The following is a 138,334-nucleotide window of genomic DNA, read 5'->3' on the forward strand; positions in this document are numbered from 1 at the left end:
ACTTCAAATATTGACTACTATATATGCTCCAAGACTTGATTAGTTAAATAGTTTATTCAAATTGTATTGCAATTAGAGGTCATTTACCAATTTAGCAGGCATTATGTCAATGTCAATATCACATATTTATGATGAAAACATGTAAACATAAGCGTAAACAAATGTTTAAGAACATAATAAACGGTTTTGAGTGTGACGGCTTACACAATGAAAAATAATTGAGAAGTTGTGAAGAGTTTGACAGTTTCAAAGAGAACTGACTCATCAATTTTGATCAACACGCCATTAGCTTTTGTCCAAACGACAGACAGTTGTACTTACTGTTTGCACACATGCGCTAAAGCATTGTCAAATTGAATAAATCAACAAGAAATGCCAGTCTGAATTTAACAATGATCTAATTGCTCAGAGATCTGAACATATTGTTTAAAAAAAAATTCAATCGAGAATTGAGTCAAAGCAATTGAGAAAAACAGTAAGCACTCTGTAATCATTTAAATACAGCTACTTGACATGTATTTGAAAGCTACTAATAGCTAAATTTTATTTCAATTTACTTACAATATCAAAAGTGTTACCAAAAATATCTCCAATAACAGTGTTTTATTAGACAGACAACAAACGATGCATCATCTAAATCACACAATACACTTTAAAGAAATTTTCCATTCTGGAACGCATGCTGTTTACAATTGGTAATGGTTAATAATTGCCTGTATTGTATGTGTGTGTGTGGACAGAACGGTGCTGTATTTTATGGCTTTGTCTTTCTGTGATGTCGGTGAGTGCAGACCAAACCTTGATAAGAGCACTCAGTGGTTTCTCCACTTCCTCTACAGTCTCACACTCAGGAAACACCACATCTGTCTGACTGAGGGTTCCTGCTACAAACGCAGATTCATTCATTAGTCACTCCAGCCCTTTAAGCAGAAGTTGGAGGCACATGGAGTCTCTCCTGTGATGGACTGATTTAGGAGAAGTGAAGTGGGAAGTCAGGCACACGCCGTCAGCTCTGTATTCTGACAGCACACACTGCACAAACACAATGCCACACACAAAGCCCTGGGCTACAAAACTCAGCGCAGAAGAAGTCCACTGCACAAACACACAGATGGAACTCTCATCAGATTTAAGGCGAGACACTTTTTTGCATTTCATCAGTTTAAGTCTGTGGATTTCAATTACAATGCATATATTTTACATTAGAGATTTTTTTTCTCCTGCAATGAGCCACAAACTTCCATTTCAGAAGCACTTTTACCAAAATATACCAAAATTCACATTGTTATTTACAGTGCCCAGCATATGAGTACACCCCATTTTGAAAATGAATATTTTTATCTATTTTTCAGTGAATATAGAATTTATTTGGGTGCATCTAAACAAAACAAATTTATTAAACAAATGTATTTACTGAAATCATATTTTAGTCACAGAACATGTTTAGAAGTAGAAAATACATTAAAATACATTTAAATTCATGCAAAATATTGTATAAAATACTTCAGATTTTCTTGATTTTTAATTTAATTTAATATGAACATATAAATTGAATCTATTATTTTTAGACTGTTACCATAATACATTGTTACATTACCTGCTTTTCAGATTTGTTTTGGGTACTTACTAATTTAATGCAGGCAGGGATGAAAGTAACATAAAAATCCTTTTTTAAAAGATTATGTTTTAGACAGAGATATATTTTTGCTGTGGTTACTAACTCATAAGTGTGGTCAATCAATATCAGGTGATATTTTGAAAAACTGTAGAACAACTTTAATAATAATAATAATTAATAATTCCTTACATTTTTATAGCGCTTTTCTGGGCACTCAAAGCGCTTTACACAATGTGGGGGATCTCCTCATCCACCACCAGTGTGTAGCATCCACCTGGATGACGCGACGGCAGCCATTTTGCGCCAGACCGCACACCACACACCAACTGATTGGTGGAGAGGAGACAGTGATGAAGCCAATTGAATATAGGGATGGTTAGGAGTCCATGATGGACAGAGGCCAGTGGGCAGATTTGGCCAGGATGCCGGGGTTAAACCCCTACTCTTTTTGAAGGACATACTGGGTTTTTTAACGACCACAGAGAGTCGGGACCTCGGTTTAACGTCTCATCCGAAAGATGGCGCTCACTGAGCAGTATAGATTCCCCATCACTATACTGGGGCATTAGGACCCACACAGACCGCAGGTTGGGCGCCCCCTGCTGGCCTCACTAACACCACTTCCGGCAGCAACCTAGCTTTCCCATGTGGTCTCCCATCCAGGTACTGACCGGGCGCAGCCCTGCTTAGCTTCAGTGGGCGACCATGTGAGAGTTGCAGAGAGCTAGCTGCCGACAAAATAATTAAAATAATTTCACTTTAAACATAAATTGCACTGTTACTTTTGACCCCGTCGGCAGGGACGAAAGTAACACATGGGTGAGTCAAAAGTAACAACACTATTTGCTAGATTTACTGGCTTAATTTTGTTTATTTAAATATATCTGACTATGACCTTGTTAATGTTAACTGCAAACATATTTTGACTTTTATTTTTGCAAAAATAATTAAACTGCATTTTGATTTTAAACTTTATTCATTAATCCATTTTCTTTTTGGCTTATTCCCTTTATTAATCTGGGGTTGCCACAGCGGAATGAACCGCCAACTTATTCTTCATATGTTTTACACAGCAGATGCCCTTCCAGCTGCATCCCATCACTGGAAAACATCCATACACACTCATTCACACACATACACTTCGGACAATTTAGCTTACTCAATTCACCTATGACACATGTCTTTGGACTTGTGGGGGAAACCGGAGCATTTTAAATTTCAGTTCCATCAAATATTTCAAAAGTTACCAAACAATGCGAAATACACAATTTTTCAACATTTTTAAAATAATTTTTATCATTGGCAATATGTATTCATTTTTTAAACATATATATTCAAACACTGCAAGCTCTAATGTGGAAGTGAAAATAATAGGTCTGTCTATTAGCAGTGGGACATAAATAACAGTGTTACATTTGTCCCCACAGGAACTCCTGCCATTTAAACCTGATTTACTTTTAAACTAAAAGAGATTGCAAATTTAAGTATGCGTTATTGCGCTAATTAATCTGTAGATTAATCATTACTTGGACACACGAAAAGAGAAACAAATTGTAATAAGAAAAAAAGACCCGCTATAATAATTTAGTTCTTGCACTGAAATTTGTACGTTTTTAATTAATTTATTAGTGTCACTTTATTTTGATGGTCCCTTTAATGCATTGTGTTTAATTTAAGTTTCTTTACATCTACATGCCAACTAATTCTCATTAGATTATAAGTAGACTGTTAGGTTGGGGTTAGGGTTAGTGTAAGTTGACAGGTACTTGCAAAGTTTCTTATAGTCAGTTAAATGTCTGTTGAAGGAGCAGTATCAACATTAAGCAGACAGTTTAATAATACTCAAATTAGAGGTAATTGGCATGTAGCTGCAATGAAACTTTTAGTCAATAAAATGTGCAATAGGGACCATCAAAATAAAGTGTTACTATTTTGTTAATTAATGATTTTTTTAAACGTCATATCAGCATCATTGGCTATATTCATTGCAACGTAAGAAATATTCAATACATAGTTCACAATCATAGCAGTTGCATAATAATCAAGCATTATACAATCAAATACACATAATACTGTGATCAAAAAACTACAATACTTCAATTTAATCAATTAAAATATTCAAATAATCCTTTTTAAAAATCCTAAATAAAAATGTTTTATGTGGAAAAAGTGAACATTTATTTATTTTAGATGAAAAGTATTGCATGTTTAATGAAATAATGCCTTATTTGCATAAATCCAAGATTTTAGAAAAACTCCTATTAAAAAAAAGGTTTCTGCTTTTAATGCAATCAATCAACTGGGGAAGTGTAGTGATAACAGTTAGTTGTTTTTGTTCCCTATTGACCTGCAGTCTTGCCTTGATCAGTGTCACATGCTCTTAATCTTCATTTAGTAAAAATGTTTGCGCTCACTGATCAAGCGGAGCCATTGTTTTGTCGCTTCCACTAATAACTGTATCTGACTTTGTTACCTAAACCCAAATCAATCAAGCAAACATTTCTAAAGCCACGTTTCGTGCTCATATGTGAAAGTAATTATTAGGCTCCTGTTTCCTCAGCACAAATCAATCAGTCTGGGGCAATCAGGAGCGGCGGCTGCTAATGCCAAACCTCACATTTCTGCAGGCCTCGCAATCTGAGAAACTGCAGCAGAAAGAAAGACATTCACACTTTATGGAACTAATCAAAACACACAGCCTACAATCTACAAAGATTTACAATATTATTATTGATCCACAGAAAAACTGTCCTTTTTCTGTAAAACTGTTTTGATCAAGATCGTAGCATATACTGTAGACCATTTCAATGTGGTGACGTCATTTGCCCATGAACATTTCCTGCTTGTTATCAAACTATTTCATAACTGTAGCAATACGCAATTCAATCATAACTCAATGTTAAAACAGCTATCATAACAATATTTATCAATGTGTGACTCTTTAGGGATTCTCGGAAGCTGTAGAAACTAAAAATGTAAGACAGAAAATACATTGGAACCATTGTTTTTGTTTAAATTGCTCAAAATGGTCTACACTGGCATTAAAATTTTGCAACATTTCATTCCAAAATTCATTAGTACAACTTTAAATTTATAGTAATAGTTAATCCGAAATTGAAAATGTACTCACTATTTACTCTTCCTCAGTTGGAAACAAACTTTTATGATTTTTTTTTCTTCTGCTGAACACAAAAGAAGATGAGCTACAACTATAGAAGTCAATGGTTACAGGTTTGCAGCATTCTTCTAAATATCTTCTTTTCTGTTCAACAGAAGAATGAAACTCATAAAGGTTTAAAACAACTAAACGGTGAGTAAATGATGACATTCATTCATTTTCATCTCTTTAAGGTAAATATCTATCTATCTTGGTGGTTTGATAAAAATTATAAATCAAACAATTTGCTGTGGTCATTTGGATAATAAATATTTTGTAAATGAAAGAGTGTGTGAAGTATAATGTTCTCAAAACAGCCAAACATTTTCTGGCTGGAAGGGATACGCCAGCATGTACTGTATATATTAAAAAACAGAGATATATACTATATATACTATAAATAACAATTAATTGTATGAAGTCACACCATCCAACAATAGCTCAGAGGACAGAAAACCTTGATCCATCTACAGAACGCTTCAATTGAAACTAGACATTTTTATACAAAGATATCTAATCCTAATGAGTACTGTGAACTTGAGTAAACGAAGCAATTTGAGCACAGTAAAACTCAAAAGGACTCAAACCAGCTGAGTAATGTAAAAGCCCAAACGTTCAGGCAACTCAAACCATTTGAGGAAACCGATTGCTACAAACCATTTGAGTTAAACTAATCTATACGAGTAATGTGAACTTACTCTATTTAAGTTGAAGTAATGAGATGTTTAATTAACTCATTACCTTCAACACTGAGTTCAAAACTCTTTTCAAATGTGTAAAATTAACTCAGTCAATTCTGAGTTAACTACACTCATTTCAGTTGATTAAGTTGACTGTTGGGTTGTACAGTGTGTAGAATGAGTTATTTGTTTGTAAATAGCTGTACTTACTCACTCACTCTCTCACTCACTCACTCACTCTCAGGGATGTTTAGATCAAAAGTTGATATTTAGCCGCACCATGTGTTTCGTAACATCTAATTTTTTTGAGGTGGGTTGTAAGCCCAATGCTCAACCCCCAACCTGGAGGACTAGGACATACACTACGGACAATTTAGCTTACTCAATAACGCATGTCTTTGGACAGTGGGGGAAACCAGAGGAAACCCATGCAAACACGGGGAGAACATGCAAACTCCACACAGAAATGCCGAGAGCTGGGGCTCGAACCAGTGACCTTCTTGCTGTGAGTGACAGTGCTACCCACTGCGCTACCATGTCACTAGTAAAAATCTTTAATGTATAAAAATCAGCCCATCCTCCCCTAAAAAATAGACATACTACTCAAGTCACAGACGAGTTCATTGCAATGGCTATATTTTACACACTTTCGGCTCTTTCATTTTCCAAATATTATTCTCTTGTTCACCTAAATCCTATTGAACATCTCTGGAGAGATCAGAAAATACACCATTGCTTCCCATCCAACCTGATAGAGCTTGAGAGGTATGAGAGGAATTGGCAAAAATTCACAAAGACAGGTGTGCCAAGCTTATGGCATCATATTCAAAAAGACTTAAGGCTGTAATTTCTGCCAAAGGTGCATCAACAAAGTATTGAGCAAAGGCTGTGAATACTTGTGCACATGTGATTTTTCAGATTTTTTTATTTTTAATAAATTTGCAACAATTAAAAAAAAAAATCACATTGGGGCATTGTGTGTAGAATTTTGAGAAAATAAATGTATTTAATCCATTTTGGAATAAGGCTATAGCATAAAATAATGTGGAAAAAGTGTAGCGCTATGAACACTTTCCGGATGCACTGTATCTGTGGATATACATTAGAATAGTCAGTACCAAAGTCAAAACTGAAACTAATCTAACAAACGCACGGTTCAATAATTAGTACACCCAAGTTAATATGTTGGGGGAAAATATTCAATACATTTTATTAAGTAGGAGAAATAAAAGAACCAAAAAATTACGAAAATTAATTTTGCTAAGTAGTTTGAAGTAGAGATTTTGTAGTTTGAATTTAGTTTTTTGCATTTCATCATTTGCATTTAAATATATTATCTTCATATTCCTAAAGATGTTAGGCAACCACACTTTAATGAATTTAACTGTTTAATAAAACCGTTTTGTTTAAATGCACCAAAATATATTGTCTATATTCGCTGACACAGGGATGTATGCTGTGTATGCATACATATATGAATATAAGAGGAAGCACGCCCTTTAAGCTGTTAGCAAACCTATTTTCCTCTTTCTTGTCTTCTTAAAGCACTGAGGTCAAAGGTCACCTGATCACTTCAGGTCATCAGAGGTCATCTTATTGAATGTGTCTGAGTGAGCAGGTCATTTTAACAGTGCTTGCTTAGGCCAGACAAACAAGAGCCGGGCTTAACTTTCACTTCCTGCTGCTGAAGTGCTCTGAATCGCCTCTATAAGCTACCTGGAAGTGCGAGAGTCAGTACTTTATAAAACAAAAAACAGTCCGATAATAGCAAACAAACACACAGACATGCGAACAAACACATCTTGTGACGTGCTATTCCCCTAAGCTTATTGGACGGAGAGATGTTTACAGTGTTTTCAGACTGTCTATAGCAAGTACAAACAGGCCGTTCCACAATGCAGTTTCCAGTTTTTTTCTGACAACACTTCATGTGAAGAGAGTAAGAGTATTGTGAGTGAGTCGGTTGCTTTCTTGGATTGATTTTAGAATAATGTTAGTTGACTGATGGAGCACCATATTATTTTACAAAATTATTTTTATTACTGTATTTTTCAAGAATAATAAAGTGATGTTTAATGGAGCAAGGATAAAAGTCTTATTTCTTTTAGTTTGGCTGCATGGAATCCTTTTTTTTAACGTAAAAATATTTTTAGGGCATACTATTATCCCCCTTAACCCTCTGCAAAATATTTATGTTACTAAACGTTTCTTTAAGACCAACATTCTAAATTCTTTGTTGTAAAGAGAAGACTTTAGTTTAGTCAATGATGTGCTTTATAGATGTGGTGGTCAATGTGCACAGTGTAACTTCACAACTAAATGTTTTTTTCCCCATTCAAGTGAGCAATTGAAGGTGTGATTTCTTGCAATACATCTATATGACTAAATGTCTTTGTGGTTTAGCTTTTATCGGTAAAACAAGACGGTGTTTAAGAACACGAATTGCTGAACACAGAGGTAATATACGATTAAATGATCAACGAAATCTTATTTCTGTTCATTTTAATGCATTCAAACATAACCTTTCGACATCACAATATATTGGCAGGGAACAAGTTAAGGTTCCGAGAAGGGATGGGGATATTGATAGACTTTTATTGCAGAGGGAAGCGTTTTACATTTACACGTTGAATATTTTGTTTCTGAGAGGTTTAAATTTGCATTTTAATTTGAAATCTTTTTTTGTAACTGTATTTATGTATCTCACCTTTCATTCTTGAATTTTTGCTGATTGTAAGAATGATTGTAAGAAAATGTCTGGTGCAAATGTGCAAAAATTGGTGCAAGTGTTGGTTAAAGTGTTTGTTAAAGTGTCAGAGAGATGAAAGAGTATGTTTTCTACAGGTGATTTGTCAAGCATACTCATCTGTGTGAGTCACACTCAGTTTGGGGTTGTCGTGCGGTGAGGTGGGGGAGAGAAGAGGGGGTCTTGGTTTTGTTCACAGGGGTTTTCTGCCTTTAAATTGCACTTTAAGTGAAATACTATTAAAATATTATGTACTGTAATCCTGGTAGGCATGGGCCGGCATAAGATTCTGATGGTATGATAACCTTGGATATAAATATTATGTTTTCACGGTATCACGATATTGAGAATACTGCTCTAAAATATATTCTTTTAAAATGTTCCCCTTTATATATATATATATATATATATATATATATATATATATATATATATATATATATATATATATATATATATATATATATATATATATATATATATATATATATATATATATATATATATATATATAATTCTTTTTTTTTTTTTTTGGGAAACATTTAAAATATTTGGAACAGCAAACATGTCAGGCTAAATAATTCAAATGAACATTAAAAATTAATATTAACATTAAAAAATTGTGCTGCAGATACTGTTGTCCTGAAAAACAAAACAAAAAAATTAAATAAAAAATATCTTACTTATACCTTAGGAACAGTATAGCAGAAAATTTTAGCGGTTTCAAAACCTTGATTTTTCCAAACCCAGCATACCTTGAACACGGTTATGGTCCCATGCCTAAATCCTGGCAAAGACAAAAGACATATTTAGTTATTAAAATTATAATGCTTAAATATGTTGAAAAAACCTTCTCTCCAATAAAAAGCCATTTAAAATTAATTGAAAAAACTAAAGAAAATTACAGGATGGCTAATAATATCGACTTCAACTGTATATTTCCCCTTAAAATTGTTTTTTTTTTTGTCATTCAAACTACTTATTTAAAATGAGCTAAAACAACACAACTCTTGAGTTTTTATTAGAACAACTTAATTTTTTATGTTCGATCCACATAAATTTGTTAAAGGTGTAATGTTACCTTAATTTATGTTGGGACAAAATTAATGAATTGTGTGGAATCCTGCATTTTTTACAGTGTAGTTTGTGTAATATTATTGACTGTTCTATTTAATCAAGTTACACACACATAAAAACTAAAGGTCGAAATAAGCATTTATGCTAAAACCTGACACCATGGATCTTGACTGTTCTGGATTAAATGTATTCTTGTGTATTGTCCTACACTAAAGAAAAAAAACAATTCACTGCATTTACTAAACATTTTTTAAGGTAAGTGGTTGCAAACAATTTAAATAGGCTGAATTTAAACAAATTAATTTGTTTGATTAATTTCAGCCCATATAAATTTGCAACCACCCCTAAAAAATGGCAAATCCAATTAATATTTTTTTTTACTAAACTAAACTAAACTAAACTAAACTAAACTAAACTAAACCAAACCAATAACCACACTGACCCTATTCCCAAAACTTAACTGTGCCCTACCGTCCTTCACTATAGGTGAGTTCCTGCTGAAATGAATGTGTTGAAAAGTATTTTTACAATGTTTGGCAGCAGGCTGTCTGTCTTAACCTCCACGATTTCTCTGGCGGGGGTCCAGGCGTCTGTGTGTACGGGTGTCTGGGAGACTGCATGATCCGCAACGCTTTCAGCCCGATCAGGCAGTCATCACAGAGGCTTAACAAACCTTCAGCAGCACTGTCTGAGTCTGGCAGACTCCAGCGAACCGTCTGGCTATGCGGCTCGGTTTTGCACTCAAGAGACAAATTAGGCGAACAGGCTAGTAATAATAATTGCCGTGTATGTGTACTGTCTGTTCTTCTGGCGTGAGTATGCGTCTGTCTAGTGCATGTGTAAATAAATGCAGACACTGATACAGGAAGTAAGAATGACTATGTGTTCAGTCTTGCAATCGAACTGACTTTGATGGCAGGAGATGAAAACATCATAAAAATATCTTTAGGTAAAGATTTAGTGTCAGGTTCAAGTGTGTCTATACGGACCGGTTCTCACTTTCCACAGAATGGCAATAACAAGCAGAAGAAAGGATTAGAGCTGAAGAGACAGTCAAATTACAGAGCTGCTTTCTCTTTGTCTGAGCTACGTAGGCACTTTTTTAAAATGTCACTGGAGAATAAACAAACTATCAAAGTAATTATGCACTTCAATGTTTTTCTGTATTTAGACCTAAGAGCAATTTCTGTAAGGTTTTGATTTGAGGCTATTTTGCATTCATGTTTAATATTTAAATTGAAATGTGTACTTTGCTGATTTTTAATTAGTGTAATGGGAATAGTCTAAATGGACAGTGATTTTACTGAACTAATATGACAAAAATACTTACATAAAAATACTTTTTAAATATTTCTCAAATGATGTTTTTCTACTGGAGAAAGTCTTATTTGTTTTATTTTGGCTAGAATAAAAGAAGTTTTAAAAATTTTTTGAAACCATTTTAATGTCAAAACTATCAGCCCCTTTAAGTTATTTATTTTTTCGACAGTCTACAGAACAAACCATCATTATACAATAACTTGCCTAATTACCCTAACCTGCCTAGTTAACCTAATTAACCCAGTTAAGCCATTAAATGTCGCTTTAAGCTGTATAAAAGTTTCTTGAAAAATATCTAGTCAAATATTAATTACTGTCATCATGGCAAAAATAAAAGATATCAGTTATTAGAAATGAGTTATTAAAACAACTATGTTTAGAAATGTGTTGAAAATATCTCCTCTCCATTAAACAGAAATTGGGGGAAAAAATTAACGGGGGCTAATAATGCAAGGGGGCTAATAATTCTGACTTCAACTGTAAGTAGCAAACACATTTATTGATTTAGCTTTCATCCAATTACATTAATCTGTATATGTGGCAGGAAGCTCTCAGAAGTAAATATTATTCTATTTAGCTTTATATTAAAGGTAAGTAAAGGTGTAAACTTATACAGTGTGTTGTTAAATGCAGAGCTCCTCTATTTAAAATAAATAAATAAAAATACCCTGCAAGTTCAGAAAGAGATTAGGCCTCAGGCAGGTATAAAAAAGTAATTTAAAAGTAATGCAAGCATTACTTTTCATGAAAAGTATAAGTAATGCTAGAAGTTAATTATTTGTGTAGTAACTCAACATTTTAATGTATTACTTTCAAAAGTAACTTTCCACAACACTGTATATAGTCAGATTTTATTTGCTGTGTAGATGAATGAAGTCCCTTTTGTTCATAAACAGTATATTTATTTGATCCGAAAAACAGTAAAAGAGTGGTATTGTGCTATATTATTACAATTTAAAGGATAACTCAACCAGAAATGTTTATTTCTTCTGATGAACACAAAAGAAATTGTCTTGATTCAGTAGAAAAAATTATATCCTACCACAAATTTCAAAAAAAAAAAAAAAAAAAAAGGAAAAAGAAAGAGAAAAATTGGACTCATTTTTTTTAGGTAAAACTTTTTTATAACTTTTTAATATTAACTAATCTATCTAAACTAGGGATGCCCAAACTTTGGTAACACTTTATTTTGAAGGTCTATTTGAGTATTATATTTGAATGGTAGTATATATTGTTTTACTTTTTAAATATTAGTGACTTAATTTTCTGTATATGCACTGTGGTTATCAAAAAATATTCTATTGTTACTGAAAACTGTCATAATGCAACTTCAAAGCAAGTCCAGGGGTTCTCCGGATTTACTCTGCAATACAAGCACTTCTTACAGAAATTGATAAATGTTACGTCATTTGCACAGCTAGCAGGAAGTGGCCTTCGCAAGTTGAGCTGTGCTGAGCGGCTTCCAGATAAAGCTGTGACAATGCAGAGAAAGAGGGAAGTGGCTCTTCTCATTTCTTTTGTGCGAGAGGTTAATCCTGCACTCAATGCAGATGGACTGTAGAGACAAAATCTGGCTTCACTGCAGACTACAAACATACAAGCTTTATTGTAGACTTCAGGCTGCACAAATACAAATTCAGTGAATCTATGGTGGCTTACAAATGCATAAACTAGACCTTAAACAAGATCTAAAACTTTATGTCTTTAAAGATGAAATAAAAACCTGCTACTTGTTCAAATTACTTGTTTAAAAAGAGCTGAAACAACACAGTCATTGTAATGTTTTGAAAATTTCTTTCTTGTTCACTTACATTTGTAATAATTCATTCAGCTTAATATTATTGTGTTGAGACTACATAAATATTTTCTGTTACTGGGTTTTGAGGTTCCTAACAAGCTGTTTGGCATTTCACTAAAGGGATAGTTCACAACAATATTAACATTTCCTCAATATTTTCTCACCCTTTCCTAAACTTTAATGAATTCTTCATAAAAGAATAAGGGAGATCACTGGCTGTTTTCCCCCCAACTTCCTACAGTATATCTCTAGTTCATTCTAATTGAGTCTTAATTTATTTTGGAGATTCCAAAGAGTTCCAATAAAGGTTTTGCATTTTGAAATTATACAGTGTAGAAGAGTGTAGTGCTCATGCTTAGGATGTGGTCAACTTTATTTAATTACAACATTTAATTGTGCTAATACTAGTCCTGAGGTGCTGTTTAAACAGTACATTTATAGTAGTACATTTATGTGTTAAAATGACATTTTAGAATGAAAATGCTTCTCATCCAGACTGCTGTTTTTATTGCTTTTCATGCTTACTGAACTATTAAGCCAATAGAATTACCATATTTTGTCCACAACTAACAAAAAAATAAAAAAATAGTTCATAGTTGCATTTGAATAACAATATGCAAATAAAAAGCAATCAGCCAATTTTTTATCCATTGGATTGCCACAAAGGCTATAGAATACACAAGAGATGTCACTCGTATGGTTTTGAAGTGGAAAAGTGTAAAGGTCAATATGGCAAATAAAGCCTCGCCTTCTGGTCCAGGAGCCAATCATTGATTGCTATAGACTGCCAATTCTGTAGAGATGGGGCTAGACATATGTTTTTACAGATTTTGTGTGATTCGAACGTTTAGAAATGAAAATAAAAGGACAGTCGTTTAATTTTATTGGTGATTATCAATATGAAATGTAATCATAAGCTTGGCATGCAATTTTGGAGAATTTGATGTTTCCCCATTCAAACACAAAGACTGAGCATATTGCCCGAGAGGCGTTTTAAAGATGGCTGCCGAATTAAGTGACTTGTCTTGGGATTTTGATTGCAACCCCTGGCATGAACATCATAAATAAATACAGGTCACATCTAACATTTACATTTACGAGATTTACATGGACACCAATAATCCGAGTTTAATACGATTAAGACAATACTCTGATTAAGAGTCTACCATGTAAAAAGCGATTTTTCATTAATTTAATCCAACTAAGGTCATAATCCAACTAAACAGGAATCTGATTAAGACATGTGGAGTATGCCTATTTTAATCACATTACTGAAGTGCAGTAAAGACATGTAAACACCGCAATCAAACTATTACTACATCATGAAATGTGGAGGTTTTTTCCCCAAACGCGAAATTCCAGTAAAAATCCCAAATACATCATATTCCAGAAAAACAACACTCTTCCAGCAGTTCATTCTCGCATCCAATATTTCAGTTTGTCATATCATGCATGAAATGTTCCTGAATGAAAGTGCCAAACTGCAGATAAAATCGAAACATTAAAAATGATACACCTAAAATTACATAACACTTCAGAGGAAATGTGGATAGCATGGTGACGCAATGACATTAATCGAATTATGTGCTATAACATGTAAAACGAGATCATGAACTGAACATTCAAAAAGCAACTCATGTAAACACCTCAATTATATTATTGTTTTATTCATATTAAGGCAAATAATTCAATTACTGATGTCCATAAACGTAGTCAATGATCTCTAAAGTGGCAGTCTCCAAAATTAGGCCGATAATGAACTTGCTGTGCTCTAAAAACATTGTGTCCATTTCATTAGGTGAGCTTAAAATTGAAGTTCAACAAATGAATAAATTATCATTAAAAAAAATATGATTATTAGATTTTTGCAGTTTTTCTGTTGTCAATATACTTTTGTTTACTGGATATAGGCCTATGGTGTGTGTGCGCAATAGTGTGCAATGTTTGTATATTTACTATAAAATCAAATCAATGGAAAATGGGGGTTGTTATTTTGGGGGTCATGGGCTGTGTTTGGGAACCCCTCCACTTACCAACAAACGTCATGCCTGCTTTCATTTTATATTAGTTAAATCTAGCTTTATAGTTACAAAAGGCAAACCGCATATTTAGAATTGCATTGCATTTCAGGATTTTTTTAAAGAGACATTTTAGAGACACATTTGCAAACAAACGAATCATTTAAAGATGTGTAAATGTGTTTATATTAAATTCACAACATATCAAATTCAAATCAAAGTAATTTGATCTTGTCGGTTCAAACACATTTTATATAATTCAAATGTGTGGAAATAGGTGTCATGATTATGTTAAGATACACCACTGATTTATTTTATTGACTGCACATCAGTGGCATGAAATACTCTGAAGTGGCTGTTAATTTAGGAGAAAGAGGGAAAGCTGAGGTCAGAAATCCACACCACGCTGCCAACGACACACGGCACGCATCGCATTCCACACATTCCACATTCCAAAGGTGACTGCAGGAGGCCGATGCTCACTACTGACTACACCCTCCATAGGCCACTGTACTAGTCATGCTGCCTCCAGAGGTTTGTGCAACGTGTTCAGCATTCCTGCCATGCATCAGGCCACTTTGAACATGCTAATTGCTTAATGTTCCTAGTTTAGATGTCTACGTTCAATTATATCCTAAAAGACTCCCAAAGCCTTGATAATTGTTTTGTTATTTGGCTTTTTTAACCCAGGTGTGTCGCAGCTTGTTGTTCTCTAGCGGTGACGATGTTTGTAGAACTGCAAAAAAAAAAAAAGAGTTGTTTACTTCTAGACTTGATCAGCCACAAATTCTGAGCATTGAAAACAAATCATACATGGTTAAATGCACATATTTGGCTCCAAGAAATATGTGTATAGTTATTATAATATATAGTTAAATATAATAACTCTGACTTCTATTGTATGGACAAAACAAGTTAAAGCATTCATCAAACTAAATTGATTTATAGAAGGAAGATTATCATGCAGGTTTGGAATAACATGAAGGTGAATAAATAATGGGGGGAAAGGTTTCATTTTTGGTGAAACTACGAACATGTCCTTGCTGTCCATATAGTTTATATCATCCTATATCTCTTTCATATAATTAAATGTGCCAAACGTCTGCTTCTGTAAAAAGTGCAAACAAAATAAGATGCAGATATTTATATGCATGAATATCCCGTTGAATCATTATAATGTATTTCAGCTTCTGCATTCTTTTAATTCTTCACACATGCCATCGATGCGGTTGACAAGCTGGGTTTCTAGACACATGCCGTTACATGTTTTAACTGCTCACTGTTGCCCATATATGGGTGTTACTTAACTGAAACTTCCTGGTGTTTCGTTGTCTATGTAAATAATTGACTGTGCTCAGGATGATGGACATACTTTATCTCTGAGCAGTTTTCAGACATGCTGTAAATCTGACACAATATCCATCTAAGGCAGATTGTTTTAGCCCACATATATTGGAACGGATATGTTTCCTTTTTAAAGAGAGCCATAACTATGATTTTACATGTTTAACCTTAGCGAGTAATATTGCTGTTTGAGTAGAAACAATATATGCAAAGTTCCATATAAAGCGGGATGCATTCTTTTGAATAATTTGCTGTTTAAAGCCTACAAAAATATCTAGTTGGTAGTACAACCAGGGTTGACAGGTCATGGTTTTACTCCCTTTCTAGCAGTTTTGTTGGTTGCCAGGTATGCTTTTTCTGAGCAATGTCCATAAGGAAACTATTTTGTTTTGATTTTTGCCATAATAATTTGCACACATTGAAATTCAGCACAATAATTTACATGCAATTTTTACAATACCCTTGCTGCATTTACAAATTATACAAAATATATATGTATATATATATATATATATATGTATATATATGTATATATATATGTATATATATATGTATGTGTATATATATATATATATATATATATATATATATATATATATATATATATATATATATATATATATATATATATATATATATATATATATATATATATACATTGAAGAGTGTATCACAGAACTGTAAGACTGTATTCATCAACTTCTTTCTCCAATAATTTCACACCTTCGATATACTGTAACTGATGAAAAGACTCCATATGTTTTCAGATACATGCTGTTTAGCTTTTAGTATGCAAGTTATTTTCTAAACTTATTTTCCAACGGCAGGCTAAATTCCAAATTACAGTTGGTCATTATGCTATTGTCCATAGCAAAGTTACACATCTTTTGGCATAAAACAAGCTGAGTTGTATAAATACTTGATTGCTTTTGCTATAGTTTGAGTTATCTGGGTATAAGCCCAGCAAAGAAAAAAAAAGTTTTGGGTCGAGGAGGATTTGTTTTGAAATGATCTTTTAACTCATGACTCTTACTTCCAAAAATAATTAAGTCTTTGTACACTGCCAAATACAGTCAAACAAGGTTCCTCTAGATTCCAAATGTTTTGTGCAAATATCCGGCATGTTTTTATCATATGTATTTGATTTTACTAGTGTTACATGTGTCCGCATTATCCATTTATATTGTATAAGTTTAAGATGTGAATTTATAGACATACTGTAGTATGAGCCTTAGTACAAGCTTCTTCCCAATCCACATCAGAAACTTCAGACTGTAAATCTTCCTTCCATGCATTCAATCTACAATATTTCAGATGAGTTCATTGTCAGCCAGCCATAAAACTCTGATATGATACCTTTACCCAGATTATCACTATTATTTATTAGTGAGAAATAAATATTTAGTGGCAGCGACACCTTATGAAAGTAGTCCAAAGCACTTAATCTCATATTTTTTCCTGCAACTGTATTTTTTAAAAGAGCCCAATTATACAGTGAAACCATGACCCTGGCAAAACAAAGCATAATCAGCTTCATAACAAAACTTAAATGAACCCCACATCTGGGCATGATGTCTCTGTACAACGTCCAATATTCAATTCAATCCATGTTTGTTTCTATAGCGCTTTTACAATGTAGATTGTGTCAAAGCAGCTTAACATAGACGTTCTAGTAAATTGAAACAGAATCAGACCAGTTTTTAGAATTGACATTTCACTGCAAAGCAAATGCATTCATACCCGACTCCACGAGTCCCAAACCAAGCAAGCCAGTGGAAAGGAACAAAACTTCACCAATCGGCAAAAGTGAAGGAAAAAAATAACCTTGAGAGAAACCAGGTTCAGATAGGTACCACCATTTCTCCTCTGGCCAAAATTACGGTGCAGAGCTGCAGTCTAGGCACCGAATAGGCAATATGCATTTAGCAAAACAATACATACTGGACCAACTGACAAATCAAACAATTTTGTATTTTTCTCCATGTATAATACATGTGTAATGTTGTGGTTTGAGCACAAACATCTGCAGTTACAATGCTCAAAGTTTAATCCAAGTGGATATATTTTCTTTTACAGAAAATTCTATTTTAAATTTGTGCCAACATCTACCCTAAAATTTAAAAAAATGTACCCCAAGATGTGTTGTTTCCAGACTATGTCCAATAGGCACTCAGCAAAGCAGAACACAATGTTAACTGACCAACCAGAGCTTAATGTGTATTTCTGAGGGAGGGTCCTCAAAGAACCAGGAACTCAACAGACTGCATTTGGGAGAATGATAACAGCAGTGCAGAAAAAGGTAAAATATGTGAATAATAATGTAGTTTGTTTTAAACAAAACATGAACATTAAATTGTACCTCATGAACAGAATTTGAAAATTGGCCACCCCTTTACATCCCATTACATTTTTGCAGAGATTATGAAAGTGCTTGTTTTTAAGGACAAATGAAAATCTGCGTGGAGGACTGTTGATCATTGACTTTGTGTCCGCAGGGGGATGACTAAGGCCTCATTATCTGAAGCCCACCTGATCCACAATGAGCAGATTTATAGATCCTTTATGTAACCTTCCATGTGCAGCCTCTGAAGGTGTTAGTTAACACAGTCTGCTCATGATACTGGGAACATTTACCAGGATCATAATATCCACAGCTGTGAGATGAGCCAGAACAGGCTGTATTTCTCCTTTGTATCTTAGCACATGTGATAATGGGTGTTCTTTACCATTATTGATGACATCAATGTGTCTGAAGTGTATCCTAAAATACTGAGAAGAGGGAAAATGGACACAAACAGTATTGAGAGGAATTTTCAGAAATCAGATGAGAACTTGGAAAATGATTAGAGAAAATGTCTCTATAGAATTTATGGACATTAGAGGTTCAGCACAATACCGTTACAAATATGTTGGCTCTTCTTATTGGGCAACCATGAGTATTTATACAATTTAAAGCTTGTATATAAGCTTTTCTATAACATAGTTGTAGCTTTTGAATTGTATATATAAACATCTGTCAGAAATGCTATTATTGTAATTATATAAAAATTCCGTAACTTAAAGAACTAATATTAACTAATGTATATTAAAGAACAAATTTGTTTACTCTTATTTATTCCAAACCTATATAACTTACTTCCTACTTTTGAAGGATGTATTCACAATGAGGAACGCTGAATCCTGGGTCAAAAATGGATAATATCTGTACTGATAGCCTTATTGTCAGTATGCCAACATATAGCGCAGATGTTACCCAGATTTTAAATCCCTATTGTCCTATCATAATTAATGCTAAAATGAGAACAACAACAAAGTTATGAATAAAAAAGTGGACATTGTAACCACACAGTTGGCCTTTTGGGAATGGGTCATGCTTAAAACACAAAAACTGACAAGTTGCTCAGTGTGGTGTCAGAAACACAGTTTAATGTACCTATTATAATATAATATTCTATAATGCAGTAATGACTATAAATGTTGATTAACATCAATTATTTTGTGTTTAGAGAAACAAAACATCATAATCTGGCAACACAGATAAAACATAATGATTTATGACATCAGTCAAGTTCAGGTTCCACAGAAGGTCCTGTTCTAATCATTAAAGCTGCTAAAAAAACCCAAAATGAATCTCTTACATTATGTCCATTTTGTTGTCCGTGATACAAGAATTCAGAGATTGCAGAAATCAGTCAGTGAGCACAAGCTGAACAAAACTCTTCTGTATTGAGTGAAAGCTCAATGTCTCCGATTAGACATTGCCTTCAAAAACTAAACGAAAATCTGTGTGATTGGTTACAAGGCTTAGTGCTTCAAACTTAGTGGAAAATGTGATGCAATGTGCACAGATCTGATTACAATATCACATACCGACACTTGTCATATTTTATTTTAATTAATTATTTTTTATCACAGCCATAATAGTTTACTTTAGAGATTAGTTTAAAGTTTCATTTCGTTTTGTTGTATTTAAAGTAGTTTAGATGCATTTAGTTGCATTACGTTTAGTTACGATGTGGTTAGTATATTTGCATTTAGTTTACTTGCGTTTAGTTGCGTATAGTTGTATTGCGTTTAGTTGCTTTTAGTTTAGTTGTGTTTAGCTGAGTTGCGTTTAGTTTAGTTGTGTTGCGCTGCGTTGCTTTTAGTACATTTGCTTTTAGTTTGATTGTGTTTAGTTGCGTTCAGTTTAGTTGCATTTATTTAGTTGCGTTTATTTTAGTTGCATTTAGTTTAGTTGCTTTTAGTGTAGTTGCATTTACTTAAGTTTTGTTGCGTTTAGTTTTGTTGTGTTTAGTTTTGTTGCGTTTAGTTTTGTTGCGTTCAGTTTAGTTGCATTGCATTCAATTTTGTTGTGTTGTGTTTAGTTTAGTTTTGTTGCAGTTTTGTTGTCTTGTATGTGCACTACATTCTGGCCCTGACTACAACTGACTTTCATTTTCAGGACATAAAAACATTTATTAAAATAACTTCTTCAATGATGGATAAAAGAAAGATATACGCACTTGGAACTTGCACAAATAACAATGAGAATAACATTTATTGACAACATTTAAACTCCAAGATCTCTGTTTGCATTACAAAACATGTTTTACAGTCAACGTACACAGCCAGAATAAGCTGCTTTGCAAGGTTTTGAGAACTGGATTACAGTTAAAGAAAGAAAATCAGTTTTGCAGGGGAGGACGTGCTTGCATGCCAACTAGAGGAAGGCCTATTGTGATGTGTGATCCAAACTAGTTGAACTTGAGCAGAAACAGCAAGCCGATCTAAATTCCACAGCTTTTTGTTTCCAACATCTACCCATGCCCATCCTTCACTAATGACATTTAGTAATGCATGACTGGTTGAGCTGTGGAGGATAGCAGTCCGTCCTGAGGAGCAGGGCAGGACAGCGGTGGATGCCAGGAGTGCATTTTTGTCACGAGACCAAACGGATTTTACGGGGAGTGTCGAAACTTACAATGTAAAATATTCATAACTTGTCTTCCAGAGGAAACCGGAGGTGGAGGTGGAATGTGGCATGACAGAAAGCAACAGTCCCACAACCCCACGCACCCCCCATCCAGTCTCATCAGGTTGTGTTCAGGGCAGACGACAGGCTCGGGAAATGTCTGCTCTGATCAGCTGATAGTATGATAGTAGTGTGTTTGTGAACGGCTGACAAAGTCCTTCAAAATGCCGCTGTTGATAAAATCATGCACAAATGCTGACTGCACGATTAGGTCATGCTGTACAACCGTCCCCTTATTCATGTATTGCAAAGTGAGCACTGTATGTTCTGCAATGAAAGTATGAGCCATCGTCACTATTTCGATACAAACGGCAACCTTTTTGGGTGATGTTGCCAGGCAACATTACTGAATGTTTGCAGTGAGAGACGTCTGTGTGCTTCTGAGGTGCTATTTTTGCTGTGAAGTGTGAACACTTAAAGTGAATTGAGGTGTACTAATAAAAAAGACCCATGGACTAAAAATATATATTTTTTTATAAAATCACTGTGAAAGATAAAGGGAATACTTATGTGCCTTTTATAGGATTTGAAATAAACCTCTGCTCTCCTCAGAATGTATCCGTCAAGTTTCAGCACAAAATAATGAACTGATAATTTATTATAACTCATCAAATTTGGGTGTTAGCAAAAATACAATATTTGTGCATGTCCCTTTTAATACAAATAAGTGACTTTACACGCTATTCATACACTGCAGAAACAACAAAACAAGCAAATCTTACTGTATGCAGCCAAATGACCAATAACAGAACAAAGCTTTACTCTGGAGAGGAAGATGTTAACACTTTTTGACTGAACATAAACAAGTGTGTATGGTTAGTGGATAAATATGTGTAATTTTATTCTTTTGAGAAAGTTGTTTTGATTTATCAATTTGCATGTTATTCGGTTTTTATGTGCCTACAGAAACATATTTCTCAAAATATGATGGGGCATAATGGTTTTAGATTTGAGGTATAAGTGTTGTTACTGACCCTTCAGAGTTGGAAAGACCCTTGTTATACATAAGACTTTACCATCATTTCCGGCCATATTTTACATTGATCAAAAGTGACAATAAAAACTTCCATTGTTTTAAATTTAACAATAAATTCTGTTGTTTTGCAATTTCTATTCATAATAAAATTAATAAGTGTTCCAGAAGAATTGTACCACAGTTTCGAAAAAAATATTAATACATATGCGACTAAATAGAATACTCCTGTAAAAAGGTGTATACTTTATGTAGCATATAACTCTTAATATCAACATTTTCAAATACAAGGAAATATGATCATATCACCCCAATTTTATCTTCCTGCCAGTTAAGTTCCGTATTGAAAATATTGCTTCCTACCCACAAGTCTCTAAATAGCCTAGCTCCTGTTTATCTAACCAACCTTCTGTTTGGCTACAATTTAACCCACACTTAAAGATCTCAAAACTTCTGGTAGTACCCAAAATAACAGTAAAGTCCACTAAAGGAGGTCGAGTATTCTCATATATGGCTCCTAAACTCTGAATGAGTCTTCCTGATAATGTCAGAGCTCAGGCACACTTTATCAGTTTAAAATTAAATTAAAACAAAGTTTTTGTGTCAGCGTCAATGACGTAGGGGTTAGTGCGTAGACACATGCACTCCCATGTAGTTCGATTCGCGAACGTATGTCGATCCTTCCCGTTTCACTGCCCCCATGCTTTCCTGTCAATACTCTACACTTTCCTATCCATTAAAGGTGAAACCCCCCCAAAAAAATAATTCTAAAAAAAAATTTAACATTTTTGTAAAGCATATACGCAAAGCATCACATAACTTTAGGATGCATTCAAATGCATTTTTTTCACATTACAATTATATATCTTGTGCAAATAAATTATGAACAGCAGTTACACTAACTCTTTCTTCCTCGGGATGCAAATCTACATCATGAAAGAGCACTTGATCAGATCCAAGATCTGTGAAAAAATAATGTCAACCATCTGAGATCTTTGAGGGCAACAAACACTTAATACACAAATACACTTCACTAACCATGCATCATTATTATTACATGCAAATATTGTGTCTTTTGGAAAGACATTATACAATGTATAACTGCAGGTTAACTACGTTTATATACTGCTCACCCTTTACACAACTCCTCAACTACTCTGATTTTGACTGTAATGTAATGATGTGCACCTTTTGTGAAGCTGCTTTGGAACAAAAACTATTCTGAAAAGAGCTATAAAGTAAACTTGAACTGAACTGAATTTAATAATGCAATTAGACAACACATCATGAAACACTTATGGCCACACTTCTAATGATTATCCCTAAAGAAGAATCAAGACAACACCTTCCAAAGCCTGCTCGTGAAATTATAAACTGTCAAAAAAAATAAAAATAAAATAAAAGTTACACAATGCCGTTTGGCCGAACCTTTGTTTTTGCACCAACCTGTAGTAAACAAACACAAGCATCCATACACTTGCACATGCTCACGGATCAGTCTTAAGCCCTTAAGACCATAAATATTGCTTTGCAACAGAGTGTTAATGATATAGACTCGATCCTGGCAAAACCAACACCTTTGCAGCATGCAAAACAACAACAGCTGATAGTGGTCACTATCATTTTCCCACCACAAAAACACTGTCCTTCATAATCCCCCCCTTCAGCCCAGCCCTGATGCATGTTTTCAATGCAAGCTTGGGCATTAGGATCAAGTATATTTCTGCTATATTTTTGTTGCATGGACACAAAGTGCATGCAAAATCAAAACAAAGGACAAATGTCCGCATAGTTGACCTCAAGCACACTTCTTGTCAGTGTCTGCACTTATGTAACATCCCCAGTTTCATGTACCACCCTGAGCTCTGTTGTCCTCCCCTGAAAAGAGCAACTCGGCTGGGAGGGTGTTTTAGCCCTACCCAGCACTTTCCTTTAATTCGTACTTGACACATGCTCGGACTCCGCTCCCTCCATACTCACATGTCAGGGCAGAATACGAGGAGAACGCCAGCACACACGCTCACATGCTGCTCCAGGTTGTTTACCATCCATTGGCTGAGTCACTGGGGCTTGTTTTTAAACACTCGCACTGCTCTAATTTCACTTTTGCGCTCTTTCGTGTCAAAATGAAAGGTGCGCTGCTGAATGTTGTAAACATGACCTTCAAGAGTTAATGCACACAATGAGAGATCTGGAGGTTGTATAGACGCTAAGTCAACAGTGTTATGCAAGATATGTTTATTGTAAAAGATGTATAGGATGAATGGCACAAACGCATTGCAAAACATGTGCGCTTACAGCTTGTAGTGTGTATTGTATTAATTTTTAAAGAGTCAGCTTAAAGGGAAAGTCCATACTAACATTAAAATTTGCTGTTCGTTAATTAATGCTGAGGATGTGGATTAAAGGTAATGATGTTGTGGATAATGTTTCCTGCATAGACAGTTCATTTAGCTTCATCAGAGGGATTCATTTGTTTTGCCTGAATGTTTTATTGAATCTTAATTGGAAATATGTGATGACTTTGGATTTTATGTATTACCAATTACCATAATTTCAGCTAAAAACCATCTTTAATGTTCTGCTGAAGTCACATACATCTTGGATTGCGTGATGAGGATTAAATTAACAGCAAATTTATGGGTGATTTTGACAATGGTTACACTGCATATGCACATGTCAACTAATGTCAGATATCTGAGAGCGTCTGTTTTGGGAAACCTGTTTAAAAACAATAATTATTTGATCAAATTAATTTATTCTTGCAAATATTACATACTTAATAGATAGTTCACCAAAAAAAGAAAATTCCCTCATGATTTATTCTCTCTAATGTGGTTTAAAAACTTTGAGTTTCTTTCTTCTGTTGAACACATTTTGAAGAATACATTTTGAAGATTCCCATTTGCTGTGACTCGTTGATTTCCATAGAAGGAAAAGAAATGACTGTGGACATTAATGCGTCCAATCAACCAGTTTTTTCTAAAAATATTTTCTTTTGTGTTGAACGGAAGAAAGAAACTCAAACAGGTTTTGAACATGTGAAGGGTGAGTAAACGATGACAAAATTTTCATTTTTGGGTGAACTATCCCTTTGAGCAGTCGTGCAAATGAGACTGCCCCGTAGTATCCCTCCACAACCCGCATGTTTCATGTTTTTTAACCACAGTCAGACAAAAACTGTGATTTTTGTTTTTTCATTTTTTTCACGCACATCAACAAATGTCAAATATCAGAGGGCATCTGTTTTGGGAAACCTGTTTGAAAACTATAATTATTTTACCAAATACACTTAGTCTTGCAAATATTACACACTTGAGGGGATAGTTCACCCCAAAAGGAAAACTTCCTCATAGTTTACTCTCCCTCATGTAGTTTTAAAACTTTATGAGTTTCTTTCTTCTGTTAGACACACAAAAAATTACAGTTTGAAGAATCCTGTTTGCTAGTACCTGTTGACTTCCATAGTAGGAAAAAAATGATTATGGACGTCAATGCGCCCCATCAACCAATTTTTTTCTAAAAATATTTCCTTTTGTGTTGAACAGAAGAAAGTAACTCAAACAGGTTTTAAACATGTTAAGGGTGAGTATCCCCTATTTGGGTGAACTATCCCTTTAAGCATTCATGTAAATAAGACTGCCCCAAAGTATACATCAAAGCACGCTTGTCTCCACTCCCGTCTCCCCTAACAGCCCACACTCATATTACATTCGGGCCTGGGCGCGCTTACATCATCGATGATGCGCTGTTCAGCAGAGAAGCGCTCTCGCTCAGCACAGTGGAGATTTCTCTAGTTGTATTGTTTTAGTCGTTTGGGATGCGGTGACACAGTCAAATATATCGCTGAACAGATCTGCCACTTTTGACGCTCATAAACAATCATAAAGTCATCATGCTGCAGGAATTAGGAGATTTGCTGAAGGTGCAGCTGTGGTGCAGTGAGGAGTTTGCGTCTGAAATAATCTACGACAGTTTGCGTTCATTGAACAGTAGGAATGATTCATATATCCATATAAAACGGTCCCTTAAAAGTCACGTCTTTGCTTTCGGGTTTAGGCGCGTTTGCACTCACACACAAGTGTACTGCACCAAAGCCCAAGTGAACCATGCTCAGAGCACTAACACTTATCAAATGATCTGGAAAACTGGCCAGGGCACGGTTCGGATAGCATAGTGTGAGTAGGCCCTTACTCTCCCTTATGTGGTTTTAAACTTTAATGAGTTTCTTCTCCTGTTGAACACAAAATATTCTCTTTATGACTCTCTGATTACCTTTTGTGTTGAACAGAATAAAGAAACTTAAACAGGTTTTGAACATGAAGGGTGAGTAAACTATGACAGAATTTTCATTTTTGGGTGAACTATCCCTTAAAGCATTCGTGCAAATGAGACTGCCTCATAGTATACCTGCACAACCCAAATGCTTTATGTTTTTTTAACTATGGTCAGACAAATATGTGTGTCGCTTCACAAAAAAAAAAAAAATCAATCAATCAAAAACGTTTAATAAACACATTCGCATTAATGCAGAGTAACATTTTTGTCTTTATTTTATTTCATCTACTTTTTTTCCCATATCATCATTTTTAAACAGCAATATCCACAAAATATTAACAGTGTGCAAGAAAACGTGATTTATGGCACATCCGAGAAGAACAATTACAAAAAATAGATATATTTCTTCATAATCAAGGCAGAAAGATACATATGCATACACAGGAAAAAACACAAAGTAATGGGACAGGCTGAGATTGAAATCTACTGGCTAAGGACTCAGCTACAGATATTACCCACACAAAGCCTACATCTCACCTCTCATGGGCATGAAAGAGCTTGATGGTGTGTGAAGTCGGACGACACTTTGGGAAACGAGGAATTGAGGTTAAGGTATCATGGCCTCCTCAGCACCTTGTGTGTTCTGGCATGGTAGCGGACAAGCTCCCTCATCTTAGCGCTAGCAAATAACTGGTCTCACAGCTAAACGACTGCAGGGTTTTATTAAACCTAAGTGTAGGGTAAGTTAGCATACTTCAGGTTAGCGCTATACTTTGCAGCACAGCGCATTATGACACCAAGAGTCAAAGGGGTGGAGAAATCAATTCTAACAAGCTAGCTAACAAGCTAGCTTAGCTTAACTGGCTTTCACAGTGTTTGCTCCAGTTTAATACCAACAAATGTGGTATGCAAATTTGGTTGGTGGCTGGTAAAAATCACACTTATTAAACTGCTAGCGTTAGCCTAGCGCATTTGAGCACTTTGCACTTCTCCAGAAAGGCTTTTCCCTTGCAGTAACATTGTTAGCAATGGAAAGAGATTCTAATGTAAAACTTGAAATGATTCAATTATAATCCTTCATTATATAATGCAGTGCTTCTTCTACAGAAGTATCCCTCTCTAGAGTTATTCTCAATGCAGAAAGCCATTATTCTGCTCATATTTTACAGGAAGTGATGTCACTGTCCACTGTTAGATGACTCATAGCATCTTGTGACTTCCATACGCCTTAGTCATTGTTAATACGGGAGCCGATGACAGCATCCCGTGGGCCACAGCGAGCACAGACCCCCTCTGTCCCACTACGAGACCCTTTATTCCTGCAATGTGTTGCTTTCCAGCATATGAAGCAGGACAATGGGGGAATTCTGTTTTTAGTGCTTATCTGAATACTGGGGATCAACACACGCGAAACCAACACTGTTAGTGGCTCAAACCAGCGCATGCATCATGTGCACACTGCACATTTAGAGTTGTGGCTTGACCTTGCCACTCATCTTTGCATGTGACTGCTCAAACTGAACCAAACTCAACGGCCTGTTGCATAACACTGAACATCCTGCCCTTTAGTTAGACTTATCAACATGGACCACTTCATGAAATGAGCCTCGACACCTTAAGCACCTAGTTTGGGCACTGTGTCAATAATCCAGGTTATCGTTGCTTACTGAAGCAGTCTGGCAATTCCTTGAGCATTTAGCCTCACCTTAAGAAGGACAAACTGAAATGGTTAAATATGAATGGAAAATTACACAAAGATTACAAAAAAAGATAAAACATCCACAAAAAATATATATATGAATGCGTTTTAGTTATCAAACACTGTACAGTATCATACTCAATGACCAGATTTCCATGTTTCCATAGAAAGAAGAAATTGAAACAAACAAATCCAAACAGCTATTCTCAAAGTTAACACCTCTGAACATATCCAAAAGAAAGTTTATACATTTTTTTTTCCTTCTGTATGGATTTTACAATCAAGTTTGGTTTCAGAGAAGAAGAAAGAAAAGCAAAACAAGTTGGCCTTTGAGGGCTTTGACTTTAAAATGACTCAATCCTGTGGGGCATGTCCAAGCCTTTGCTTTTAAGATCGTAAATATTTTTTATCTATTATTGTGTGATATATTTGATTTTAAATGTTGTCCATTAGCTTTCAAAATATCTGTGTCAATGCTTTTTTTAATATTTCATATCTGATATAACAAGGCTCTTTTTCTATACAGAACTGCACTTTAGGAGAGGGTTGGGAAGGATGTTATTAGGCAAATATAAAAAATTATTCCTTTATAAATTAGTGTTCAAGGATTCTGAAATATAGTAAAAACACTATAGAAAAAAACAACGCTTTAAGCCTAATGAGCTTTTAATCAATGAAAAGAAAAACTACAGCTCACAAACAGACTGAGAAGAAAAGAAAACGTAAAAATATTGGCAACTCTGGTTAATGTCTTGAATCCCTTTGTAAAACATGAAATGTGCTGTTTTTTTTATTATTTTTTTTGTTGTTGTTTTTTTTTTTTTTTTTTTGATAAAGGTAAGCATACCTGGATTCAGTTTTGGCCATACAAATCTAAAATGAACCCTTAGCTTGCAGATTCAACGTAACAATGCAGAGTTAATACTGATCAACTGTTTACCACAGTGTGACTGGGCTAGCCAGCTAGTCAGTCAGCAGAAACATGACTGTCTTCCTCTACTCTCCTCCATCACCTATGGTAACAAGGTCAGCCGCTGCACTGAAAAACATGCTGGAGCGTCTCTCAGTCTCTGTGTAAGCTTTTGAAATAGTTTACAAATTCGAAATCTGCCACCTCATGTTAAGTGCATCTATACGCATGAATGCGTGGATTCATTCATATAGATTCACTCAACGCCAGGCTACATGAACGCTAGGTATACAGATATTGCCCCTATTTTGTTTTTAACCAAGAGAGTGTGGCGCTTATTTTCTGGAGAATACTGTGGATCCCAGGTAAAAAGAAGTGTTGGATTAAATCGCCCATTGGGGATGGGCATCGGTTAAAGTGGGACTGAGATAGCTGGGCTAGACAGAGTAGCTATAGAATGATGCAAGGCTTCTTGTCTTTAAACGGGTTCTCTGAGGTGGGAACCCCGACCAGCAGAGGGTCACTGCGGGCGTGCTGCTCACAGTAACTCATGAGGTCTGCAGCAGCCTTCGACACCTGCGAGAGGGACAAAGACAGGGAGGAAGAGGCGATGATGCAGAGTGATGAAGATACTTCTTTCTGTGTTTTTTTTGTCACTTTGACTTTGGGTGTTTTTACACTTGTAGTTTTGGGTCTCTTGGTTCTTTTGGTCTGAACCAATGATACACATAAGGTGTTTTCCAATTGCATGGTAAGGCATGGTTTGGCAAGGCTCACTTTTTCCATTGTATTTCATAGTACTGGTAATTTTTTTAGTACCACCACGAACAGGCTTCTGCTGGTATCAGATGTTTGTGTTGTGAATTATTGCTGAAGTTTTTATCACTGTTTACAGTATTATTGCAATTTTGACCTAAGATGCAATAAAAAGAGTACTTTAGCAAATATAATAATAAGCAAAAATACTTAGTGTATTTGCTTTATTGTATTTACAAATGTTCAAACCAATCAACTTGCAAATGGATGATGAAGTGGTAAACTTTACAATAACATCACATTAGTAAATATTAATTAATGCATTAAAATCAGCAGCGAGAAAAAGCCTTATGAGTTATAGAAGTTCATTTAAAATAATACAACTAAATTTGAATAGTTATCTCTATTTAATAAAAGGTATACAACTTGTGATTGTATGGTTATTTCGCATTAACTAAGAAATTAACATCACTAAAGGTTAATAAATGCTTTTGCAATTGGCATTATATTAGTTAAATTAATTGATGTCAACAAATAGATCCTTGTAGTACATAGTTAATGAACAAAAGGCCTGATTAACATCTGATTAACACTAGAGTCCTAGAGTAAATCTAAACAGAGCCAAGTTAAACCAAACTAAAGCAAGCCGAGCTGTGCTAAACCTTACCATACCATGCAGTGAAAAAGCTGCTTCAAGCCGTGGTCACACTAGAGTTTGAGCAATGTGTTATTCTGCTAGCCTGTACTGTGAATTGTGGCATAAAAGAAGATGGTACCACACTTATAAAACGAGTGATTGCTATTTGAAATTTCACCAATCTTGAATTGGAAAGCAGCGACATGTTAAACTTGTTTCCAGTTTGGCAAATCCGCATGTGTATGAATGAAAGTCAATGGTGCAAAAAGTGCAGTGTAACCACGGCTGAAGTCTTGATTCACTTAATATTCATTTTCAAGACCGAGCATAAATATACCAAACAAAACAAAAACTCTTTTATAAAGCATATTTTGCAACAAAACTCTTAATAAACTCTTTTACTTTTTATACTGATTTCTATTAGCTGAGAAATTATAAAGAGTTTATAAAAAAAGTAAAGGAGACAAAACAGCATTTCGCCATTACACCCAGAATATAGGATTTGCTGCATGCTGTGTCCATGTTTCTGTTCTTTAGACTCATCCAGTTTGATTGCACATCAAACAAACCAAACATGTCAAGTGTGAAGATACAATTAGGAACAAGCAGAACAAGAACTGAAAAGGAAGGGGAGGAAGAAGGATGTACACAGAAAAATGTTGGCCATTTTTACAGAAAACACTGTAAAATGCTACAATAAAATCCAGTTTATTTGTATGTCATTTAATGTCATTTTGCCATGTCAAAACTCTCAAATGTATTCTCAAAAGTCCATGTGTGACATTTCAGATACAAGTGTATTTTATAAAAACATTGTTTTCCTTTTCTTTTTGGTATTAGTAATGTATTAATGTTTACTGTGCTATTTAGTGTTGTTTTTGCCATCTGTTATCTTGATTATATTTTGTTTTGCACTGTCTATTCAGGAGTAATATTTTGCATTTTGATTCATTGTGAACTTCAATTGTGCAATACTGCAAAACAATGCTTTTTGTTTTAGCATAAGAATATTTCACTTACCCTATTGCCAGATAATTTTTTAAGGAAAAAATCTCATTTAATGTTGGCATATTATTTCTTAAATCAAGACAATATATTTTGCCTTTGTCACAGTACGTTTTTAAAGGAATTTCCGGAAAAACAATGCCATTTTTATACATAATGTAAATATATAATACTACAGTGAATGTCATATTTTGCAGTGTAGTATTCAAACTTCATCATATGTGCATCATATGGTAACCATTATGTTACACCAGCATAATAAAAAAAACATTGTGATTGGTTGATTTTGAACATGTTACACTGAAGAGTGAATCTTTGTACCTTAATACGCTCGATGCCTGCCTCGATCCTCAGCTGCTCCACCAACTTCCTGGCCTGGGCTATGTTATTAGTCGTGGACATTCTCTGCCATCGGTTATTGAGCCAAGTAAAAGAAGAAAATTCTACAAAACAAAAACAAAAGTGAAACAACATTAAAACGGAGGTAGAATTTAAAGCATGTACAGTATGACATATAGCAAATGTATGTGACAATGAGATAAAACACTTTCTGATACGTTTTAAAATTCCCAGCATACTTTTAATTTTTAAGCTTTGTTAATGTCTTGTTAAAAGAACAGCCGGGAGTAAAAGTGTTTTAGTTAAAGAGATACATCACGCACACAAGACCTTTGGTTTGCATTCATGGGTTAATGAAGAACCTTTAACACCTATAGGACTTTTCCATTGGACAAAAAGACCTTTATATTGGCAAATTATTCGATAATGGTCCGTTAAAAAAAATGGTTCTATTATGCAATTTTAAAGAAAAGAAAAAACTGTGTAAATTTAAACATTTATTAAAGCATCTTTTGTTCAGCAAATAAGTCATAAATAGGCCTGTCACAATGGTCAATATATCGACTTATTGCACAACACATGGACATCACCGCAAACATTTTTGGTGATGCAATAAATATCGCCCATTAAGGGTGTCAAAATTAATTGTTTCTTCGGTACACTGCGATGCAGAAGCGTGTGTTTGCTGGACAGTCTTTCACTGACACTCACAGCAGAAGCCCCTCTTTCACTGCGATTGAAAGAATGAAAGTAAACTCCATTTCTCTCTCTCTCACTGAGGCCCATTTGACCTGCTGGCGTGACTTTTCCTCTCCTCCCAGCTGTTACAGTGATACTTCTGAATACAGACACAAGCGCGTGTCTGCAGAGCGAGTTTTCTCCACCGTTTCTATCATGGATCAGCTGTGATCGCCTCTGCCGTTAGACAAGCGAGCAGGATATATATATTTGTTTATTTGCTATAAAAGCTTGTTTTGTTAAAAGGTACAGTTTATATATCTAACTGTTTGTATTAAAGAACAAAACTGTATTATAAATAGTATATAAATACAAATATATTTATACATTTTAATACAAGAATTATTGTGCTGTGAAGAAAACATAAAACTGTGTATGGAAAGCATTATCAATGCACCGTAGTGCACCGAGATATCGAATTGACCTGAATCGATGGCATGATAATTGTAACCGAACCGAATCATGAGACCAGTGTAGGTTCACACCTTTATCGCCCATACATAAAAAACAATTCTAGCGACATTTTAGCCAAGGGCATAGATTTGCTTTGGCTATTGGTGGGGAAATTTTTAAAAATGTCAGACAAAAACGTAGTTAAATAAAGACGTCCGTTTACTCAGGGCTTATTTGTGCATAATCACTTACATTGCCATTAATGCACTTTAAGCTCAAAGATGACTTAACATGTCCATGTTCTTTTCATTCTGTAAGCGTGCAAACAGCACAACATATATTGTATTCTGCACTTAAAAAAAAAACTTAAATAACATAAAATAAATAATAAAAACAACATTAAATCAAGCATATGGTGCAATAGTAAATTGACATGATTTTACTTTGACAAGGAATGAATGCAGACTTCTGGAAATGAGGAGGAATATGACACAATAAACATTTCATCTCAATCATCATGGAGGCCAAAATCAAAACTCATTTTTTTATTAATTGCACATGCATGGTAGCTATTATCATGGATTTCTAGCGAACTTGACTCCAAGTGACTGACACTTTTCTTTGAAATGTAGCTGCTTACATGTGTCACCTGAGTCTTGCACAGTAAGACCTGACTGGAAAATTTCAACAAAGCATTATTTTATCTTGGAGGCAATTAAATTATTAGTGGGGACATTTTAATAATCTGTGGATATTGGTGGGGACACGTCTTCTCCATCCATGCTGATTCTACACTCCTGATTTTAGCCTCCATCTCTAATGGAGGTGTTAGTGTCAGTATGGTTAAAATACACTACAGTATTTACCATTGATTGCTTTAGTATATTTCTATGTGGGTGTCTGACAACTGAAAATAGATCTGGTAGCAGAGATTATATAATGGCATTATATAACGAGTGGCATAAAATGGTCTTAAAATGACAATAATATTGTTTATTGCTAAATATTTTGGTGCAAAATACCATACAACAAACAGGCGTCAAGGTTTTATTTATACAGTATGTTTGGAATATGATTCTTTCAACAGCAAAGGTGAGTAAAGATGAGTAAACCCTTTTAGTTTTAGGGGTGGAACTGTTCCTTTACGATTAAATCCCGGCAAATACTTTAAAACATGCAAGCCTCCAAACTAGTTCAGCCATAAATTATTTATACATCAAGATATCTGTCTGACAACTCCGACCACACAGCCACCCTAAAACATCAGTGCAGACCACCCAGTTGAAGAGGACCATCAATCAGACAAACAGTACAACTAAAAACAGGTGCGTCTGTCCTCTGAGGCCAAGAGCTTATTTTCTCCTTCCATATATTAGGACCAAGTGTTCTGAAAACAAAACAAACCCTTAAAATACCCCTAAATTGAAACAACTTAGAACATTTCCATCGCAAGCTTGACTTTTCAGTGGGCTCCAAAACAACACTGACAACTTTAATTCACTGCCTTTATTTCAAAACCTCAACTTCAGTGTTTCACCAAAGCAAAAGTCATACATGAACCACACAGAGCCGAGTAAATGCTTTTAAAGCATAAACCGTTTGGACTGCACCGATTGCATGTGATTTGCTCAACACAGACCTTTCATACAGCTTCATCCACCAAAAGGTCATTTCAAGAACCACTTAGCAACACCAAGTAGATTTTAATATCAGCACACCCACAGAGACTAGACTATCAAAGTGACCGCAGAAACAGAGGAAACACTGGAGCCTCTGAAAGGTTTGCTTCTTTCTGGAGACAAACAAGCTCCTTATACGACCTCCTCCCTTTGCTCCATACACACGAGCGCCCTCCCAAAACCAGCGCTGAACCCCTGGCATTCCAGGACGTTCCTAGAAGGGGCCGTAAGTTCTAAACACATGTTGCTTAGTGCCTGGGCTTTGTCTTTTCACAGAAAACACAGTCTCTTTCACGGCTCCGTGTACTGCATTCCAGGAAACAGGCACAGCGGCCCTGCATACATAATTGCGGCGCTCTAGAATACATTGCCATATTCATTCAAACATGCAGGTCTTATAAAAGACAGTGTCTCTCTGCACAGCTTTTTTTTCCAACCACATCTTCCATTTTTTCAGAAAGAAAACCCTGGATACACAGAGCCACAGTGTGTATTGAGTGGGATGCTGTGATTTAATCTGCTGGAAAACAGTGAAGGTTTATAGGTGCAAAAAGCAAAAAAAAATGAAAGTTTAGCGTATTTGGCTACGGATCTTTTCTTGCATTTAAAATACTGCTGTTACTGTTATTGCTTTTTTTTTTTTTTTGCAGAAATAATGTTTAAGGTAATTGTGCATTTAGTTGTGAATGTAAAAAGTCTGCAAAGTTTCAAAGATCAATACAGAGTTATTTGTCTCCCAAATGCAAAAACTGATCATACTCCAGCATTAATCACTAGGTAAACATTGTGCAATGTGCACTGTGCATTTAATTACTCTGTTTTGGCAACTTTGATAGCTTATTTGCATAACTTTTTTAATTTGCATAATTTTGCATAATATATATTTTGTATTTATTTATTGTTTGGTTTTATTTATTTATTGATTTCATTTTTTTATATGTTGATTTTATTTTTTTTCATTGATTGATTTTATTTAAAAAATGTATTGATTGATCCTAGTTATTTATTTATTATTTCAAGGATTACATTTTTTATTTATTTTATTGATTGAATAATTAATTGATTGATTACATTTTTTATTTTACTGAGATATTTTATTTTATTTATTTATTTCATGGAATTTATTTCTTTATTGTTTTTTATTGATTGATTGATTTAATATTTTTATTTACTGATTGATCTTATTTATTTATGTTATTTATATATTTGTTGTTTTTATTTATTTATTTCATAAATTATTTATTTATTTTTTCATTTATTTACTGATTGATTGATCTTATTAATTAATTAATTTATTTTTTAAATTTATTTATTTTATTGAGTTATTGATTTCATTTAGGAATGGCGCAGTGGGTATCACATTTGCCTCACAGCAAGAAGGTTGCTGGTTCAAGCCTTGGATGGATCAGTTAGTGTTTCTTGAGAGTGCTTCGGTTTCCCCTACAAGTTTAAAGATATGCGGTACAGGTGAATTGGAAAGGCTCAATTTTCCGTATTGTATGTGTGTGAATAAGTGTGTATGGATGTTTCCCAGTAATGGGTTGCAGCTGGAAGGGCATCCGTTGTGTAAAGCAAATGCTGGGTAAGTTGGCGGTTCATTCCGCTGTGGCAACTACAAATTAATAATTGACTGAGGCAAAAAGAAAATGAATGAATGAATGATTTTCTTTCTTTCTTTCTTTCTTTCTTTCTTTCTTTCTTTCTTTCTTTTTCATGGATTTCTTGGATTTTATTCATTTATTGTTTTTTTATTCATTAATTGATCTTATTTATTTATTTATTTTATTTTATATAATGTATTTATTTATTTATTTTATTTATTTATATATTTATTGCATAGATACTTTTTTTTTTTTTTTTACATTTTTAGACTTTTTGATTTCACTTAATTATTTATTTGTTGATTATATTGATTAAATCATCAGGTCGTCTGCTTTAATGAAGATAAACCTCACTGGGACTCCTCCTCCACCTCCCTGCCTCTCAATAAAAAAAAGTTACAGGGGTTCCCCCATTGAGCTCGAACAGTACAGAAATACATATTACTACAGAAAAATCACATCCCCTACTTACTTACAAACAATTATTCTAAAATGCACAAATAAATAACATTTTTAAAAGATTATAAACTGACTGAAATAAGTCGTCAATTATTCCAGTTTTGCATTCTGCTAGAGGTGTAGATTTTAGCCAATACTGATAACCAATAAATCTTTACATTTGGAATCTGATAAGCAATAAAAAGACTGATGTGAGTCTTAACCGCAGAAAACACATTCACATTTTTTTCTTACATAGGAATGCACCAATGTCTGGCCACTGATGTGCATTTTTCAGCATTACACAGCACGCTTTAAATGAAGTGATTTAAATGAAAGAGATCACAAGAGTCACAAGGCAGCGGTGAGTATGCTGAACTCAGAGATCTGTCTTTTCTCCTCCGAGTCAGTCAGGATTATTAACCATTATCCGTGACTTACACACTGCTCATTCTCTGTCTCTGAGCTGGAATCAGGCACACGTGCAATCACACCCTGCTCTTCCACATAACTCTGCAGAGCACGCCGTGTACAGTCTCCAAAACAGGCGCCTCTTTTTCTCCAGTTTAAGGAATTCTGATTAAGCGAGGAGGAGGAGGACAGGGCACTGGAAAACTGCACCCCACCCTTGAGTCCAACTGTTTTATTTTAAGCTACTTTGAGCTATTCTGAGCTCAACATTATTTAAAAGTGACCCAAAATATACATTAAATACATACAGTTTATATGGATAATTAAACCGTATGTATTATGTAAACTATAACTGGGTATCAAAAACTAATACTAAACACTTTTAAAGCACTTATTAAAAAATATTAATGCTATTTTGTTTTAAAAAACACAGACTAATAGACTATTATTATTATTATGATTATGGTGCCTCTTAAATCAACCACTGACATGGCATACAAATTGTTATTTAGTTGTCTATTGAGTCCATGTGTATAGGATTATATAGACAATATTGTCTAAAACTTCACTATTCTAGCATGTTTTGCAGCGGGGAGTTCAGAAATGGATGATAAGCTGTACTTTAAGGCTAATGATACAAATCTAAATGTGCAATGATAATGTATTTGGCTAAGCAACTACAGCTTTTACCTTCTTTTGAAATGTCTTTAAGCTCCGTTGAGTCGTATATCACATTTCAGTTTTTGATTTCATAACATACTATTGTGCAAGTAACCATGCGAGAAAACACTTAATCGATTATAATCCGTTCCTTAATCCTATTTTCCATGAAAATGAATAAAGGTGGTCTGTGTTTTACAGCATCTAGTGTTCCAGCTAAAAACTATGTCCGACTGTATATATCAGTCGACTGTATTGTGTTTCACTAAAACACCTTATTAACTCATGTTAACAAACTGAACATTACTGTAAAATGCTCCCAGTAAATGTAACAAACAGACCAAGTAACAGAATCAGTCATGCTTTGCATACTTTTCTCTTTCTGACCTCTTTGGTATGTTGCTGGAGCATGTAAAGAAGCAGATAAATCTGGGATACAGCATGTAAACAGTGGTCAAGTAAGAATCTGAATAATGTATCACTCTGTTTGGTCTGCTCTCCTATGCAAGGCTTTATTTTCCCCCACAAGTTCAAAGTGAGGCGGCAATTCCCGCCAGCTCTCCAATAGAGTGCCAGCATTAAATGAAAAAACCCCGGACTTTAACGGACACCTGGTGGCAACGTGCCGGCGCGTTCAGTAATCTCAGCAGGCTCCAGATGCTTTCTACATTCCCGCTCTTTTAACTCTCGGCGGGAATTCTGAATATGACTGTTCTAAACAAGGAGCAGGAGGGAGAAAAAGAGGGGGGCGAGAGAGAAAGAGAGGAAAATAGTGAATGTTCTGGCTGACAACCAGACCTGAGTAACGGCCCATCGAGACTGACCGGGAAACAAGCATCATAATGGGAACTACCAATGAAATTTGATGTTGTGGGGCATTGGAATTTGTATTTGCTCACTATGTAAATTTGACAATAACAGCTGCTGATACGAGTTGTATGATACACTTAGCTGTTGTTACTGAATAATAATAATTAAAAGAGATTTAAAAATAGCTTTAGTAAAATAAAATGCAATTAAACTGATTAAATTTTAAACATTATTATCATTCCTGAGCTAAAGCTGATGTTTGTAACATTAAACATAAAAAATGTTTGATGAATTGCACACAATCGTTCAAAACAATTAGGGATGTAAAACATTTTTTTATGAAAAATTCAGTAAATAAAATTGTAAAACAGCATTACAATTTAAAGTAAAAACTATTTCTATTTTGATTTAATGATAGAGTCACATTCTAATGTCACATGACCCTTGAAAGTATGCTGATTTGAAACAACTGTGCTACTTTTTATGGAAAATGGTAGAGCTGCACGATTGATGGAAAATAGACCATGATTTCGATTTTACCCCCCACACAATCTTAATTCATCTTTTCTACTATTTAACCAATTATCTTTTCACAATCAGGAGAGAAGCATAAAGGTGCTCACACAAGTCTTAATATTGTTTTATATATACGTTGCTTAGTAACATTGACACCTCCAAATGGTGTTAAAAGTGTCACATACTGTATTGATAAGGTGTAATTCACCCAAAAATGGCACTACTGTCACACATGAGCTGATGCACTGTTTGTTTTCTACCGAGAGGACACAAGTGTGCCTGCCAATGTCTACATTAGTGAAAAGAACCTGCATAGGTTGTGAATAACAGGTACTAAAGCTGTTTGTAACGTTCAGTTTGTTACACAGAGCGGTTGTTTAAGAGCCGTGTGGAAAGTATGATTTGCATGTTTTTGCTTTTTTCCTCAAAGCGACGGCAGCCATGAGCTGCACTTAGCAGTGAAACTAAAACCAAAATCATGCCCATAATCACGTGCTCATATCGCATTTTAGAGTTATGATTACAGCAAGTATTTATTTCATAATGAACACAAACTGTTGTGCATGAAAATAAATGTTTACTGGGTCCGTATAATTACTTATATAATGTTAAATAATGCAAGAATTGAAAAAAGGTCTAATAATGTTGTCAACAGCTTGCAAAAATGCTAATTAACTTGATGCACAAAACTTTATTATCGCATAAAAGGCCTGCGAATAAAGCAGCGTTTCCGTCCAACGAGTCAAATCGAACAAAATCATCACTTTCTAATTAACTGACGCCAAATATAAACAGTAAAAAAAGAAATTCGCTATGATAAGAGAAGCTGCCTGAATCTTTATCTCATTTAATAAATGACTTGTGCCTTAGAAGACAATCCTAACACGCAGTGATATATATATTTATATATATAAAGGTTTATCTTACTCAGTTATGTTTTTATGAGCATTTTCAAAATTTATACGCATCTTGGTGTTTCCATCAACCGTTTTTTTATGTGCATGTCCAAAATGTGCATAAAAATAGGTGAATGGTAACATAGCTAATGACAAATGACAACCACATATCTCAAACATAATAATTCAACTTTAGAATTAGGAATAGTTGTATTCTGACCTCATCACTTTACTGTGCATTAATGACCAGAACATATTTGAACCCTGTTCAAGTCCATTATTCCAAGTCTATATAAAATCTAGCGTTTTAACCGACAGTAGATCTACACATGGAAATGACTTCAATCATTTTTGGTGATGCAATATACATCACTCATATATAAAACACACTTCTAGCAACTTTTTAACAGAGGATTTGCTATTCCACATTCTGTTTCCAATGCCTAATTATTAAATTGTTAAAATGGCTGTAGTTAAATGAAATAGTTTTAAGAATAAAATATTATGTGTTCTTTGGAAGAGAGTACTTGGATTGTTATGTTACAATGCCATTCTGGCATTATATATTGAGTGGCAAAAAATTACGATAATATAATTTATCGCAATATATTTTGGTGCAATATTTCATGCAACAAAAAATTGATATAGTGACAGGCCTAAGTGTGCAGCTAAGTTCACGTTTTACACATAGGCCTAAAATCATTATTGTTTGACCATATGTTTAAGAAATAATAATAAAATAGGCTACTCATGTTGACCTTTATTTATCCATTTATATATTTACAGAATCGTGAGAAAATTGTGATCATAATTTTAGACAAAAAAGGAAGTAATTTTCTAATTTTAGCCAGAATCGTGCAGCTCTAGGAAATAGTAAAAAACTATTTTGTGGAACAGAAATGTCAAAGGAAAAGTATGTCTTTGAAAAAGAAATTATAACATTACAAACAGGTTTTCTGTCACATCTGAGCTATTTAATGCATTCTTGCTGCTCAAACATATTAGTTTCCATAAGAAAAAATCTGAATGTATCGAAAAATGCATCTTTAAAAAAAAAAAAAATCATTTACTTCATTTACTACCTGCAGATTGGCAGCATGGGGAAAAAGCATCTGATTTGACAAAAAAATCTGTGTAGTACAGGATGAGTCATCAATATTTCTAATCAGCTTTTCTGAATAAGGCCCAATAAAAAAACATATCTGCAAAACATGAACTTAGTAGCACACTTAGGCCTGTAACAATATATATATATTTTTTGCACCAAAATACATTGTGATAATTGATATTATCGTAATTTTAATATTATCATAATTTTAAGGCTATTTTACGGTATTATCGTAATTTTAAGGCCATATAATGCTAGAATGACAATATAATATCATCACAATCCAAGTACACTCTTCCAAAGAACTATACTATTATATTATCACTACACATACTATTTTATAATTAAGAATATTTCATTTAACTACAGCCATTTTAACAATTTAATAATTAGGCATTGGAAATAAAATGTGAAAACGCAAATCCTCAGCTAAAAAGTTTCTAGAATTGTATTTTATGTATGGGTGAGATATATTGCATCACCAAAAATGATTGAGGTTATGTCCATTTGTTGTGCGATAAGTCGATATACTGATTATTACAGGCCTAAGCACACTAGCGCGGTATTAACCAACAAGCAAATATTGCAAGTACAGTTTAGCACATTGCACGGTGAAAGTGAAAACTTGTGGCAGTAAAATGACATAGCACTTTATGCACGCTGTACAAGAGCAGGGAGTTCATAGCGAGTTCACAGAGTAGCGCTGCAGCTTTATTCTGACTTCAAACGAGTGCTAAATTACGCATCCTTCCCCGTTCCTGACAGACTGAAAGTCAGCTGCTGCAAAGCCCCTTCCAAGAAACAGAAACCGAAAACATTCAGCGCTTGATCAGCTGCACACACAAATACCAGAAGTGTTTTCACCAGCTTTACAGGACCTTCCAGCATTGCAGCACCGTTGAAGGGGGAGGGAAATGGGGGGAAAAAGAGAGGAAATGAATGGGATTTCTCATCTCCCAGCTGAGATCATGTGACCGACTGTTTGCTCACGTCAGCATGCATGTGCACACAGGGGTCACAGAACGTTCGTAAGCTTGCGTCTGACTGTCAGGGTGTGACGGGTGGGGGAAACAGACACAGACAGACTCGTGACTATAGATGACAGAAAAAAAGACAGTGGGACACACAACTGAAATGGGTGGAATTTGTTTGGACACGCTTATATGTTGTCCCTGCAGGACCATTACAGATAGAGTTTTGGCAGACAAAGTGGTGTGCAAAAAAAAAAAAAAAACAATCTGGTCCTTAATTGTGGGCCACTTGATAAAATCTTTTACAGACTCAGATTATGATGATGATGCCGCAGAATTCTTGAAGTCGCTGTCGCCAACACCCCTACCGAAAAGTTTGATCAGACAGGTGGAGCTGGCATTGCCGGTGTGTGCATCACAGCGTGGTACCTGCACCACCCAGTAAAAACTTGTTAAACAAAGAGGCGGACAATAGAGGGATTTAAAAAGATCTGAATAGCTCGAGTCAAGCCACTTTATGATAATACCTCTAAATGAAAAACGATTGCTCAGGAATTCATTCAACTTTTGGTAGGAATTGGAGGAATGCCGTCCGATGCAATTTTCGTTGAACGTTGCAAGAAGCTATTGTGACCATAAATCCAGTTTTCACCACACATGTGAGCCATAAATACTCCTAATGGGATACTAATGCAACATGTGATAGTGAACGGACTAATAAATAGGTGTCTGCATACTTTCTTAAGCCTATTGCTGCATAGAGAGATGGAGCAAAACAAAGTGTTGCATTTCTTTCTGCGTATGTTAATGCTTAAGTTGTATGATGCTTACTTTATTTAGCTATTAAAGCAGGACAATGTATGTTTTCGACTTTAAAGAGCAGCTATTTTACCCCTTTTACAGATGCAAGAAAAGCCTTTGGTATCTCTAGAATGTGTCTGTAAAGTTTCAGCTCAAAATACCCATCAGATCATTTATTATAGCCTCCAGAATCTGCCCATTTTGGTGTCTGAATACGTTGTAGGGTTTTTGTAGCCTGTAGCTTTAAATGCAAATAAGCTGCTTCTCCCCAGCCATTCACATGTGCGTGTCTGCTTCTCCTGCTTTATATCAGATAAACAGCAGTCAGAGATAGAGACACACACGGATGGAGCTGAAATGCAGCTTATTAGTTAAAAACACCAGTTAAATTAATTTACTGTATTTGTGGTATAATTTATTCAAGCCTTTCTGAAACGATGAGTCTCACACAAATGTTGTTTGCAGTACACACACACACACACACACACACACACACACACACACACACACACACACACACATATATTAGCGTTTACTGACACCGTGCAGTTATAGTGGTTAAGAACTACATAGCATTTTTCTGTCTTTATTACAAACATGCTCTGTTTAAAAAAAAAAAATTAAACTTATAAAAATCACAGAGAGTTGGATGGAAAAGATTTTTATTTGCAATTTAAAAAAAAAAATGTTGTGAGGACGTATGTACACATATTTTTGTTAAAACATGGTGCCTGTCAATCAATTCGGTGGGCGGGGAAAATGGCACTCCTACGCCAATACTATTAGGGTGGGCCTCAAAATCGCTAGGATTTGGGTCCTATTGAAACGTCAGGAAATTTGAAAAAAGAGAATTGTTGGATTTCTTTCACTCTAATATGATAGTGGACACACTATACATACAGTCAGTTCTGTCCAAACAGCTCAGACCTTTAAGGTGTCTCTAAAATTATATCAGTGGTTGAAAAACTTTTAACTAGATGAATTCTGTTGTTGCAGATACTACATCTGCATCCTGTTGCCTAAAAAAAAGTTTATGCAACTTTCAATACACAGCCTCACCCATCCCTTCCAGCAAAACTATGGGCATATATTGAAATGTGGAAGAGTGTGGCATTGAAGAGCGGAATTGTGTGATCTGCTTTGTTAGTAACAGACAATTGCGCTCATCATCAAGGGGTGCTGCGAAATATAGTTGTATGGTGTTGCTTTAACGTACAAATATGAATCTGTACTAAACTGTCATCTAAATATTATGTCTATATTCAGGTACTGAACTTGTACACTACCTTTTTAACTTAATACACTACAAAAAAGTCATCATACTAAGTATTTTTAACCAAGGCTTATTAATTTAGCAATAAAAAAGTAATACTGTGATATATACTAATATTTAAAAATACATTTTTTTTTATATTTTACAAAACTATATTATTACTTTAATGGATAACATGGTGGCTCAGTGGTTAGCACTGTGACCTCACAGCAAGAAGGTTGCTGGTTTGAGTCTCAGCTGGGTCAGTTGGCACTTCTGTGTGGAGTTTGCATGTTCTTCCAGGTGCTCTGGTTTCCCCTACAGTCCAAAGTCATGCAGGATAGGTGAATTGAATAAACTAAATTGGCCGTAGTGTATGCATGTAAATGTAAGAGTGTATGAGTGTTTCCAAGTACTGGGTTGCAGCTGGAAAAGCATCCACTGCGTAAAACATATATGCTGGATAAGTTGGCAGTTCATTCCACTGTGTATTGACCCCTGATAATTTAAGGGACTAAACCAAAGGAAAATGAGTAAATGAAGGAATATTATTACTTTAATTTAGAACAATAGAACAAACACCCCAAACATCTTAAACAGTGGTCTCATGAAAATAATACATTTTTTTAATATTCAAATATTACTAATAAAATATTTTTTTATAAACTTTACATGGGATGACAATGATACATTTACTTAATTTTGGCTGAATTTAAAATACTGTAATTTTATTTAATGCATATTTACTATATTCACTACATAAAGCCATTTGGAGTACAAAAATATATATAAGCAGAGATTTACAGTGATAATAGTAATGGCCATATACAGTTGAAGTCAGAATAAGTAGCCCCCCTGAATTTATAGCCCCCCTGTTTATTTTTTTTCCTAATATCTGTTTAATGGAGAGAGAAGATTTTTTTAACACATTTCTAAACAGATTAATTTTAATAACTCATTTCTAATAACTGATTTGTTTTATCTTTGTCATGATGACAGTAAATAATATTTGACTAGATATTTTTCAAGACACTTCTATACAGCTTAAAGTGACATTTAAAGGCTTAACTGGGTTAATTAGGTTAACTAGGCAGGTTAGGGTAATTAGGCAAGTTATTGTATAACGATGGTTTGCTCTGTAGACTTTTGAAAAAAATATAGTTTAAAGAGGCTTACAATTTTGACCTTAAAATGTTTTTAAAAAAGACTTTCTCTAAAATATTAAAATATTATCAGACATACTGTGAAAATTTCCTTGCTCTATTAAACATCATTTAGGAAATAGTTCAAAAAGAAAAAAAAATCAGGGGGGGTCGGGGGCTAATAATTCTGACTTATATTTTGCATATATATATATATATATATATATATATATATATATATATATATATATATATATATGCAAAGCCAACATATGCACTGTGTTCCCCCTACTTACAATCTGCAACAGCGTTTGTATGCAAGGACTTGCAAACCTATTGCCAGAGTCACACTTGACCATGATAGACTTCCTCTACCAATGACAAATACTGAAAATAGACCCAAGGTCAAATACTTGCACTGCCCCTGTAAACATACAAGCAGGCAGTTAATGCCAGAAAAGCACAGAAACGTGTTTCTCCAGTGCCTTGGGAGGAGGCCCTAATTTCGCTGACTCTGCAAAGCAGCCGGGGTGAGGTTAAAAAAATGTGGGCAGTAGGAAATAAGAACGTTAACCTTGCCCCTACAAAGCCTAAAACGAAGGTGACAGGAGGATGAGGTCAGGAAGTGCATCTATAGTCAAAACACACAAACATGTGTGGGAGAGCCATGCCCTCTCCGGATCTACTTCATAGGTGACTGGTTTTATTTTCACCCATGGATTGAAACAACCTGAAGCATAAACAGATTTTCTGCAATGACGAATGATTAGATTGATTGGAAACCGGAACTAGAAACTTGTGAGAAACTCTACGTGACTCAGGAAGGTGCATGAGCTGATATACATCTGTTGTGGGACAAAAAAAAAACGACTGCGCTTGCCTTCTTCCTATTCTGAGAACCGAGTATTTACAAGACGCCACAAATCATAACAGACTTTTCATGATTCATTGACCTCCTGGAGAACGCAAAGCAGTCAGATCCTTTGTGTTTGAGAGGGTCTAGATGGGGAATATTTGTTTCAGTCATACAAATGTGCGCTTTCAGCATGATGTGGACACAAACAAGGCCTCTGAGGTGAGAATCGGAGCCAGGTGCAGTGTAATTTACTATTGTGATCAGTGAGTAAACAAGCATACGGGGCAGAGCGGAGAAGTGACTAACCAGCCTCTTTCACAACAGCCCACTACCTCCCCCAGGCTGCGTCCTTATAAGGTCAGAGGAAGCTGAACAAACGGAAATGGGGAAGTCCTGAGGGCTGCGGCACAGATTCCAGTAAGTGTGAGTGGCGTTTATCTGGGGGATTCTGAGTCGATGCGTCCATTACCTAATATAGCAGTTAGTCCGATTTCAGCTCCAGCCGTTTTCATTGGAAAAATCTGCAGCATGTCGAGCAAACATTCCACGTATGTCATTTTGAGATGTGGAGAAAGCAGACGTGTGGTGGAAACATTGGCCTGTTGAAGATTTCGTTTGGGAGGCTAAGGGACTGAGATGGGACAGGGCGGCTGGATTTGTCCCTGTGGCAATGTACATGCGTGGAGGTTGGGAGATACTTGAGATGACGTGTGATGAGGCTGGTCAAGGCAGCCGGTGACGCAAGAGCAGTGTGCATGTCTTCCCTTTTTTGCCTTCAGATAAAACTACAGCACTGCTGGGAACACCGGCCCAATTCTGACTTAAATCACAGTGAAAACTGATTAAACGTTGCAATGTTCATTCTCATTTTCCCATGCACATTCACATCTTTATTTCAAGTGCACTTTTAATACTCATTCAAGTTATTAGCTCTTCCTCTCAACAGCCTCATTTTTTCTCATTCACTTAAGATCAACTAACTGATCCAATGGCTCAATTAATTTCCTATGGAATAAACTATAAATCCTCTGATCAGGATTTTTGCAGCAGAAACTATTGATTTGACAGTAAATACAGTTCCCAAACTGCTCACTTTTTTTTAAAAGACAATAACTTTGTTTATTGTACACTTTGATCTTTGAAACTTTGCAGACATTTTGCTGTCACAAGCACACATTAATAACATAAATCGATCAAATGCACTGTGCATTACATAATTCATTCATTCATTCAATCATTTTCTTTTCGACTTAGTCTCTTTATTAATCTGTGGTCGCCACAGCAGAATGAACCCCCAACTTATCCAGCATATGTTTTATGCAGTGGATGCTCTTCCAGCTGCAACTCATCACTGGGAAACATCCATACACACTCATACACTACGGACAATTTAGCTTACCCAATTCACTTGTCCCACATGTCTTTAGACTTGTTGGGGAAACCAGAGCACCCAGAGGAAACCCACGCGAACATAGGGAGAACATGCAAACTCCACACAGATATGCCAACTGACCCAGCCGAGGTTCGAACCACTGACCGTCTTGCTGTGAGGCGACAGCACTACCTACTGCGCCACCGCATTACATAATGATGTTAATTTTGTTACTTAATTATATTCAGTGTTTAAGATTCAATTTAATAAAGACTTAAATGACACAAAGGTATCTGATTTCAGTAACTGAAGATAAGTTTAAATACAATTTTCTTTTTTAATTTAAATTAAATTTTTAAAAAGTCTTTGGAACTAAACATGTAAGTTTCAGCACTAAAATGACAATAACCTACGGTGGCCGCAAAAGCTTAACGGGCTGCTATTTAAGAAAACACATGCAATTACAAAAAACGCCAGCAAATTAAGAACAGATCTTCATCAGTTTGACAGCACACATGTTGCAAATCCTCACAACGCAAGAACATTTGTTAAAAACGTGCTGCATTTTCCCACAACACAAACATTTTACGAAAACATGCTCCATTTTCTCACAACACAATGCAAATGTTTCAAGGAGACCCTAAAACGTGAAAAGGTTATCGTTATTTAGGCTAATAAATACTAAAGACATAGGAATTGGGATATTAAAATAAACAAACAAGAAACTCACCTTTCAAAGATCACCTACAACGTCAGTGAGCAATAGAGTCATCGCAAAGCAATGTTAGTCACTTTTTTGTTGTGTTTTTCTGTTGTGTTTTATTCTTTTTGTGTTGTGAGAAATGCAGCTTGTTTTATTAATTTTCGTGTTGTGGGAAAACACAGCGGGTTTTTTAATATTTTTACATTGTGAGGATGTAGAGTATAAAAAATGCTGGGTTACATACAAATCCTTCATCTTGTCCCAACACAAATTAATTAAGTTAACATAATTGTTTTTTACTAATTTAAGTGGATTAAACATAAAACAATTAAGTTGCCCCAAAATAAAAAAAAAACTGTGTTGATTCATTCTTTCATTTACCTTCAGCTTAAACCCTTATTTATCAGGTGTCAGCAACAGTAACAGTTTAACACAGCATACACCCATACACTATTGCATTCACACACACACACACACACACACACACACACACACACACACACACACACACACACACACACACACACACACACACACACACACACACACACACAAACACACAAACAAATCTGTTGATTCAGTAGTTTAAAGAAGGAAAAAAAGTATTTCTTGAGTGTATTACAGATCACACATCCCTAAGGTACAACAATAGAACTCCTGCAGTATAATTTACACTAATGACTATGCAAACTCTCCAATGTTACGAGAAAGGCCAGCCCCATCTTCGACCCAAGACTCTTGCATTTTTCCTGTGAAGCTTTTCCTCTTTCCCTTTAATCTGAAGCTGTATCTTCAGGACGTGACTGTGTGCTGTTCTGCAGAACCCCTTTAACTTCTCCAAACAGCACACTAGATGACCTCTGTCACATCTAACAAGTGCCAACGATCTGCTCCTCCGCTAAACACTGCAGCATGACGCAAATCACACACACACACACACACACACACACACACACACACACACACACACACACACACACACACACACACACACACACACACACACACACACACACACACACACACACACACACACACACAAACACACACACAAACACACACAAACACAAACACACAAACACACACACAAATCTCCAAACTCTACATAACATGACTCAAAAAGTGTGTTTCTTTAAATATAAATACAGACCTCTTCAGTGAGTTTTTGAGAGCACAATCTAATAAACTTTTAGTGCTTTATTGCAGTTTAAGCCACTCGCTGCAATGAAGCCACTCCTGGGGCCTGTTTCAGAAAGCAGGTTAAGTGAAAACTCAGAGTAGTTTAACCCTGAAATGAGAGAAACTCTGGGTTTTCCGTTTCAAAATGGCAGGTTTGTTAAACTCGAGAAAGCAGGTTAAGTCAAGCCTGTTTCTGAAAGAGAGTTAACTTTAACTCAGAGTCAGTTACCGTGGTAACTTACTCTGTGAATCTAACCTGGTCCGGAGCAGGTTTTATTCTCTAAACTCTGAGTTTCTGTCGGTCTCCTCCCCTTTTTTAAAAATGAAGCGGCATTTCTCGCATTTGTCTTACATTTCCACACACCTATTTTAGAGCTCATTTTGGAGATGTGCATAAAAAAGATTGATGGAAACGTCATGATTCACATAACTTTTGAAAATACGCATAATATAACAAGTGCATAACTGAGTGGGTTAAACTTTTATTTGATAAGATGCACATAAACTACAAAGTGCACTTAAATTACAGTATGTACATTAAAAAATAGTTTGTTAGAGATGATGATAAAAATGTGTGTAAAAAAACAAACCAGCAGACTGAGCACACTGCAGAACATCTTAAATGGTGTTTTAGTCAATCTAAAATGCCTTTACTGTTTCATTATTAGTGTATATTATTAATTACCTCCGAGCGTCTGGAGCGTGTCAAGATCTCCGCGTCTGGCTTCTTCTGAGGCTCAGGTACATTAATTAAATAAAAAAATCATTGATGCAGCTTCTTCTGCCGCAGTAAATTCTGTTTTTACTGTTGATATTTGGCGCAAGTTAATCAGGAAGTGACGATTGTGTTCTCTTCGACTCTTTGGATAAAAACGCTGCTTTATTTTAGGCATTATTCCAGTTTTGCACAAATTTATGTAATAGCCTATATTTTGATGAAAACACAGCTATTGCCTACATTTTTGTCACACACAGAACAAAGTCACGTACGAGGCTTGTCCTTTTTTTTTCCATAAATAATTAGCTTAACCTTTGACATGCACTGTTACTAGATTAATGGGATTATTATTCTGTCTAAATTATTTTATTACTGCTTACCTTCTTAATGTTATATCAACCTCTATCAATTGATCAATAAAAAGGCAGACACACAACAAGTGCGCTGTTAAATCTATTAAAACTGATAAAAGTGTATAAAAGTTTAGAAAAAAGTATAAACGTCACACATTACATTACTTATTTTATTATACTTAAAATGTTTAAATACTTAAAATTAAAAATTACGCATTAACTTGAGCAGCTGTTTTCCCTCGCTGTTTCTGTTTCACTGATGGTTGCTTCATTTTAAATATATACACTCATATTTGCTATAACTTTGCATGAGAACATCAAGTTCAGCTTGAAAAAGAAATGCTGATCTCTTTTTTTTAAGATGTTGCCGTAGTCACTCGTAATGTCTGCACTCCATTGATAATGCCTTTTTATAGTCACGGTGCGCGCGCTTAACTCTGAGTTGGTCTACTCAAAGTTGATTGAACCAACTCAGATCAGCTGTTCTGAAACCGAAAACTCAGAGTTTTTAATCTCTCGGTAAATCAACTCAGAGTTCAAGTTTAAACTCCGAGTTGTTTGAACCTCCTTACTGAAACAGGCCCCTGTAAAGTGCTCTCCTTTTGTAAACATGCATGCATTGATGCTTTTTAAGAAGTTTGAGTAATGATTTCCTAACTTAAAAGCAGTTTGTGACAATTTGATGACAGTAGAGTCCATAAATCCCAGCTGAATAAAATAAATGGAGGATTTTGATATGCTTATGCTGTATGTATGTGTATATTAGGGCTGCACAATATATGGGGTTTGCAACTGTCACATTGCAGGATATGCAATGTTGAGTCTGCAATATACTTTATCGTTTGCATGTGTTTTTAAGGCCTGTGACAGTATGAGGATTTTAAAAGCACTCAGGCAAGAAAGTGTCAAAAAAAAAAAAAAGAAATTGTACAGTCTGAAACCATGCATATCTTTATGTAATGGTTAGTTTTATTGACATATTTACACAACAAAAACTATCCAGTATTACTGTATATTTGAGTATTCAATTACTGTATACCCAAATACTGATGAGACTCCTCAGAAAACAATGAAACCCTGTTGATTTACTTTGCATCTTTCACTATTGCATTTATCTATGTTTGTAGATTGTTTATTATATTTTATGCAGATACACTTCCCTACAGAGTCATCCCAATTAAACTATAATTATACATTCTTTCCAAATAAAGACATTTAAGACATCTGGTGAAATTCAAATTGCAATATATATTGCAACAAAATAAACTTTCCAAGTACTGGGTTGGAGGTGGAAGGGCATCCGCTGTGTAAAACATATGCTGGATAAGTTGGCGGTTCATTCCACTGTGGCGAACCCTGATGAATATAGGGACTGAATGAATGAATGAATTGCAGAATAGCAAAATAATGCAATGTTAGATTTTTCCAATATCGTGCAGCCCTAGTTTCTTTATGCATGCAAAAAATGCTTAAGGGGCTAATAATATTAGCCTTTGTGTTTTTTGTCCCAGAAGAAAAAAGAATAGGAAATATTGTAAAGTGAAATAAACATCAATGATGCTTTGCCAAAAGCAGCAACAGCAAGAGCCACTATGGATAAATTATTCTTGGAAACCGCTGATGATAGCAAGGACAGAGCACTGATATTATTACGAATCATTTTGCATCTACAGCAGGTACCTCAAAAAAAAAAATCTTCCATGCTATGTTAAACATCATTAGAAAAATATCTAAAAAAAAGAATTCAAGTTCACAGGAGGGCTAATAACTTTGTCTTCAAATGTATACGAAGAGTTCAGATGCGAAAGCTGCTAAACGCCACTTCCGCCAAAAATTAGATAATGACATTGAGTGAATGCTTTTGGCTATGGTACCTGTTCAACAAATAGATTTTCTTCAAATCATCTAAATCGCAGCGTCAGTACATTCAGAAATAACAGTTTTTTTGCAAAAGCCGCTAAACGCCACTTGCCTTTGAAAGCAAAAGGCGCTATATCCCGAGAACCAATCAGAAGCGCATTTGAATTTTGAATGTAGCAGCGCACTGATACGCCAGTTTTCGATTCTTGTTTGATAAACTGGATGAGCCTGTCTGACTGTCAGTGAATGGCAAATGAAAATGTCTCTTACCTCAAAACTCTGTGCATTATAAGAAAAAGTGCAGTTAGAAAAAAAATGCAGTTGGAAGTGTAACATGCATTCATATCGTGTTTTTGCTCAGCGACGCTACTTTGAATGAGTCCGATTTAATATGCATTAAACGGCAACTTCATTTCACGAAAGACAGAGTTAAGATGCTGTTCTTTTATACCACGTGGATGCTATGAGGACAAACACGTGACCAAGACCTTAAGTATGGTGAGATTGAATGAATGACAATCTTCTAAAATGGTCTGAAAGGCATCCCCTTTTTGCCCAGTAGGCCTAGCTTGTGTTTTATTTGCTAATGTAAGTTTTTTTTAAGATAAATGTAAATGTATAAAACTATACATTATTTATATTACTTAATAATACCTATAGATTTGATAAGCTATTTACACTAATGGACAATGCATAGATCTTGATGTTTCATGTTTTTACACTACATTGTTTGAATCTACCAAGCTTCCTTTACAATGTTTGTAATGTTTACAGTGTTCTACTTACATTAAATCTAAATCCCAAATATCAGAAATGACAACAGATTGTTCAGATTTAATTCATGTCAGTTTTAATGTTATTGATTAATGCACTTACTTTACAGATTTCATTCATTCATATACCTTCTGCTTTTCCCTGGTTTACCACAGCGGAATGAACCGCCACTTACTTGACAGATTTATATATTTTACATTTCAGGTGGTTTTTGTAATGTGTTTTATGTTTGTTAAAACAATTTTAATGGCATCTTCGTTTTCAACTAATTACACTGTCTTGATCCAATAGGTGGATTTAGAGGGTTTTGCATAAAAATCTGATGTGGATTTAGCTGGTTTTGACGCAAAAGAAAATTTACCTTGTTAAAAAACAAAGAATTTTCTTTAGAGACATTTTTTGAAAAAAGGTGTTTTATTAACTAACTAATAAACTTTTGATTGCATATAAAATGAAACTTCTGAACCTTATCAGAGGAGCCTGAAAGAAAATGCTCATTTACAAGAAAAGAGATCTAATGGATTTGGAGGTTTTTGCAACTGAACTCTTCATATCTAAATGTGTACATTCTTGTACACGTTGCTTTAAAAAGTAATTAGTTATAGTTAATATTTATTTCTCACATTTTTTTTGTGTGTTGTCACTTGTCACTTTATGTACACTGAAAGTTTCTGTAGTTAGAACAAATTCCCTGTGTGTGAAAGCACACTTGGCAATAAAACTGATTCTGATTAAATAACAACCGAGTTAGTGACTGATTAACATAATTATAAAAGTAATTAATTATCTGGCAAAGTAACCGTTGCGTTACTTCAAAATAAATCTAATTTGTCAAATGTTATCACTCATCATCGTACACTATTTTAATGTGGTTGTGGGACAATGTAAGAGACAACCATCACATTCAACATATCATAATTTTCTTAAAAATGTTCATTGAAATTCAAACAAAACTTTAAAAAGAATAATATTTTTTTCAGTTAACTCCCATGTTGAAATACGAAAAAAACTATTTAAAAATTTGTAAAATATGTAAAAACAAGAAAAAAAATGGACTCAAATTAATAAATCACAAAAAAATTGCCATGTTATTACTATAATCGAGCTCATTTACATTAACCATCCCTGACTTCCACAAAGCTCAGTGTACACTTTCCAAAAAGCCTCCATCTCACTCATACATACAAAGATCAACAAACAGTGCAGTTTCCACACTAAACTAACTGATCTAATCTGATTTGTCTGTGGAGTCACAGAATGATTAAAATACCTTCCCTTAGGTACAACAAGTCATTATTGTACGAGAGGGAGCTTTCCTGACAGAAGCACATGGAATCAATTGCACATGACTTGTAATGGAGACGAATCTTGATAATTACTATGGTGGGAATGGTGGAGGCTTTATTAAAGTGGCCATTCACTAATGTCACACAGTTTTACAAATTCTGGCTAAGAGAGAACCAGTTGGAATATTGAGTCAGCCTGTGTCTGCAGTCACCTAAAACAGCAGGGCGTTTCACACCTCTGTCCTGAAACTGCGCAAGGCAGGCGGTTCTCATGCATGGCTGAAGATTTCTGACCTGGTCTCCCATTAGCCTCCTGCTGAGAAGAGCTGCTGCAGATATCAGCTGCACAGGTGTCAAACCGCACTCCTGCTTTCTCAAACAAGCCACCCTCACAGCAGAAAGTGCAAAGCCTAAAATAAACTTCAGCGGACCACGCATTGCCCTTGCGAAGAAACTTTCATTGGTAAAAGACATCCCTTTCCAGTCTGTGTACAATAGGGCTGCACAGTAACAACAGGGCTGCACAGTATCGACACAGTATCGCAATATGCATATCCACATTAGTCTATTAAATTTGGAGTCAGGATTATAGTTGAGCAGACATCACCGTTTAAAAGGGACCTATTATGTTGTTTTTACTAATGTAAAATGAGTCTCTGATCACTATAATGTGTTTGTATATGAAGATTCATTTTTAAATATGGCATAAACTGTTTTTTTATAACTCTATGAAACATTAAAACTAGACTTTGCTCCATATTGATTCTGTTTTGGTGACTGTCTCTTTAAATTTAAATGAGATTGTGTTTCCAGCCCTTTTTTTTAAAAAAAGGATCTGAGTTACAAACACCTGTGCATCAGCAAATTCAAAACAAGACTAACGTTATCTCTATGTAAAAATTAAAATGTCAAATATGGTGATATTGAGGCAGCAAGTGACGTTAAACCAGTGTCTGTGTGGGACCTAACGCCCCAGTATATTGATGGGGACTCAGAAGAGACATTAAACTGAGGTCCCAACCCAGTGTGCTGTTTGAAAAACAGTAGGGGTTTGATCTCGGCATGCTGGCCAAATTTGCCCACTGGTCTCTGTCTGTCATGGCCTCCTAACCATCCCCATATCATAATTGGCTCCATCACTTTTGTGCAATACAAAACTCGACATTTATAATGCCTCATAGTGAGTGACATTATTTTCAGCAGGTACGGTGCAAAAACTCCAAAGGTGGATGGCTGCTCCTCACTCAGGGCTGTCTATAGCTACATTTCCATCCACCTATTTTTATGCGCATTTTAGAATATAGCGCAAAAAAAAAACCTAGATGGAAACATCAAGATGTGGATACATTTTGATAATGACCATAAATAAATTATGATAAATTATCCCACTACAATGGAAATGCATTAACCTAATAAATTACAGCATCCACATCAAAAAAGTCATGTGATTTGGCTTCAACAGAGCATGTGATAACAAAAATGGGGGAAAGTGACAGGTATATCTTTGCTCTATTGTTGTTATCAATACTCATCATACGTTAAAAATATTTTCAGTATTGCAGATGTAAACTGCAAAACATGCTTTTAATGCTTTGATTTGTTTTATCTTGATTCTTGTCCAAATACCAACATTTTCCAAAATCAATAAGCATTTTCCAGACAGGACAAAATATAGTATATATAATATAGAAATATAAAGTCAAAATTAAGTAAGATTAAGTGCAACACTTTACCAGGTGAGTTAGCAAGTAAGTTTACAATGCTAAAAAAGCAATACAATATATAGAGATATATATGTAAAAAAGACAAACGTAGAAATATACTTATTTACAATTATTCACCATGGTAAAGGTGTTTTGAGTTTTAACAGTGTTGTTTAAGGAACCACTTCCTTACTGTTTTACTGCCATTCTTGTTTTGTTTGTTTTTTTTCAGCTGAAAACTGCAGCAAAAATATTTATCTTACAAGTTTTGTTTACCACAGTAACAGGAAACAAGAAATGTTTACATGTAAAGAACTGGAAGGAACGCTGCTGGGATGAACCAATTAGATGTTATCAGGGCAGGTGAATAGGTACAAAGTAGTTTTGTGTTGATGTTGAAGCACACAAATAAATTTAATCCAGAAAAAAAATGACCTGAAGTAATTCCTTGACCTGAAATAATTAAACAAATGAGAATCTTTGAGCCTCTTCCTTCACATGTAAAATCCTGGTCAAGTGCCAAGAATGCTATTGTTGTTGTTGTTGTTTTTATCACAACTATTATTATAATAATAATTATTATTTTAAATGCATAATGCCGACCTGTCCTTTTTCTCACATGACTACTTTTTGCACTGATCAAATTAAGAGGGTACAAATAATGCTGCAAATATTTTTTTGATGTGCAGAGTATTTAAAAGTATTCTAAAAGTATTATTATTATAATATATATTTTTTTAATTTTAAGAATTATTTTAAAATGTTATTTTACTGTATTGTATAGCCATAATAAAGAAGTGCAATATTCTAATTTGTATTAAGAAAATAATAATAAAATGTTTTTAAAAATGAACTAATAAATGATTCCATTTATTATTTTAAAATTTAGCATTTAAATAATGCATTAATAACATTTTAAAATCAGGGTTTCTGCAGGTTTCATTAGGTTCAATTTAAGACATTTTAAGACCATTAAGAATGAAATTGTAGACTCATACAGGGTTAAGTGCTGAAGAATTTTTCAAATGGCCCAGATATCAACAAACATATATATAAATATATATACATATACATTTAATAATACAACAACAAATTAATAATGAAATATTTATTATATATATATTTATATATATATTTATTATATATATATATTTATAATATTTATTATATATATATATATATACACACACATATACATGTATGTATATTTTAGATATTTCTTAGCAATATATTTTAAATATGGTGTAAAACCAATCCATCTTTACTTGCATCTATACACTTTTTTCCATCATAAATTTTATTTAAAATTAAAAAAAGTTTTTTTTTTTTTTTTTTTCAAAGTTTTAAAAACTATAATAAACTTAATCTATGTACAACAATCTGTCCAGGTTGGTGTCCTCGGCAGTAAATACAGAGCACTTTTAAACAAATATTATTGTAAGGATAATAATTAAACCATTATGATAGGGTTAAAATCATTAATATTAAGTTTTATTGAGCCTAATTGTTGTTGCTTGTATGGGTTTTGGCCAGATTGGGCAGCTATGCATAAACAAAGGAAAATTAAGACCTGTTTAGAAAAGACCTAAAACACAATATTTCAGTGAATTTTAGATTTTTAGATTTAATACATTTTAAGACTTTTTAAGACACATCAGCCAGACACCCTGTAAAATGCAAATTAGTTACATTGCAAATCCTATTCATTTCAAAAGAACAAGAACACAACATCAAAGGGAAAAAATGCTGTATCATCTGTGCTGGCCCAGAAACTGGTTTCACCTGAGCCTTTATGTATGAGTGCTGAACCTTTGGCCCTAGTTTGCAGGACAGGTCTTGGTTTTGGGAAGCCACACCTCTTTCCTCAAACTTTCCCCATGGTGAGGATGTTTATAGAGCGTGGAAAGGCCCTAAAATTAGGTCAGCACTCTAGGAGCTTAACCTACTTGCTTAAGTACGAGAGGGAAAACTATTTATCACCAACAACGGCAGACGGTCAAGTCCACGCCAAGGCAATATTACCTAAATATCTGCCAAGCCTGGAAAAATGCAACAACATGATTCACTTCATATAATAAAGCCAGGCGGGGACAGTTTGTTGTTTCAAGTGTTGAGGTTGCAGGACTAAAAAGCGTTTTGTTGCGCTGGTGGAAAAACAGCCAGGTGTCAGCTGCAGCACCCCAATCCCGAGACTGTGGCCTGGACACACTGCCCCCCACCCACCCCAATTCCTGGGAAGGGTCAACTTGTGCTAGACTCAGGTCAAAGTTGAGTCTCGGGTGCCAATAGTCCCTAGTTAGCAAACACAATATCTGACTGCTTGATTACTCTCTGGAATTTTCAATATCATTTTTTGAATGCTTCATATTTGCACTTGTTTTTTGCACTGATTAGCAAGCATAATTAAAATTAAATTACAGGGTAAATTAGTTAAGCTATGGTGTGCTAGACAATAAAACAGAATAATAGAAACTAAATATATGTAATTGTTTTCTTTTTTTTTTTTTTCAAATGCATGCACAGCATTTTAGTTTTACCCTCATTACAAAATGTAATATTTGTTTAGCATCTGTGCTTTTTCTTTATTTGTAAATGTTTACGAGTAACAAAGATATTTTGCACTTATTTGTTGCACTTTGTCTTCAGTAAATTGTTGATGTTCAGTGTTACAGATAAAATAAAACAAAAAAACTATTAAAAGAACATGTGTGAGCTGCAAGCGCATTGTATGCTTGCATATGCATAAAAAGTGCATACTCTACACTAGGGCTGCACAAGATATCGTTTTAGCATTGATGTGGCAATGTATGCATCTGCAATAGTCACATTGTATAGATATGCAATGTTGGGGATTATATTTGAGCAAAAGTCACAGTTCAGAACATAAGATTTGTGGAGTCACTGCAGAGTTTAACCACAGCAGAGTGAAATTCTATAGTTTGCATGTCTTTAAAGCCTGAGAGAGATTCAAATAATCAGCAACAAGACCATTTGCCAATTGGAAGTTTAATAAAGTTAATAAAGTTTCCACCAAAATATGGAAGCTGTTTCTGGGTTTTTTAGGTAAGCAATTATTTTACAGTACTTTAGAAATACTCAAAAATGCATCTGTCAGTGTTTTCAAACAATTCTATTTGATTTACCAAAGTCACACAAGTAGCAATTTCACATCTGTCACATCCATAACGGAGAGGCATCAATGTGTAAATATAAAATAAAACCAATAATTTTTGTTTTATAGAGCATGTTTCTTTTGGGTTGTGCAGTTAAATTCACAGAATTTCTACAAAGTATTTTGTATACTGTTAACTATACTGCACTTTTTTTGTCACATCCATAACACATGCTCATTTTCCTCATTTAAAGTACAAAACATGTTAAAAGATTGATATTTTCTGCTCCCATAACCCTATGGTCAGTTCTGGAAAATATAAACAAGTTTCAATATAATGTTATACTTTCTATGTGAATATATGTTTTGAGTTTTTACTGCAAATGTCACATCCATGACGCTGGAATTGCTCACACACACGCAAGCACGCACGCATGCACGCACACACACACACAGGATTAACTGCCTCTTTCACTTTCATCTTTGCCTTATTGTATTTATCTCTGCTTGTAATTTGTTAATTACATTTTATGCATCATTAACTTCTCCACAAAATCATCCCAATATATCTAAATTAATACATTTAATAACACTTTAGGGACCAATGCTTACTGGTAAATAAATGCTTATTAGTACTTGTAAACTAAATATTCTGCAGGGTAATATTCTACATTTCTAACCCAATACCTAAACTTCCTTAATATCTAGTAATATGGAGCAGATTAGGATTAGTTTATCGAAGCAAAAGTTATAGTTAATGGTTTGCTAATAGCGAGAAGTGAATGTTAAAACAAAGTGTGACTATAAATAATTTCCAAGTAGTGCTATTCAATCATTTGGTAAAACTTAAGATACAGTATATTGCAATATATATGTCAAATTTTTCCAATATCGTGCAGCCCTACTCTAATCATTGATATAGATTTTCCAATTATTGTAATGATACCATGAATAACTTTGCACCAAAGCACAGAAATGAGATTGAAAACTATTCACAAACCTTTCATGCATAAAATTGTCAGGTTTTATTTTAAATAAAGCACCCTAATTTTATGCTTTCATCTTAAATTATTCTATATACTGTATATTAATATATTATTAATAAAAATATATATTATTAAGAACCATATATAGCAACTTAATTGACTTGGTTTAAAATATAATTGTTTCAATGATAAAAGTTCACCCAGTAACACTTTTACAATGAGTATTTCAATTTGCAATAAGTGCCCTATAAAGGGTTATTATTAAAACTGAAACCCAAGTGATCTTTTGTTCTGAAGGACAGACTAAAACAATAACAAACAGCTATATTTGGAAAAATCTGACTTACTGTATGCAATCTACAGCTGCTTTCTGGGAAAGATAAAAGATAACAACATGAGTACTCTGAACTTTGACTTCGTTTGTGGTTTACAAACATACAGGTTCAGACAGATGGACAAACAGTTGCTTACGGCCAGTTCTTCAACACAAGACACTCAGAATGCTGATTCTGCTGCTATCAGATCAGCCAGAACATGCAGAGAACGGAAGGATGAACACAGTTTGTTATGTCCCTGATGTAATCAAAACTTTGAACAGGGAGGAAAAAGCACTTCCTGAACAAATCATATCATATATGTGTGCAAATTTTGACTGAAAAAAAAAAATTGGCTGAGCTTTAATTTTCCCAAGAAGAATCATTCAAATTCCAGTAAGAGCAACAGCATTCCTGCCGTGCTTCAGTTGTTCATTGGAACTTACAGCCATTCAAAACATGTGTAACTATCAGTGCTGTTCAGACCTGGAAGAAAACCTCCATGCAAATGAGTTAAGCAATGCAAACAGAGCTGAAGCATGCAATGAGTATGTTTGAAAAAATACTTGCTTTAATGCTTCATCAGAATACTATAACACACCGCTTTCAGTGAAACATAACAGAAATAAATGACTAGTAAATTTCAGTAAAGTGTGTCGCGGTTGTGCAGTGAGTAGCATGATTGCTTCACAGAAAGAATTTCAATCAAGTAGTAAAGTAAGTGCACATAACAGTGTACTCTAATAATCTAAAATAACTCTAGGGGCTTTGTTATTATTTATATATATATATATATATATATATATATATATATATATATATATATATATATATATATATATATATATATATATTGAAAGATATAATATGTAGCATATAATAATAATGATATCAGACAATGTGCAATAATATTATAAATTACAAATGTTTAAAACTAAATATTGTTGGTCCTTTTACAAATGTTATAGATAACTACAACATTATTTTTACACATAAAAATCCAGCTATGGGATCTGTGCAAATGTGAAAAAAGCATTTGGTAGCATGGAGGCATTCAATTATTACACATTCAATTATTAAGTAGAACGATTAAAATGGGACTTTCTCATGTTTAATGTTAATCGAATAATGTTAATTTAATGGTTAAATGTCTATTAATAATATGTATTATTATTATTATTATTATTATTATTATTATTATTATTATTATTATTATTATTATTACTATTATTATTATCACTCACAACAATATTTTCATAAAATGATTAATAATATAAAAATTAAACAGAATTAATTAATAATAAAAAGTAATATAAATAGCATATGGTAATACCCACTGTATGGGGAGGCATGGTGGCTCAGTGGTTAGCACTGACACCTCACAGCAAGACTGTCGCTGGTTTGGGCGACCCAAAGACATGCGCTTAGGCATGGGGCGATAACAATTTTCAAGTTATACCGTGGTTTGGAAAAGTCAAGGTTTTAAAACCGTCAAAATTTTCCGTTATACCATTCCTAAAATGTGTAAGATTTTTTATTTACTTTTTTTGTTGTTGTTTTTTAGGACAACAGTATCTCCAGAAAAAAAGATCCAAAAAGATGTTTTAAATTGTAAACAAATTTGTGTTTTTGAAACTAATGAAGACAACAGAAGTCAATCATTTATTTAAATTATTTATTTCAATTATTTACGCAGGGGATGCCCTTTCAAAACACCCATACACACTTGCATTCGCACATACACACTACGGCCAATTCAGCTTATCCAATTCACCTACAGCGCATGTCTTTGGACTGTGGGGGAAACCGGAGCACCCGGAGAAAACCCACATAACCACAGGGAGAACATGCAAACTCCACACAGAAATGCCAACTGACTCAGCCGACCAGCGACCTTTTTGTTGTGAGGTGACTTCGCTACCCACTGCATCACCATGCCACTATTATAGCACACTATATTATATTCATTCATTCATTTTCCTTTTCGGCTTACAGTTCCTTTATTAACTAGGGGTCGCCACCAAATAAGCACAAAATAAGTCCTGTTAAAAAAGTTTTTTTTGATGAATTGTTGATTCACTGTAATATTATAGGATTATTATTATTATTATTATTATTATTATTATTATTATTATTATTTTGGCTGATGATGATTACATATTTAGTTTTTTTATAAAATGCACTAAATGCATCAATGTTTGTTGGTATTTCAATGCCTTGGCATTTCTATGGTGGAAACATGTCAAAACAAAAGATCCTCATCTGTATTTGCAAAGAGTCATCTTCCTAAAAAAATTTGAACAACCATCACAATTGCAAAAAAAAAAAAAAGATAAAAGACCCTGAATGGCTTGCAGAACACAGTGATGGATCAAATGCTCCTTAAAGCAAAGACATACTAGAACATAGAATTATATTACTGTTAATAGAGTAACGCAAGAGTTCAGAGTTCTGCAAACGTGCACTAAAATATACATAACCTACGACTACGGCATTAAATAAAACATACAGGAGGAGGAGGCAGAGGAGGAATGGAGGCTTTCGTGTGCAAGAATCCTATGCGCAATGCACTAAGCCCCCAGCTGCGATGCATGCGCTAGAGTGGGCCACACACACACATACACACGCACACACACCCTCCGCACATGTAGGTGAGAGTGGGAGCTGATCTATATGCTGGGGAGTGTGTGAGCGCAGGAGGAGGAGGCTGCGCATCAGCAACCGTTACTCACATTCTCTCACGTGACATTCCTCTCTCTCACCAAAAAAAAAAAAAAAACGAAAGCCAGTAAAGAGCGGCAGGAATGTGGCCAACAGTCCAACTGAATAGGGATTTTTGAACACCGAGGAGATGGTGAAAATAACCACACGCTCTCAAATCACACTATTAGGCCTTGTTTTAGGTGCTTGAATCTCTAGCACTCTTTTATACAAGTAATAATATTCAGATCATGGGTTGCGCATCTGGTTTAAGAAACATCATTTAAAAGAAATGCAGCAAATCACTTTCAATAATAAGGCTGTGCTATAAATAGTCTACAGTGAAAAACTGAGTGGTAAAGTGCGGTTGGCATCAATCAGAAAACTAATGTTATGCTCTGTATTTTAATGTGAATCTGTATCTCAAGTGCATCTGTGGCTAAAGTGTATTAGACAGGCTGTTTTCAGATTATGGTATTCTCTACAGTGCATTAATATTCAACATATCCACAATATTGCTTCAGAAAAGACTGGGGGTTATTATGCCATTTGCTAATTCTATTAAAGGGCTAGTTCACACAAAAATTTGGATTTACTTACTATTCACTCACTCTTGTTGTTCCAAACCTCTATGCACTGTTAGACATTTTATTGTGTTTTTGCAGTAACTTACTGGCAGCACTGTTACCTGTAAATGTGTTTTACAGTAGCACAGCCCTATACCACAATTTCATTTTACAGTAAAATAGCCTAACTGCAACTATATATATATAAATAAATTAAATTACATTTTACAGCATGACGAGTACTTTTATTGTAATTTTTTACATTTTACACTAGCAGTAGAAAAACCTAACTTTTTAGTATTTACTATTGAATTTAACAGATTCCAAACTTTTTTTTTAAATAAAGGTGCTGTATGTACATTTTTGACTCTTCTAAACCATAAAAATGCCATAATATGTTTGCAGATATTTAAGAAACATGGTAAGTAAACATATTTGTTTATCTGAAAAACAACGCTAAAGTCAGTTACTCTGCTTTGAAAATGTGCATTATTCCACATGAAGTAGTTATTAATTAACAAATAAAATAAATATTATGAATGCAAACATTAGGTGAGCAGGTTACATTGTAACTCTATGTCCTAACAACATGCTATGCGATGAGATTTGCAGTGATAAGCAATTTTAGACCAGACAAAACATGACCATTCAGAGAATAGTGGACTTACTGCACTCCAACAAAATGGTAAGATTTACAATCCAGTTAATACATATTAAACCTCTTTAACATTATTAAATGTACATGCTGAATCACTGATATGTGTTGGCTTGCACCGAGTCACAGTTCTAAAGTTTAATTTCAAACGGTTTATTTTATTTTCAAGCTCAGAGGTCTGCTGCTGCTTTCAGTATGGCAACGTCACGTCATGTTAAATGGTATTCAAACTCACATTATTAGCATATAACACTGATTAATGCACATGAGGTGTACTTGAGGTGAGCATTGTCAGTTTATCCAGTAGTCCAGCTCCAAGAAATAGAAGTTGTTTTTAAAATATAATTTTCAGGTGTTGGTTAGTACAAAAACTAAGGAAAATACTCCTTCTAGCAGGTGCCATTGCTCTTATTTAGAACACGGTTTAAATCAGCCTTTAGGCTGGATACTCAGGCACACTCCTGTTGGTGTTGTCAATCTAGCAACCTGCACTTGCGTCTGTTTTGAACCATGCGTTCAATACCTAGTTCAACCACTGGGTGTCAAACTTATATACTGCACCTTTAATGCTGTGTTCACACCAGACGCGGAAAAAGCGTCAAGTGAGAGTAATTTACATGTTAAATCAATGCAAATGTGCGAATAGACACCCTGGGGCGCGACGCGAATGGCACCACGCGAATGACGCGATATACGCGAATGGCGCACCGCACATCACGAATCGACCGTTTTGTGCATTTGACTGGGCTCAGCTCAGTCAGAAGCACCGCTGAATGGCTCTATTATTCAGGTTAAGTTTCTGGAGGAGTTTATGAGCTCACAGAGCTGGATGCACCTCTAAAAAGATCTAGTGGACTCAGACACGGCCTTACACGAATCAACGCTGTTTTTCAGCCTTAAGCACTTAAACACAGTTATTTTCTTAACAAAATCCATGTTAGCCATTTAGCAATGCAGCTAGAGTCACCAGGCAGACAGAAGCCCTGCCCATCACGCGAATCCGAATCTGTTCTGAAGTCTGTTCTTTAACGCGCGAATGAAGCGGATTTGACACGCGAAGGAAGCGGGGTTTGATGCGCGAATGAAGCGAGCAAACTCAAATGTTCACGCAGCTATTTAAGTATGAATAGCGAAATTTATCAGTGCGTTCCACGTCTGGTGTGAACACAGCATAACGATCTGAGTTTTGTCTTCAACTACAGTCCTAGTTCTTGACTTCTTTGATTACAGTAGAATACCACTAATATGCAGTAAGTTACTTTTAAAACTGTTTATATGACCCACAATGCAATGCATATTACTATAGAAAACTGTACAAATTGTATGTGGAATTTTACAGGGCCTTTTTGCAATAAATAATTATACAATTGCAGCAAAGTCTATAAATGATGACAAAATTTCAATTCTGTGTGAAAATCTTTTTAAGTTATTCCTAATGTAGGATGTATTGACTGTGAGGATAAAAATGCCACTTCATTGCTCCCAGTGATTTAATATACTTCACTGATTGCTTGCAGTTGAACCGAAGTTACTCTCATAATTCAAGCAGAGCATCATGTGGTGTTGGAAAAAAGGTGAATAGCACACCATAAAAGCTGCTACATAATCCCTGCCATGTGGAGCTTCAGGGAAGTGATATAAGCTGTTACAAAAGGAGTGCAATCCCAAGAGATCTGCCATCTCTGCTAGGAAGGACACATTGTTTATGCAACAACTACCGGCACCTGTCATGTACCTGAGGAATATGAAAAGGATGTGTATTGTCGGTTAGTTGAAAAATTTCATCCGCTCTGCTGCGAAGTAACAGCGGGGAAAAAAAAGAAAAAGAGCTGAGCTGCTGACTCATATTTTGAAAGCCCGCTCACGCGAATTTGCACAGTCATCATGACCCGGCAATTTTTTAGAAGAGTCTCTCTCTCCAGAAGCCTTTCATAACATGTTCATCTCTTTCACAACACAGACAGAGCAAAGAACTTAAGTGTGGGTTATTGACCACACATGCATCTGTTGAATAACAACCTTCTTCAGCCTGCCAAAAAACAAACATAAAAAAAATTATAATATCACATGTTCTGGTGCTATTTTCAGCACTGCTTCTTCTTATTATCTGCATTCAAGACACTGCTGATAAATAGAATTAAAAAAATAGCCAGACACTACTTTTCCTGGTGCTTGACTACATTGACAATTGCAAACATTTTCTTTTAGTATTAAAACGGTATTAAAATGTGGTTTGAATGTGCAAATGAGCTATTTGATTAAATTTGCATAAACGTCTAGCACAAAAATCTGTATATATATTTAAAAAAATTTGAGAAAACCACCTTTAAATATATGCATTTTAATTTAAATGTGTAAAGACAATTTAATATGCAATAAAAGGTGCATGTTAGATGTTTCTTCCCATGAGAATAAAAATAACTCTTTGTGAAAACCCCAAAAGACCCACATTTTACATAAGCAGATGCTTTTGTTCAAAATGACTTAAACAAAATCACCAGAAAGATATATATATATATATATATATATATATATATATATATATATATATATATATATATATATATATATATATACGCTCGCCGGCCACTTTATTAGGCACACCTGTCTAACTGCTCATTAACCTAAATTTCTTATCAGCCAATCACATGGCACCAACTAAATGCATTTAGACATGTAGACATTGGCCAAGACGATCTACTGCAGTTCAAACTGAGCATCAAAACAGGTAAGAAAGATGATTTAAGTGACTTTGAACGTGGCATGGTTGTTGGTGCCAGACGGGCTAGTCTGCGAATTTCAAAAACTGCTGAACTACTGGGTTTTCACGCACAACCACTTCTAGGGTTTACAGAGAATGGTCTGAAAAAAAGAGTAAATATCCAGTGAGCGGCAGTTCTGTGGGAGCAAATGCTTTGTTGATTTCAGAGGAAAATGGCCAGATTAGTTAAAGCTGATAAAAAGGCAATAGTAACTCCTGTCATCTAACAACAGGAAACTGAGGCCAAAATTTACACATCCTCACTAAAATTGGACAATTGAATATTGGAAAAACGTTGCCTGGTATGATGAATCTCAATTTCTGCTGCAACATTTGGATGATGGGGTCAGAATTTGGCATCAATAACATGAAAGCATGGAATGCATCCATCCTGCCTTCTATCAACGATTCAGGCTGGTGATGGAGGTGTAATGGTGTGGGGGATATTTTCTTTGCACATTTTGGGCCCATTAGTACCAAAAAAGTATTGTGTCAACGCCACAGCCTATAGTTGCTGACAATGTTCATCCCTTTATGACCAAAAAGTGCCCATCTTCTGATGGCTACTTCCAGCAGGATAACATGCCATGTCATAAACCGTGAATTTATGAAATCATCTCAGACTGGTTTTTCATAAATGACCTCCACAGTCACCAGAGCACCTTTGGGAAGTGGTGGAACAGGAGATTCACATCATCATGTGCAGCCAACAAATCTGCAGCAACTGTGTGATGCTATCATGTTAATATGGTCCAAATCTCTGAGGAATATTTCCAGTACCTTGTTGAATCTATGCCACAAAGGATTAAGGCAGTTTTGAAGGCAAAAGGGGTCCAACCCGGTACTAGTAAGTCATACCTAATAAAGTGGCCGGTGAGTGTAGATGCCATACCATGTCCAAGTCAGCTTAGCATGTTTTAATTTCTGTTTGCTTTGTTTTCCCAGAATCATGGAGTATTTATAAGAAAGTGTCTGGTGCATGGAGAGGAACATGTGAGTGCCTTACAGGTGCTTTGAAAAGCCCAGTCACCTGATAATGCACATATCAATGAGAAAAATGTAAATATTAAGCATCTTGCCCTAAAATTGATATGTGCTGCATGTTTTAATGGACCAAATGATGTCACATGCTAGCTGTTATGTTGCAATGTAATCTGTTATTACAGTCATGGTGAAATTTGCCAACGGTTTATTGTTTAGTCTGAGAATAGTGCATGTCCTCGGTCACTGACAGGGAAATGGCAAAAACAGAAATCACCACAGCCACTACAGTATATTTCCTGTCTGTCTCCAAAAGTCATCTGTTGATAAAACCAGACGGAGTGTTTGTGTCAGATTCAGACTGCAGTCTCAGAAGGTGTTTTCCCTAAAGCATGTTTTTTTCCAAACGAGACCCCGATACGTTCCCCCCACAGTCTGAGTCAGTTGGTTGATGCAAGGCAGGAGGAATCTGGTCGGGGGTTTCGTCCCGTCTAGACTGAGCAGAATGAAACTGGAGATGGAAACAGTGGAAAACAAAAAGCAGAGTGTCTGCAGAGAAGTCCTGTACTGACACCCTGTGGTTAACTAAATGTATGGCACTACTGTAAAAAAGACTGCTGCACTGTGTAGATGCATTTATGCATTATATCACTATATCAATGTACTTCAAAGAAATTAGTTTTACAAACTCAAATTGGCTGTAAAGGCTTTAGAGCAGGGGTGGTCAAACTTTTTCTTATGAAGGATCTCAAACTAGATTAAGGTTAGTGGGCCACAGGTAAATATAGGCTGGTTGGGTAACTTCCTAGTTTATTTAATAATGTTAAAAACGACTAGAAAGCACTGCTTTATATTAACTAATAAAGCTTTTTTTTACATTAAATAATGAACATCTTAGGGAAAAAAGACATTTATAACAGAAATACACTTGTTTTTGCCTTGATTTACTTGCCGATGTTCTCTTTATAGTCCTCTATTGGTCGAGTGACATATTTACTGTACATTTTAAGATTCATTGACAACATTCAATTGAAACATTTAATTTCAGTTTGCTTTTTTGCCGCTCAGCAATAAAAACAAACAAGGTTACGTCAAATTAGAAATTACGATCTCTGTGTTAAAGGCGTTCGTACCAACCCTCTCCATCCAACTCACTTCTCCTCTCAAATGGGATGGTGGGCCAAATCAAGGGTTACAGTGGTCCAACTCTAGCCTCCAGGGCCCTACTTTGGGCATCTCTGCTTTAGAGATAGTAGTTCCAATTTGTCATGTGTCACAGACTAAAAGTGTTTTTCTAGAATCTACAAAGCAATGGAAATATAATGCATCTTAATTTTTTTCCTTGTACATTTGTAAGTCCTCAAAGACATTCTGAGCAAAAAAAAAAAAAAAACTGATTAAAATGCATTTTACCTTTATAGATAAAGAAAAAGAATTTTAGAAAAATCATTTGATTACATTTTAAAAGACTATTTAAAGATCACAGTTAGAGTTCAAGATACTAATTAACTGCCTTTTCAAATCGTTATTATTGCTATTCAGATTAAACTTGGCTTCACAATTAAAATTTTCTATGTCCTATTTCTTTATAGTTAAACAAAATACAGGCTAGAACAAGTATGTTATTTAATTTTTTCATGAATTTATGTTATGACAAATGGCATCGGACCGTTATTTATACCTATACCAATGCCTATATTTTTATATTTAGTTATTTCAAACAATAAAGTAAAATGTCAAACTACATGTGATTTTTATTTTAAAACTTAATGTGACACAGACCACTAAAATGCATAGCCTATGCACACAAATGAAAAATTATGCTAATAAAGTGTTTAAAAATAAAAATAAAACTGCTTATTTTACATATTTTCAGATTTCGATTGCTAGATTTTAATCAGTCCTTCACTATATGCAAATAAAAACCTCTTTATTTTAGATATCTCCATTTTCAAGCTTTTAAACTTTACATTTATAATTGTCCAAACTAAAATGACAGCCACCAATTGAAATACATTTATTATTTATTATACAGCATTAAATTCCCCAAAAATGTTAGCAACAGCCATATATGTTCTTCCTCAGTTCATTCAACCTTTTTATTACAATTTATTTTATCGTGCTTGTTGTTTTAAGCACTGTTTGTGTTGAGTTTGTCATGTATAAAAACAATATTTGAAAGAAAAGAAATAACTACCTGCTCTAGTGTTTTAATTTATATTTTAATATCATAAATTCTCGTGAAAATGTGAACATGATCCTAATAAACAAACCTAATAACTATAAAGACATATCCTAAACAAAAGCATCACACACACACACACACAAGCAAAAATCACAGTCATAATGACAGTAGCTTTCCTTTCCTTGCTTCATTTCAAGTACAAACACATCAGTTATTATATTACAAATTAGATATACTTTTGTGTACACATTATCAGCTGAGAAGCACAAGGAGACCTCATCCATGATCTGCATTACCAAAACTGAACTGTGGATCTGTGTGCGATGGCTACGGCTGAAAGCATGATTCAGAGCAGCACTGATACACTGACACCCCCGTGTGGTCAAACGTTGACAAAACACATCAGAAATCCAGTAGACACTTGTGTGCACTTCTGAATCGGCATTTCTATTACTGTGTATCTGGACTTTGTCTCACCTTGATGATGGAGATGCTGTAGACTAGAGCTGGCTCAGGAAACTCCAGGTAACTTCACTTGTCTAGAAAACAAAAACCAAGCACATATCATTTATTACCAAGTAAATATGTGTGTAACATTTTTTACTTGATCATATGATTGAGTGGTTTAATCATTAGACATGATGTAGTCTTTATTAAGACAATATACTGCAGCCATAAATATGAATATGAACAAAGAGCAGAAATCATGTTATCATGGACACTTCAAAATATAGTTGGTATTTTGTCTGACCTTTTTATTAATTGTAATATAACTTTTTATTGCGAGAATAACACCAAGTTAATCTAATTTTTCCACCTTTTTCTGTAATTTATAATATAACAAAGTGATTCACAGCTAGTGTGCTACTGTATATGGAAATCTGATACTATAGCAGGCTTAAATGATATATTATTGCTCTACATCATACAAACATTTTAGTTTCATAAATATTACATGTCTCTCTGTGAACAAAATGAAAGGCTGTGCCACAGAAGCAATCTCAAGAATGTTTTTTTAAAACAAGCTGTCATTTTCCAGGTAAACTGAAAGTAGCTGAGACTTTTATTTCAGTATTTTTAATGTACTTCTAAGTGAAATATAAAATTAAGTAGGAGGCTGGGCTTTCTTTTTCCAAATCATTCCCTAATAACAACAGTGAGAGAGGTGTGGTTAAGAATACTGTGACTAAAGCTGTCAAACTGACGTCAACAGAGAAGAACAGAGACACAAAATGAAAGCAAATTGTGCTACTTTAATAGAAGATTACTAAAATCTTGTTGTAATTTTGATTTCACGCAGAGTTTTAAAGTGCTTTGGTGAACATGCAGCCGGGAACACAGCGGAACAATTATCATTGCCAATTATTGTTGACGATAGGCATAAAAGTGTTCGGGGCTCATTTTTGGGGAGTTTAACACACCGTGTTAAAAACTAGCTGACCAGTAAGATTGGCACTTTTGCTCACATCCCTCAGGCTGCTGAAAATACAGTAAAATATGACTTGGTGTTTTTGATCTAGCTGAGCACACAGAAATTGCAGATCAAATAGGATATAATGGAGAAATTCATTCCACAGTCACTACATTTCCTTCTTGTAGCTTGTAACTTTTTCCTACAGTAACGTTTGACCAGGTATTTGTGCACTGAAGTGGCAGTGGTTAAATAGAAATGTAAAGGTTTTACGCAATAAATACACCAGGGAAAAGTGTGTGAGTGACTCTATATGTGCAACATGCAATTATAAAAGCATAAATTTGCACAGCACCTTGTGTAGTGGAATATTTCTGTTTTTCATTAAGTGCCAACTAAAGTAAGGGAGAGATTTCGTACGTTTACTCAGCTCATTATCAGTAAATAAATAAATGAAAATATTTGCTGAATGTCCATGATTCTGAACAACAAAAATATATGTATAGTAGTGCTGCATGCTAAATTGAAATGAAAGTGCAATCATGAATAAGCAAAAGCTGTGATTGTCTTGCATATTTTGTCAGTGAAGCAGTTTTGTGATTAGAAGTAGATCTCCACCTGAAGGCCATCTCGCACAGATGCTCCAATACAACTGAAAATGCCTATAGCGGCTGAATAAATAGAAGATTTAATCGCTTTCATTGAAAACATCGTTACTAAGAATCACACAACTATGAAAACATATCGTTGTTCTAAGATCTTTTATTATAATTGTTCTTATATAATAATGCACTGCTTAGAATACTATGGAATGTATATAATAACGCACTGCTTAGAATACTATGGAATGTATATAATAACGCACTGCTTAGAATACTATGGAATTTAGTGCGGCACGATATAAAAAAATATGCTATATGCGATATTGGTGAGTGTTGCGATAACAATACTTCCTACATTATGACTTTCAAAAATAACATTCTATCAGAAACTTTAAGATATATATTAAAGTATGATCATATTAAAATAAACAGATAATAAATTATTTTTTGAGCTTATGTAAAAAAATATCTAACCTTTAGACTTTAAAACACCACAAATGACTGAAAATCTGATTCTAATTTTTATTGGCCGTTGTCATTTTCCTCTCGTCTCCCAGCATTAGCATTTCTTTTTTTCAGCTGCAGGTTCACCTAACAGCACATGCTGGAGAAGTAGGGATGAAAACCCCCATCTGATTGGTCAAATTTGGATAAACAACCTATCCATGTAGCACACAAATGCTTGGCACATAAAATTAATTTAATTCATTTTGCACATTTTAAATTGCATATACTAGTTTTAGGATATTAATAATTTTTCGATTTACTTAGCAGTTCTAGTTGTGTGCCTTAGGTGTCATTCACAGGGAATGCACTACTTTTACTCAGTTTTTTTTTTACATAAACGTGCTTGACCAATGTGCACGGCTATTATGCAAACTTTTACACATGAGCAGTACGTTTTTAATACACCAAGTCAACTTTTACAGTCAGCACCTCTGTCAGGTTCAAAGTAGTTGACCAATCAGAAGCTCTCAGAGGCAGGGCAAGTATTGCAAGCTTGTAAGAATGAAGTTGGCATGACAGTTGTTTTTTTTTTGTTGTTTTTTTAGGTTAACATGGTGGAGGATGCTCTTTCAAAAAATACATTCCTAATAACGGAGTCTCATGTTTTTAGATGCCAAGATGATACTCGACTGCAGTTATGAAGTCAGTCTGGAGCGAAAACGTGTTATAAAATGTGGTAATTTTATATGCTTTCAGATGTAGCAGCCTTTAATTTAATTATCGCAAGAAAAATATTCATTCATTTTCTTTTTCGGCTTAATCCCTTTATTAATCTGGGGTCGCCACAGCGGAATGAACTGCAAACTTATCCAGCATATGTTTTACGCAGCGGATGCCCTTCCAGCTGCAACCTATCGCTGGGAAACACCCATACACTCTCATTCACACACACATACACTACAGACAATTTAGCTTACCCAATTCACCTACAGCACATGTCTTTGGACTTGTGGGGGAAATAGGAGCACCCTAAGGAAACTCAAACGAACACTGAGAGAACATGCAAACTCCACACAGAAATGCCAACTTGTCCAACGGGGACTCAAACCAGCAAACTTCTTGCTACCCACTGCGCCACCGTGCTGCCCAAGAAAAATATTATGTTCTCCAATTATGCATATTATATTAATTATATTTTATTTTATTATATTAATTGTGTGTATATATATATATACAAATTATATATATATATATATATATATATCTATATATATATATATATATATATAGAAATTAAATATTTAAATACACATTCACATAAATAAACAATTATTTTAATGTTCTGATTTTAATAAATCAACAACTGTCTGATACCAATGTGTTTTCACTAAATCGATCATCGTTATGATCATGGTTCCAAATACCAAAGTTTAAAAGCATGCATTACAGTACTAGATAGTTTATTGATGCATCAGTTAATTTTCAGTGAACTCAAATTGGATTTTGGTGTGTGACAAAATCAAATTCTCATCTGACAAATATTACTAAAGCTGCTTTGATCAGTTATTAAAAAGTGTCCTCATAGCAGTTTCAATATCTTTTTGTACCCAAGATAACATTAAACTGCAAAGACTTTACATGTCATAGCAGGTATTTTTTTAACACTAAATTTTATTTTAAACAAAATGTAGCTATTCATTGTTGGTTAATGTAAAATGACTTAACTAATGTAACCATAATGTAAAGGAATAGCAACAAATAATAAAGAAACAGAACATTTTAAATCAATATTTCTTTTAGTCCATATTAAAACATGAAAATGTTTTAAAATAAACAATTTATTATTTATAAGTACTCCTGCTGTGGTTAACAGTGTAATAAAATACAAAAATCTGTAAGAAAGAGTTAATAATAATGTTTTTATCATCATCACTGTATATTCAGTATGTCTAATTACATTCATTCAATAGACCAAGAATATTCTTAACATCATCATCATTTTCTTCATTACCAGTTTTTTTTTTTTTTGGTTTTGTCAAGTTTGAAATTACCCAGAAGACAATATTGTAATAGACAATGCAATCAGATAATAAACAGGTTTTATTTGGTTTTGCCAAGTATTATACTGATTTACCCAGAAGACAATCTCATAGTGTAATAGACATTACACAACTCGAAATATTTTTTAATAAATATTTCTTACATACCCTATTTACTCCACTATACCCAATTGATACATTCAGCAACTGACAACCCTACCATAACAGCAACATATAAAAAAGATAATGTCATTAAAGTCATTTTAAAAAATCAAGTTATAATCTATGGATGGCTGTTGTTCAGTGAGAAGTCAGGAGGAAAAGTAATTAATTTCTGATTCACTAGGGGGCAGCGAACTGGTGTGTGGCCACTAACACAATTCATATAATACAGATTAGGTCAGAATTAGCATTATTGCAGTCTTAATCTGCTTTTAGTAGCTATGCAGAAATAATCTGCTCCGCCACCATCTGTGATGTTTTGTTTTCATCCCTCTCTAATCATGACACAGAAATATGCTCAGGCAGGCTTTATCCAAGCAAGTGTACACACTGTAAATTCTGCCCAGTTTTAATATGGGTTACACCTTACGCAGCACATTATAATCGCCTAGCTATTTTAATAAAGGGTTTCTGCAAGTTTCACCAAGTACTTAAGACTTTTTACACAGGGCTAAACGCAACATTTTGGGGCATTTTTTTTTACTTGACTGATCAAAAACATTTCTTTAGCCACATATTTAAATAATGTGTTAAAACAAGCAAACCCAGTTGTACACATACATTTTTTCTAAACTAAAAATATATATAATAAACTAAGTGTATGAACAACAGAGCTGCACAATATAAAAAAAAAAATCTGACATTGCAAGTTTTATTTTTCTGCAAGAAATTTTGCAATATGAATTTAATTTTATAAGATAGTTTGAATAGCTCTATTTGATGGTTTTCTGGGGAGTTTAACAATATTCAAGTACAGAAATTAAATAATAACAATGCAAAAATACTTTGCTTTGTCTCGTTTCGAGTCCAAATATCAAACAATTCTTACAGAAAATAAAAATATTTTGTTTTCACCAGAAGAAATAAGTCAAAATTAAGAGTTTTCCTTAAAACAACCTAAATTATCTGCAAACAAAACAATCTTGTTTTTATTCGTCTTGAAATGTAGATATTTGGAAACAAGAAACTGTTTTTTTTTTTTTGCAAAAATAGTGTAAATTCTGTATAAATACAGTGATTTCATAAAATTCTGTAGTTCCTGGTCAACTGTAATTCAGACTCAACACTGCATATCTTGCAATGTGACTATTGTGGGTGTGCACGTTGCGATATTGGTGCTGAAATGATATGTTGTGCAGCCATACACAACAGTATGTCCAGGTCATGTTCTGTAAATCCACGGAAAACTTTTAAACAAACACTATTGTAAGGAAGGTAATAAAACCAAACAGCATTGGTAAATAGAGTTATACATAGAGCTTTGTTAAATGTTTTTACATTTTAGATGGATTGTTGGTAATTGAAAGGGTGTTGGTTCGATTGAATAGCTTTAAGTGGACAAAAGGAAATTAGGAACCTGTTTAAAATGATTTAAGACCTAGAAGACAATTTCAGGACTTTCTAAGACCCCACAAACTCCCTGTATTAATGCTGAAATGTAGCAGACTTAAATTATTGCAGTTCATGACAAAAAAAGAAAGATTAAAGGAAAAACCTAAAACGAATATATACATTTCCCTATGCACACACAGTTAAAAAAGTTAAACATTTCACAATCAGTCAGTCTGATAAATATGAAACTATTTTAAATAACTCATATTTATACACTAATTATTGCAATTATTAATCTTTTATTATCACTGATTTCAATTAAACTACTTTATAACCAAAAAAATGCTAAACAAATTCATGCCACACTAGAAATACATCAGACAACAGAACTTTTCAAACATAATTACTTCACAATATATCAGTCTGAAAAATATGAAACGCTGTATAAAAAAACATCACAGTAAATGTCTAATCACTGCAACTATTAATATTTAAAAATTACTAACTTGAATAACACCACTTTAGGACAAAAAAAGAAAGAAAAACAAAATATATTTAACATAGACATCACATCTACACATTTAATATCTCTTATAAATAAAATAAATAAGCCAGATAAATAAGAAAATAATCCATATTGATACTTTGATTTTTGCAATTATGAATACTTGATTATCACTGACTTAAATTAAACCACTTTATCAATCTGATAAATATGCAATATAAAAACATCCCAGTAAATGTATAATCTAATCACCGCAACTATTAATATTTGATAATTACTGACTTGGATAAAACCACTGTAGGACTAAAAAAAGTCCTCTGATGAATAAGATAAATAAGTCTGATAAAAAATAACCCACAAAACAACCTAGTAAATGTATAGTCTAGTCTATAGTCTAGTAAAAGAGTAGTTTAGACAACAAAATTTTCTAAATAAATTTCTCTCAGAAACAAGATAAAAATATAATATGTCTGGGAAATAAAAATAACCTATATTTATACTTCCATTACTGCAATTATTAATCTTTGATTATCACTGACTTATATTAAACCACTCCATGACCCAAAAAAGATAAATAACTCCATGCCACACTAAAAATATATATGACAACACAACTTTTAAAACATAAACACTTCATGTTATGTTCATGCACATATCAGTCTGATAAATATGAAACACTGTATAAAAAACATCCAGTCTAGTAAAAGAGTAGTCTATATAGTTAATGTATATCACTGCAGCTATTAATATTTGATAATCACTGACTTGAATAAAACCAATGAATATATTTATCCATGCCACACTAAAAATACATTAAACATAAAGAACGCAACTTCACAATAAATCAGTCTGATAAATTAGAGTAACCCATATTAATCCTTAAGTCATTACAATTATTAATACTTGATTATATCACTGACTTTAATTAAACCACTTTGACCAGAAAAACAAATATAAATCCCTGCCACACTAAAAATATAGTAAACATAAACAATGCTACTTTTAAATGTTAAAAACTTCACAATAAATCAGTCTGATAAATATGCCACGCTGCATTATGAATAAAGTAACACAACATATTTATAGTCTAATCATAACATGGCAGTGCTTTCTTCGTACGCTTTCAAAGTTGTGTGAGATGGTGAAATAATGTACGTTACAGCTATAACCATTATTCATGTTGTCAAAACAAACATTTCCAACCAAGCAAACCAGAGTAGAAAGAGAGAGCGATGAGCAAGGCTGCAAAATCAAAACCTATGAATAATTAATCACATCTCATTCAACGAAGCTGAGTTTGATCCTAGCCAAGCAAAACAACGTGGCTCGACCAGTTGATACACCTACCGTTTCGCTACCCATCTGTTACTGTACACAGAAAGTGTACCAAATGTGTCAGAGAAATGCATGCTTTAATTAGGGTTCCTATGGAACAAATGAGTGAGCTGCTTCTGTAATTAGTGCACAGTAGCAGGTCCTGCTGTAATTATGTTCATGTCCCTGGAAAGCCTTTGCATGGAAAAAAAAAATACAGGCCATCTGATTAGCTTGAGCTAATTGATTTTAAAAGCTTTTAAAGTAAGGTAATTTGACAGTTGTATATCCCTTCCTTATATGTGACCCTGGACCATACAGTAAGTGTCTTTTATTTAAATTGAGATTTATACATCACATAAACTGATAAATAAACAAGTTAAAAACATAAATAATCTTTCCGTTGATGTATATTTTTTATGACAGGACAGGACAAATTTGAGATATAACTAATTGAAAATCTGGAATCTGAGGGTTCAGAAAGTTTTTTTTGAGGGAAATTAGCTTTAAAATTGTCTAAATTAAGAACTTGGGAATCAAAAATTGAGTTTTGCATATTTACAGTACAAAATGTACAAAGTATCTTCATGAAACATAATCTTCAATTTATATTCTAATAGACTTTATCAAATTATACAACATTGATACTGTATAAAATACAGCATAAACAATAATGTTTTCTTATTAACCATGAAAAATACCAGAAATTTTTGCAGAAGTAATACAAATATTACAACTGAACAATACAATTTTGGATTTTAATAACTTATTCAACACTAACTATGAAGTATTTTTTTCACCCAAGATAAATTAATTGTATTATTATTATTGGTAATGTTGTTGATAAATGTACATTGTTCATAATTATTTGTTAGCAAATAAAACCTTCTTGAAAACTGTGCTGACAAACAATAAACCAATAAAGAATCAAAACAAATCACCCATTATAGTCCCAATTAAGCATGGGACGATAACCCTCTTCAAAATATACTATGGTTTGAAAAAGTCAAGGTTTTAAAACTGCAAAATGTTCTGCTATACCGCTTCTACGGTGTATGTAAAGTTTTTTTATGTTTTGTTTTTTAGGACAACACTATCTACCGCAGAAAAGATATCCAAGATGCTGTTTTAAATTGTAGTGAAATCGTTGTTTTGGAACCAAATAAAGACATCAGAAGTCAATTATTTATTTGAATTATTTAGCCTGATATGTTTATCAAGGTAAAATATATTGTGTTCAAAGGGGAAAAAAGTTTTTGTTTATACCCAGACATTTGAAAATAACTTATTTTAGAGCAGTAATCAATATCGTAAAACCATGATATTTTTATCCAAGGTTATCATACCGTCAGAATCTTATACCGGCCTTTAGAATTAAAATATTGCTTTTTAGATGTTATTATCAGTATGTCCTAGTCTTAAGGTTATCTAAAAGCGTTTCTGCTACAAAACAATAACAAAATTCAAACCAGAAGATGTAAACATTCAAATTTTGCAGTTTGTCACTTTGCCTAAATGGAACAATGATTTTATCACACCACCTCATACTCCAGTGTCTCATCAAACCTTCTGACCAATCAAATGCTCTATAGTATCTGACATGTCCCGCCCACTTTAAACGTTTCTCATTTGATGTGCTTGAGTTAAATCACCTTTACTGCAATTAATCATGGGCAGTTATAAGATTCTTGCTTTATGTAAACCTTGGATAAAAATTGGTAACACAAAATCACGATATTACAGTATTGTGATTACTGCTCTAAAATAAGTTAAACGTCTGAGTAAAAACCAACAACTTGAACACAATATATTTTATTTTAGGAAAGGTTTAATACATTTTGGAGAAGCAAACATGTCAGACTAAATAATCAAAATAAATCATTGACTTCTGCTATCTTCATTAGTTTTAAAACCACAGATTTCTTTACAACACATAAAAAAACATTACATATACCTTAGGAACGGTAGAGCAGATCATTTTAGCGCTTTTAAAACCTTGACCAAACCCTGGTATATCTTGAAGCTGGTTATCAACCCATGCCTAACTGTGATTATTGGCTGTTTTTAAACGAGGAATAGCTACTATATGCTCCACCCTATCTTTAAGTTTTAGCATTAATTCCGTCAAACATTAAATAAAAATGCACATTTCAAAGCATTTCATGGGACCTTCAAATCTTATAGCATTTGGTGCTGAAATAAACACGATTACAAATAGTTTGGATACAATAAAAAGGCACTGTAAAATTTAAAATAATTACTGCATGTTAAAATTCTTATAACAATATCATGCATGTTTGTTATCCCATTTGACACGTTAATATATATACACACAAAGTCCGATTAGAAACAACAGTGAAGTAAAGCCATCGCCGCTCTTTTATAAACCATGAGTTTTGAATAAAAACAAAACCTACATGCTTTTATATTGTATGTTTTGTATACACAAAGAAGGGGAAGGACATATTTGCACCTGCACTAAACAAAGCAACCTATAACGGACATGAAATACATCTAGCATATGTCAAAAAAGCACACAGTATAACTAGGTACACTAACAGGACATGGCATGTCAGACTAGAACACGGCATGTCAGACTAGTCTTTTTATTGAATGTAACCAGCCCCAGTGCATGTTGTACTAGCACACTGTGGTAATGTGCCAAACATGGTAATGCTGCCAAAATTGTAACTTAAAATAATGGCTCACTATGAGGTCACTTTCTATAATAGGTAAACAGGAGCGATTCATAAGTTCTCCAAATGTATTACATTCCACTGACCAGAGTAAATTAAACCCTTTATCTGCTGAATCGACTTGCTCGACACACTTAAATGAGAGGTTTCCTAAAAAAAGAACTGAGAACAAAAATTTTGACTTCTTGGCCTGTTTCATAATAGCATATTATTATACAACAGACCACTAAAAACACGTTAAGCACAAACTTAAACACGTATGATAAAGATCTGTAAGATTTCTATGCTCTATTACCAAAAAGTACAGTGAAACATATTAATTGTCCGTTTCTTTAACAAAGGTGAATAAATACTATAATCAATGTATTGTTCATTGTATGTTAATACAATAACTAATGGAGCACAAGCAATATTAACTTTGGTAATAATGTATTTTTAAAAAAACTTCACTTAAGATCACAAATATATGCACATCAAATTTCTTCATTTCATCAAATTTGTTTGTGTATACATATGTAGAGTATACATAGATCTATACATTACACACACACACACACACACACACAACCAAAACAATGTTATTTTCTTTTTTATCTCACTACAGATGATTCTCTGACCATTGCCTTCATCTCCGCAGCAATTTAATGACTTAAATGTCCATAAATTATTCATTCAAATGGTACTAAACATCACAATATCAAACAATGTAACTAAATGATATTTGACATATGCACATTCATTGTGATAGTTTTGCCAGAGAAGGATGGGCTCCTCCAGCAGAGTCTGGTTCTTCTCAATGTCTTTTTTCCCCCTGTTCACCTAAACATTTTATAGAGTTTCCCCCTTGCCACAGTGGGTTGTTCACTAAGAAGTTATAAATTTAAAAAATGAAAGAGCTGCTGAATAGAATGAAAGTGTACACATCTAATAGTAATTATGCAAGACCTCATAAGTGAACAACCACAGCTTGATTGTAAGGAGGCCTGTGAAGATGAGATTGGTGCTGCTTGGCTGTTTTCAGGGGGTTTTTTCAAAGGCCAGCACAGTTTTACTGCATTCAGCCAATATTTTATCATGACATCGTCACAATAAATCAGCCCAAAACGATGCAGAAGTGCAGTCGGTTGCATTTCTGCCATAACGCACAGCATTTTGCTCCATAGCTCTGTTGCTGTTGGTAGGCCCTGCTCACACTGATGGAAAGACAATGCGGGCATTTTGACAAACGGTACACTATGTACGCCTCTCTGCCTATAGCTCTGAACACTCCATCAAACGATGAACAAAAAATACAAGCCTATAACGACCCGGCGCTGAAAATATCGGCCACGGTGTAAGATTATATATAAGGCGTAAAGGTGTTGACAGGAGGCGCAGGAAAGCTTCTTCTTCTCGCCTGTTAAGCTTTAGTTTGAACCACAGAGCAAAGCTTGATTTACACCCAGTGCCAGTCTTGGCATCACAATTTCTCCGAAAAGCAGGCATATAAAATGCACAACATAGTGAATATTATTGACACGAAGCCCACTCCCCACCCCACCGGACAACGCTCGGAAAATTCAAGCGGTTTCGGATTCGTGACACCGGTGGAGTGGAGCCGCGCCGTGCGTCCTGCCCAACGCAAACGCATAGAAAAACACAGGCGTTTCGGCAAAGCAAACGGATGCTCGATTATTACAAATCTGAAGGACGGAAGAAGAAAATAAGAGCTTGTTGTATACTCACCTCGTCTACAGTGATTGTGGAGGTAATTTAAAGGGCCAGGTTCGCGCAGATTGTTACCCCCCCTACCAAACAAACACCACCCCCTCCGTGCACCAGTGTCCACCCAGTCAGTACCCCCTCCACTGGTGACAGCGTCCTCGCACACAAACTTGCTTTTCTCTCCTGGGAAAAAGCTGAGTCGGTTCTGAGTCAAATAAGGCGGCTCTTCGTTAAAATAGAAAACCAATCAGTTTCTCCAGCTCTGCCCTCTCCACGCTCGTCGGGTGCCACGAGTTTGGTTGCGTACGTTGCTAGACCCTTTCGGCTGCTCGATGGGATTTTGGGGCTATTGAGCTGCCGATATGCCTATGAAGCGCTCTTTACGCAACCGTTCACCGACCCAGTGTTCATTAGAAAATACATTTGGGCGCACCGAACACGAACCCGTTGTGCACCGCAGTGCGCAGTAACATCTGCTGACCCAAGAGGGCGCTGGTGCTCAATGTCTCTCCACACATCTGCAAAAAGAGACAATATGGGAAAATTTATATTTATATTTTAATAGCCAAAATTTATTTTAAAAACATCAATATGCAAAGAAGAAACAAATTGTGTATGTTCTTTCGGACTTCAGAATTAATTAAGAATATAGCAGTCTTTTCCTTTGATTTATTTTCATCATATTTAATTTTCCCATTATTTTGATGTAACTTCCTCTTACAATGTTTATACGTTGTCACGAATAATAAACTAATAAATCATGTGGATAAAATGTCAACATTTATTGATTGATTGTGTTGTTGAGTTGAGTTTTCATGTTGTTTTCATTAGCAAACATAGCTTGATTAAATCATTGCTTTTTAGTTCAATCTCAACAAACTAGCCACTGTTCGTTATTCCAGTAATTGATTTTAAAGATTGAATGCTACTAGTTTCTTACCAACTAGTCAGAATACAAATTCTTTGGTTTACATTTATCACTCTGCTTTAATGTTGTTAGTTTGTGATTGTTGTGGTTGTTAGGTGAAAGTATATAGGCTAATTATGGATTAAATTTTTTATATTTCAGTTGAGGGCGACACGGTGGCTCAGTGTGTGTGGATGTTTCCCAGTACTGGGTTGCAGCTGGAAGGGCATCCACTGTGTAAAACATATGCTATAGCTAAGGAAGTATTCATTAATTATACAGAACAATTGTTTTTCGTACCAGCATAAAATAGGCCTACTAGCGCTGTGATTAGCCTACCATTTAATCTTTTGTTTTTGTTACTACTGCATTTTGCTGTCAAATGCTGGGGTTGAGGCTATCTTTTTAAGTTTGTTTAAGTGAAACTATTTAAAAGATATTAATGAGTAATTGTTGGTATTACAAAACTCTATTTCAGCATCCTATATCATCCAGTTAGCAATGTATAAGCTTTTTCTCAATACTAGTTGATAGTTCCTCAGCAACTAGTCATTTTACCATTGTTTTTGGTAGCAGATTTTGAATCACATTGAATTCAATCTATTCTAGTAGTTGATTACTTTTTGTACTACTGTTCACTAGATACAGCATTCGTTTATACCACCACAAAGTTATCCAGTTAGCTAGTAATTAGTAGGCTATTAATTATACTTTCAGTGTCATGGTGGCGTAGTGGGTAGCACGATTGCCTCACAGCAAGAAAGTCACTGGTTCGAGCCTGGGTCAGTTCTCAGTTGGCATTTCTGTGTGGAGTTTGCATGTTCTCCCCGTGTTTGCATGGGTTTCCTCCAGGTGCTCTGGTTTCCCCCACAGTCCAAAGACATCCGGTACAGGTGAATTGAATAAGCTTAATTGGCCTTAGTGTATGTGTGTGAATGCAAGAATGTGGGGCTGTTTCCCAGTGATGTAAACATATGCTGGATAGGTTTGCAGTTCGTTCTGCAGTGGTGACCCCAGATTAATAAAGGGACTATGACGAAAAGAAAATGAATGAATTAATAATTGTACTTTTTCTAGAAATTATTAATTAAGTTCTAAAATAAATCATTTTATGATATTTGAGATACTTTGAGAAATGTTGGTAACCATTGACTTCCATTTTACATACATACTTTAAATACATCTCAAAATATATTCTTTTATGTTCAACATACAGCTTTGTAATAACATGAGGCGAAGTACATGATAGCATCATTTCATTTTTGTGTCAATCATCCCTTTGAAAACACTTCTTCAATGCATTTCCCTTGGTATTGCTGTTCCACTAATATTATTTTTGCATACACAACTCCAAATGCAGTCTTCAGTGCGATGTGTTCTTCTTTGAGGAAGCCCTAGGTATGTGTTAGATGTACTGTAGGTGGATCTGCACCTCCAGGCAAATTTGACACTTGGCACCAGATCAGAGCGAGCCAGCCTTAATCATAAAGCCTTGCGGTTCTCATCTGAAACGGTGCTTTAAAAACGGAATCAGGACAGTTTAAGAGTAGACTGTACCCTGTGGCAGTTAAAAAGACATAGTTATTATTTAGTGAGGCAGCTAATAGCATAGTGGACGGTTAATTTACCGTAATAACTTTTTTATAATGAAAGACCATTCATTCATTGAGAGAATAATTTGTGCAAGCAGATGATATTGTAGGTTTGAATTTTGGGTTGCCTGTTTCCTAACAATATGATATTTAATAAAAAAAAAAAGTAGGTTTTTGAACAATGAAACACATCAAACCTGCCCCATGTATCCACATGAGTTCTGCGGTTTCTCGACTCTCCTGTTTTATTCAAGGACTGTGCGGACGATTTGTCTCTTCTTTCTGCTTCACTTCACAGGCTCCCTCAGGAGCTGCAGGATTCTCATTGTGCCTTCAGATTCCTCCAAAGTCCCAAATGATTTGTGCTAACATTTGACTTGGCACAGCAGTGGCTGTATTTCTTTTTTCTACAAGGGGGTGTATTTATAGTAAATTGGAATGGAAAATGCTTTTACTGGAATAAAGTGTTGTTACACTGAAAGTTCTTAACTGTAACTTCATCCATGCTTTAACATTTAGATTAAAGTAGACACTTTATTTGCATGTAAAATGCCTTTAAAATATACATTTAATATGTAAAATATTATTTCATGTAAAAAATAAATACTTATGCGAGGTATATTTTTGAAATTGAGATTTACACTACCTGACAGTCTTGTTACTGATCCAAGTTGTAGGAGCAAAAAATAATAACTTCAATTAATAAAATCATTTGGAAAAGTGGCAGAAGATCGATTTTTTAGATGAATATTCTGTTAAACAGCATCCCAATCATCACAAATACTGTAGAAAACCTACTGGAACCCGCATGGACCCAAGATTCCCACAAAAATCAGTCAAGTTTGGTAAAGGAAAAATCACGGTTTGGGGTTACATTTACTTTGGGGGCGTGAGAGATTTGCAGCGAAAAATGGCAACATCAACAGTCTGAGGTATCAAGACATTTGTGCTGCCTGTTACATTATAAACCACAGGAGAGGGCAAATTCTTCAGCAGGGTAGCGCTACTTTTCATACTTCAGCCTCCACATCAACGTCTCTGAAAGCAAAGAAGGTCAAGGTGCTCCGGGAATGGCCAGCACAGTCACCAGACATGAATTTTATTGAGCATGTCTGGGGTAAGATGAAGAAGGAGGCATTGAAGATGAATCCAAAGAATCTTGATGAACTCTGGGAGTCCTTCAAGAACGCTTTCTTTGCCATTCCAGATGACTTTATTAATGTTATTTGAATCATTGCAGAGATGGAGTCCTGCAAGCTTGTGGGAGTCATACACAATATTAATTCTTTTTCCACTGCAGCATGACTTTATATTCTATACTGTACATTATTTCTGTTCAGGGACAAGACTTTTGCCTCAGCAGTCAGACCTTACTGTCTTAAGTAAATAATTAAAAATCAAGGTATGATCAAATTTTATTTTGGTAAAATAAGTTAAATCTAGAGGCCTTTGACTGTTATATAAGCCACTTCTGATACCAAGTGATCAACTAGAAGTCAAGTTAAAATTTTTCTGTTCCAAAAATTTGGATAGACGACAAGACTTTTGTCAGGTAGTGTACTATAATCTGAAAGTTGAATAAATAAGCTTTACAATAATCTCTAATTGTTAGGATAAGACAATATTGCATTAGAAAATCTGGATAATGAGGTCTCAAATTTCTTAAATTATCTTTAAGGCTTAAAGGGATAGTTCACCCAAAAATGACAATTTTATAAATGTTTACTGCCCCTCCACTTGTTCCAAGCCTGTTAGATATTCGAAGAACATTTTGTTTTGTGCTCAACAGAAGAAATAAATTCATAAAGGTTTAGAACCACAGTAAATGCTCATTTTTGGACGAACTATACCTTTAAAAGCATGGATTTAGAACTCTTGCAGCACTTCAGAGTCTTTCAGATGGCTTTACATTGACTATTCGGTCTGCTTTGAGCTAACATTTGATTTGGCACATCACAGTTGCTGTATTTTTTACAGGGATGTATTTATAGCAGACTGAAATGGGAAATACTTTTATTGCATTAGCATTATGTCCTCTGGAACACGACATTTTGCTGATGGCAGTAGATTTTCTATATAATTTTCCCTTGCTTTGAAGTCACAGTCCTCTCTCTGATAATGCATCTAACAGTCTGTGTGGAAACTGCAATACTGCTGAGAGGGGAATGAGGTGGTGCAGTTGTTGAGAGGCGGGGGGCAAAGAGAGAGAGAGAGAGAGAATGAAGCTGTGTATCACAGTCGCAGGAGAGTTGATTCATGCAGGTTCCCCCGCAGCCATTTTTTGCTCTGTGCTGCTGGTTTGATTCACAAAACATCATAGTGAAGCACCTGATCCAACTTGCTGTGTTAAAGCTCTGTTCTCATGGATTGCCTGTGCAGTATATTTCTTAAATATTTTGAAGCAGAATGCAAAAGGCTATTCAGTTCACAACTGCCAATAATTTAGTCAAAAGTTTATACAGATATGGTCTTCTCACAGCAAGAAGTTTGTTGGTTCGAGTCCCAACTGGGCCAAGTGGCATTTCTCTGTGGAGTTTGCATATTCTCAGCCAATTCATGTGGGTTTTCCCCAAAGACATGTAGTGTACAGTGGGTGAATTGAATAAACCAAGTAGTATGTGTATGAGAATGAGAGAGTGTGTGGATCTTTCCCAGCCCTGGGTTGTGGCTGGATAGGCATCAGCTGCATAAAACATATGCCAAAGTAATTGGTGGTTCATTCCACTGTGGTAACCCCTGATAAATCAGGGACTGAGCCGAACTATAGTGACATCATATAGATCACAGATGTTGAACTCAATTGCTGGAGGGCCGCAGCTCTGCACAGTTTATGTAGTTCCAAATTAAACACACCTGATCAAACTATTTAAGTCCTTCAGGCTTGTTTGAAACCTACAGGTACAGTGTGTGTTGGTGCAGGGTTGGAACTAAACTGTGCAGGTCTACAGTCCTCCATACAGAATATTAATACATTTTTCTTATGTGGTTTTCCACTTAAAATTCTGCTTATAACACTTAAAAAAACTTTAAAAGAGAGCAGAAAAAAGACAAGAAATTAAATAATTATCTTATGTTTTTATCACTATTTACATAAGAAATATCATAATTACACCAGAAAAATCTTGTTCATAATTAGAAGCATATTTAGGACAAAAAAATCAATTTAAGGATGACAGGGCAACCCGAAATTACTGATTGACATTTTAATTCCTTTTACATTGCCACTATCCTTATAAAACTACTGGGCTTTACCACTTTGTCAGCAAGACGTTCTAAATTATTTAATATCTAATTAATTTTATTGTAATCATTTTGTTCTAAAATATATTTTAATGAGTATGTTTAAATTTTAATTAAATACGTTTCACGTCATGATGAAACATATTTTATCAATACTTTAAATTTACATTAAAGAAATACATTTACTTGCATTTACTTGCATTTGCATGTTTATTATGTGCTATTTCATTTAAATATTAATCCTATACAATATACAGCGCTCAGCATATATAAGTACTCCCCTCACATTTCTCTCTTTTAAATTAATATTTTTAATAGGAAGTTATACAAAATTATATTGTGTATATATTTGTGCATAATACATTAGATTAGTCAGTACTGAAGCCAAATCTGGAGCTAAAATAACTTACGATAACAGTCCAAAAACTAGTACATATATTATATTATATTATATTGTATATTATATTATATTATATTATTTTATATTATATTATATTGTATATTATATTATATTATATTATATTATATTATATTATATTATATTATATTATATGTTATTGAAAAATTATTGAATACAATTTTTTTAATACAATATTTTACTTGACATTAATTGTATTTTCTTTCAATTTCTAAATATGTTTGGTGAACATTATCAATAAATATATCTGTTTAATAAATCTGTTTTGTTTTAATGCACCAAAATACATTGCCAAAATTCAATGATGAAATGAATAAAATATTCATTTTTTAATGGGGTTTACTCAATCATGCTGAGCACGGTATTAGTCATGTACTCATTAAACATAATTTTATTATGAAAAAAGTAGAAACCTGTAGAACAATTCTCTCTTTACACACCTGACACTTCATTTAAAATCCATCTTACAAGGACTCAATAAGGAAAACAATGTTTACTATAAATGTACCACAAGCATGTTGTGCTGCTTGCTTCAACCTATAATACCTCTCTTGCACAATATCCTGAACAATACTGTTCAGTAAGAGTCATTTTATAGCCTGTCTCATGTGTATAGCTTATAGTATATGTTAGTTATGCATAGCTTTTAAAAATAACTCATGTCCAGTGTTGTGTTTGTATTTCTGATTAATTATATAGCACCGCTGTCCTGTGAGACACGACATTTTGTTCCTCTGGATGTACACATATAGAGGAATGACAATAAAGCTCAACTTGACTTGACTTAAATATACTATAGTAATGAATACCAAATACTGCAGTTTTTAGCATGTTAAGTACTGGAAGTTATCTCTTATGGTAGTTCTATAGTAACACAACAACTACAGTACTAAATACAAATGACCTGATACTATAAGTGTACTAAAACTATGGATATATTATACAATACTACTGTAGTACAAAAAACAAATGTATACTACAGTGTTTATTGCAGTTTATCAATTTACTATAGTTAATATTACAGTATGCTGTAGCATTCATTAACAAAGAGCTTCTAAATACTACAATATAGGCCTACAGTATAATACACCTACAGTTCAAAAACACTACTATTTTATAGACTGCTTTATTGAGTGTCTTACAAGGACATATATAAATGAACTGAACTCAAAAGAACTATGTCTAGATTTTAGATTCCTTAAATTAGCTATGATTTCCCTTAAAAGCATGCATTTCAAGCTCTTGCAGCACTTTACATTGACTTCAGTCTGCTTTGTATCATAAAACCCTTTGCCTGCGTACAGAGGCTTATGTGCCTTTATGCATTACTGCTTTGCAAATTAAATCATCTGTGAATTTGAGTATACATATTCACACCTGGGTCAGCTGAAAGTGTACTGCTCCTCTTTATGTTTGCATGGAAAGCAAGATTAGCACATATGCAAAAATTGTTTAGAGGAATAAAAGACATCTTACACTGAGTTTAGCTTCAGTTTGCTTTTATTATGAAAATCAATTTCCAGATTTGTTAGAGAATATTTGCAAGTATATATATATTTCTATACATTGGTGTACGTATATAGTATTTTCCTTCATTTGGGATGCGTGAGCACAGCATTCCATGTCTTGGGAAGACTATTGCTAATAGATATATCATAGTAGCTAGTAGCTATAATAATATAAAATAAAACATTGGAAAATATTGTACAAAAAAAAAAAAAGAAAACAATCCAATGCAAAGTTGAAAAGTCACTTCACAGTTTTGTTGCTTGCCCTCATGCTGGCTAACATCGAGTGGGACCATGCGTATAGTCTGAATTATGAAATGGAGGTCATCATTTGCACGTTTCACAGTACATTCCATTACCCTTAGGCATTTAAAGTGCTCACTGTGTAAACCAGATTTAGGATGCCAACTAAAACAAAGTGCATGACGATAATCCAGATGTACATAAAGTCCCCTGGGATTCCAACCAAACACATGAGCTAAAGGATTCAGTTCCATATCTGCATTATCCCAGCAGGCACCTTGATGTCAAAAAGACATCAAAAATACGTCAAAAAACAAATCAATTTGATGTCAAAAGCTTGACGTCTGTTTGCCATCCACACATTGACTCCCCTTTGATAACCAAACTACATATTTATTCATCTGAAATCTTTGATTATTAATTTACACAGTAACTTTACAACGCACCAAAACGACATTATATTGACATCTAACATCGTCGTCAAAAAACAAATTAAGTAAAAATCTATTTCAGGACAGGACAGTTGGCATGTTATTAGACACCGATAGATGTCAATTAAATGTCACTTTGGCATCAAGGTAATCAACTGACATCAAATTGATTTACAATATTTTGACGTGTTTTTGATGTCACGTTCAGGAGCCCACTGGAATGTCTGATTTCTTTTCATGTCGTCATATTCTTTACATGGTCTTTACAAGTATTTACAATGAAATGTGCATGAAAAACAAGGTTTTATACGCAGACCTGGTGTGCATTATTAGCATTGCTGGGGCAAGTACATGTGTCAAGCCGGCCTGAAGGATGGCAGGTATCTGACACTTTTCAGAGAGCGCAGACTTCTCATGCATGTAAAATGCAAGATGCTCTGCAGTTTTTTCCTGTGGTGCAGCTTGCGGTGCCTGATGCTATCAGCAGAGTGACTCATATGCCTGCTGAATGGGCTTTATAGAGATTGGACGCATAGATTCGGTTATAATGGATCCGAATACAGTCTAAACTTCATTCGAGATAGATGGATGGATGAGGCATTGTCCTGAATTTTGAAAACTACCAAGCTACTAATCAGTAGAGGGATTTTTTTTCGTCTTAAAAGACTGTAAAAACCATGCAGAGCTAAAACACTGTCACTAGTAGGGTTGTGGTAAATTATAGCATCATTTCTTTTAGGGGATGAATGTGTTGGTAGGGCATCCAGGGAATCATATACATCAATCAGAGGCAATGGGCTGCGTCGTAGTATTATCTGAGAAGTAAATTGTACATATATATGACTGATGGTATTGTTTTCTGTTCTATTGCAATGCAAGTCACAGTATATTGTATATTTGAGGGTTACAGCATTGGTACTAGAGGGAAGGGTGTATATAATAAAGTTCTACATATGTGTAAATGTATTTTCATTTTCTTTATTCATCTGATTTGTTTAGTGTATTTAAACAGACAAAATTAAATTAATATAATTTTTTTTTCTAGTAATAATTTGGCAAGTAAAACTCTAAAAACGTAATATGCATAATTAAATAAACACAAAAATCCTTAGATAAATAAATACAAATAAGAAGGAACTTTGTGGAACTTTGTAGATTACATAGAAATAAAATTGTACTCATTATTTACTCACCATCCAGTGGTTTAAATTCTTTATGGGTTTTTTTTTCTTCTGTTGAACTCAAAATATGGTATTTTGAGGAGCTGAAAACCTTTAACCATTGACTTCAGTGGATTTAGGTATGGGTAATATCTTCCTTGACACAGGGAGATAATCCAAAAAAATTGCCCAAGTAAAAATTAGCTGAGCCTGTGCGCCAGTAACAGCTTTGAGATGCGATTTACTTTGTGCAAGTGTATTAATTTAGAGTAATCCCAGAAAAAAGATGTTAGGAGCCATCACATTTGGTATCTTTTGCACGCCCAAACTTGTTATTCTCCATATATATGCAATCGAAACAACACTTGTTAAAGCAAATTGGCGCATGCATACAAAAACAATTTACTACACACTTTACACGTGCTGCTCCTGCTTTCGGTGTGAATCTGGATTGTTTACATGAACACCGATAAAATAAACGTCACTTATGCACTGTGAAAACGGAGTAACAGCCTTTTATGCAGAGATGTTGGCACACAGCGAGCTTTGCAAGTCAACAAAACTAAAGTTCATATAAGATGATGATGATCTTATTTTAACTATGGAGCAGAAACAAAAATTCTCAACAGCTAATTCATTAATTAAGGAGCATACACATAGGATGGTTCGCCCAGGGTGTGATTTAAACTACAACTGCCACTGATTGACTTCCATAGTAGAAAAACAAACATAATAGAATGTCAATGTAGCAGGTTTCCAGCTTTCCTCAGTATATTTCCATTTGTGTTAACAGAAACTCATACAAGTAAAGGGTGAGTAAATGATGACAGAATAACATTTTTTGGGTGAACTATCCCTTTAAATGAAAGCTCTTCAGTGCATCTGCTTTAAAAAAAAAATCTATAATTTTACTCAGATGAAGTTTCTACACTTCATATCTAAATTGAGACAGGTGCAAAAAACTCGATCAATTGCATTTTCTTATTTTTAACTTACTTAAGTAATACAAATTTCACATAGTCAAGTGAAATAAAACAGATTTTGCCATATCAGTAAAACACTGGTTACTGATATGCTATTGTGTAAAGTTTTCTTCTTCATAATGTACATCTGATGTACCCTGTTCAAAAATGACCTTTATACATACGATAGTAAGAAAACCAGCACAACATGGAGAAAATAATGTTGTTGGTCTAAACATAAGGCTGTAATTCACAACCAGAAACAATAAAATGTGCTCTAATCACACATTCTTTGTCAAAGGCAATCAGCTGGTTTAATAAAAATAAAATGCACACAAGTCAAGGCCTTTCGAAACCAGGGGTTTCTTCAGTCAAAGGGTAATTTCCAATGTGATTGCATTTTCATTCAGAAACTGGAATAGATTTGTGATATATTGAAGGGCCATTTAAAGACCAAAAAAACTCTGATATTATGATGGAAACAATAATGGTTCATTCTAAATTCTCTCAATGTCTAACGTGTGACATTTTAATTCATATCTTATCTTCTCTTTGCTCATATTTGGCTTCACCAATATGGTGAGAAGACTTGATTATTTTAGGAAAGTGTTAGTTTGTTACTGCCAAAATGCAACTTCTGCAAATGCACATTCAAATCCCGATTGACTATGACAGCTACATTTGCTATTATCTCAATTATTCTTGCTGAAAATACGAGCATTTCATCTTGAGGAATTTAAAACATCTCAAATGGAGATTCTGGCTCACATCAAACTAATAGCGAGGCCAGAATAGTCTCAATGTGGAGCATCTGATCACCAGAGATTATGGTGATGTTGTGTACTTGTTGTTTTACATAGGCACGTGAGCATTTGCCTGAAATATGAAGCGCCTGTAAGCATTTCGATTTTAGAACCGCCTTTAAGTCTCTAATAGCAATCATTTTAAAACCCACCATAAATGTTTGTTTTATCTTGCAAATGTTTAATAAAATGATTGTCTTGTTGTCTTAGGTTGCCATTATTAAATGGTTTGTTCACCCCCAAATTACAATGCTGTCATTATTCACTAATCCTCATTCCAAAAACAAATGAATGTTATTAGATGTTTCTGTCCTTCCACTAAACGTCTGCTTACCCAAAAACCCAAAGATAAAGTTTAAACCAAGTATTCTGAAGGGACAGAATTGGAAAGCAGATTTATTTTTGGCTATTGTTTATGAATCTAATGGTGAACATAAACAGAAGCACAGAGCCAAAAACCTCATTGGTTGATGCAGACCAATCATGCTTTTGATTAAGGCTAAAGCGGTTGAGTCTCTTCATAAGACCTAATTCACTTAATGCATTTGAATTTATTCTTTGCTCTCTTCACGAGTTTTGCGTGAACCGACTTTAAAGGGGGGACATGAATCTTTTGAACTGAACTGAAATTATAAATTGCATTCTGAAGTTGAACACATTTCTTACAGATTTGGAACAATATTATGGTGAGAAACTAATGACAGCACAAAAATGTAAAAAATAATCATCAAAATGTTCTGAGAATAACAAATAAAAGTGTATTCTACTCTAGCTGAAACAAATTATTAAAGGGTGGTTTGACTATACTCTTTATAATCTCATACTGACAAAAATACATAAAATAAAGGACTTTTTTTACTGCATATGCAGCATTACATGATTGGATGATATTTTATCAGCACTATAAAACTTGACTGCACTTTAGCAATGAGCTGCAGTCACTCGAAAAAATTTGCATCATCATCATTAAAAATGGATGATTAACATTAGGTGAAATGGAGACCAGCTAGTAAGAGCTGTGCAAGTAAACCATTTTCTTATCCTGGTTATGGCACCAATGAAACCAGTTCTACTCACCCTGCTAACAGTGGGATTTGACCCATTTGATTCTAAGAGGGGATACAGGTACACTAAAAAGGTCTCTAACATCAGTCACTAGTGGACAGAATGATATAGTTTACTGCCACAGATGTTACTAGCTGATCTTCATTAAACTCACCTCATTAAGGCCGTACTCACACTATATACACTATGAACCGGGCCAAAGCACGCTTGTTCCCCCTCTCGTCTCTCCTGACAGCCCGCACTCACATTATATTCGGGCCTGGGCACGCTTACGTCATTGATGCTGCGCTGTTTAATAAGCGCTCTCACTCAGCACAGTGGAGATTTCTTTAGTTATATTGTTTAAGTCGTTTGGGATGCAGTGACACAGTCAGATATTTCGCCGAACAGATCCGCCACTTTTGACGCTCATAAACATTCATAAAGTCCTTGTGCTGCAGGTATTAGGAGGTTTGCTGAAGGCGCAGATCTGGTGCAGTGAGGAGTTTGCGTTTGTAATAATCTACGACAGTTTGCGTTCATTGAATGGTAAGAATGATTAATAAATCCATATAAAAAACAAGCCCTTAAAAGTCACGTCTTGCTTTCAGTTTCGGGCTTGGGCGCGTTTTACACTCACACACAAACGTACCGCGCCAAAGCCCAAGTGAACCCCGATTCAGCGCACTCACACTTCTCAAACAATCCGGGAAAAGCACCTGGGCACGGTTCAGATAGCATAGTGAGAGTACGCCATAAACCTCACATCTAAGGGCTCCAATATAACTCCACCAGAGACTCCAGCATAGGAGGTGGATGAACTGCTCCTGGAGCCCATATTTATACTGGTTCCTCTTGGGACATCCGTTCTTTCAATTAACAAGTTGTGATTACGATGCCAGTTGTGTTCAAGTCACTTTTAACAGTACCTTAATTTGATCAATTAAAGGGTTATGTAACTCTGCTTATAAAAAATGAAAAGCAAATTAAACTAAACCAAACTGTAAAGTTACTGTAAAATAAAAAAATACTGTCAACAACAGACGCTGCATTCATTAATTCTGTCATGTTTTACATTGACAAGGCCACAATTTTAGGGTTAAAGTCTGCATGAAGCTGAAGTTGCTAAGACTTTCAGTACAGTCTGTTGATGTACTTTCAACTGAAATGGTATATTGAGTAGGGGACGGAACTTTCTTTTTGCACATCATCTCTTGTAGCAAACTAATGGTAAAAGGGGCATGGTTACGAATATTGTGTCTGAAGCCATCAAACTAATGCAAATGGTCAGACTTTTATTGAAGGTCACCAAAACTTTTATTTTTTTGTGAATTAATTTGCATGGATGGGCAATTTTTGAGCAATGTCCTGCAGAGGTGCACCATTATCAAATGCATCTGAAAAAACCTGAATCAAAACCTTGCAGGACAGGAGCCCTCCAGGAACAGGATTGGTAATTTGCTCTTGTATCAGTAGCTAGTGTGCTTCTTAAAGGATCATGGAACCCTTAACTACATTTTCCTTGATTCTAAGGGTGCTTTCACACCTGTGTATTGATTCTTTTGTTCCGAAAAAGGGATTAAAATTGTTACAATGTTGCACTTTGTTCTTGGTACGGTTCGCTTTCACATGGCAATGTTTCTAAACGGACTAAAAGAACTAAAACAAGTCACGTGCGAGCAAACTCTGCCCACATTGGAGTTTCACGGTTTATTTTGCAGAGTATTATTTTAATTTATGACGATGTGCAATTAGACATTATAAGTGAAAAGCTGCACTTTAATTTTGAATAGTGACACCCATCATAACCAAATATAAATCAGAGGTAAGACTTTATATAGCAGTTGGCTTATGCATTATTGACTTTACATTAGAGAGAGAAATAACAGATAAACCATGACTGCTGTTTGGTAAATTTTCCTAATAAACAAAATAGCTCTCGTTAATAGTTCACCATGCTTTCACTTTTGTATTTTTCATGAAACGCACATTTACCGGTGGGAATGACACCCCGCCCTTCTCATAATTCTCTCTTCATATAGCCACATATGGCTATTACATAACCATAATACACTGTGATATAGCCTGGTTCAGATCAGTTTGCTGTCTCACTACAATTGATCCACTCCAGAGTTTGTTTCAATCGAGCCGAGACCCCCTCGTTCAGGCGATCTCGAACCGATTGTTTTGGCGTGGTTCCGAGCAAGATTGCTAGATTCACAAAAGCCAAATGAACCATGGCAACTGGGGAAATGCTCCAGGTTCCAAAACAAAAGTCTAGGTGTGAAAGCACCCTAACATACTTATCTGTGAACATCAATTAACACAATGTTAGCATTTCTTAGCTTTGATTTTTAGAAAACTTTTCCCCACAACTTTCTCATTCGATTTTAAATCTAACAGGCAGCGTCACTGAGTTTTCTTATTTTATGAGAAAACACTGCTTCTGAATTATTTGGTCAAGCTGCAAGACCGTGCAGTGTTTAGGCGTTCAAAAAGGGTCACGGTGATGATAGTGTTGACACAAGTGCCAACTTCTACGAGTCTGTACTGAAATGTTTAAAATGTGACAATAACAGAATTACTGAATGCCACTGATTGGCCGTTGTGTTCACATGGTCAACAGGTCTGACTGTGATTGGTGCTAATAATCACCAGTTTACAACAGGACTTACACAGACAGTGAAACTCTTGAAAGCTACATCTATCAGATGATCCATCAGCGGACTTGCACAGTATTCAAATGCTGACAGACACAACATTCAAACACTCCACTGCTCAAGGACACTTCTGTCCCTTCAGAGTAGGTATGTATGTGTCTAAATTTTAAAATAAGCCCTCTCAGTGAGTATGGGCCACTGAGATTACAGTTGCTTGCTGTCTTCTTTCTCTCCTGATTTGCTCCATCATACCCACTCCCCTACCTTCTGCTCACTGCTTTCTACACTCATTTAAGTTGCATTTATCAACAAAAAAAAATCCTGAGGTAGATTTTAATCAAAAGATGGGGGTTTCATGACCCTTTAACTCCAGGGGAGTGAGGTATCACATCAGCCGGACGCATGAGCACACTGACAAGAACACTACAGATCAGAGCATAGTGCTAGTGTGCCTTTAGAGATCAGAGGAGTTTAAAACTCACAGCGCCAATGTAACCTCACTGCTCGGCTCAAGCTTCTCTGAGGGGGAATCAAACGGATGATTCCTGGAATGGGACGAGGAGACACTAGCTAGCACACTAAAGACTCTAGCCTAATGCTAGTGCTCCTCTAGAGAGCAGGGGAGTGAAATTAGCTCTTATAAGTGCTGTCTGAACACTTCTCAGATGTGAGAGATGATGGTGATGCTCTGTAATAAGAACAGACAAGGCAATATGAATGGGCCAGCGCTTGTTAAGGCCAGAGACTGACAGTGAAGGATGAAATCTGAGATGTGAAGTCCTTGTTATCGGAAATAAGCGTGAAATGTCAAATATCACCATCTCCGGCTCCTTTCCTTTGTCTCTATCTCGCCAGATTATCTCGCCATGTTCTGCTTTTGCTTCTTATAAGCAAGTCTACATGACACTGCATTTCCCCTTCAGCTTGTCAGCCCTGCTTTGCTTCCCAGAACGCTTGCCATCGATGTTCAAACTCATGCTCCTCTTCTTCTCCAAGTTGAGCAGCTCCTGGAAGAGCTCAGTGACATTGTGATTAGTCTTAGCCGAGGTCTCCATGAAAGCACACTTCCAGGTCTTAGACTGGGCTTCTCCATCTTCGGTCTTCACTTCCCGTTGTGTTTCGTCACTCTTGTTCCCCACCAGCATGATAGGAATGTTCTCTACGTTGCCTTTGATAGCGAGTATCTGCTGGTATATGGGCTTCAATTCTTCCAGGGACTGTTTGCTGGTGATGGAGTAGACCAGGATGAAGGCGTGACCCTTGGAGATGGACAGACGCTGCATGGCAGGGAACTGGTGGCTCCCGGTGGTGTCTGTGATCTGCAGGGTGCAGACGCTCTTGTCACAGCTGATCACCTGCCGGTAAGTGTCTTCCACCGTCGGGATGTAGGTGTCCCTGAAGGTTCCTTTCACAAAACGGAGCACTAGCGAGCTCTTGCCCACACCTCCTGCTCCAAACACCACCACACGATAGTCGTTGCTCTGCTCAGGCATCTTGGGCCTTTGATTGAGCCACTGACGTTCTAGACCTAGTAGAGAGAAAACAAATGGTTAGAAAATTCGATGTGAGTTTTATACAGTTTTTAATGACAAGAACTGACAAATAACATGCCATTTATCATTAAAAAAAATGAAGCAGCTATTTATTTTAAAGAATAGTTTAACAAAACAATAACAAAAAACTGCTCTTTTTTTTTTTGCCTCTTTTCCATGGGAAAAAAAAATTATTGCATCATCATTCTGAATGTTCAGAACATCTTAATATCTGAAAAAAGTTAAGTATTACAGGCTTGTAATGATATTGGGGTACTTTTTTGGGGTGAACTATCCCATTAATATGAAATATATATTGTTAAAAAAATGAATAAATTAATTGCGACACAATAAACAAATATTACTAATAGTATTATATTATCAAAACAAATTCTTTAAATATTAACAGAAAATGTTAGTAAAAAATATTTGCATTTATTGAATATAATATTGCGATGCAGTGGTGATTTAGGTAGTGCTGTCGCCTAACAGCAAGAAGGTTGCTGGTTCGGGACTCGACTGGGTCAGTTGGCGTTTCTGTGTGTAGTTTGCATGTTCTCCCCGCGTTCGCGTAGGTTTCCTCTGGGAGCTCCGGTTTCCCCTACAGTCCAAAGACGTGCGGTACAGGTGAATTGGATAGGCTTAATTTTTCATAGTGTATGAGTGTGAATGAATGTGTATGTATGTTTCCCAAAGATGGCATGCAGCTGGAAAGGCATCCGCAGCGTAATACATATGCTGGATAAGTTGGCAGTTCGTTCCGCTGTGGCGACCCCAGATTAATAAAGGGACTAATCCGAGAAGAAAATAATTGAATGAATGAATATAATATTTTAAATATATTGAAAACTTCACACATTTAAAGACTTTTTGCCTGGATTGGAAAAAAATTGACTTGTGACTATCACACATCACACATCTTCAAGCCATAGCATGAATCCATAACACTTTAAACATTTAACATGATCATAATTTATTTACAGGCTATTTATCTTTCCTAATTCTAAATTACTGATATGAAACACAAGCACCGTTTTGCCTGTAGCACTTAAGTGGCTTTTCTGAAGAAAGACGCATGAGCCTTGTCATCCATCATGCTATTATGAAATCACAATGCAACTCATCATAATGTATCTGTGCTCTGCCCTTAGACACTCTCTTGCTTTCGCTGCAGTTTATAACAGTGCATTATTTATTGCCTCGGAGCCAAAACAATAATTCTAAACAGTTTTCTGCTCCTGAGCACTGCTCTTGTATCTGCCTGAAAGTAAAACCGGTTTTGGATTTTTTTTTTTTTTAAATAAGCTTTTATATGCGCAGTTTAATGTTCTTATGAATAATTTAACCTGCATCCATCAGTGTCAGAGAACCACGAACACACGACACACATCGAATTGTGTATAGATTATGCAGAAGCAAGCAAGAACACAATTTGCAGGCTTTACACCGATTTCACTCTCAGAAATCAATACCTCAATTTCACACTAGCACACGAGGGATGCTGAAAGACACCTCCAAGGGAACTAACATAGTTTTATCAGGATTTCTGCTAAGCTTTCATCAGAAAGTGCAGATTAACCTGAAACATATTTCTGTGAAACTACAGTTGAAGACAAAATGGCTATAAATGAAATCTTAAGCTGTGCTGGAGGAGAATAATTCTTTTTCAACTATCATTTATACTCTATTACCAGAACCTTAATGTCATTTTTAAACAACTGATCAAATTGCATACTTTTCATAATCACTTTTTTGTATATAATACATATAAACCAAAGCTCTTTATTACTGAATACAATAAATTTAAGTGCCAGATAAAATGTTTGCTTGCTTATTCATTTTCTGCAGCTCATCAAAAATCCTGCTGCCATGATTCTGACCAGAACCAGAAAATCAGAGCATACCTGTCATCAGATCTTTACACTGGCTCTCAGTTACATTCAGAATGGATTTTAAAGTATCAAAGTAACTCTTTAGTTAAAGCACCTGTATACTCCATAAACCATAAATAAATGAGTGTCACAGCAAAGGGTCTGAATACTTAGGACCGTGTGATATTTCAGTTTTTCTTATTTAATAAATCTGCAAAAATGTCAACACTTATGTGTTTTTCTGTCAACATGAGGTGCTGTGTGTACATTAATAAGGAAAAAATTAACCTAAATAATTGAGTTCTTAAATGATTAAGAACGTAAATGATATTAGCAAATGGCTGCAATGTAACAACGAGTGAAACATTTAAGGGGGTCTGAATACTTACTGTACTCACTGTATTGACGGTTTTGAGAATTGCAATTCTAAATGGAATTTCTTATTAGGCAGTAATTGTTGGTGAAATATTAGATTATGCAAAAATTTTAAATGAATTTCTGATTATGCCGAAGTGATTGGAAAAAATCTTTGAGTTCTCCCAAAGCCGACTGCCATCACAAATGCTTTATATTTTCATCCAGCATTCTGAATTCTTTAATGATATAAATACAATGTTCTGAAGGGCCTGTGCCACAATTATTAACAGTTTTGAGAATTGTAAGACTTTGTTGGAAATCTCAGTGTAATTTCAGATTATGCAGTAATTCAAGTCAAAACTCTTAGTGGATTTTTAGATTATGCAGTAATTCCCAGTGTAATTTCAGATTATGCAGGAATTCAAAGCAGAAATCCTAGTGGGATTTTATATTATGCAGGAACTTTGGACATGTTGGCTCAGTGGTTAGCACTGTCACTTCGCAACAAGAAGGTCACTGGTTCGAGTCCTGGCTGGGCTAGTTGCCATTTCTGTGTGGAGTTTGAATGTTCTCCCGGTGTTCGCGTGGGTTTCCTTCGGGTGCTCCAGTTTCCCCCACAGAAAAAAGACATGTGCTACAGGTGAAATGAAGAAACTAAATTGGTCGTAGTGTATGAGTGCAAGAGTCTATGTGTGTTTCCCAGTAATGGGTTGCAGCCGGAACGGCATGCACTGCACAAAACATATGCTGAAATAGTTGGTTCATTCCGCTGTGGAGACCCCTGATAAATAAGGGACTAAGCTGAAGGAAATGAATGAATGAATGTGGATTTTTAGATTATGCAGGAATTCTCAGTGTAATTTTAGAGTATGTATTTTTAAATTATGCTGGAATTGTTAGTGAAATATGCCATAATTTAAAGTGGAATTTCAGATTATGCCAAAAGGATTGAGAAAAAATCCTTGTGAATTCTTCCAAAGCTGACAGCCCTCAGCTCCATGTTTTCCCTCAGCATTATGCCAGCATGCTGCTTGCACTCAGGGCTTAAAGCGCAGCGACACGCTTGGCAGGGTGCAGCGATCCTGACAGCAGTCAAGCTCTCATCTGAGAGAAGCCCCGGTGTCTCTCGCTCTCTCTCTCACACCCCGCATGCTGTCAAATCAATGAGCAGAGGACACTGAGCCTTTGATCAATGCCAGTGTCTGCGGATTTCAGGCTTCTGACAGCCCGGTGCCCCCCTCTTGCCCCTCTTAAGGTGTCATGCTTGTTTCTGCGCTGTGATTGATGTCAGTCTCCCTCAGAGTGCTGTGTTATCTATTCTATAAGTCCCTGGCGAAAGGGCCGGAGAAGCGCCGAGCTTATTAATGCCGTTACAGCGTCTCGCTACTCCAGCCAAACTCTATTATAGATTAAGTTTGGCACGAGGAGAGATTATAATGCATGTCCCTCGCTCAAGGTATCCCAGGCGCGCTCACTGCAATGTGCTGATGCCGCCGCATTTGGGAATGACCTTGCTTTTTACTGAAGCGAATGTGGAATATATCACTCAGACATTAGGATTGGGAAGGTAATGTTTGCTGAATAGCGCATGGGCACCGCGCCACATGCTCTTAAACAATCACAGTAAATGGAAGTGTGGGCTCAGGATGCCTGGTGGTTGTGTTTGCTAATCAAACACCACAGTGCTACGCATAGAGAAAAGAATAGCATGTACACAAATGACCCTATTTTTCTTTCTGCTGTTATTGTGAGCGAACCGTTGGAGCATGTTATTTCAAGGAAACTCAAAGTTATTTGCGGTTTTTGCAGCAGAGTGTAATAACTGTTCAATTGAATTACTTTCTGATGATGTTTGAGAACATGATGTACAGTAGGTGCTGTTTTTGCAACTTGTATTTGAACAGTAAACAGTCTAGGTTTAGCTGGTTAGCATGGCATTAGACAAGACAATAATAAGTCTTAATTTATGCTGATTAATGCTTAATTAATTCCAAGTCCACAGAAAATTTGGCCCCTATCTAAAATCCCACCGTCAATTACACAAAGAATTCCTGCATAATCTAAACTTCCACATAGAATTCCTGCAACCTCTAAAATTTCACTTAGGATTCTACATGAACTTCTCACAAGCTCTACATTTTTACTTAGAATTGCACATAGAATTCCTGCAACCTCTAAAATGTCACTTAGAATCCCTGCATGATCTAAAATCCCACTTAGAAATGCACATAGAATTCCTGCAAACTCTAAAATTCTACATAGAATTCCTGCATCATCTAAAATACCACTTAGAAATTCACATAAAATTCCTGCAACCTTTAAAATTCCACATAAATTCCTGCATCATCTAAAATTCCATTTAGAAATCCACAAAGAATTCTTGCAACCTCTAAAATTTCACTTAGAATTCCACATATAAAAACTGCAGCCTTTAAAATCCCATTTAGAATTCCAAATAGAATTCCTGCATTATCTAAAATTTTACTTAGAAATCCACAAAGAATTCCTGCAACTTCTAAATCCCACTTAGAATTCCACATTGCATTCCTGCAACCTCTAAAATTAAACTTAGAATTCCTGCATCATCTAAAATCCCACTTAGAACTTAACATAGAAATACTGCAACCTCTAAATCCCACTTAGAATTCACAGTAGGAATTCCTGCAGCCTCTAAAATCCCATGTAGAATTCCAAATAAAATTCCTGCAACCTTTAAAATGCCACTTAGAATTCCACATAGAATTTCTGCAACCTCTAAAATCCAACTTAGAATTTCTGCATCATCTAAAATCCCTCCTAAAATTCCACAAAGAATTCCTGCAACCTCTGAAATCCTACTTAGAATTCCACATAGAACTCCTGCAACCTCTAAATTTCCACATAGAATTCCTGCAAACTGTAAAATTTACTTTGAATTCTGCATAGAATTCCTGCATCATCTAAAATTTCACTTAGAATTCCACATAGAAATACTGCAACCTTTAAAATCCCACTTAGACTTTCGCATAGAATTCCTGCAACTTCTACAATTCCACATAGACTTCCTGTATCATCTAAAAATCACACTAAGAAATCCACATAGAATTCCTGCACTCTAAAATTTGACTTAGAATTCTGCGTAGAATTCCTGCAACCTGTAAACTTCCACAAAGAATTCCTGCATCATCTAATATTCTATTTAGAATTCCACATTGAGTTCCTGCATCATCATCTTCTAAAATTTCACTTGGAGTTTTGCATAGAATTCCTGCAACCTCTAAAATTCCACGTAGAATTCCAGGATATCCCTATATTCTGAGTAGAATTTCTGAATATGGCGAGGCAGTGGCGCAGTAGGTAGTGCTGTCGCCTCACAGCAAGATGGTCGCTGGGTTGCTGGTTCGAACCTTGGCTCAGTTGGTGTTTCTGTTTGGAGTTTGCATGTTCTCCGTGCCTTCGTGTGGGTTTCCTTCGGGTGCTCCGGTTTCCCCCACAGTCCAAAGACATGCGGTACATGTGAATTGGGTAAATTGTCCTTAGGGTATGAGTGTGTGTGTGTGAATGTGTGTGTGGATGTTTCCCAGAGATGGGTTGCGGCTGGAAGGGCATCCGCTGCATAAAAACTTGCTGGATAAGTTGGCGGTTCATTCCGCTGTGGCGACTCCAAATTAATAAAGGGACTAAGCCGACAAGAAAATGAATGAATGAATGAATTGTACAATTCCACAGTTTAAAATATTTTAAGATTGAGTTAAAAAAAATGATTGAGTAAAGAAATAATTATAACTCTAGACATATGCTCTCGATATATAGATGGATGAATATATCTGTTTACATTGAATGACTGCACTGAATTCCACATGATGACCATCAGGCCGAGACCATTAGCTTGAGTCTGCTTTAATCAGAGTGAGAAGCTATGCGGCATAATATACCATCCAGAGAGCTGCTTTCTCTTTATCAGTCAAACCAGGCTTTCACTCTGCAATAATGGCAGCAGCTTTCTCCCTATGGATGACGTTTGAAAAAAAGATTCTTGATTTAGAATTGACTTGCATACTTTGGGAATCAGATATGTCTCGTTTTACTGCATGCTAAAGATACTGGCACGAGATTGAGGCATCTGCAGTGTCTGAGGCCAATTGGGAATCAAAGTCTGTAAGTGTTGGTTACTGCACATATAGACTGAAGAAGAAAGAGAGACCGGGATTAATATGACGTGGCGGAGAAATGGAAATGGAAAAAACCCAGATGCCATCAAGTGCATGAATTATTATGTCTTTATAGGGAATCTGCATGCAAAGAAATCTGTACATATTAGCCCATCATTGAATCTGTTCATTACCTTTTGAATGTGTGTAAATGTATATTTGATCAGTTTTTATATTATTTTCAGTAACATTGACTCATATGCAAATGTTTATATGATTTGTTTTATTTAAATATTTTCTGTCTTTTAGTAGATATACAGTTGAAATCAGAATTATTATTACCCCTCTGAATTATTAATAATAATTAATTATTATTAATTTTTCCCCCAATTTCAGTTTATCTTTGTCATGATGACAGTACATAATATTTGACTAGATATTTTCCAAGACACTTCTGTGCAGCTTAAATTGACATTTAAAGACTTAACTAGGCTAATAAGGTTAACTAGGCAGGTTAGGGTAATTAGGCAAGTTATTGTATAATGACGGTTTGTTCTGTAGATTATCGAAAATATATATAACTTAAAGGGGCTAATAATATTGACCTTAAAATGGCTTTAAAAAAATTAAAGACTGCTTTTATTCTAGCAAAAATAAAACAAATAAGACTTTCTCCAGAAGAAAAAAATATTATCAGATATACTGTGAAAATGTCCTTGCTCTGTTAAACATCATTTGGAAATAGTTAAAAAGAAACAAAAATAAAAGGGGGGCTAATAATTCTGACTTCAACTGTATTTTATGAGAGACCTGCTTTGCCAAAAAATGATCTAATTGGATTTACTTTGTGAACCTTAAGTAAAAGTTTATATAGGTGTTTTTTTATTTAATGTTTTAAGTTTTAGTTATACTCCCAAAATCATTCTGCATACATCTGCAAATTTTATACAATTTAATTATAAATTATGGCGTTTGTCCCTGGTCATTTTTCTTGTGGTGCAAATAAAAACTTAACACATGTGGTATTTTAGTTTTTGTTTATTATTATATATGTTTTTAAAATATCTTTCTTTTTATGACCTCGTCATGCAAAAACGTTTAAGTTTCATTTTTAGCATTTAGACGTTTAGACGTTTCATTTTTGGACCCTTCATTTAAATGTAAAAAAAAAAGGCCAATACTCTACACAGCTATTATTCTCTAGTAAATCCCAGATTAGTCTTTATGTTACAGATGTCTGTATTATACAGTGTTTACAGTATAGTAGCTAAAAATTCAAACTTTTAGGCAGCGTAACGCTATAGCCTAAAAATACTCCATATACCATCTGTCATCATTCTGCGCCAAATGTACCTGGATCAGGCCAAACTCGCTCATTCAGTTGTGCCCAGGCTTGAGAAAACACTGGCTTCATCTGAAACACTGTAAATAAAAACTGGCCAGACTAAATCTAGCACTCGCCTCCACAGAAACCAGTTCAGCATCATCAAGGGGGATTTTTCAATGTCTAAATTATAGTTCATGCATGTCCTGACAGCAAAATCAATCTCAAAGTGAATATTTTAATAAATACTTGACATGATCATTTTTTTTTCATGATAATTGTAGAGGTGTGTTTATAGGGACACTGCAAATAAAACAAAAAATAATGACATCATTTTAAAAAAATTATATCATTAAAATACTAATTTTAGTGTATAGACAAAATGTATCCTGACTTAAAGTAAATTGAGTTTTAAACTAGGATCAGAGTTTCATTATATGACCAAATAGTAAAACACTGTAAAATTATATTTAATTAATTATATGAACTGTAAATAAGGATTATTGCAATAAATGTATTCTTTCATTGATTCATTCATTTTCTTTTCAGCTTAGTCTCTTCATTAATCTGGGGTTGCCACAGTGGAATGAACTGTCAACTTATCCAGCATGTGTTTTATGCAGTGGATGCCCTTCTAGCTGCAACCCATCTCTGGGAAAAAATCCACACTCATACACTACGGACAACTTAGCCAAGCCAATTCACATGTTTCTCATGTCTTTGGACTGTGGGGGAAACCGGAGCATCCGGAGGAAACCTACGCAAACACAGTGAGAACATCTTCACACAGAAACGGCAACCGACCCAGCCGAGGCCTGAAACAGCAACCTTCTTGCTGTGAGACGACAGCACTACCTAATGCGCCGCTGCGTCACACTGTATTCTTTCAGTTTCTTTCTATGTTGAGCACAAAAAAAAATTAATATTGGAAACCAATAGCTATTAATTTCTTTTGCATTTCCAAACTTCTTCAAAAATTCTTGTGTTTAACAACAACAAAAATATTAATAATAATAATAGTAATAATAATAATAATAATAATAAAGCTTAGGAACCATCTGAGGGTGGATAAATAGTGAGTAAATCTTTATTTTTGAGTGAACCATCTACTATATTTATTATTCACTGTAAAAAATGCTTGGTTCCACACAATCCCTTTATGTCGTCACAATGCAAACTGATTCAGCTGACTTAATGGTTTTTACAATTTTTAAGTTGATTACAATTAAAACAACTAACCTGTCCCCCAAAAAAACTCGAGAATTGTATTGTTTCAGCTCATTTTAAATGAGTAGTTTGAGAAGGCACTAAACATGTTGTTTTGAGTGTTTCTTAAATTTTTGATGTAACAGATTGAGTAACCAGCATCAGTTCTGATAAAAATGTTAAGGACTCTGACACTTTAAACTACAGGTTGTTTACATAATGGCACTGTTGTTGTTGTTTTTATTGTTTTTATTAATGAATGAACAATAAAAAATCTATTATTTACATATATTATAAACTCAAAAACTACTACACTGTAAAATCGATTAGTTAACTGTTTTTTTTAAGCGAGTAAAATCACATAATTGCAATAATTTAAGTCAACGAAAAAGCTTCAAGTTACAATGGGTTTACTTGCATGTTTTTTAAGAAAAGTCAATGTGTTGCTTCAAGGCAATTGGTTTACTCGCTTTAAATATCTAATCACTTTTTACACTGTACAAAACTTTTCAAATAATTTCTATTTCAGAAATTTCCACAGCGTAATGACCTGATAACTATTCCAGCAAATGTTTTACACAGCAGATGCCCTTCAAGCTGCAACCCAGTACTGGAAAAAAAAACTTCAAATTGCTTATTTAATATGACCTGAAACAACACAATTCTTACGTTTTTATTGGGGCAACTTATTTAACAGCTATAATGCACTAATAATACAAATAATTTAATTCAGTTCCCCTTTATTTTTATAGTGCTTTTACAATGTAGATTGTGTCAAAGCAGCTTCACATAGAATATTATAGTAAACTGAAACAGTTTCCGTTCAGTTTTCAGAGTTTAAGTTCAGTTTAGCTCAGTTCAGTGTGGTTTAATATTCAATACTAAGAGTTCAAACACTGAGGAGCAAATCCATCGATGCGCATATGCTACGCAAAACAGCAAGAAAATTATTTAAAACCATCAACATGCAACTATAAATCATTCAAATGCATATGAACAAGACTCCTGACAGCACAAAGTGACTCTCTAACTTTATGATTCCAAAACAAATGACTATCCACTACATGACTAATCACTGTTTCATTTCACCTTACCATGAGTGTCTGCAGGTTCCTATAACTGTATCCCTGACAGCATCGCAAGAAGCAATGTTCCTGTTGTCGATCAGTCGGTCAAACAGATTGCTCCTCTGTGGTCTGGACTTAAAGGCTAATCATCACGCTTTACCTCCTCTGTCCTGCTGGATGTGCTTCCAGTGACCCAATTCAGAGGATTTAAAACTCCCAGCATGCATCCACGCCACAAAACAAAGCTCCAAACCACAACCGAGGGCATGAAGGTCTGACACTTTAACTATGAGATCATTTGCGATCTTTGAAATTGTTCAAGAACTGTAGTCCATCTATAGATGTTTTTGAGAGGCTTTTGCTGGCCAGCTTGCATCTTAAAGGCTTAATGCTGAGAGTTGCTTTTAAACATATGCTCTGCTAATACAAAGCCCGAGGGTGATAGAGCTCAATCAGAGGCATGGATTGTCCTCCATTGATTTACCATTGTTTGGGATTTGCTGAATGCGAACTTGAACATGCATTTTGGCCTTCGGCTAGTCCAGTTTGTTGGTACCTTTTCTTCATTATCTGCTATATAGCTTGAATTAAGTGGTAACGGTGCTGCTGCTGCTCTCTAGGCAGGAATTTTCTCGGCTTAACTGGCGGGGTTAAGTAGGTGGTTAACGAACGTGAGTTTAGATACTTAATCAGTTATTCTCAAATGAGCCGGCTTATTAAATTCATCATGAGCATTTCATAATTTTCGAAGATAATTGCAGGCTAAGAGTGTGAAATAGTCTCATATGGGTTATTTGTTCTTCTTTGAGCAGCATTTAGGTAAACTTTTAATAGAATTCAGTAGAGGTGCTGCATTATACTGGGTACATTTTTCATGTAGAATGTTTTGGGGAATCGGTATGACACTGGACCCTTTTCACAAGATGCTTTAAAGGTGCAGTAGGTGATCTGCCAAAATGCTAACCGCTTAGCATATTATCTTTGGACGACGGGGAGGGACTGTGATTCAAAGCCACACCCCCTGAAATTACGAGCGCGCGCACCGCGTCACAACAGCAGACAGACAACTCACTAGTTCATGTCATTCGCCAGTTAGTTAGTGTTTAGCCAGCGCCGTGCAGGAATTACATTTATTACTTAGCCACACTTACATGCTATTGCAGAGCGAATATTCAGAGTAGCATGGTAAACAGTATAGGAAGGCTGTCATTGTTCAAAAATTACCCAATGTGAATATAAAAGCAACTTCAGCTCAATAAAGCAGGTTAGGGGGAATAACGCTATTTACTGATGTTTTGTTATTAAACTTAATATAAATCTACATTATCTATGCTGTCAAAGGACCTTATGAAACTGAAAAAAATCACATCAAACTTTCACCAGGAGATTTCAATGGCTGAACAACACGTCTGTGCATAGAAGTCATTCATAACAGGACACAATCTAGCATAAGCTTAGCCTGAATAAAATAGTTTTAAAACAGAACATTACCTGTCTAACAGTAATACTTCAGCCATGGTGTCATCCTTCCTCCAGCGTGCTCCAATATTGATTCAGGTTTTTAAAAGTTTCAATTCAGCATTTGATTACTCTCAGATTGTCTCGTGAATGGCGGATCTGCGAGAACAGATGCGCAGAAGTCCGAATCTACATTTGCTGATAGACAAATTGGGCTGCTTATCGGAATTATGGGAGATGTCGGTCCGACTCTATTTAATTGGATGAACATTTTTTTTAGTTCTATGCCTCACCCAGAATATAAAAATACATATAAATACATTTAGATCATTTACTGTAATCATTACTATTGAACTTTCAGACTTTCAACCAGCACAACAAAAAATGTTTTTGAAGACAATCACCTACTGCACATTTAATGTTCATCAGCAACTTAAAGGGCATCTATGATGAAAATCATCTTTTGAAAGCTGTTTGGACAGAACTGTGTGCAGGTATAGTGTGTCCACAGTCATATTGGGGTGATACAAAGACAATCAGTCTCATTTTTTAATTTCCTGATGTTAAAATAGGATCCAAACACCTTCCATTTTGAGGCCGACGCAACATGACGTAGAAGAGCGATTTCCCCGCCCACTGAATTGATTGACAGCCGTGTATTAACATGTTTCCATAGTAACGCGTATAATCATATCAGCAAAACATGACGTGCACAAAGCAACCAGGATTAAAAGATCTGTTGAGCTCTCTGTGATCAATAATCATGATCACATGTGAGCAAGAATGAGTTTTACAAGTTTAACACGTTTTTAAAACAGTGCTTGTTTGTAATGAATTACAGCGATTTTACCGTCTTTACTTGATCATTACAGCCACAGTGTCAGTACAATTATAAAAAAGATGCTTCAATTCGGAAGTGAGACAGAGATTGGTGGGCAGGGAGAACCAGAATTAAAAGCACAGGCCAGAAAAACAGCTACATGGTGTTTAAAGCAGAAAATCCTAACATTCTAAAAAAAAGGTATAACAAATAATCTGATGGGTGTTTTAAACTGAAACTTTACAGACATATTCTAAAGAGGAGACATAAAAAAGGCTTATCTTAAATCTTGAAAAAGGGGAGAAATAGGTGCCCTTTAAGTTCTTGAAAGTTTTTATTATTTTGATTTTTAAAATATAGTTACATTTTTAAAGTTATGTGTTGTATTATGTCATCCTTGCACCAAATAATAAAAACTTATTATGAGAGTGTATTTGGGAAAAGAATGTTTTACGTTGTTCTATCTTCTGCCGTTATCATTCTCACATAATTACTTTCATTTTTTTGACAGTCCGGATGATATTGTTGTTGAGTTTTTCTTTCAATATTTGAACAAATATGAATGCAAAGAAATATTTTTTGTACTTTCCAATTTACTGTACTCTACGTTTACCCAACTATGACAACAACTTCTGCTCTTAAAAAAACCTGGAAATGTGAAAAGGAATTATTGTTTTGATAATTGTGTAGTAAAAAAATCGGATATTGGGACCTCTATTTATAAAAAAAAAGAATATGTTAAGGAAATAGTTCACTCCAAAACAGACACGTGCACACATAGGGCTCAACCTGTGCAGTGCACATGCCCTTTTTAGTCTTGGATAGAAAGTGCCCTTCCAAAATGATCTGAAGTGACCACCCAGCCCCCCACCCCACTCTTAAGTTCACTATATATATATATATATATATATATATATATATATATATATATATATATATATATATATATATCACTTCATTTAGTTAATTCATTGTTCAGTATTCTGTCTCTCAGTTGATGTCTGTTTTCACCCCATGTCCTTCCTGTGTTCATCCATGTAAGTGTTTTGTTAATAAATCTGCATATTTGATAATCCTGCGATTCCGTGCCTTCCTGTAGTGAACCCAGGCGGTACATTGATGTTGACCGTTGGGTTTCACAGTGCAGGTAAGTTTTACCATTCTGAAGGCAAGGAATAAGACGGAGCGAAACAGGAGGAACAATACTAAAATATTATTCATTTTAAGAGCACAGATAAAAAATATCCCAATCAAAAAAAAAAAAAAAAAAACATTTATTTTCCAGCCGGGCGTAGAGGGAGCATAGTTTAGCCACAACTTGGATTGGTCAGCTAGCCTACCTAAAATGCACACCAATTCAACTACTACACACACACACATCACAATGGAAAATCACATTACTCCAGGCCTCAAGGGTTCCAGACACTTTAGACAACTGTCCAGTAGATTGGAGCACATACAACACTATAAGGTCACTCCCACAAGGATCACTAATCAAATGAACCAAGTATTGCTCATCTTCATTACTGTGAGGCCAACTCCATCACAAACTTGCCACACAATGAACACCACCAGCACCACTCTGAGCACAAACCAAAAGGGAGCACGCCATGAAGGGGAATGCCAGGAAGAGAGAAGCCCAACCTCAACAAGACACCAACAACCCTTCAAAGTACGAACCTCTAAATAGTCTGGCCGTTTGGTTTCAACCTTAATGACAATGTATGTTACATTAATTTAACCATTTGGTACAATCCGCATATACTTCCATGGTTTTTACATCATACTCATTCTGTTAAAATTATCTGCATGCAATTATATCTATAATTAATTAATGTAATTACATTCATAATTACACTGCTGACCCAGGCCTTTCACCTTAACTCACCCTTAAACCTATCCATAATCACCCTAACCTTAATGTTGCATAAATGTATAAATGTTGTGTCCTGAATTATTAGCCCACAGTTAATTTTTTCCCCAAATTTCTGTTTAAGGGTGAGATTTTTTCAGCACATTTCTAAACATAATAGTTTTAATAACTCATTTCTAATAACTGATTTATTTTATCTTTGCATGATGACAGAAAATAATATTTGACTAGATATTTTCCAAGACACTTCTATACAGCTTAAAGTGACATTTAAAGGCATAACTGGGTTAATTAGGTTAACTAGGCAGGTTAGGGTAATTAGGCAAGTTATTGTATAATGATGGTTTGTTCTGTAAACTATGAAAAAATTATATAGCTTAAAGAAGCTAAAAATTTTGACCTTAAAATGGCTTTTAAAAATTAAAAACTGCTTTTATTCTAGCCAAAATATAACAAATAAGACTTTCTCCAGAAGAAAAAATATTATAAGAAATAACGTGAAAATTTCCTTGCTCTGTAAAACATAATTAGGGAAATATTTAAAAAAGAAGAAAAAAAAATTAAAGGGGGGCTCATAATTCTGACTTCAACTGTATATAGATCTTTTTGAATGCAAGTAACTACTTGTTAAGGGCTCTTAAATGGTTAGTTCACCCAAAATTGAGAAATACCTCATCATATACTACCCCTTATGGGGTTGTAAACTTTCATGGGTTCTTTCCTCTGTTGTACACTAAAGAATATATTATAAAAAATGCTGGTTGCATGGTCTTCCATAGTGAGACTTTTTTTTATGGAAGTCAAAGAGTACCAGCAACCAGCATTCTTCTAAGTATCTTCTTCTTTGTTCAATAGCAGAAAGAAACTTAAATAGGTTTTGAACAAGAGAACGATGAGTAATTGCTGAAAGATTTGACATTTTTGGGTGAACTATACTTTTAATATAAATTGTGACCAAATATTTTTATATATTTGGTGCCTCAGTGAAATGCATAAAACACCCAATAGCATGCAGATTACATGCAGATGCGTCAAACTAAATAATTTTGTTGCACTGATGCATGGTTCTGAAAACTACTGGACCATTCATTGTTCTCATGTTCAAATCACAAAGGGGGTTAATTCTGGGACTGTCAAAGAGGGTACACAGAAGCAAAGCCTGAACGCATGTTGTCAAACTGCAGTCCAGGCCAGACTGTGCCCTGTTCACTATAAGCCTTCACAGGACTTTCTCAGTCTCTCAGAGTTTTTAGGAACAGCTGAGAGACCAATCTGTCTCTATAGATTTCTGAGAGAGGAGAACAAGCCTAATCTAAAGTAGACTGCATGCCTGGCTAACACCCGACCCCCTCAATACAGCAGTACAGGTGCAGCATAATTCTCTGAGGGAATAGAGTGGACATTATTGAATATATGCCATTTAATCCTATAATGCACCAAGCTCCAGATCTAAAAGCTCCATTCATCTTCACCATAGAGGACTCCAGATTAGTTAAAAATAAAAAACCTTTAAAGACACCCCTGTGGTGAAAATCAAGCTTTTAATGTTGTTTACTATATCTGTTGTTTTAACATGCTTAAAAACAAGCCAACAGTTGCAGATTGTTTTCTCCTTCTATCAAAGACAATCTCATGAATGCAGTTTGAAACATCACAGTTTCCATAGCAACAATTACCACAACTGATTAATTCAAGTACTTTACTATAGTATGATTCAAAATTATATAGTATTTACAATATTAAGTAGGGATTTCCAAATTTACTTTGACTTGTATTTCATTGCAGACAATATTAACACAAAATATTTATATTTTATTATTTTTTTTTTTTTTTGTAAATATACATTCTTTACTCTCATTCAGACCTGCAACACATTCCAAAGAAAGTTGGGACAGGAACAATTTAGGGCTAGTAATCAGGTAAATTGGTTAAATAATGATGTGATTTGAAATAGGTGACGTCAACAGGTGATTGTAGTTATGATTTGGTACAAAAGCAGCATCCGAAAAAGGTCTAGTCTTTTAGGAGCAAAGATGAGCAGGTGATCGCCTGTTTGCCAACAAATATGTAAGAAAATGATTGAAATGTTTAAAAGTAATGTAAACATTTATATATTTCACCTTCAACAGAGCATATCACACTTAAAAGAGGAATTTCAGTGCATAAAGAAAAAGGGCACAAGCCTGAGCTGAACATCCGTGATCTCCGATCCCTCAGGCAGCACTGCATCAAGAGTTGTCATTCATCTATAAGTGATATCACCACATGGACTCAGGACTACTTTGAAAAACCTGTCAATTACCATAATACATAGTTACATCCACAAATGCCAGTTAAATCTGTACTGTGCCAAAAGGAAGCCCTATGTTAACAGTGTCCAGAAGCACCATCGACTTCTCTGGGCTTGGAGACAACTGAGATGGACCATCACAAGACCAAAGAAGAAAAGGACTATTCAGACATTTATCAGCAACAAGTCTAAAAGCAGGGATCTGTCAATGTATGAGGTTGTGCCAGTGCCCTTGTCAGTGGTAACTTGCACTTCTGTGATGGCACCATTAATACTGAAAAGTGCATAGAGATTTTGGAGCACAATATGCTACTTTCTTTTCCAGAGACGCTCATGCATAGTTCATCAAGTCAATGCAAAACCACACTCTGCACACATTACAAAGTCCTGGCTGTGGAGGAAGAGGATACAGGTACCTGACTGGCCTGCCTGCAGTCCCAACCTCTCTCCAATACAGAAAGTGTGGCACAAAATGCAACAACAAAAACCCTGTACTGTTGCCCACTTTAAGACTTGTTTGCAGGAAGAATAAGAAAAATATATACCTGAAACACTTCATCACTAGTGTCTTCAGTCCCTAAATATATTTTAAGTGTTATGAAAAAGAATGGCAACATTACAAAGTGGTAAATGCTTTACTGTTTCAACTTTTTTTGAAATGTGTTGCAAACCATAACTGGAATACATTTTTATTTAGATAAATAAATAAATGAAATAAATAAATAAATAAATAAATAAATAAATAAATAAATAAATAAATAAATAAATAACACATTAAATAATGTTTGTTGTGATGTCTGCAATGAAATACAAGTCAAAGTAAAATTAGAAATGACTGCTTTCTTTTTTATTTGTGTTTTGCATATTGTCCTCCTTTTTCTGATTTGGGGTTTTGGTACTTTAAATAGTTTTTTTTTTCATCTGGGGAGTTTTAGCCATTTGATAAAACAGCTTAGATTCAGTGTAAACAGGAGACTCTCTCTTTTTTCCTTTCAACTCTAGGTTTTGTATACATAATTATTTTTTAATTGTCCAGACAAAAAGAGATTTTTAGAATAAATATTGAAGTAATTTTCATTTTAGGGTGAAATATCCCTTAAAATTGTCTTTACTTAGACAGTAAACTTGCTTTAATTAAAAAAAAAAAGTAAATCTTGCCAGATTGTTATTTGTAGATTGTATTTGGCTTTGTTTTACTTACATGCACACTTTTCTGTATATAATAAATACACTCACAGATGAGCTCTCAAATTTTTAGTAACTGGCAGAGCAATAACAATCAATCCAAGATTGCCATTTGCCATTGCATTGCATTTACTGCAGACTTTACTTCTAGTGCTGGAGTGATTGAGTGAAGATGAGGACTGATCTGCATAATCGTGGTTCTTCATACAGGCTAAGGCTACTCAATAAGGCAGTAGAGTTACATTTAAGCTGCAAAATGTAGCACTTGATGGATAGATTCCTGCGTATGAAGCCATCAAGGCACATCCAAATTTTAATCTAGCTTTACTTTCTGCCATTTCTTCATGTGATCATTTTTTGAAGGATGTATCCCTTTCTGCTTTTGATGTCCTAAAATCCTGTGCATTTCCACTCCTGACAGCTGAGCTAAAAAAAATACAAATAAATGTGTCTGGTACAGCTTTGCCTGATTTTCATACGCTGCTTCAAATAAATAAAGTGTGTAATATGATACTATAAAGCTCCTTAGACACTGCTGGATAATTAGTATTTTAACTGTAACATCAACTGTAGCAGCCAAACATATCAGTCATGAGCATCATTACAAAAAAACACAAAACGTGTTCTAGCTTTTTTTTTTTTTATTTGCCCAAAATTAAAAACTGCATGTTTAACTGCATATCATTTTTAATATGAAAACATTTGTCTGGATTCTTCATCATCTTTTTTTGTTTGTTTGTTTACTAGCTCTGTTGCTTGGCATGTATTATCTAGGAGTTTTAAAGTGATTTGTAGTATTTTTAGAAAGAAAGGTAAAAAAAAATGATGTTATTTATAATTGATGTTAACAATTTTTTTTGTAGCAAGTTGCTGAGCTGATGTTGTTTGCACTCCATTTACACATTTTGAAAATATTGAGGACTCAAATGAGTGCTTTGGAGTTTAGTCTATTTATTGCTTTGGTCAACACTGGATGTATTTTGTTCTGCTAAACTAGAACTACTAAAACTGAAACTAAATATATAAGAAACAAATAGAAATGTGTCCATAAAATCAAAACTAAAGTAAAACTAACTAAACCAAACCGAAATTTAAATCATATTTAAAAATAGTTTTGAAATAATAAAAACTAATTTAAAATGCAAGAATGAAAATAGACTTCCCACAGGCCAGTTGAGCTGAGGATGTCCCAAAAGACTTTAAGCATTAGACAACAACTACTACTTCACAGTTCATCTTTTTGTTTACGAGCTCTGTTGTTTGACATGTATTATCTAGGTGTTTCAAAGTGATTTGTGTTATTTTTAGATATAGAAAAAGTCCAAAAACTGGTTTATAATTGACGTTGAGAACCTTTTTGTAGTGAGTTGCTGAGTTGATGTTGTTTGCACTCTATTTATGATTTCCACATTCGCTTTTTTTTAAGTATTAAAGACTTGTGTGTGTGTGTGTGTGTGTGTGTGTGTGTGTGTTTTATTCTTTTTTTATGTGTATAAATCAGTCCTATTGGATTTGTTTGAACATGGTTTTAAATGTTGTCAAATAAAACAAATAAAACAAACAAACCAACAAAATTTGCACTGTGCTTTGGAGTTTAGTCTATTTATTGCTTTGGTCAACACTGGACATATTTTGTTCTGCTAAACTAGAATCACTAAAACTGAAACTAAATATATATAAGAAACAAATAGAAATGTGTCCATAAAATCAAAACTAAACTAAAACTAACAAAACTCATATTTAAAAATAATATTGAAATTATAAAACCCTAATTTTAAATGCAAGACTAAAATAAACTTCCCACAGGCCAGTTGAGGTGAGGATGTCCCAAAGGCTTTCGGCATTAGCTATTACTACTTCAGGTTCTAATAAAAGCAAGACACAAAAGTGCTTCTGCTTTTCTCTTTCAGCACGTTCCAGCATTCTGTTATCGCCTATAGATCTGCTGCAATACTAAAAACCCTGCACGCCTGCGAATTAGTCTCCATATAAATTGCTGCATTAGATTCCATTATGAGCGCAGCCTGCATCATCTTCCGCAACAAGACTACCACAAGGGTCATGCATTGGCTCTATACGATGATATATTATTATACTAATGCACCCAAGACGACGTCAGCAGCGCGCGGATCCTCTTTCTCAATGTGCACAACCAAACCACGGCCGTTTCCTTATTTAAAAAAAAAAAAAACATTGAATGAAAGGGTTTTTAATTATGCTCAGAGACATGGATGTACATGTACTTCCCTTTTAAATGAATTACTGGACATGTGCATGTGGTTTGCTGCTTGTCGCACACACACAAACGCGGCGGCACGTTTATCAAACAATGTGCTTCTCCATATGCACAAGCTCTAGCGCGTAAAAATGAGAATCTCCCCGGCATGCAGACAGTTTACACGCATGAATCTTACACATTTGATGAAATCACGCTGCCGGCTGTTGGACGCGGGAGTAAACTGTGAGTTCAGCATCATCACCATATCATACGCAGACCGTTTCATTCATAAAGAAGCGGCTCTCTGTAATCGGTGCAGTGATTCACATGCCTTCTTATATTTTTTTATTATATATATATATATATTTACAAAAAAAACGCGATTTATTTAGAACATCACGACTAATTGGCTAAACATGTTTGGTTTTCATGATTTGTTATTAAAGCAAATGTTATCGTGACAGTTATGGTGAGTGCCGCGAACCCATGATGTGCCCACACAACAACAGCTTATTTATTCAGTCGCCAAAGTCTGACTGAAAGCTGTCCAGTGCGTGTCCGGTTTGTTGTTTGTGTTGTGCGTTAAAGATATAAAAGACACATTATAGCACAGGCTGCACATGAATGAATTGATTTCATACGTCGGCGCGCAATTGGACTCACCTGAAGTTAACGTGTCCCGCGTGACTGATCTGTGAGCGACAGATGAACGACACACTGCGCTAATAAGATACTAAAGCATTTTACACTAATAATGAAGACGTGATAGGCTCCAATCTCAGCGGCAGTTCTCTCTCTCACTCTCGCACTCACTCATACACACGCACGGGCGCGCGCGCGCACACACACACGCGCGCACACACTCCCTCCTCCTCAGATTCAGAGAGAAGGTGGGAGATTTCTAACATATTGCCTATAGGAGGTAGACAAAATAACCATAACGATGCAGTGCAGTGCAGGGTCTGATTTTAATGAATTATAACGTAGTGGGCAAAGATTAATCACATTCGCATCCAAAATAAGTTTTTTTTTACACACATATACATTTAGTGTGTGTGTGTGTGTGTGTGTGTTACACTCACCAGCCACTTTATAAAAGTACACCTTAGTACCGGGTTGGACCCCCTTTGCCTTCTGCCTTAATCCTTCGTGCCAAAGTGCTGGAAAATGATAGTATCACGCAGTTGCTGCAGATTTGTCGGCTGTACATAAATTATGCGAATCTCCCGTTCCACCACATCTCAAATGTGCTTCATTGGACTGAGCTCTGGTGACTGTGGAGGCCAATTGAGTAAAGTCAACTCTCTGTCATGTTCAAGAAACCAGTCTGAAATGATTTGCGCTTCATGACATGGCGCGTTATCCTGTAGAAGTAGCCATCAGAAGATGGGTACTCTGTGGTCGTAAAGGAATGGACATGGGCTGCAACAATATTCAGGTAGGCTGTGGCGTTCACACAATGCTCAATTGGTACCAATGGGCCCAAAGTGTGCCAAGAAAATATCCCCCACACCATTACACCACCAGCAGCAGCCTGAACCGTTGATACAAGGCAGGATTCATGCTTTCATGTTGTTGATGCCAAATTCTGACCCTACCATCCGAATGTGGCAGCAGAATTTGAGACTCATCAGACCAGGCAACATTTTTCCAGTCTTCTATTGTTCAATTTTGGTGAGCCAGTGTGAAATGTAGCCTCAGTTTCCTGTTCTTAGCTGACAGGAGTGGCACCCGATGTCGATGTGGTCTTCTTCTGATATATTTTCTCTTTTTTGGACCATTCTCTGTAAACCCTAGAGATGGTTGTGCGTGAAAATCCCAGTAAATCAGCAAATTCTGACCAGCCCGTCTGGCACCAACAACCATGCCACATTCATAGTCACTTAAATCACCTTTCTTTCCCCATTCTGATGCTCGGTTTGGACTGCAGCAGATCGTCTTGACCATGTCTACATGCCTTAATGCATTGAGTTGCTGCCATGTGATTGGCTGATTAGAAACTTGCGTTAATGAGCAGTTGGGCAGGTGTACTAAATAAAGTGGTCGGTGTAGCCGATTGACTAATACACATACATAAACACATAAAACCAAAACACATTCATTATCCTTCGGTTTAGTTCCTGATTTATAATGGGTTGCCACAGCACAATGAACCACCAATTACTCTGGCATAAGTTTTAAGCGGTGAATGCCCTTCTAGTTGCTACCCTGCACTAGGAAAGTGTTCTGGGAAACTCCCATACTCTCTCATTTACAGACACACACACACATACACACACACACAAATATAAATAAATCAGAAAACACAAAATATATTTGACCTAAAAAACGAACATTTAAATAAAACATTCAAAATATTAAAAGGAAAACAAATATAAATAAAAATGTAAAAACTATTGAGGTAAAACAAAAAATAAACAAAATAAAGCAAAGACATTTAAATAAAGATGTTAAGTTTATTTTTTATTAGTAATAACCCTAGTCTAATAAAAATCTAAAAAATATGTTGAAATAAAAAACATAAGATATTTGACTAAAATATATCATATTTCAACATTAAATTACTCACTTTAGATCTAAACACAAATAAATGTGAGCAAAGTTTTAAGACTTTTTCTTTAAGATTTGTGTTTTAATCCAAGTTTTTTATTGTTTTCTTGGTACACGACAAAATAATACAAATACATATTACACATGATCACTGGCAGGCCTACTAAATGTGAAGCCAGGATGTATACAGTTGTTACCATGGACAAAAGTACAATATTATAAAGAAAACATGGTGAGTAATTTTAAATTCTGTTATAAGACATCGTCACATTCAATTCAATTCAATTCAGCTTTATTTGTATAGCGCTTTTACAATGTAGATTGTGTCAAAGCAGCTTCACATAAATGGTCATAGTAACTGGACCATGGTGGTTCAGTTTTTAGTGTTTAAGTTCAGTTCAGTTTAGCTCAGTTCAGTGTGGTTTGAAATCATAACTGAGAGTCCAAACACTGAAGAGCAAATTCATCAATGCGTAGCTTTACAGATCCTGAACTATGCAAGCCAGTGGCGACAGCGGAGAGGGAAAAAAAAACTTCACCAATAGGAGAGTGAAGAAAAAAAACCTTTAGAGAAACCAGACTCAATTCGGCACGACCATTTTAATTTCTCCGCTGGCCAAAAGTCTTGTACAGAGCTGCAGTCTCAGAGGTGGAGGCTGGAAAGACCAAAAGTCTTATGTGTGACCCCTGCTTTGTCCTTTTTATGTGAACACTTCTTTCATAATATTTGGCATATGTTCCCTATCTACCAGTAAGCACAACCTTGTTGACGGTTTTAATGTTCTACTTTAAGATTTTTTATATAATCAAGTGGGGGGTTTGGTGAGAAAGAGGGGTTGTCGTGTTTTCATGTAAATTTAGGTAGAATAGTCCGTTAATTGAACATAAGACACAATCCACCTGGATACTGCCAACACATGTGTTCATGTTTCCTTGAAGAATTGAAGTTCCTGTCACAGCATCTGTATGTAAAATTGGTGCAGAATTAGTTCTTCATCTTGCAAGCAGAACTGGCAAAGGTTTGGTCCTTGTTTATTTTAATCTAGTCAATAATCTTTCACAAGGCACATTCCCATCAAAGTGACTGACAGAATTTTGTGTAAAAGTTTATTTAGTCTATTTAGCAAGAACCAAACAAATGCAATTTACTGCAACCACACATTAAATCAGAATACAAACTGGCACTGAGAGTTTATTAAACATGCAGACTCTTTCAATGTGGAGAGATGGAGGCGGTAGACAACCAAATATAATCACAATAGACAGGCTGGGTGTGCAGTTTGATAATAGCTTGCAAGAAGCAGGAGGCCAGGCCGCAAAACAGCATGTGGATATTAGTCACCTCATAATAACGTCTGTATTATTCAGTACTCTCCGCAGCTTTTATTTCTTCCCCTCGCAAAATGAAAAGAAATTAGATTGTGAAGGCTCGTGTCAAATACAGAGCAACAACGGTGAAGATAATTAGGTTAGAGCAGATGCTTTAAGTGATTTAGTTCTTGGAGATAATTAGACATTTATATTCATTTTCTTTTACAGTAGGTGAAGATGTTATGTTTTTAAGCCTCTCTTTTCAAATGCAGCAAACAGAAAGCGATTAACTAATAAAAGATTGATGGATTACATTAAGTCAGTGGTGCTGTTTGTCTCCCTCTTCCTGCAGGAGTCAGAACTACAATATTGCAATATTAGTACTATACACAACAATATTTTATATAGCCGCTTTTGTGTGAAGGCAACAGTAGATAAACACTGTTGTTAAAACTAATAAACGCCATTCTTTTAATGAAAATGAGTTATTGCTCTGTAGTGTGAACAATATGAACGCATGCGCACTGCAGACTGAACAGACGTTTTTGATGCAAATTCTGCTGCAGCTTGTCTAAAATATGTGTACAACAAGACCAAAGACAAAGATTGAAACGTTATGTTAGGGTCAATATTAGCCCACTTCGATTGGTTACAGAACAAACCTGTCGGCCAATATCTTGCCCAATTAACCTAACTTGCTTAGTTATTCTAATTGACCTAGATATTGTTTTAAATTGTATTTCAAGCTGAATACTAGTATTTTTCACAATTATAACATATTGTAATTACAGCAAACAAACAGAAAAGACATTAGTTATTAGTCATTAATAAAAATATGGTGTTATTATGTTGTTTTTAAAAATACTATCTCTGTTGAACAGCACATATTTGGCAAAATAATAAAAAGTATGGAGCCAGATCAGTCTCAAAAACGATAAATTAAAAAAAAAAATGTATACATGCACAGTATGATACACATTTACAAAATCCAATTTATAAACAAAGTTCGTCATTTCACAAGTAAAAATCATAAACATGTTCACCAAATTAATTGGACTTGTGTAAATTATGAATGGTGTTTTGAATTTACAAATTGAATTTCTGTATTTTTGCATTGTGTTTTGAATCTACAAATATGATTTTTGTACTTTTGAATCGTGTTTTGAATTTACGAATTGGATTTGCATATTTTTGAATCGTTTTTTAAATTTACGAATTGAATGTGTATTTACAAATTGTGTTTTAAATTTATGTATTGGATTTGCATATTTTAATTCATGTTTTGAATTTATGAATTAGACTTTGTAAATCTTAATTGTGTTGTGGATGTATAAATTATATTTTTTTTAATATTTTATTTTTGAGACTGATCTCGCTCCATAAAAACTTCTGGTTCACAATTCGGTTTAAAGTGAACTATACCACTGTTCATGTACAGCCAAATTCAGAAAAAAACAGTATTCACAATATCCAAACCAATCAAACACTTGTTTTAACACTAATTGTTAAAGTTATAAAGCTTTAGTCCTTGATCAACGTGTTTACATTGGTATTTTTACAACTAAAGCTAAAGCAGGACGAACTCACAAGTGGATTTTTATATTTTGTTACAGAACAACCACACTGCAATATTAAATAATTAATAAATATAAGGCATGCTGAGGATCTCGCAGATGCTGTTTTTAATTCTCCGTTGACAAAGCCAACATCTCCACCTATTTAAGTGATCCTTATCTATGAAAGGAAAACAAACTGTATCCACTTAAATAGAAAGTGTCCTTATAAAGTGATCATGCCTCAGATATAAAACTATATTTCAGTGAAAATACGATTTGCTTATTGCTGTAGCAGGTGTACACACAATGCCTTCTCCAGTACCATTCACACAGTGCTCTTATAATAAAAAGGTAACCTGAGAATGCTGTTCCACTACAGCTCAGCTTTTAACATGATTAAACAACCCGACAGGGCTTCACACCCTTGTTTACTTCATGCTCAGAGTCCCCATGGTACACTTCAATTCCCACTTGCACTACAACTGTTGCCTTCCTTGAGCAAATATTGCAGATACTCAGTGCCATTACCCAATTTAACAACACTGCACACACTGTTACGGCAGACACTTGTCCTCAATAATATTTGCAAATTATCCACTTGCATGTTAATATGCAAGTCCATATACGCATTATTTGAATGTTTACACCATATGTTTATGAAATTACATGCATGCGAGCACATATAAAGTGTGGATATTCTACTTTTCTTAATAGAAAGCATTACAATCTTGCTTTGGTGGTAGATTTCCTGAATATTATCTTAGTTATATAGGTTATTATAATTTTATTTAATAATTTATTATTATTTGTAATTTCATTAGTTTCTTAAAGACTTAGTCAGTTGTTTTATTTTGTGAATACATTTCTATTACCTTTTTTATTGTAGCTTAGCAGGGTTAATAGAACATGTGCAGTATTTTTTACCAAAGTAAAGTTTAGTGTTCAAAGAACATACATTAACTTTGTTCAAACAGACACTGAACCCAAAACCACGCAAAGTGACGTTTTAAAAACAAATTTGGAGAGGAGCATGCGCAGATGTTTCAGCAATTCTTATACATCATTGAAAATCATTCTATTATCCAATCAGCATTAGACCAAACCCTATAAATACGAAAAGTCATCCTATACCTGCATTATTTCACGACTTTAGCATCCCTTTTTTTAGCAACATTATCTACCCGGGAGGAGCATTCTGGGGTCGGGCTAAACACTTAGCATGCCAAATACGTTTACTTTAAACATCTGTAAGTGTGAACTTGTGAATGCATCTTAAACGAATAAAAATAATGAAAAATTAAGACACTTCATTTAAAGATCATGTAGTCCAGGGATCTCAAACTCAATTCCTGGAGGGCCACAGCTCTGCACTTCCACCACCTCCAACTCACACCTGCTTGTCTCTAGTAGTCTTGAACACCTTGATGAGTCGAGTTGGATCCGCTGTGTTTAATTTAGGGTTGAAGCAAAACTGTGCGGAGCTGCGGCTCTCCAGGAATTGAGTTTAAGAACTCTGACAGGGGTGGCCAACCCTGTTCCTGGAGAGCCACCTTCCTGCAGATTTCTTATTTTACCAAAATTTAATATGATCACGCCTTGATTTTTAATTATTTTATTAGGACAGTAAGGTCTGACTTTGCTCAGACAAAAGTCTTGACACTGAACAGAAATAATGTACAGTATAGAATATAAAGTCATGGTGCAGTGGAAACAATTAATATTGTATATGTCTCTCATGAGCTTGGAGGACTGCATCCATAAATCTCTGCAATGACTCAAATAACTTAATAAAGTCATTTGCAATGGCAAATAAAGCGTTCTTGCAGGACTACCAGAGTTCATCAAGATTCTTTGGATTCATCTTCAACATTTCCTCCATCTTAACCCAAGCTTTCTCAATAATGTTTATTTCTGGTAACTGGGCTGGCCAATCCAGGAGCACCTGGACCTTCTTTGCTTTCAGGAACTTTATATGGAGGCTGTAGTGTGAAAACGAGCGCTATCCTGCTGAAGAATTTGCCCTCGCCTGTGATTTGTAACATAATGAGTACATACATAATGATGTAACCCCAAACCATGATTTTTCCTTCACCAAACTTAACTGATTTCTATTAGAATCTTGGGTCCATCCAAGTTCCAATGGGTGTTCTGCAGCATTTGTGATGATTGGGATGCATATTATCAGTAAAATCTACTTACTGCCACTTTTCCAAATGATCAAGTACAAGTCAAGTTACTCTTAAAATTTTGATGGACGACAAGACTTTTGTCAGGTAGTGTACTGGTGTTTCTCTAAACAGACGGAGGTCTGATTTTTCACCACAGAATGAGTGCTAATTAATGGTAATTTATTTTAATAAAAATGTTTTTTTGAACAATAGTTTGAGATTTCATTTACTAAAACAACTATGGTTACAAACATCACAACGTAAATAGTTATTTGCATTAATAGCTAAAATCTTTGATCATGCATGCAAGACATGTGACAGGTACAGTAAAAAAAAAAAAAAAATGGAGCAAAAGTACACACATTTTTTTACATTTGAGTACTGCTTCAGTGTTGTCTGTGATAAAGACCTCATGAATCCAGATCCAGTTCTTTCACTGAAACGTAACTTTTAGCTTTAGACGAGGATGACTCATAGCAACACTAAAACAGGAGATATAAAGATATCTGAAAATAACAATCTTGGTGTAGTTTAAAAAAAAATAATAATAATAAAAATAATAATAATAATACGTAAAAACATACATTATTTTCCAATATCCTGAAATGATCGAACTCCTGTCCCCTAAATTTGGTTGCACTTATTTTCGACCTTTTGCCTGTGTATATCGACTACGATTCTGGACTGTCTATACATACCCGTTTGCACCTGATTTGACCATTGCTTGCCTGACATTGAATAAACCTGCATATTGGATCTTACCTCCTGTTGTCCTCTGTCACTCCACCCAGTCGGTAACAATTTTACAGTGCATGTACTGATCTTACATTGTACTATTTATATAATGGTTAAGTTCATGTGCATGTTGGGTTTATATAAGTGTTATGGTTAGGGATAGTACCTAGTCGTTACCCAGCTTATGTAATGAATACAAAAAAAGCACTATCAAAAAAAATAAATAAATAAATAAGAATTTGACCAAAGTTATACAGTTTAAAAACAAAGCTATATATATATATATATATACACCAAGGAAATGTTTATAAACTTTTGACTGTCTAGAAATTAATAAATTAAAAAAAAAAAAAAAACAAATTATTCTGGCATTTAGCAAATGTAAATAATTTAGGTAATTCTAACGGACCAAAAATAGTAAACGTTTAGTATGATTTACCATCAGACATTTTTTTTTAAATAGTTATGTTCCTTTTTTTTTTTTTAGAGTATGTAAATTTCTAGTTTCAACTGTATCTAGAACCACCTTAGAGGATATTGGGTGTCGCAAGTCACTGATATTGTTGTATTGGGGGTCGCGGGCTGAAAAGTTTGGGAACCCCTGCTCTATCTGATGAATTGGAAATCTCATCTTGGCCTTACTGGCCCTCTTACTGTTTGGCTCACAAAAAGAACCTTGTAAAACCAACCTAGAGTTCAACTATTTATTTAAAAGTCCCAAAATGTACCCCCAAAAAATCTACTAAAATAAATTGTCACAGAATAACAATTTATGAATATGTGCCAATTATGAGAGAGAATTCCATGATTCCAATGCAACCAAGTTTATGGTGAACTTTTGACCAGGGCTACTTGAAGATGCATTTATTTTCTTGAATTCTTGAACTTGGTGTTCTCGAAAATGATTGCTTTCATAGTGTTCTTGAAACACTATGAATAGCCACAAAAGACCACCTACACTCTGCCTACTAACCTAACATGTGATTGTTGGGGAACAAAGGTATTCATACTTTGTGTGTGTTGGACTGCAGCTGAAATCATTTCTGTAATCCACATCCTTACAACACTGACCTTGCTCTTACAGGAACGGAGACATTACCACATAACCAGCAGGTTCATGAGCATATATCAAAACATACACTGGCCACAGATCAGTTAAATACACTGAAAAACATCTAAATTATTAAGACAAGTCTTTTCATTTTTTTTCCCTGAGTCAACAGAAACAAGTAATATATAGCCAACGAAAGAAAAATGACTAAAATCTTATATTTAGGTATAACTTTCTCCAGTTTTATTTATTAAAATACAATGGCATTTCTTTCATTGGTCATAGTGCTAAAATATTGTCTAGAATAAACTCAAAACAGAAATGTGATGGATCTTAAGAACATTTGTGGACAGTTTAGGCAATTCATAAATTATTAATGACCATTTCCTGGGTAATTGTGCTACCTGGCTCAGATGCAGTGAGATCATTTCCAGTGAACTTAGTGAGTTAAACAATAAGCTAGTCAAATAATAAGGTAAATGTAAACACAGGGCTCCTGATAAAATGATTATTCATATCCCCACCTCCAAATCATTTATTCTTATCGCTGTTCAGCAATGTCAAGCCTGTTGGAAAAAAAAAAAGCAGAGAAAAGTGTTGCTGACAATGTCCAAATATTGATTCAATTACATCAATGCAAAATTGAATTAAACAGCCAAGAAGTACATAAAAGATTAAACCACAAACTTAATAACCTTCTCAAAGTGAACTGATAATGGATTTAGGAGGCTTTATGAATTACCTTCCTTTGCCATGGTCTCTGCTGCACTTTTGGCTTTGCCGCTCAGGTCACTGACAACGTTGTCGAACGCAGCTTCATGCTTGAGGAAGAAAGGCCTCACCACACGCGTGTATATGACCTGAGAGCCATTCCAGGAGATCGGAGCCATGCACCACAGCAAAAACAGGCACTGAAATATAGATTTAAAAATGCAGAACATGTCAACTTCTCATTAGCTGACATTGTGGTCAAAACAATTTTATTGTGCACGGCCTTTAACTACTTTTTGCAGCCTTAACTTCATCTCACATCATCTGTGAAGAAATGCCTTGTCACATAGCTCATATTCTGTGAGATTATTTGCTTCTGTCAGAAAATATAGCCTTTGCCTGACTTAGTTCTAGTACAGTATAATCGCCTGTTCTAAAGGAGTTATGGATTTTCAGTGCACATCTGCATTCATCAATGACTTCTGTTTGGAGTGTGTCTGGGAGTCTGTGATACCATCAGTGCACTTGTTGATGTTGCTAGTCACAGATGCTGTAGATTCTTCCACAGTTAGTTGGTTCTTATAATGCTCCATTCAGTTTGTTCAAAACGGTCCTAAAGAGCAGAGATGACTCCAGCTGGTCATGTTCTGCCCTGCTTCAGGACTGGTCTTTTACTCCTGACAAGCTTCCTGTGTGCTGTTATCAGCATAACAGATATGTGTTCAAAGTAGCCAAGGTGCGGGCAGGGCTCTGTGTGGTGCACACCAGGAATATTGTGGTAACAAGATCTAGTGTTAAATTTCAAAGTTCACATGCTGGTGGAATTTTTTGAGACACTCAAATGGTTAGAATCCCCACGGGCCAATATACAGGCCTTCAGAGTCTTTCACAGGGTGCGTTTCCATGCACAAGAACTTTAACATCATCCCAATCTTAATCCATAGGGCTTAATATGGTAATGACTTACACTCTGCAGTTAAAACAGCTTTTACTCAAAACCTGGCTTGCAGTCTTTACTCATCCCGAAGGTCAGTTTTTAGTCCGGTTCAGGTCAGGACTCTGTGCATGCCAGTCAACTTTCTTCACACCAATCTCACTTTACGGATAGTACTTTGTGCACTTTTGTGCAGGCATGCTGGAACAGGCCAGGGAGAAGCCATCTGCAAACTGTTCCACAAAGTAGGGAGCATAAAACAGTCCAAAATGACTTGATATGCTGAAAATTAAGCATTTATTTCTCTGGACCTAAAGGGGCAAGCCCCAATCCTGAAAAACAACCTTACATCATAATCCCCTCTACGCCAAACTTTACACTTGGCACAATGCAGTTAGGCAATACTGTGCTAATAGCATCTGCCAAACCCAGAATTGTCCATTGGATCTACAGACAGAGAAGCATAATTCATTACTCGAGGAACACCGGTACTGTAGGATGCTTTATACCACTGCATCTGACGCTTTGCTTTGTACTTGGTTGGTGATGTAAGGCTTGGATGCAGCTGCTCACCATGGACATTTGGAGGTCTGTAGTAAAACGCAAATAACTTCTGCACACTGTGTGCCACAATATGCACTTAAGCTGCTCTGTGATTTTACCATCTTTTTGTTTTCTGTCGTTTTCGACTTGCATGCACTTCATTACAATACCACTAACTGGAAATTTCAAGATTGGCAAAGGGGGCAATCAACACACTTCTATTGAGTCACACACTCACAGATAATTTAATGTTTCTTGATGAGCAAATCATCATATTAGAATGATTTTTGAAGGATAACGTGACTGGACACATAAGGAATAATTAATATATGAAATAAATCACACAATAAGCAGAGTTATTTGGCTGCATATGAACTGTGATCTCCATAATGGCTCAAGTTGAGGTACATTAGCTCTAAATAATAATAATAATAATAAAAATAATAATAATAAAATAAATATATTTATTATAAATATAAAATAAAATAAAAATATTCCAAGCATTTACATCTTCAACACAGCTGGTTACTGACACCATAATCCAACTACCTTGTTAAAACATGCATTGAATAATGTATAACAACATATCCTACAACCTCATATCGTGGTGAATATCTCTATTAAAATTATGCAAATAGAAATAGGAAAAAAGTCATGCATATCACTTAAGACCTCAGCTCAAATCAGTCAGCTGCTAGTTCATTTGAATAAATTGGTAATAAAGCATTCAGTCAAATTTAGAACAAGGATCAAAACTGAAATGAGGCTGTTGGTCGAGTCGGCAGTTAGTCAGGCATACTAAATATACACTATGCAAAACCCCTCAGCATGACCTACATACCAATACATTTACAGTCCTCCTACAGCAAGCTAACGTGATGAAGTGAATGGTTTATTAAACAGATCTCCAACAAATATGGAAATACAATGAAAGCATAGATAAAATATATTTATTACCTTGCCAGCATAGTAAAAGGGAAACCAGAAAAGGAAGATATCAGAGAAAAATTCAGCCACACTGAAGAGTCCATAAACCACCCAGTAGGTTAGCCATTTGGTGTCATCTTCTTTATTGTTACTTTCAATGGCTTTGATGCTGCATGAGAAAAAGAATGAAAACAGACCAGTCACACATTATTGTGCAGTGCACATAGATAAACAGCAGGTTCTCTCTACATCCAACATCTGCACAAATAGGAATGGAAGCCTTAAATTGAATTAAGACTTCTCCCCCTCTCACTTTTGTTTTAATGACTGCTTGCACCGGCGCAAACCCTTCATTACATATTTTTAAGATAATAAAAAAAAGAGAGAGTCCAAAAAAAAAAAAAAAAAAAAAAAAAAAAAAAGAGCATTAATAGTCATTTCAGCAGCTAAGCTTGTTGTATTTGCAGAAGTCTAAGTTTCCCCTTTAAGAAGCAAAGTTAATGGGAGAAGAACATTTAAATAAACACTGCAGAGGAAAGTTTGCTAAATCAATGAATAGTTTTGTCATTATTTAACACCCTAACAAAAAAGCCTAACAAAAAATATTTGAAATGTTGTTTTATCGGTAGAATACACACCCCTAACCATCATCAATGGGGTATATGCACACGGACTTTTCATTTTCAGTCAGCCAGCCCAAGCACCTCCAGAGAATTCTCTTTCCATTACAAAATCGCCACATTTAAGATCTGAGCTCTTTAAAAATAAATGATCTTCACCGTCTGACTGATATACAGCATAGTGGGTCTCAATCCAGGCAAAAAGCACTGCATTAAGTTCCACTTTTTCCCCACCATGTTTTTAAAAATATGAACATTTATTCTGCACTTGCCTGCTGCTAATGACAGCGCAAGCGTTTACACTGTCATGCATAAAACAAGATAAAGACTAACTAAATAAATGCTTAAGTCTATTTAACGGATTGTAATTTAAATACATTACAACATTGATGCTGTAAACCTTATGAAACTGAAAATATAGTCACCTTAACCTTTCACCGGAAGTTTACTGTTGGCTAAAAAAAAAAACTAGCTGTGCATATAGCCCATTCTGCTGGTTTGCATCCTAATTTATGCTGCTGTACTGCGTTGGACATTATGGAAATGATCTGCTGTGTATGCGTTTAATTTGAAATACATTATCCCTTTTAAAAGACAGCACACTCATTCTGATTTGTACACTAATAATCAGAATTTTCTTTTTCTAAAGGGTTTATATCTTATAGTTTTCAGTCAAAAAAATTGTAAGATAAAAAAATAATAATAATAAATCAGAATTTACATTTCACAATTAACTTTTTTTCCCCCACTCAAAACTGCAAGGTATCTAGATTTGCATGCACATATACAGCATAAAATGTGAGAAGCAAGCTAAGAATTTTGAGGGGAAAAATACAATTGCAAGATATAAAATTTCTTCACACAATTCTGACTTTACATCATGTAATGTTAGTGTTGCAAGTCAAACCTTTAATTTATTACATCAGAACTGCAAGATATGGACTAAGAATTATGAAAAAGCCAGATATGTGGGATTTAGACTCTTAATTCCAAGTTAAAATTTTGTAATTGGGTGATTTCTTAAATTAAAAAGGAGTTAACTTTAAGATAAACTAGGAATTCTGCTTTTTTATTGTTTAGAGTTTATCATGTAATTTGAACTGTCTGAGATGAAAATAAGTCAACTATGAGATTATCAAGTTGCAAATGAGGCAAATAATTGTGTGATGTTTGAATTGTAAAAAACTCTTATTTAATTCTATTTAAAAATTAGATTTACAGATCTACAATAGAGAGACATAGAATACTTCTCTCAATTTTGAGGTCACATCTTGCAATTTTTTCCTCTCTTCCTTTTAAGATTGGTATGAAAATAAGCCAGAGTCATCGAATTTTAAAAATCTGAATTGCATTTTTAAATATAAAGTTTAAATTTTATGGCAGAATCAGGCTTCCATAATAAATATGACTACTAAACTATTGGACGTCATGCACACTTACGAGGCATATGCTGGGTATATAAAACCAATCAAGTTGCAGAGGAGAGAGGCACCATATCCAAATATCAGGTAGAAAGCCACAATAGACACTACACCTGCAGAGCAAGCAGAGACACATGATCACTGCCAATATTCAAATGAAGAAGGGCATTTAAAAGCACCAATGACTCTGTTGGGTGTCAGTGTTGACACCTATAACAGGATAAAAGGAGAACAAACAAAGCCTGCTTAAACACATATTGATTATGCTAAAAAATTAAGGAAGCTGTATTGTTTATATGTGAACATAAGGGAGGTTGTTATGTTCTGTCCCCAATCAGGCCATGTAGGCTAGCCCCTGCAATTCTACACAGAAACCTGAGGACGTACTATACGTTTAAAAATAACCCTTGGGAGCGGCTTTTGGTACAGGAAATTAGACCCAGAGAGAGATCCTACAAGGACTCGCCACAACACATTTCAGATAAGCAGTGGATGGGGATGACCCATTGGACCCATTAATGCACCTGATAATCACACCTGATAAAAGACCAATTATTTGCTTTGTGCTTCTCAAACAAACATGTGGTTTGCTGTTAAAATAAAGAGCAATAACAGATCAACCAATGCAAATGCAAAGAGGGAAATGACAGATAACCCTGAGGGGAAACTCTGAGTGCTGTATAGCTTATGTTCATGCCACACACAGGCGCACAAAACAGAGTAATGTTTGATTCATTATTCGACTCCTTAATGAATCATTTGGGCTGATTTGCAAAACAAGTTGGAACTGTATTTCAAAGGGGTAAAAAGCAAGGTTATTATAGTTTTGCATTTATTAGTATTTATATTTCCATTTAAAAATGCTGTAAATTTCAATTTAGTTTTAGATTGTTTTATTAAAAAAAGTGCACCTATGTTGAAAATCATCTTTTGGAAGCTGTTTGGACAGAACTGCATGTAGATATAGTGTCTCCACAGTTAAACTGGAGTGATAGAAACACAAAGTGTCTTTTTTATTTCCTGATGTTAAGTTAGAATCCAAACCCTTTACCCACCGAATTGATCGACAGCCCCATATTAACATGTCTCTATAGTAACAAACATAATCACATCCACAAAACAACTAGGATTAAAAGATCTGTTTAGCACTCTGTGATAACTCATTTGTAATCACATTTGATGATGACGTTTTTACCAGTTTAAAAACTTTAAAACAGTGCATGTTTGTAAAGAATTAGCTTTACTTTATGACCACAGCCACGTGTCAATACAATTATAAAAGACGACGCTTCAATCGTAGTTTGTGGACGTTAAATCAGGTTTATTTTGTACATTAACAATGAATATCCAGACTGCAGTGTATATTAACACACGCCAAGTCACATTTGCCGTGCAAAAACAGTGTAAAGCTAAACATATGCGCTTTGTGTGTGTGTGTGTGTGTGTGTGTGTGTGTGTGTGTGTGTGTGTGTGTGTGTGTGTGTGTGTGTGTGTGTGTGAAATTTGGAATGACATTGTGTGTGACTCATCGTTGCAACTCCACAACAAATACATCAAATAATCATTGGGAAAGTTCTTACTGTAGTTTTTCTCAAAAACGTTATGCGAGATCTGCTTCCTACATGTCTATCACTGTGCTGTTTATCTGACACACGCAGCCATAGATTGAGGCACACTCTGACAGGCACATGGGAACGGTGGGCAGGGCGAACCAGCATTAAAGGCACAGGAAACAAAAACAGCACAATGTGTTCAGAGTAGAAATATCCCAATATTCTGAAAGATATATTAAATAATCTGATGGGTGTTTTGAGCTAAAACTTTACAGACACATTGTGGGGACAAAAGGGGGTAAAACAGGTGCCACTTAATGTTTTTTTTTTTTTTTTATGAACTCATTTCTATTTAGCTTTTTTAGAATCTAAATTTCAGTCTTGTTAATTCTGTTAAACTAGAATTACTAAGTCACATCCTGTGTAGTTGACCAAAGTAAAGTTTAGTGTTTGCACATCATGCATCCAACTCTTGTGCAAACCTCTTAGTGATAAAAGTAAAATAATCATTTGAACAGACACTGAACCAACTTACATGAATTTAAAACTTCCAAACTTCCTCATATTAATGATCATGTATTAGTTGAACATGTCTAGTTTACATTTATTGGCAAATGAAGAAAATGTGTTTGTCTGTAAAAGAGCGTCTACAGGTACTTCTATATAGATTGGTCAATTTTCCACCACAGAAGAGTGCTAATTAATACTGAAAACAATTATTGTTTTTGCTAATGATTATTTTATTTCAGCTAGTTTTTAAGTGAATGTTAGTTTTAGTGTGTGTGAGTAAATTTTATTTCAGATAACATTTATTTAAAAAAAATATTTTTAATTTTTCATAGATTAGTTGACTGAAATACCCTTGGTATGCAGTAGACATTGAGGTCTAACTAAACCAAATGATCCAGAGTTTAAACTAAAGATTCTCATCGCATAATATTATACAGTTGGAATCTGTGAAAAGTCAAACTTTCTAATGAGATTACACATGTAAAATTGTTCAAAGTGGTAATTATTTTTTTGAGAACCTATACATACATGCTCTTGTAAACAAACTGCTCACAGTATGTCATTATGCGACAAGAACCTCTATTCAAGATAGTAATGAACACACTTAAGGTTAATCATAATAGAGCAATTCCAGCATTATCGATGTTACATTTAGCAGTGAAAAAATAAATAAATAAAATTGAAAAAGTATGTATGATAACATAATATTGAAAAATCTGTTTATATTTTCCAAAACAACTAAACACAGAGTTATGGGATCAGAAAATGTTCAATCTGTAAACATTTTAAATGAAGAAAATAAACATGCATTATGGGTTAGATGAAAAGTTAACGAGTTTGCAGTATGCAACATACTTTGTAGAAACTCTGTGAATAAACTGCACACCTCGAAGGAAACAACACTAATCACTTGGATAAAAGTTGGCTCTTTACAGAACAAAAATGATTTATTTTGTTTAAAATTTTTGCATTTAAGAGGTAAAAGGTTTGTAATGGATGTGACACCTCTTCATTCCGGACGTGACAGATGTGAAATTTTGCAAAGTCACACAATTGGAAATCAAACATATTGAAAACATTGAGAGAGAAATTGAGTAGTTTTTAAGTTCTGTAAAATACCTGCTTGCACACAAAAAAACTGCAGAAACAGTTGCCTATTTTGGTTGAAGCTTACTTTTTTCCTGGCAAGGTTGACATTTGCATAGAATTGCTCAATAACATTGTAAATAATCTTATGTTACTTGTACAGACCCATCGTTTAGCGTTATAGTAACTCACTGTATCGTTAGTTCCTGAACTTCACGAACCAAATTTTGTTTTGCCTGTAGGCGATGTGTTTTTGTGACTCTTAAAGTGCTGTCAGCTGATGACTCATGCTTAATGAACCACCAAGAACCTGGTTTTAGATAAACGTTAAAGATGTCTATTTTACAGAAGAACCGTACATACATCTCGATTGGCCTGTAAAGTACAAGTAACACATTGTTGAGGGGGGGAGAGCTACCTCTGTAAGAAAACAAACTGAAGCAGCTCTAGAGTCAACAATTCTAACTCAATGAACTGGGAACTGATAAAAACCTAAAATTAATCGAAAACGGTGATAAACAGCCTGCACTGCTTAAGAGAACACAACTTGCTACCATGTCTTGATATTCGTGACCACCTAATGACAGAATTAATTTAAAGGGCAATTAAGAAGAGCTGAATCATTTATCGTTCAGAGTCGACACCTAAAGGAACCGATTCAACTAAATGACTCGGACTTCCCAAGGCAGACCCATGTCGTGTACGGACTTGTCATTATGGTTTCCAGTGCCCTTTGCACTCATTTGCAACATTCAACAAAGGCTTTACATATGGATCACAGTACCTTTATTCACGTGGTAAGAAAATGAGCTCATACCTTTCTGAAGAAAACAGTAACGGATACAAAGAACATTACAACACACATAAAGCCTGACAGCTGATCAAAAGTACAGCTTAAATATATAATGTACGCCGTATTGTTCATGGATAAACAATAAAAGGTGTCCCTAAAGGGTGTACGTTATTAAAACCAGTCACGTACCTGCCGCAATGTATTGTTTTTGAACTCCAGTTTTCTCTTCCAAAACAGCCAGAAAATCCGTTAACACGTTCTTCTGTTTAAAAAACGCGTCGTAGCGTTCAGTGACAGTATTTAACATGTTGCTCTTCCTAGTTTTTAGTACAGCAGACCGTACTGGCTGGTCAGGATCAGAATTGTAAACAGTTTTCCAGCCAAGCAAGCTAACACTTTGGGAAAGTTTGCCCCCTCTGAGCGGCGCAGCTTACCACAGGCGGGAACAAACACTATGATGACCAATGAAATCTAATAAAAATATATGATTCCACCTCCCTCACAGGTGATTATCATTCCGCTTAAATGCTGAAAAGGAAGTTATGCTATTGAATGAGGGCACATTTATATGAATGACAAGGTCAGGGGGCGGGTTAAGGAGAATCTGTAGGTTTTGTTTATTTTTCCGGAGAAAAAATCTGCAGTTCTCCAGAACTATTTCACCCTAACTACCTCTGCTTTTTGGCATAGAAGCTAAAAGGCTGTAAATATCAATAAAAAAAATCCATTACAAACATTTGTAATTAAATCTTGTTCAGCCATGTCTGTCTGTCTGTCTGTCTGTCTGTCTGTCTGTCTGTCTGTCTGTCTATCTATCTATCTATCTATCTATCTATCTATCTATCTATCTATCTATCTATCTATCTATCTATTCCAAATGATTACCATATATATATGGTATATATATAAAATCATAGTTGTAGTTGTAATGCAGGTTTTTAATTGCATTTTAAGTTTACATTTTGTTTTGTTTAAACAGTTTAAACTTCAGATATAGTTTTTTTCTGTGTAACTTTACATTGTTACTTTAATTAAAAAAAACTGTGACAACTGGCATTTTTAAAATTTGCCAGGCGAGGGCACTCTTTGCTTTTCTCTTCATTGATCCTCTCTACCTCTCTTCTCCATTCATTGCTGTGCGCGGTCTCTTCATACATTTTGTGCCTAATGTATGCAAACATGTTTAGGTTTTGCATAAGTGTTTTGGATCATTTAATATATATATATATATATATATATATATATATATATATATATATATATATATATATATATATATATATATATATACATACAAAAATACCTGTACATCTTCATAATTGTAGTTCCCCAACTACTGTGATCAAATTTTGTTTTCCAACCGACCCTAACTAAGATATTCACCCTTTCATACTCACACTGGTGTAACCCTGAATATATGCCTAAAAGAAGACTCAAAACACAAA

The 138,334-nt window shown here is 34.9% G+C and overlaps 3 protein-coding genes across 5 annotated transcripts; all 3 read right to left on the reverse strand.

The window, feature by feature from the left end:
• Nucleotides 1–28,949: 28,949 nt before the first annotated feature.
• On the reverse strand, nt 28,950–82,197 carry gng7 (guanine nucleotide binding protein (G protein), gamma 7). The gene is given in 4 exon segments (NM_001002397.1): nt 28,950–29,208; nt 31,352–31,473; nt 70,327–70,388; nt 82,143–82,197. Coding segments are annotated over 2 exon segments (207 nt in total). The 5' UTR covers nt 31,433–31,473; nt 70,327–70,388; nt 82,143–82,197; the 3' UTR covers nt 28,950–29,082.
• Nucleotides 82,198–91,501: 9,304 nt separating this feature from the next.
• Nucleotides 91,502–119,241, reverse strand: diras1b (DIRAS family, GTP-binding RAS-like 1b). Of its 3 annotated transcripts, none has more exons than XM_005171306.6 (2): nt 119,084–119,241; nt 91,502–98,617 (listed from the first exon to the last, which is right to left on the reverse strand). In XM_005171306.6, exon 2 carries the CDS (start codon nt 98,580–98,582, stop codon nt 97,986–97,988), a length of 597 nt encoding a protein of 198 aa, XP_005171363.1. In that variant the 5' UTR covers nt 98,583–98,617; nt 119,084–119,241; the 3' UTR covers nt 91,502–97,985. The 3 variants fall into 3 exon arrangements, with proteins under 3 accessions (XP_005171363.1, XP_005171364.1, NP_001119893.1); XM_005171307.6 differs by lacking the exon at nt 119,084–119,241 and adding an exon at nt 108,604–108,759; NM_001126421.1 differs by lacking the exon at nt 119,084–119,241 and having other exon boundaries at nt 97,955–98,617.
• An 8,770-nt stretch (nt 119,242–128,011) lies between these two features.
• Nucleotides 128,012–137,430, reverse strand: zgc:101744. Its single transcript, NM_001013536.2, has 5 exons — nt 137,079–137,430; nt 132,967–133,060; nt 130,937–131,075; nt 128,534–128,702; nt 128,012–128,357 (listed from the first exon to the last, which is right to left on the reverse strand). The coding sequence occupies exons 1-5, from the start codon at nt 137,194–137,196 to the stop codon at nt 128,323–128,325; spliced, it is 555 nt and encodes a 184-aa protein (NP_001013554.2). The 5' UTR covers nt 137,197–137,430; the 3' UTR covers nt 128,012–128,322.
• Between the last annotated feature and the right edge of the window lie 904 nt (nt 137,431–138,334).

The sequence above is a fragment of the Danio rerio genome, chromosome 2 (genome assembly GCF_049306965.1).
Source record: "Danio rerio strain Tuebingen ecotype United States chromosome 2, GRCz12tu, whole genome shotgun sequence".
Classification (NCBI taxonomy): Eukaryota; Metazoa; Chordata; class Actinopteri; order Cypriniformes; family Danionidae; genus Danio; species Danio rerio.

Coding starts and splice junctions, on each gene's coding strand:
- diras1b (XM_005171306.6), bottom strand. CDS start 98,582: ATGCCTGAGCAGAGCAACGACTATCGTGTGGTGGTGTTTGGAGCAGGA.
- zgc:101744 (NM_001013536.2), bottom strand. CDS start 137,196: ATGTTAAATACTGTCACTGAACGCTACGACGCGTTTTTTAAACAGAAG. Junction 133,061..137,078: donor AAAACAATACATTGCGGCAG/GTACGTGACTGG, acceptor CTTGCTCTGCAG/GTGTAGTGTCTATTGTGGCT. Junction 128,703..130,936: donor CCTTTTACTATGCTGGCAAG/GTAATAAATATA, acceptor TCTATATTTCAG/TGCCTGTTTTTGCTGTGGTG.